At 49.0% G+C, this 127500-nt stretch overlaps 7 protein-coding genes and 2 non-coding genes across 17 annotated transcripts in view; 1 reads left to right on the plus strand and 8 right to left on the minus strand.

The window, feature by feature from the left end:
* Positions 1-24377: 24377 nt before the first annotated feature.
* irf2bp2a (interferon regulatory factor 2 binding protein 2a) lies at positions 24378-26904 on the minus strand. The gene is made up of 2 exons (XM_067236992.1): positions 25847-26904; positions 24378-25501 (listed from the first exon to the last, which is right to left on the minus strand). Exons 1-2 carry the CDS (start codon positions 26658-26660, stop codon positions 24786-24788), a joined length of 1530 nt encoding a protein of 509 aa, XP_067093093.1. The 5' UTR covers positions 26661-26904; the 3' UTR covers positions 24378-24785.
* Positions 26905-27754: 850 nt separating this feature from the next.
* tomm20a (translocase of outer mitochondrial membrane 20) lies at positions 27755-53924 on the minus strand. 3 transcript variants are annotated; one of them, XR_010876661.1, is made up of 6 exons: positions 53666-53851; positions 53007-53050; positions 52802-52883; positions 52211-52353; positions 31400-31501; positions 27755-27981 (listed from the first exon to the last, which is right to left on the minus strand). XR_010876661.1 is itself a non-coding variant. In XM_067236340.1 (5 exons), the coding sequence occupies exons 1-5, from the start codon at positions 53784-53786 to the stop codon at positions 51593-51595; spliced, it is 435 nt and encodes a 144-aa protein (XP_067092441.1). In that variant the 5' UTR covers positions 53787-53924; the 3' UTR covers positions 51038-51592. The 3 variants fall into 3 exon arrangements, 1 of the variants encoding a protein (XP_067092441.1); XR_010876660.1 differs by having other exon boundaries at positions 31400-31504; XM_067236340.1 differs by lacking the exons at positions 27755-27981; positions 31400-31501 and adding an exon at positions 51038-51637 and having other exon boundaries at positions 53666-53924.
* Positions 51801-51929, minus strand: LOC136943702 (small nucleolar RNA SNORA14). Its single transcript, XR_010876713.1, has one exon. It is a non-coding gene; the product is annotated as a small nucleolar RNA SNORA14 (small nucleolar RNA).
* Positions 52511-52649, minus strand: LOC136943700 (small nucleolar RNA SNORA14). Its single transcript, XR_010876712.1, has one exon. It is a non-coding gene; the product is annotated as a small nucleolar RNA SNORA14 (small nucleolar RNA).
* Positions 53925-56579: 2655 nt separating the features above from the next.
* arid4b (AT-rich interaction domain 4B) lies at positions 56580-88978 on the minus strand. Of its 2 annotated transcripts, XM_067236808.1 has the most exons (24): positions 88829-88978; positions 86463-86522; positions 80266-80376; positions 78891-78956; positions 78348-78438; positions 77764-77843; positions 77529-77620; positions 75219-75360; positions 73874-73953; positions 69571-69647; positions 67525-67670; positions 67151-67223; positions 66164-66258; positions 65901-65998; positions 65439-65643; positions 65035-65237; positions 61093-61269; positions 59980-60064; positions 59683-59818; positions 58239-59480; positions 57979-58089; positions 57210-57449; positions 56957-57103; positions 56580-56851 (listed from the first exon to the last, which is right to left on the minus strand). In XM_067236808.1, the coding sequence occupies exons 2-24, from the start codon at positions 86466-86468 to the stop codon at positions 56706-56708; spliced, it is 3849 nt and encodes a 1282-aa protein (XP_067092909.1). In that variant the 5' UTR covers positions 86469-86522; positions 88829-88978; the 3' UTR covers positions 56580-56705. The 2 variants fall into 2 exon arrangements, with proteins under 2 accessions (XP_067092909.1, XP_067092910.1); XM_067236809.1 differs by lacking the exon at positions 61093-61269 and having other exon boundaries at positions 56581-56851.
* A 653-nt stretch (positions 88979-89631) lies between these two features.
* On the plus strand, positions 89632-100645 carry ggps1 (geranylgeranyl diphosphate synthase 1). Of its 2 annotated transcripts, none has more exons than XM_067236337.1 (5): positions 89632-89771; positions 91943-92047; positions 93246-93316; positions 98742-98939; positions 99090-100645. In XM_067236337.1, the coding sequence occupies exons 2-5, from the start codon at positions 91975-91977 to the stop codon at positions 99714-99716; spliced, it is 969 nt and encodes a 322-aa protein (XP_067092438.1). In that variant the 5' UTR covers positions 89632-89771; positions 91943-91974; the 3' UTR covers positions 99717-100645. The 2 variants fall into 2 exon arrangements, with proteins under 2 accessions (XP_067092438.1, XP_067092437.1); XM_067236336.1 differs by having other exon boundaries at positions 89646-89771; positions 91946-92047.
* Positions 100646-103980: 3335 nt separating this feature from the next.
* Positions 103981-112067, minus strand: b3galnt2 (beta-1,3-N-acetylgalactosaminyltransferase 2). Of its 3 annotated transcripts, none has more exons than XR_010876658.1 (13): positions 111840-112067; positions 111226-111349; positions 110756-110856; positions 109151-109344; positions 108266-108361; positions 108034-108144; positions 107869-107947; positions 107328-107511; positions 106299-106424; positions 105820-105979; positions 105624-105680; positions 104812-105278; positions 103981-104137 (listed from the first exon to the last, which is right to left on the minus strand). XR_010876658.1 is itself a non-coding variant. In XM_067236333.1 (13 exons), the coding sequence occupies exons 1-12, from the start codon at positions 111943-111945 to the stop codon at positions 105138-105140; spliced, it is 1479 nt and encodes a 492-aa protein (XP_067092434.1). In that variant the 5' UTR covers positions 111946-112067; the 3' UTR covers positions 104436-105097; position 105137. The 3 variants fall into 3 exon arrangements, 2 of the variants coding, with proteins under 2 accessions (XP_067092434.1, XP_067092433.1); XM_067236333.1 differs by lacking the exon at positions 103981-104137 and having other exon boundaries at positions 104436-105097; positions 105137-105278; XM_067236332.1 differs by lacking the exon at positions 103981-104137 and having other exon boundaries at positions 104436-105278.
* A 1350-nt stretch (positions 112068-113417) lies between these two features.
* Positions 113418-121422, minus strand: LOC136943176 (guanine nucleotide-binding protein G(I)/G(S)/G(O) subunit gamma-4). 3 transcript variants are annotated; one of them, XM_067236417.1, is made up of 4 exons: positions 120798-120921; positions 119895-119951; positions 119288-119393; positions 113418-115393 (listed from the first exon to the last, which is right to left on the minus strand). In XM_067236417.1, coding segments are annotated over exons 2-4 (237 nt in total). In that variant the 5' UTR covers positions 119897-119951; positions 120798-120921; the 3' UTR covers positions 113418-115264. The 3 variants fall into 3 exon arrangements, with proteins under 3 accessions (XP_067092518.1, XP_067092520.1, XP_067092519.1); XM_067236419.1 differs by lacking the exons at positions 119895-119951; positions 120798-120921 and adding an exon at positions 121403-121422 and having other exon boundaries at positions 119288-119360; XM_067236418.1 differs by lacking the exon at positions 120798-120921 and having other exon boundaries at positions 119895-120041.
* Positions 121423-123969: 2547 nt separating this feature from the next.
* Positions 123970-127500, minus strand: part of lyst (lysosomal trafficking regulator) — a 44862-nt gene continuing 41331 nt past the window's right edge. Inside the window, 6 exon segments of the mRNA XM_067236341.1 lie at positions 123970-124471; positions 124625-124696; positions 124805-124961; positions 125168-125265; positions 125418-125557; positions 126936-127034. Coding sequence (XP_067092442.1) covers positions 124333-124471; positions 124625-124696; positions 124805-124961; positions 125168-125265; positions 125418-125557; positions 126936-127034 — 705 coding nt within the window. The 3' untranslated portion in view covers positions 123970-124332.

The following is a 127500-nucleotide window of genomic DNA, read 5'->3' on the forward strand; positions in this document are numbered from 1 at the left end:
GATATTTCAGTGAAGTCATTGATTCCTTCGTGCCAGACCTTGGCAAGGACGATGTCAGGAATTCTCAGTATTTCGCAGCAGTTATATCTCTGTGAGTAAGAAGAAAAAAATATATACTTTTTACAGCACTAATTGGAATCTTGGCTTTGCTGTGTATTGTTGTAAAATGGATTTTCCCCTGAATCAACTGAAACCGCTCTCTTCCACAGAAATTAAATTGAAGGTTGCGTCATGCCATACACTGCGCATCACACTCCAGCCAGCAATGGATTTACAGCCGGGAATGATCACAACATTACTCATTTCATTTCAAACACTAACTTTTAGACAGGCTTTAGATTGGACACCTTTCCTTGGAGAGCTTGGGGTCTTGTACCGAACAATGCGAGTTCTTCCATCTCCCAGTTTCACCCACGCTATGTTGATCCCAGAGTCACAACACATACTCAGCCACCAATCACAGGCAGCCTCTCTGTACCTCATCACAGGCATCACAGGACGAAGGTCGACTTTGTCACACTGGTTCCCACCTTCTGTTGCCTGAGGACTCACTAGCACACTGCCATGACGAGATCTCCGCTCCCAACAAGCCGTCGTTCTGTATGCGAGCTAAACCTCTACATCGACTCCACATATTCTACCAGTTGTAAATAGGCAGCGGCACAGGGCCTGCAGCGGCACAGGGTCTGCAGCGGCACAGGGCCGGCAGCGGCACAGGGCCTGCAGCGGCACAGGGCCTGCAGCGGCACAGGTCCTGCAGCGGCACAGGGCCTGCAGCGGCACAGGGCCTGCAGCGGCACAGGGCCTGCAGCGGCACAGGGCCGGCAGCGGCACAGGGCCGGCAGCGGCACAGGGCCTGCAGCGGCACAGGGCCTGCAGCGGCACAGGGCCGGCAGCGGCACAGGGTCTGCAGCGGCACAGGGCCTGCAGCGGCACAGGGTCTGCAGCGGCACAGGGCCTGCAGCGGCACAGGGCCTGCAGCGGCACAGGGTCTGCAGCGGCACAGGGTCTGCAGCGGCACAGGGCCTGCAGCGGCACAGGGCCTGCAGCGGCACAGGGCCGGCAGCGGCACTATAGCTGTGTTTATTTCAGCTCTGACACAGTGGCTAGTCTCTCTCTGGTCCCCCGGGCACAAGCCCACCTGTCGCAACTGGCTCTCACACACACAACCAGGGGTCAAGTTTAAACAGAGTAAGAGATTCTGTCCTGAGAGACCATCTATGCTTCTTAGTTGATCTTAGATTCTGCTGTGTGTGTGTGTGTGTGACACATATGTACCTTAAAGATCCCATTACTGTGTGATTTCCGGACATTAATCTAAAGGAACAAAAATACTGGATAATATACTGGATAACAGCATTATCAACTAAAACTTCCTCAAACATTCTCACGACTGATAGCTGAAGCAGTCTACTCACTGGCTAGCCCACAAGGATCTGCCCTTCTGGTTGTGAGCCTTCAGAGTCGATGAGAAAATGATGAAACAGACTTTGCAGCCTCTAATCTGAGTGAATTTGTGCCGGTACGCAACTAGAGGGTTTAGATGCAGCGCCTGAGGCTTCCTAAATAAATCATCTGAACTCTCGGTACAGAGAATCTTCAGCAACAAAAGATTTACTTTCCCAGTGCAGACTCAATTTTATAAGCACTGTTTTGGCAAAAAGGCCTCAATTACATCAGCCTGAAAAGGGGTTTGACAAAAGAGGCTGACTGATGATGAATACCCAGCTGAAAGGATGTCGTTTTGGCTGTGACTGTGCTTTTACCACATGAACAAGCATCTGAATCAATTGATCATAACTCCCAACCTCTGGTATCACATTAGTCAAGCCAGTCCACGACCATGGAGAATCCCTGATCTCTGAACGCCAGTTCCACTTGAAGAGTTGACTGCCGAGTTTGTGGAAGATAATATTTACAGCTCAGGGGTAGGAAAGTACCCAAGCAGCAGCATACTGTAAGAGGAAACACTACTCATAATCATAACAGCTCTTTGTCAAAAGGCTGAGTGTGGTTCGGGGAGCTGTGAGGAAGACAACGGCCTTGTCACAGAGAGAGGGCTGTCTGATTGATGCCTGCTTAGTCCTGCTGACTCACACACCACACCACACACACACACCAGTGCAATGTTTTCACAGGGAGATTTGGCATGTTCTTTCTGTCAGGTTGCTAAAGTTCAAAGGTTTGGTGATGTCATTGGAGACAGAGGGGGCTGGATGACATCAGAGACCACACGGTGGGTAGAGAGTGCTCCTGTTGATGGAACCTGCTGGAACAGGGAGCTTAAAGGACTTTGTGGTCAAACGTGTTTACGAACTCTGTCTCAGAGAGCATTTAAGCTGAGCTGAATGAGAACATTTCTCTCTCTCTCTATGAGTCGCTGTCTCTCTCTCCTACTGTCTCTATTTATGTCTTCTTTTGTTAAAAGACAAAACAACTTTTCTATATTATTTACGTTCATCATCACTGTGGGTTGATGAGCATGTGAAGCTCAGCTGAGGACTTGGCTTGCAGAAGGGGTTAACCCCGTGTGGTTGTGTCATTGGGCTAGTGAAAGTAACAGGAAAGTGTGTCTCAGTTTCAGAAGATTTCTCCCCACCAGCATCCTGTGTGAAAGCAGAGTCACACAAACTAAATATCCAAAGCGCGTGGTGTGTTGTGACACAGCTGCCCTTTGCCTCTGTGGACCCGGGAAAGAACCAAGTGAGCTCAAACAAGGTGATTTTTGGTTCAGTCAGAGCAGAAACAGCGCTTCACTTCAAAGCCACCACAGAGGAAGAGAGAGGCGGAATGGTGACACAGCCATGCGTCACTCAAAGTATGCACACACACACGCGTTCATAAAACACATGCGCACACACGCTCACAGAAGCTCATAAACACATGCACGCACGCACAAACACATGCACACACCGAAACACAAACTCCTATGAGGTTAGTTAGTTAGTCCAGCCTGATGGAAATGAGGAGCTGGATTCCCCCCCCCCCCTCCTCCCCCCCAGCTGGTTGCCTAGTGACTCATGGGGGATTACTTATCTGCTCCCTTTGATCTGCTAACTGGTGCCAGGGCTGTTTTATATGCAGACTGCTGGTCCACAGCCACCAGCAGAACCAGAGAGCTGGTTTATCCCACATGGTTTTACCCTGGTTCTCATGTTATACACATTTTACAAAGACGGGGGCGTTTGTTTTAAACAACGACCTTCAACAACGGTGCCTGCCATGTTTCCTTCCATCAATGTGGGGGGAAAAACAAAAGATCCAATCATCAAGGTAACAACTTGTCCCAAGCGCTCGCTCTCTTTCGCTCTCCCTCTCCCCCTCCCTCTCCCCCCCTCTCTCCCCCCCTCTCCCCCTCTCTCCCCCTCTCTCCCCCTCTTTCTCTCTTCTGTGTTTGTACAACCAAACAGAGGCGGTGGAACTATTGTACTTGTAAACCAGTGGCAAGATAAAACTGTCAGGAGCAGGTCCTTCATAAGCTAGCTAGCTATATTTCAGTACGATACTATTGTACTTCAACTGTTTTGCTGAAGGATAAAGACATTTTCAACATCTGAAAGACAAGCGGGTTCCGTTACGACCGCAAACCACTGCATCCGGACATTAACGGAAGTTGCACAACAGCTATGAAAAACTGCCGTTGTATACCAGGGTGGACCATAACCACAAACTGTCCTGAAGCCACAGTGGACCATAACCACAAACTGTCCTGAGGTCATGCAACTGCAGCTGGATTACTCATGTGTTGTTGAAGTTCGCTTTATTTTGTCCTCATCTCGCCCTTGAACAGTCCAACACAGACACACAGCGTAGCGAAACGTCCTGCCTCACAACACCGAGGCAGGAGAGAGGCAGAAGCAGGCAGCTGATTGAGACAGAGAAACACCAGTGGTGCTTTGTGAAGGGAACTGCCTCGGAGAGGGTGAAGGGAACTGCCTCGGAGAGAGTGAAGGGAACTGCCTCGGAGAGGGTGAAGGGAACTGCCTCGGAGAGGGTGAATGGAACTGCCTCGGGGAGGGTGAAGGGAACTGCCTCGGAGAGGGTGAAGGGAACTGCCTCAGGGAGGGTGAAGGGAACTGCCTCGGGGAGGGTGAAGGGAACTGCCTCGGAGAGGGTGAAGGGAACTGCCTCTGACAGGGACAGAATGCCGAGGCTGCAGCCAGCCCTGACCTGGGGGGGGGGGGTTCCTGTACTGCAGAGGGGGGGGTGTCTGACCTGGGGGGGTTCCTGTACTGGAGCTACAGGCACCAGAGTACAGCATGTGCCCTGCTTACCGGTAACATTTCAGCATGTTCTGATTCCGATTTCTCTCCCCCCGCCTCTCTTTCTCAGTCTCACACAAACCCCCTCTTTCCTTTCTTTCTTTCTCTCACACTTGCTCCCCCCCCTCTCTCCCCCCTCTCTCCCCCCCCCCCTCTCCACCCTCTCTCCCCCCCCTCTCTCCACCCTCGCTCCCCCCCCCTCTCTCCACCCTCCTCTCTCTCTCCAGGAGCTGCTATCAGCAATTGTCACTTCACAGGAGCCATCATCAAAGGCAGCCACTCCGATTCCATCCCGTCGCCATGCAACAGCCCGATTCAGAGAGGTGGGCGGGGGGAGGGAGGGGAGGTATGTGCCAGAATGCTGGGGGTTGCCATGGAGACAGATCTGAGGGCTTACATAAGTATTTGTTTTGCGGGTGTGTGTTTGTGTGTGTCTGTTGCACCAAGCACATTCCTCCACATAATTAATGCTAAAGGAGTTTGTTCGCTGTCGCCCAAAATTATAAAATTGTAGTTTCAAGTGGCAGGAAGCAACACCGCAGCGATCCACCGCCACAGTCAAGGTCAACCTCATTTCCTCGCCAATCAAGCCCCGCCCGTGCACAGAACAGATGTCAAATGCCATCTCCAAGGTGACACGTCAATTATTGCGTCTTTTTTTCCTTGCTCAAACCACTCAGGTCTGCTTCTCATGGTCTCTGCTGATGGATTAACCAGAGGGCTGCATCATCCGACGAGCTCTGAGGAGCCGGCGACTCACTGGTCCTTCAGGAAACAGGCTCAGTGCGGACTGCACAGCACAGCTACTGAAGGGTGAATAAGGCTTGTTTTCTTTAGAATCTAATGCGATTGTCTGAGACCTTAATGCATGGAAACTTCCAGATGGAAAGAGGAACTGTGTGCGTTCTATGGGCCTGTGAGCAGTTCACACACACACACACACACACACACACACACACACACTCACACACACATGACTAATGGACGCCTTCAAAACAGAAACACTCAGATCAGATTGCCCTGAGTGGCTGAACTCCAAATGGAGGCAGACAGGGTGGCCATCTTGTCTAGACTGCTTGATGTATCTTCCACGTCAGTTTAATCTCCACCTGCATGACCTTCCCTGACTCCCCTGGACCTCTGAGACGTCAACACACAGGGTCGCTGTTGGTTAACTGATATTTTTGTATTCATAAGCATTTTACAGTCCGTGTACGTATATATTTTTTTTTAATGTTAGGTTATTTCAAATAAATACTGATTGAAATGTGTGTGTATTCTTACAGAAGGGTTATTTGAAGGATCCGTGTGAACTATGAAGAAACAAAGACTTGTAAAGTACATTCCAATTGACAACAGCCTTCAAAATTCAACATTCACTCTCCTTTCACCTATTTCTGACTCACATGACGTTTTCACAAGCTGCAACGCCCTCAAAACATACAGTGAAGTTCTACTGTTTCCATTGGGGAATTCCACAAAACGACTGTAGTTAGTATAATACAGTACTCAGCCGTGTTAGCTAGACACGTAGATGGTCACACCAGGTCAGGACCTTGTAGACGGATAGTAACTTGGTAACGCTCATGTAACTGTGGGGAAGAGGCAGCACCCGGGTGGGGAGACAGGGACATGGACGACATGCGGGCGTACTAAGTGAGAAGAATGAGTTGTGACACTCCTCCAGGGCACCTTGGGAGCAGCATGACAGCACTGTGAACACGTCAACATGCCAGTTCTCACAGTTCCCCTCCTGTTACCCGGCCTGCCAAGTCGCCCCACACTTCCAGCTCAGACCGGGCCTCCTCCTCCGAAGGCCTCCTCCTCCGAAGGCCTCCTCCTCCGAAGGCCTCCTCCCAAGGCCCTGGACACTCCTGCTGAGTGCTGTCAAGACCAGGTGGCTGAGCGGTTAGGGAATCGGGCTAGTAATCTAAAGGTTGCCAGTTCGATTCCCGGCCGTGTCAAATGACGTTGTGTCCTTGGGCAAGGCACATCACCCTACTTTGCCTCGGGGGAATGTCCCTGTAAATTACTGTAAGTCACTCTGGATAAGAGGCGTCTGCCAAATGACTAAATGTAAATGTAATGTAATGTAAAGACCAGGCAACCAACCAGGAAGTAGGCTTGTTTACACACAACCTTCAGAACAAGCAGGCTGTGTAGGACAACTGGCCAACCGGGCAGGCACAAGTTAGATTTATTTTCTTCTGAAGACTGAAGAGCATGAATCATTCAGTGAAGTGTTTGTGGGTTAGCTAGAGCGTACTGCGAACGGGTTAACTGTGTTGGCCTGTAGCTGTGTCAGAGCTGTTGCAACACACCTTCCAACATTACGCAACACAACAGAGGCCTACTGCACATGTGACTGCAGTCTGGTGGCATGTTCCCAGTATAAACAAGACAGCAGTCCATCTGTGCAGGGCGGGCCACAAACCGCCCTGACAAACAAAGACAGACACATACTTACCTTACAGGTAAACCTTCCCAAAGCATCCTGCCTCAGGGTTGAAGGCCAAAATGTTCTAGAAGAGATACTAAACAGTTCTGACAGATAAAGGCAAACCTGTTAATCTCTTAACACGTCATTAAGGATAATATCATACTTGCATGAAGGTCAGGTATGTGCATGCCTGTGCTTGAGTATGTGTACCTCTATGCCTGAGTGTGTGTGTGTGTGTGTGTGTGTGTGTGTGTGTGTGTGTGTGTGGGTGTGGGTGTGTGTGTGTGTGAGGGTGTGTGTGGGAGCAGATGTGTAATGCTTGAATATTTTCTTAACTCCGGACATACCAATTAAACTTCAAGGAATGACAGTCATCTGTGTCACGCTACAATCAGGTGAAGACTTCCACTGCTGTCGTTACTGTACATTCTCCTGCCTTTTGCTCATGATAACTACCTTTCTCTTTCTGAAGGAGCATTACTGCTCCTAGGGTTGGCCTACAGCTAGCTTACAGCCCATGTTTCTTAGTAGCAAACACGGAACATTAGAACATGAACTCTTCTCGTGCCTACTCTGCAGTCTCAACATACCCTAAAACCACCTCATGAGCAGAATGGAAGACTGCGTACAGCGAGCAGTGAATAATTGATGCAAGTCTTGGGTTTTTCTGTGTTCACTGTGCCAAAATAAGTTTCTTGTCAACACAGCCTCGGGTCATGTAGTTAGCTAGCTTTAAAACATTCTCGGCTTCTGAGTTGAGAGAGGATGCATGCCTCCGTGAAGTTGCCAAATTGTCACGCAGGATTTCAACACCGCCCCCCTTCTCCCCCTTCCCCCGCACGCAAAAATAAGTAAAATAAGCATACCTTTTGCTGAACTCACTGATACTCCCTGAATGACTCAAAGTAACATAGTGAAATTCTGAGAAAACACCATTATCTCATCAGAGTTGAATCTTATCATTAGAGTCAGTGAGCTGTCCTATCTCTTCTCAGAAAAACAGGTTATTATTTGGTGGGAGGAGGCGATGGAAGGAGGCTGGGAGGCCTGCCATGCAGTGACGAATGTTTTCCCCCCCTGACCATGATCAGACACACACCAGATGGGGTCCTGGGAGGAGAGGGTGCGCTCCTTGTCTTCATGCTGCCAGGAGGCCTCGGCCTCTCCCCTGCTCTGTCCCACGTCACCCTGCACGCCACTTATCACATCCCACTGAGGAGAACAACATCCTACACACACCATGATGAGGACAAGGCCAGATAGGAAGCACTTTATCCATGACCCAACCGTGGGCCAGCCCTCCACACTTTCCATTCAATCCCCCGTACGCCATTGACAGAACTGGGGCAGAGCCCTGACCGGGGGGGGGCAGAGCCCTGACCGGGGGGGGGGGGGGGGGCAGACTAATGCTAGTGTGGGTCAACATTCCCACTTCCTCCTTGCTCACAGCCCTGTTGAACACGGGCCGTTTAGCGATCAAAAGTATGCAAGGGAAAATACTTGTGTTCTTGAGAAGAATATTCTTGACAGGAATCATCAGGATTTCTTTACTCTGTCATCCACTAATTAAATGCATGTTTCATTCATGTAGTTTAAACGTTAACTTTTAACAAGGCTTTGTATTAGCCTTTCATGAAATTCTGACAATAAGCGGCTCGTGGGAAAGCCAGTGAGCTAAAGTTCTGGGCTCTGAGTGATTCATCACAACTTGTTGATATTCAGAAGCACGATGGCCAAGCAATACGCACAACGCTCCAGTGTCTCTAGATGCTTTAAGATCCCATCAGCATCTTCATCCAGCCACAGACATCTTTATCAGAGAAGACTGATCTTGACAGTGACACATAAGTAATAAATAAATAAACGTATGTATTTCTAGACAGGGGAGGGAGTTGGCTTTGGTGTGTGTGTGTGTGGGGGGGGGGGGGGGCGGTGTGTCTGTATGAAACAGCATAGAGAAAGCTGGCGATGTCAGTTTTCTTTTTACGTCTGAAGACTCGCTGATAAATAATTGAGTTGTAGCCAAACCAACAGCTTCTTCAACAGCTCCTCTGTCTCTTGACTTCAGACCAGCTGGCTTCTCATCTCTGTGGAGACGGACTTCTTAAACGTTGCTGTTGGACCGTATCACTCAGCCTCCCTCCCGTCCCTGCTGCTTGTCTCTCCGAAACACGACCGTGATGGGGACATGAACTGAGTTTGTTCTCCACACAAAAAATCTGAGTTTGTCAAAAGCAGCCTTGCTATAATGAATCTCCCTCTGACACCAATCCCTTTTGTATTTACATTTAGTCATTTAGCAGATGCTCTTATCCAGAGCGACTTACAGTAAGTACAGGGACATTCCCCTCGAGGCAAGTAGGGTGAAGTGCCTTGCCCAAGGACACAACGTCATTTGGCACGGCGGGGAATCAAACTGGCAACCTTCAGATTACAACCCGATTCCCTAACCGCTCAGCCACCTGAAAGATTATATCTGCAATCAGTAAATTCAATGAAACTCAGTAGTAACGTGGTTTAATATTTCCAGTCTCAGTCCAGATCCAGATTCTCTCTTCTTTTATTTAACACATCCCACTCAGACAGTCGAATGCATCACCACCTGAAACTAGGCCAGCTAATCTTAGGATCAGACAGCAGATACACCATGTGAAAAACAAGTGCTGTCGCACATGAATGAATACCTTCACACAGTGACAGGAGTTGAATTATCGGTAAAACAGACTAAATAACGGCTGTTTAAAAGGTGACTGACAGGCTGTTTCAGAGATGTAAAGGCAGAGCCCAAGTCATGTTCCCTAATCTACAGCCAGCCTCTCTAAATGGGGCAAGCCGTGTGTCTTCAGAGGGACTAAGGCAGGACTAAGGCTGCCTCTATTGTTGCCGTTTTAATTAGAGACGTACTTCGCCTGCTCCCCAACATCCACACAGAGCAGCACATCAAAGAGCTGCTGGGAATAATGACGTTCACATCCGTGCCTCAGGTACCGCCTGAAACCACCTTCCTCACCCCCCCTCCTCCTCCTCATCCCCCCTCACCCCCCCCCCCTCATCCCCCCCTCCCTCATCCCTCCTCCTCATCCCCCCCCCTTACCCCCCCTCATCATCCCCCCCCCCCTCATCATCCCCCCCCTCCTCATCCCCCTCCTCACCCTCCCCCCTCATCCCCCCTCCTCTGTTGGGATCATTCACCGTAAAATGTACGTTACCACACACTCATTTACAAGTCAACCTTTCTTAAGTTAGGGGGCTGTAACAGCCTCTCTCTCTCTACCTCTCTCCACCTCTCTCTACCTCTCTCTACCCCACTCTCTCTCTCTCTACCTCTCTCTACCTCTCTTTACCCCTCTCTCTCTCTCTCTCTACCTGCTCTGACACTTTGATTCTATCTTAGTCACATCTTGGCAGCGATGTTATGTGCACTTGGCTCACGTAGAGCTACATTGCTCAAATGCTACTTGTGTAAACATACTGTGTGTCATCAAGATATCTCATTCAAAAAACATCTGATATTATATAACTCTCTGGCTCTATTTGAGTGAAAAACATAGTGATCAAACATACAGTCAATTATGTAGTAGCCTATGTCTCAGTTAGGGCAATACATGTAATTGGATTGCTTTGTAACTGATGCTAGTTTTGAAAAACAAACTGCCAGATTTGTCACTGGTTGACAGATTTTTTTTAAATGTCGCTAGCGAAAGTGAAAAGTCATTAAATCTAGCAACAGAATCGCTAAATTGCCAACACTGCTCTGATAGCTGTGCTTAGCCTTAACCATCCGTCAGGTCTAGCCACCACTTGACCTCAGGCTAGGAGAACACTAGAGAACAGTCGAAAACAGTGGAGAACAGTGGAGAACAGTGGAGAACAGTGGAGAACAGTGGAGAACACTAGAGAACAGTGGAGAACAGTATAGTTTTTTGTGGATGGTTTTCTTCTCTACTGGGTTTTTCCATTTGCTGTTGGTAACCAAGCCAGTTTTGGTATGCAGTCTTGGCTCAATTAAAAAGGTTTCATTGTAGAGCCTGTTTAACAAGGGTTTTCTTGGTACATTAAGCACATTGCTTAGCATTTTGAAACTCAAGTCAACACCCATTTTTAAATATGAGATTTCCAACACACTTTTGAGGGAGCAGGCTTGACTAATGGCTCCTTTCTTTAACGCATTACGCTGCTGGGTTTTAATCAAAGGTAAGGGTGCTGGGGTGGGTCGATCTAAACTGAGAAAACGGTCTGATTAGTTCGATAGCAGCTTACCAAAAATTAACATCTGCCCTCAATTACAGTAATCAGCTAAGTAGTTTTGTATTTGGATACGTCAGACTGGTATGCTACTCGGCCAAGACGGATGACTGTGTGAGTTGTGACACAGTTCCTCCAGTGTTCGTGAGCAGTGTTGCCAATAAAATGTCACCAGAAGTCGCTAGTGGCTCTCTGAAAAATTGCTAGATTACGTGATGTAATCTAGACCAGATTGTGTCCTTCATCCAGACCTGTGTGTGTGTGGAGAGGGGGAGGGGGGGTGTTTGCGGATGCGACACTCTACGACAACACGGAAGTACTGGTCATCAACGAAAACAGACATTGCCAAAGTAGCATCAAGTTGCCAGATTTGTCACAAGAGGAGATGTTTGGTCGCTAGGGAAGGTGAAAAGTTGATAAATTGGCAACACTGTTGGTGAATACTGGTGTACTTGTGCTCATTTACCCTGGTGCCTTCTGGAGCAGTATGCTCAGAGGATGCCCAGGCCAAACACGGACATATCCATCATGGGGATTTCATCACCGTCATCATCAGGACTATGCAGACTACAAGTTCACGGATAAGCACGAGTGTATTTCCTGTCTTACAAAGCGGAGGGATTTCTGTCACTAAGGCTTTTACAGAGAAATGCTGAATTATTAAGCTCTGACAAGAGAAACCACTGAAAATGGCAGCCATTTTGTGTTGTGTTTCCACAGCCTCTCCTATCAGGAGAGCTGTTGGGTCTGAGCCTGTCTGCTGTCCAGAGTGGAACAGAGGACGGCATGACAATGAATCGACCCCTGTACTACACACCCACCACGGCAACACAAGGATAGCCCTGCCCCACTCTAGGTTCTCTGGCCTGGAGACCAGGAACATGGATACTGAGTTAGGAGTGGAGAGAGAGGAGAAGGGAGAAAGAGAGAGAGAAATTGCTGAGAAAAGTAAAAGAGAAACTGTGTCTCAGAGATCACATCAGAGGTCAGAGAGAGGAGGAACCATGACATCACAGCCCAGGGAGGAAACACAAAGGCATCTTGTTTTAGCACAAAGACGCTTGTTAGTTTGTCTGCTTCTGCCTTTTTTAAGATGTGTCCTGTGAGCTGAAAATGTGACGGCAGGAAAAACAGTGCTTGGTGTCACTACTAACAGACTCTCTTTGTTTGGGATTGTGGACGATGAAAGGTTCTGCTAGGAGAGTAGCCCTCTGTAACAGACACGCGATCACATGAGTGACTAAAATAACCAAGCCGGGTAATCCAAGCGTTCGTCCAGTCATGTGATTGAATCTAAGATGATCTGGACAAAAACCAAAGGGATCAAATTAGGGATGTATCGATTGTGAAAATCTAGGCCGATACCATTACCAGGGTTCTCAAGCCTCACGCATTGACCGTGAGACACACACATTTCAGGCCCTTCACACGCTCTCACGCCACACCTAGCATTTCTCATGCTGAGAAGGCAACGGCACCCAAGTTGTCCTGCTAACGTTGTATTCATTAATGGTCGCACGAGTGAAGTTTTTCGGCGACCGTGGGGGTGGGTAACACTTTTGCTGATACCGATGGTTCACACTCCTTTTGATGCACATTTTATTGGGGCTGCTGTGACATTCGTGAACGGTGCTGTGGTGCAGGCCCGCATGTAGGTCACGGTCATTTTTCAGTTTTTTAAAGATCATGAAAGTGCAGATTGTAGCCTAAGCTTTCAAATGAGGCATAGGCTTACATTTGAAGAAGATACTTATGGTAACCCTTAAATCTACTAGCAGAGAAAATTACCAGACCTATATCACACTTCCTACAACCAGGTGCCGGTGGGAAAAACTGCTGGATATTTCCACCCCCAACCATGTGGACATCGTCGGCGTTGCAACTACGCTAATTAGACTAGCTAACGTAGCTAGCTAGCCAACTAGCCTAACAACTGTTTGTCAAAGCATACAAACGCATGGTCTCTGGATTCTCTGCATGTTTAAAGGCAACAAAAACACACGAACATGCTTGCTTAAATATAGCTAGATGGTCAGTTTTTAAACAGGACAGATAGATATTAAACTTACCCAACCAAAACGACGGTGTTGCGAATCCTGTCAGCCTGTTGATTGTTTCATTTCCATCGGCATACTCCCAAAATAAACGAGTCCACATTACATTTCCATTGTCGATTGTCTAACCAGTAGCAGTTTTTTAATAGCAGTGTCTATCTTAGGCTAATAATTCGTTTTGTAAAACAAACATCCTCGTCTTTGTTTATGGGTGGTGGCTTGACCAAAACTACCAGTAGGCCGAGAGTCTCTGGAAACCCTTTTGTAAATTTTTGTGTCGAAAATATATTTTCAACCTTTCAAAACTTTGTTTCGAAAACGTTTTCAACTTTTCAAAGCTTTTTCTCAAATATATTTTCAACCTTTCAAAACTTTCTTTGGGGGGGGAAACGTTTTTTTACACACAGTGAAAGGAGAGGAGAACAGAGAAGCCTAAAACATAGATGAAAGCAGAGTACAACATAGTAGGCTACAGTAGGGTATAGTAGAGTCCTCATAAAGTACTCAACAATGATGCAAACCTTTTGTAACTTTTTTTAATAACAAATGTAAGGCAAGTACTGATAGCAGAAAAATCTACTTAAATACAGTATCTCTGATCCCTAGATCAAATACAGGATATAGGAGAAGAGTCTCCAGATATTCTATTGTTCCACAAGTTCTTAAGATAAAGGAATAACATAATAAAACATTAATATTCATCTAAAAAAAGATTATTGTCAAGCTATGTCAAAGATGAGCCCCCAAAAAGATGACTGCAATCCTGTCCTCAAGTTTAGCCTTAAAATATAAATAAAAAATCTAACTTGCTGAGAGGTTATCTGTTGTGGAGAAACAGGATGAAAGAGCTGGTTATAGACCAAGCATGAACATGATTTATGGAGCAATCTATGAGCATCTTTCTTAATTAATGTAGTGTCAGTTTCTACATGGCGAAGGCACAGCACTGCCTGATGAGGCAACAGGAGGGGAGAAACAGGGGATCATTGAATGTCATTACAGTGACTGATGACATGTGAATAGGCTTGAAAAAGGTTACCAATGTTATAGGCAAAAGAGCTGTAATCAAACGAATGACTCAGCAAGTTTTCTGTTCACCTAGAAATTCAGTTGTGTAATCTTGCCACATGTTCTGACACACCAGAACCACAAGTGGAGTGGGTGGTACGTGGTAGAATTTGCATTCAAAGTCTGCTATGTCATGTCTGAACTTTTACATGCCCTGACAGAACATGTCTTGAAATCACTTTCTTTTCACTTCACTGGATACTGAAACCAACCAGAAATTGAAAAGTTTGGTTTGACAAACTCATTTGGATGTAGCCAAGAGCTCTGGTGAGTCAAAGCCCACAGAGAGACAGAAATATCCCATCAGTCATCGGACACTGTGTGAGGTCTTGTTCCTGTTCCATTCATGCCAGCGCCCACCTCTCTGCCCATCTCTCTGTTCACCTCTCTGCCTGGCACCGTCAGCAACCCCACACCCCCCCAGGAATCCCACAGCACATGTGGGCAAACGGGAAGCAGTGCATTCTGGGAGAAATTCTCAGCAGATAAATCCCCCTCGGGGCAGAATACCCCCCTGGCCTCCCCCATTTCACCCTTCCCTCCTCCTCAAATACCTCCCCTCACCCCCACACCCCTCCCCCCCACACCCCTCCCCACACCCCTCCCCTCACCCCCAGAGGCTACCTCAGTACCCAAAATAACAGGACACATCAGCTCTTTCATCTGCGCCCCCCGAGCTAGCTCTGCAGCAGCAGCTGTTACACCATTTGCAGGCGGAGGCACAGATAGAGTTCTGTGCTAAAGCACTAGAGCTGGCACACACACCCCTCTCTTCTTGAGTGATGCGAGCAGAGCAGCAGCGAGACAGAGAGAGAGAGGAGTGGCAGGCTGGATGGGGCCGGGCTGTCTTGGCTAACCTTGTTGTTGTTTCCTCAGGTTTCTACCTGCAGTACACCTCTTATTGAACAGTCTGGTCTGGCAATTCAGTTGCAAAGACACAGGACCGTTTGTGTCTTGGTGCTACCACCAGAGTGAATGTTTTTAAAAGTTTTTCACCTCTCAAAATCTGATTGTTGCCGCTCTCCTTTGACGGGTGTTTCGGTGTTTCCAACAAAACATAAACTGTCAAAGGGAACCGAGTGGCAGGCTGTTCATGATGTTTCTGTCACTGCAGACGGCCCAGAGATAACGCCAGTCATCGGAGAGACCGGAACTCGTGGCTATCTTTGAACGACAAAATGAGGGTGAGAGAGAGACTAGGTCGACAGGGAGATACGTTTGCAGCGATGAAGGTCATGTATTCTGACAGGTGTCTGGAGGGGCGGGAGGTTGACTCCTCTGGCCTCGTAACTCTCGCCCGGACGCTGCTCGGCCATCGGACGTCTGAGGTGATCCTGCCTCGTCCCGTACTCTCGAAAATAAATAAGTAAATTCGAAACCGATCAATTATACATCCGTAAACAACTTTCTGCTTTGACGTGTTGCTCACTGATGTTGAATCCAGTTGACCATGTTGTTGTGTTGTGTGATCTCCTCTCACTGTTTCCTTGGCAATACCTACACTGACACTGGCAAAGTGCCAGAACCACGTCTTCACTTTCTTTCTCCCTGTCTTTCTCCTTCTCTCTGTCACTTTCACTCTTTGCTGGTGAAACAGCCGTATCTGTGCTGGCTCTGAATGGTGATATGGCAAAAATAGAAGCTTTGGTGGCCAGCTGTACTCCCATTGACCTAGGCCAACAATAGAAAGAGAGAGAGATAGCAAGATAGAGAGAGAAAGAGAGAGTGGTAGATAGAGACAGACAGAAAGAGAGGTAGAGAGAGACAGCAAGAGAGAGAGAGAGAGACAGTGTCAGTGCCACGTAGGGCTCTCATGTTAAGCAGATTGCAGAGCGTGGCGAGGTTAGGGACACAGGGAGGGCAGGGGGCGGCCCCACAGCCTCCCCTGTCAGCAGACGGATAAACCCTGGACAAGAATGTGTGCCGAGCGCCCAACGCATTCAAGGCTTGGAAATGTCAGGTGTCAGCGGCAAGCCACTCGGCTATTTTTACACCATGTGTTGGATGCACACATAAGGGGAGAGAGGGAGAGGAGGAGAGAGGGAGAGGAGGAGAGAGGGAGAGGAAGAGAAGAGTCCGGCAGCTAGAGAGCTCCCTGCCTCCTTGTTCAGACGGGGCGAGCAGGGAGATGTCTGATGGAGAAAGAGAGGGAGGGAAAGAGGGAGAGAGGGATGGAGGAGGGGTCTAGAGGGGACGAGAGCTTACATTATCTCATCCGGAGGAACATTCCATACTCGTTAACCTGCACTTACCAGGAGCTTGTTAACCCAGCACTTAACAGGAGCTACAGCCCTGATTGGCTATAATGTCGATGTGCTGAATATTTGCCAACAACACATACTAAGATCATGTGTCTTTGCTTTTCCAACAATGAATGCAATTGACAGCACAGGTGTTTCGAGCTTGTCCAATCTACGTCGAGTTTTACTTTGCTGTCAGTGAGTTATGAGACACCGCCCTGTCAAAACACACCGGTCTGCATTTTGTTACGTGCCCTTTTCCAAAGCTCAGGGGCAGAGTCAACGAGTTCCTGGACCAGACAAAGCCTCTAAACCCGGGGTTTCAACTTTACATTGTCCCCTGCTCTCCCCTCCATTGTTGATTTTTCCATTACGTGCAAGGCCAGGCCATTTGTGCTTGTCTGCTAGGCTGCCGTCACAAGCAAAAGCATCCACTGTTGACAGCTAGACCATTCTTGCTATTCATGTCATGCCTAGTGGTTTAGTAGGGCAGGGTGCAGAATTTTCCAGAAGCAGCTGTGTACTAGAAGCTGACAGTGTGCCAACCCAAAAGGGCTTCTCTCTCTCTCTCTCTCTCTCTCTCTCTCTCTCTCTCTCTCGTCTCTCTCTCTCTCTCTCTCTCTCTCTCTCTCTCTCTCTCTCTCCCTCTCTCTCCCTCTCTCCCTCGGGGTGCTTGGCTCAATGCCCAGGTTTACTCAAACTCACACTCAACCAGAAATATCCCCTCTCTCTCCTCTCCCCCTCTGCGAACATATCCCACTAGCTCTGCAGACATGCTTCCACCCTGCTGAATGACACTGGATCACTCTCCACCCAACTCAACCCACAGGGAGGAAGGGAGGGAAGGGAGGGAAGGAGAGTGGGGTTAGGATAACCGTGTCTGTTCTGTACTTATATCATTACAGAGCACCAGACAACCATACAGTGCCCCAGCCAAGGCTATCATTAACATTTTTTGCTTGATGAGGCTTGGATCGAAGTGTGTTTTTCTTGGTCACCCCATCTCTGTGGCTGGATGAAGCCAGCTAAAGCAGGCCTGGAGTCTAGGGGAGTGTTCCACCCTACAGCAGCATCCAACCAACGTGAAAGCAACCACCCCAGAGCTATAAAGAGCAAGCCTGACACGCAAATCTGTATCATTACCCCACAACACCTGTTGTGAGCTCTGCCTCAAAGAGCCTCCTCACTCTGCCTGGGTTATCAGAGAGTCAGAGACTCCTCACTCTGCCTGGGTTATCAGAGTCGTCAATACCCCCCCTCCCCCCCGCCTCGCATCACAGTTGTGTAACAACTCCACTTAAAGTCACCAGGCCTAATAATAACACGCACCTGTCACAAACAGGCCTGTGTGACCTCTCTCTTCTCTCTCCAACATCCCCTACACTTCCACTGTGTCATTGAGAGAGAGAGAGAGAGAGAGAGAGAGAGAGAGGAGAAGAGAGAGAGAGAGAGAGAGAGAGAGAGAGAGAGAGAGACGAGAGAGAGAGAGAGAGAGAGAGAGAGAGAGAGAGAGAGAGAGAAAGAGAGAGAGAGAGAGAGAGAGACGAGAGAGAGAGAGAGAGAGAGAGAGAGAGAGAGAGAGAGAGAGATGAAAGTTAGAGGTATGACAACACGGAGGAAGAGTCAACAGGAGATGAAAGCAGGACTGCGTCTCTGCAGAGGCAGAGCTGTGGCAGCTGTTGTAAACCTGTGATTGACAACAACATTAGTGTTCAGACGGGGAACAGCACCCCACTCACAGTTACATAACGTGCAGAGAGATCAGAGTGGTGTGTGAGCGTGTCTCACAAGCACGTCCCTGAAACACTGCCTTTACTGAGCACAAAACAACCCATATTAGTTTTGCTTTTTGTGTCCTGGCTAGGAGATGAGAGACGGCTTTGCATAATAGCTGGGATCCCTGAGGGCTGTGTTTGGACTCTGGCTGGCCGTGGCAGGGTGGTGTTTGGTTTGACGTGGTCATGAAGCGGACAGCGGCGATGGCAGCTGTTCTCGAAGCCACGGGGACGTGAAGGAACGCCGTTGTCCCAACTTGAACCTGCGGTGATCGTCAGCGACCGAGGCCCTCGGCAAGAAAACCATGGAAACAAGCAGCTCTGGACACCCCATAATACATCTTCACAGATCTGCTGACACTCCGGATGGTCAGGCTCATTTATCAGCCCTGTCCTCTCACCAGGGACCATAGGCTGGCTGACTAGCCTACCTCCTGGCTGATTGGCTTACTAGCCCTCCTGTCCACTCACCATAGGCTTGGCTGCTGATACACATTCAGGCACTCCCCCAACTGTTAGTAACACCTAACTCAACACAGATGAATGACGTTGCTTTGTAATTGCAGGAACACTGTGAACCACACCAATAGGGAAGCTTGTCATTTCACCTGGCAGCTGTTGTAGAGCTATGTTGACAGACAGAAGGACATGTTCTCAATGCTAAGATACCAATCACTGCTGGTATGTTCCCTGACTACGGTCACGCTGCTGAGATAGTTTGCAGACGGCAGGGTGTGTGTTTGAAAGAGTGTGTGTTTGGAGGAGTGTGTGTTGGCAGGAGTGTGTGTTTGCAGGAGTGTGTCTTTGGAGGAGTGTGTGTTTGCAGGAGTGTGTGTTTGGAGTAGTGTGAGTTTGCCGAAGGAGGAACAACCACTCTGCTGTTCTCTCTACTCTCTCGTCCGTCCCCCCTCCCTCTCTATCCAGGTGGCACAGTTCCCTGCTCACCAGGCAGGTGTGCAGGCTGGGCACAGACGCCCTCTCTCCAAGCATCACATCCCAGGATCCTCAGCATTCTGCAGATCAAACGAGCCCCTCAGGGGGCCCGAGGCGAGGCAGTCGCCTGCCGTCCGGAAGCCCGGCCCTGCAGAGGGCCCAGGGGAGGGCCCAGGGCCCAGAGGCCCTGCGGAGGACAGAGCCAGGACAGGCAGCCAGCCTGAAGGACGAAACATCGGAGGGTCAATCACCACAATTGAATCTGAATTGGTAGAGAGGCCTGGCAGACTGTCACAGCAGGCTTGCGTTCCCCGGCCCTGTGATGCATGATTCAGACGTGTATGTGTGGCTAGAAGTGGGCTGCTAGCAGTCAGGATGTGTGTGTGTGGCTAGAGGTGGGCTGCTAGCAGTCAGGATGTGTGTGTGTGTGGTTAGAGGTGGGCTGCTAGCAGTCAGGATGTGTGTGTGTGTGGTTAGAGGTGGGCTGACAGTGCCTCTCTAACACAGAGCAGCTGATGCCCATGTCTATTTCCGGTACAGCAGGAGTTGACGGTTAAATCTAACTTTGACTTGGCAGCTTGGCGTGTGAGAGATGGTAACTCCGAGCAAGTTACGACCGAAACGTTCCAGTCCGCTTCACGCGGAGCTAAATCTGTGGCTGGGGCGCAGGGTTGCCTAGGGTTACATAAAAAGAAGGAGAGGGTGTCAGGTGTGGTCATTAACCAAACTAAATAAGATCCCTGTGGCCACTAATATCCACAGAGGTATTTTTACGAAGCCTGTTCTAGAGTCTTCGTGGAGATATTTTCAACAGGGTATACTGTTACATACAGACTGCAGCGGATCCTACTGTACTGCAGCCCTCTGTAGAGTTCAGCCATGGTCTGTGTTTGGCAGGAGAGCCCCTCGTCATCTTATCAGCTGAGTCTGAACCCGGGCTGGTGGGTAATGTCTCAGCAGAAAGAGAGAGCGAGATAGAGAGAGAGATTGTGCTAGGGTAGGCTATTATAGGATAAAAGATCCTGCATTCGGATCAGTCGCGTTCTTTGTCCTCATCTCTCCCTGACTTCCCTTTTTTTTCTTTCGTTCTTCTCTCCACTCCCCATCTCTTCTTTCTCTCTGTATTCTCTCTATCTATATATTCTCTCTCTCCCTCTCTCTGCATGCTCCACTTTTTAGATTTGGCAGCACTCCAAGGATCTGAGGGAAAAACATTGGAGGCGCAGCCTCATTTTGATGTCTGGTAAAAAGGGAAGAGGGAGAGAGAGGGAGAGAGAGGGGGAGAGAGGGAGAGAGAGGGGGAGAGGGAGAGAGAGGGAGAGAGAGGGGGGAGAGCGAGAGAGAGAGTCCTCATTTCCATTTCACAGACCGGATTCACATTCAACGGTACAGCAGAGAGGTTGAGAGAAAAACAGAGAGATATTGAAAGCAAAAATAAGAGAGGGAGCGAGACTGATAGAAGGACAAACAACATAAGAAAAAGACACAGTAATTAAATGCGAGGCACGTAGAATATGAGCAGTAACTATTAAACACGCAGGGTGGAAACAGACATCAAAGCCACTCTGAAGAGATCTTCCTCAAGAACACCTCAGCATAACAAGTTCCAGTTCGTATTCTTATGTGTGCTTATTGTGACGCATGCACACAGGAACGCCTGATTCTGCTGTTAGTAGCCATGGAGAGCGGCCATCTGCCCCACCTCTCCTCTGCTACGCTGCCCCGCGTGGCATAACAGGCCAAACCAAGGAGATCAAGCTCATTCAGGGGGGGAAGCCAACAATTTAAGGGGAAATTTTACATATCCTGCGGATTCCTCAGTTCTCCACCTAATTGCTGGTTGGGTCTCCAGCCTGCCCCGGCACTGAGAGCAGAAGCAGTCATTACTAGTCTCTCAGGAACCAGGCTCAACTCCAAAGGGAAACTTTGATTGATGAAAAAAGAAGCAAATTCAAGTGTGTCCTCAATTCAGCATCTGGGCTGACCTTGTTTTCCCTGACAGGTCTAAAATTAACCGTAGGATCAGATATACAGGGAGACGAAAAAATGTGGACCAGATTCTCCTTTTGGCATATCCCTCTCTCCTCTCTCGTTTTCGTTCTGGGGATTAAGCATGCCTTTGATTTATAGTTCTAAACATAGATTCATTAGTGAGATAGCTCGCTCTACATCCAGCACTCTGACACTCCATGTGTCATCTCCCCAACCTGCCCCTCCCTTTGGAACAAACAGACAGCGGCGTTTTGAATCCAGCGTGTTGACCTTGCAAGCGGCACGGACCTGGCCAAGACTGTCCTGACTAAAGGGCATCGACTCCGGCGGAGCAACGTGTCCACTAACACACTTTGAAGAGTACCAATTGCAGGCATGTTGTAATGCAAAGGTACATACAGTATAACTAACTCAAACAAACACACACAGGTGGTGCCGACAGTCATAAAGACAAGATCAGACTCCTCAGAACTGTGGTTATGAGCCCCACCCATCTTTACTACCATAAACTGCTGACAGCTTCATGTTTTATGTTGCAGCGGGATGCACTATGGTTAACCATTAAACGTTGAGCCAATGCTGTTTGTTCACTAACTATGTCAAATGCTGTGTCCTGTCACTCAAACTGGTGATCAGTGATCAGGCAACTAGATAAGGAGACTGATAATATCACGGATCATGTTTTGTTGCAATGATCTATTTAGTCAGCATGGCAATGCTAATAATATAGATGACACTTTTAAATTTTCGTCCTTATTAACACTTTTTTTTCCCTCATAGCTTGGTTCTAGAGTACTATAAAGTACAGATGACATGTTTCGTTCCAAACACTGATAAAACAGTAGATGAATCCTTGTTGGACTTTGGATGAGTGATATCAGACCAGCTGTTGTCAGTCCAGTCAGCGACTAACTGTCTTGCCACATTGTGATAACACTGTAGCAGGGTCCAAACCATAAAGGGTTCGTACAGAAGCACATCAGCAACGGCAACCATGTGCTTTCACAAGATAAAAGTGAGAGTTTAAACATTAAACGGTCAGGGAGTTATGCTGGCCAGGTGCCTAGAAGTTTCCGTTGTGATACAGCCTGTTAAACGAGATCTTCAAGCACACAAAAACAAATGCACACAAGCTGATGCAAGCGTTTGGGGGAATCTGTATTCATATGTTACATATTGCCTAAAGCCGAATTTTGAAATTGTTGCACTGAAAATAAATAGCGGACTTGGAAAGGTGTCATGTCAGCCACTGCTCGCTGCATGTCTTTGTTCTGGAGCTCGTTGTTGTTGTAGACCCAGCTTCACCTTCTCACAATCATGGACTTCCTGCAGTATCGGCGTGGCAGAGAGAGAGAGGGAGGAAGAGAGAGGGAGGGAGGGAGAGGGGGGGCAGAGAGAGAGAGGGGGGGGGGGGGGGGGGGAGGTGAGGGGGGGGCAGAGAGAGCGAGAGGGAGGAAGAGAGAGAGGGAGAGAGAGAGAGAGAGAGAGAGAGAGAGAGAGAGAGAGAGAGAGAGAGAGAGGGGGGGCAGACAGAGAGAGGGAGGAAGAGAGAGAGAGGGAAAGAGGGGGGGGGGGAAGGGGGGGGGGGGGAGGTCTACAGGATTAATGTTCCCTGTGTATGACTAAACACACCCCATCCTGCCTCTGTTTCCCACGTACGCTGGTAACTACGCAACACTGGAGCGCTGTGCTATGACAGAGCCATAGGCTCAGAGTCACTCTCTCCATATTAGGTTCAGCTGGTTGACTTTGCTAAATGGACGTTCACTGAAACCTGTTCTTTCCGTTTATAAATACCCCCTCTCTGCTCTGCTGCAGCAGCCCGTGGAGGAAGACATGCTGTGATTTAGTCTCTGTTTTCCATGAGCCAAAGTGCGACTAGGACCGGCAAAGTGCTGACCAGGTGAAATAGCAAAGTGCAGTGTGTTGGCAGATTTCCATCCCTCAGAACTGATATGGGCTACGTGAGTTTCTGTGTCCCACATTCTCTAAAGGAGAGGACCAAATAGGAAACATGTAAGATAGTAATTATGCGGACACCGTTTATCCCGGTCAAGGGAGGTGACCCTTGTTATACTAATATGTCACTAACTTTCTGAGTGCAAAAAACTAACAAATAGTATCCAAACAAGGAATGAAATAGGCCATTATGAGCCTCAAATGTGCAGGGTGATGTTCTAAGGTTGAAAGACAGAGAGGGCGAGAGAGATGGGTCTACCTGTACTATTTTGGGAAAATATTTTTTTACATGAGATACCTTTCTACCACATGTTAACAAAACTTGAGACGCAGAGCACCTGGTCTGCATAAAATAGTTCTGCATTGCTCTCACACACTTACAGGCAACATGTCTTCATGCTGACGGTCTGTCAGACCAGCTGAGAGCGAGGAAGAACGTAAACCCGAGACAAGCTTTCTATAACGTCTATTGGAATAGTTTTACTTTTAGTTCTACTTAATCTTCTTTTTCGGAGCTGGCGCCAGATCAAATATGAAGATGCAAGTCTGATCAGGCCTGTTGTGAAGTCTAGGTCAATATTGAAAAGGTGATGCCAAATTCAGTCGGTATGATGAATTGAGTGTGTTTCCTGGACTTTTTGTTTTTGTTTAGCTAGAAACTCCGGAAGATTTCCACGTCCACAACGCGTGATGCTCTTGACTCTTGAGAATATAAGGAGCCATCCAGACGTCACAGTTCCGTAGTAGCATACTGGAGTGGCTATCAGTTCGTCTATATACATAGCCTACGTAGGTTAGCACGTGTTGAATTTATCGGAGAATTTACACCTTTACATTTCCAATATTATTATCCAGATAATAAAAAAAAATTGTTAAGGTAACAAAAACGGATGTGTCATATTCACTTACTTACTTAATTACTTCTGCTTTTTAAGCATGTTTGACCAGTGTCGTCAGCAAGATGTGCAGTTCTCGTGAAATACCATTAAACAAGGACACTAATGTATGCCAGTTCCCCCAATACTGACTCAACAATTTCCATACTGTATGACGCTCAATCCTGTGGGCTATTTCCGACGACAACATTTCCAGCATTGTCATGCAACATAATGCAGGCCTTTCCACCACGTGTCTAGTGAATGTTATAATAATTCATTTCAATGTGTATCCTTACACCACACCAGCACGCCTTGTCCCCAACTCAGACAAGAGGATATTCGCGTCTCCAGGACTGTCAATAAGCCCATTTCTCTTCTGCAGGAAGCAGGCGGTGTTCTCCCGCTGCTAAGCACTCACATTCCAGTGCGATCGAAATGGACTTTGGAGTAAGGAAACACTACGCCTCGTTAAACTCAGTATCCATAGTTACAAACGTTTATCGTTGAAAGAAGGCAAGCTCAGACAGAGAGTTCATACAAGATCAGAAATTGTATTTGGCAATTTTAAACAAGTGCATACAAGTACAGCTAAAAGCATTTCAGTTTTGCCAAGTGCTCGTAGAGTAGCATTAGTCACATTCTACGTTAAACAGGAACTGCCACCAGACCTAGAAGTACATCAATAATTTGTTAAACATCAACAAAGAGGAACGTAGTCCGTTATAATGAGTACATACCTTTATCTTCAAAAATATAGAAACACAATGTATTCAAAAAATCAAAAATTATACAGCCATGTTTACGAAGTATACACTTCCCTTAGGTCCAATATGTACAAGTCCATTAGTTTGTTTGGATGGTATGTATGTGATATTTATATATTTATATACTCGTATTTTTCGTTGCCCTACCCCCTCCCCCTCCTAAAAAAAAAAAAAATCAAGGGTCTCTTTCCTTTTTTACTTTGACATCTCCTGCAAGGATAGTAGCGATTTCACCTTGCATGAAAGCCCACGGCACGTTTGAACCGACCAAGGGGCACTTCTCTCCGCTGGGACAGTACACTTCACCAGTAGCGCCTTGCTGCTTGATGCTCTCCCGCGAGCACGGAAAGCAGAACTTGTGAGAGGGCACGGACGGGCACTGAACAAAGTGCGTGTCCTCCAAACGCTCGTGACACAGCGTGCAGCAGAGAGGTATGCTGCCTGGTACTGACGAGTCCGGAATGCTTTGGGGGTGCACTTGGTCCATGCTCGGCACGTGGGGTGTTCCCGCGCCGGAGCCGTCCCTCTGAGCGAGCCGCCTCTGGTTCATGGAGGGCGAGAGGGGACTGCTACTGTTCCTGCGCGTGGTGGAGTGGACCTGGTTGGCATCCTTGGGAGAGTTGTTCCCACCCGCGTTGTCCGCTGCCAGTATGAGGGCTGCCATTGGGGACTGTCCGTTCTGCGCCGCTTCGGGCGGGGTGGTGCGGGGATGCGGGGATATCGTTGAGGGAGCTGCGGCGAAACTTGACGGGGGAACAGGGGGCATTTTCAGGCCATCGGTTAGAGGAGGCAACCATTGCTGTCCCTCTCCGTTTAATTTAGCCGCCGTTCCCTCTCCCTCCGGCTCTGGCGACGCTTTTCTCTTCATGCTCCGTGGGTGTTTTCCTCTGTCTGGTGATAGGGAAGGGTTAAATTTTAGTCGAGGCGTTCAACACAGACAGTGATTAATAATTCACTGGAGAGGAAGCATGCGTTTCCCTTGTTCCGTGCTGCACAGTACCAACTATTAAAAACAACACCTTTTACCATTCGAAAAGCCCATTTATTACGTGAAAATACATTTCAGATGAGCAGAGTACGATCAGTGCTATTGCTGCCCTTTTATTTCAGTAGGCTATATAACCCCCATAGTGTAGCCTATAAGGGTTCATTTTCACGAAAATTTGCAGATTATGATTGTATTTAAAAACAAACGCCTTGTAACCACTGTGATATTTTGATGAGACTGTAGCTTACCTGGTTTTGAAGCAGTGGCGCTGGTCTCGTACCCCATCACCCTTTGTTGCATGACTGCATGATCTTTCTTCAGCCTGCTGTCGAAAGTGTGAATAGCCATCAAGTCCCGCACTGTTTTGCCTCTGTTGATCCACTCGTTTTTGTGACTATCGGAGATCTCTGACATGAGGCTGTCCGGTCTATGTTGTTTATCCTTCGCCTCCCTCTCGTGCTCCGTGCTGGAGACCGAGGCTTGTCGCTTGCCGAGGTCGCTGGGGCTACCGGACGTCAGTGCGGAGGGGAGACCGATCGGTCTACCATTTACTGCGTGTACAGGGGGCATGCTCCCGTTAACCAAAGGCACTAAATTCGGTGGGACTGCACTATTCCTGCGCGGGTTGGGACTTTGACGGTTCAGTTCTGGTGGGTCGTCTGGTTTAGGAAATCCGTTAGGAACAGGAATGCCGTTAGCCTGTCTCCCTGATTGGTATTCTGGACCCAGTCTGGGTGGACGGTCCGAGGAGAGGGGGTAGCGGTCCAGTGGCTGCGGTGGCCGCGAACCGGGGTCTCCTGTCGAATGGTTGATGGACTGAATTTCTTTTCCCGACAGTTGGGGCTTTCCTGGCCCCGGAGATCTCCCCTCCTGGAAACCATGTGCCCTTTTGAGTTGCCGGGCCGTCTCAATCACAAACTCGATCCGATCTGCTCCTTCGTAGTTGACACATCCCCTGCAGACGGGTTCGGTAAAATCCCAAATCATTGCCCACGGCATGCGGGGCAAATCACATAAATAACATGACTGCCTTCTCGAAGCAGCAACCGCCGCAGACGACATTGCTTTCACAAAACTGACGAAAATCTTCACCCAGATCTGTGCAAATTCTGTCCCAGCTCTTTAAAACACAGTCAAGGCAAACTCCCGTCTCTCAACTATCTTCCTCTCCCGAATACGGCAACAACAATTAAGTTACAAACAGAACTTCATGACAGTGTGTACTTTACTACGGCGCGCCTCTATCTATCTCCCTCACTCTCTGTCTACAACTGTGCTAGCTCAATGTGGAGCAGTGACGTCATCGCCGAACACTAAACTTGTGGCTCGAGCACCAATTCTATTTACTTGATTCTTCGACAGCCCCTTCAGCGCATGCGCTGTCACACTGACTCTGCCCCTCTCTATTTTATCTCTTGAATTGATGCCAAAACTAAAGGCTGCCGCTGACATAGTAGAACAAATAGCATGTCGCAACATGGTCGAACAGGGAAGCACGCATGCCCGTGAACAAATGAGGGTAGTATCCGATTCATACGAAGATTGTGAGAAAGTGGTTTTAGAGAATCAAACTTGTTTTCTTTTGTGAAAATGCTATTCTACTAAACTGCAAATGTCCTTGTTATTGAAACCAATGCATTGGATCAAGATCTCGTGAATGGTTGGACTAATTTCATAGACCTTAAATGTGGGACCCTGTTCTACAGTAACCAAAATAATGCAAGAATGAGGTGGGTTGCTGTTGACATCGGTTGCGTGTTAGCTCGAGCTTTGCACGAGTTACGCTGTTTGCATAATGCTCTACTTGTGACGTCCCAAACAATACTACCGACATAAAGGAGCGGTCATTCGTTCTAATTATCAGAGCAAAATATATATTTTTGTATATATATATTATCAATATTTTGTAAATAGCCTAGTAGCACATTTCGGTGTTTAAGTCTCGTGTGTTACATCAGCCTTCGGTTCTCAGGAAGCTGCACGAGGTGGGGATTTCCGAGGGACAGACACTCAGATTTGCTTATGAAGCAGAAGCATAATACTGATTTTTAAGAGAAGTCATGTTGATTAGGTCAAGTTAATCATGAATTGAAAAATATAACATATTCACGTTTAATCTAAAAGAATAAAAAGGCCACACGCGATTATAATCCGATTTTAAATTTTATTTAGTTAAATACATGATCTTATTTAGGTAGGCTATGCTAAGCCTACTTGTATATAGACAATTGATTATCATTAATACACCTAACACGTATCAAAAGCCTTAAAGCTGAGTAGAGTGTGTGTGTTGTGGGCTGGGTGTCTTCTGTTTCAGCCTGAGGCCTCGTGTCATTCCTGCAGACTGCCGTTTAGGATCTGGGTGAGGCAATACCTCTGAAACCTGCACACACAAAGCAGGATACGTTTTTACAAGCCTTTGTGACGTTGGAAGAGGAAGTAAGATGATTCACGTACCCACAATCTGCCTCGCCCATTCAGGGAACATCATCCTGACATTTGGCCCCCAGCCTATAGACATGATCCTGCGCTGAAGCATAAGGCTGTTCTTGGCTGATGACTGAATCTGCAGTGGTATCATGTACTGCCCAGATAGTAGCCAACTCTGTACAGCTGTATACAAAGACCCATCCTTCCATTCAGCAAGGCTTCTTGCATGTTGGAGTGTACCACCATTAAGGTGCCCTGACATGACTATAAACATGGTTATTCCACATATCAGAACGCTTACATTATAATAAGCACACGTTCAAATAAAATACTCAGTTACTGAGCTCAGTGGAAAACAGGCCTTGAATATTTGGATCCTTTAGACCAGGCGTGTTTGCTAACTCAATGTTATGCAAGATCACAGCATGCTGGGATTCAATTGAAACCTTAATGACCTGATTATGGAGAAGCGATGTCTTTATATGAAAAGTCTTCACAGAGTCCTGTTTCTACCATGGTAGAGAATACACAACAGAATATTCAGGGGAAGATAAACTAGTCATTGCTTAAAGGCACCACTTTATCAAATATTTTTGAAGGCCTTAAATATAAATGATCCTTAAGGAGCAGTCTGTAGCCTAGTTTGTGCTGTGATGTAGTTGGTAGTCTTACAGATACAGTTGTGGTGTAACAAACAGTGGGGTGACTGTGTCACATGACTCTAGATACTGTGAGAACAGGTGTGTACTATCTACCAGTGTTAGTAGTCGTTGCTTAGCTCGGGGCGCCTGGTAGGAAGGAGGGAGGTGGCGGCCGGGGGAATACCCAGCATGTGACACAGGCACGATGAGCTCACGTTATTTCTGCACCACTGCATTCCGCCGCCTGTTAAATTTTTTAGATCGACCATCTTTTATTCATGGCTGCAAAATCATTACGTATTCCTTCTGAAGTTTCCTGCATATTGCGGCGTGCAGCTGAATGTTTTTCTTTCTGGTTGTTCCCCCCCCCAGGAGGCAAACAGTTTTGCTGTTATATAACAACATTATCACAACCGCATAGCTGAACAATACAAACAACCAAAAGGGGGTACTGTACTCATACGTGGTTCTGTTGGTCTAGAGAGAAATGTTCAGAGATCCTCTGATGTCTTTAGAACTCCACTAGCTTTTCTCCTCGTTTCAAGGCTGTTTTCCTCCTCTGTACTGGAAGTGACCTTTGGCAGAAGGCTACCGCCGTTCCCTTAATATGTCCTTTTATTCAATGGATGTATATTTTTTTTAAGGAAAAAGTAACCATGGACACCAACATACCCTAATTGGAAAGCCACATCCTGTTGACAGCCACAGAGTGTATTTAGTAGAGTTCATTGTTTACATTTTTGCTATTCCCCTGGACAGAATGTTTACTGCTTGGGAACAAGAAGAAGTCAATTGGGAGAATGCACATTAAAGTTAACTTCACAGAACAAAAAACGAGTGAAAACATCCAATCCTGAGAACCAATCACCAGTGACATGAGTATGAAATGGAGGGTCCCAAGCAAGACAGAAATGCCGGGCGGCTGGAATCTGGGTCTGGAGGCTGCAGAGTGATGTCATTGGGTCCAGAGCGAGAGGAGAGAGAAAAACAAGCCTCCTTCTTTATTCTGATCCTCTTTGCAGTCCCAGCATGGGGGAGGGGCTGGCCGGCAGCCAAGGCAAGGGCTGCTGGGAAATGGAAAAGGATGCCAAGCAGGCCCCGCCGCCAACATTAGAAGCTCACATCTTTGTTCTCAGAAACCTGGTGTGCTGCCAAAGGCCTCATTTCAGCTCCATGGCATGATTACACTGGATGTAGGCCAACTACTGAGAGCTCCGTCTCTCTCTCTCTCTCTCTCTCTCTCTCTCCCCCTCTCTCTCTCCCTCCCCCTCCCTCCCTCTCTCCCTCCCTCCCTCCCTCTCTCTCTCCCCCTCCCTCCCTCCCTCTCTCTCTCTCCCCCTCCCTCTTTCTCTCCCTCCCTCCCTCTCTCTCCCCCTCCCTCCCTCCCTCTCTCTCCCCCTCCCTCCCTCCCTCTCTCCCTCCCCCTCTTTTTCCACTGCCTTCAAAGCCTTTCTGCCAAACATGCAGCAGTTGCCATGGCTGCAGAGAGAGGAACATTGAAAAGGCACAGATGTGCCACATGTGCAGCTATTTGGAAGACAGTGTAACATATCCTTTCATCTGCTCTGCTTGTCACAGGTTGAAAATGACAAGAACAGAAAGTGGGGAAATATTTCAAAATGAACAAGTGTACCAGTTTTCTGTTTGTGCTGGTGGTAATGATATATACTCCCACCGTCGGACTAGTTTGACAGCCATAAACACAGTAGACAACCATAAACTGTGGTCAGAAGATCGAGGATGTGGGTTGGTTCTCTGTTTGGTGAAACTGTTGACATCATTGTCCCATCCTGTGGAAACCCCCTGATATTCTCATTAACATGCAGCACAGTGCAGACAACACATCATCCAGCCCAGAGGCAGATGCAGTACTACATGCTAAGCACGAGTAGGAGGTGCTAAACCTTAACAACAGTACATTTACAAACACGTCATTACAGTAAACCTTCCTGTTTATTTTACAGAGCAGGTGACTTGTTTACTCCAGCCATGTTACATAATTGACATAATGACTAAGCAAATCGTAACCCAACGCAATGACATTCATATTTACAGTGCCATATATTTGACAAATATATTTGTCAATTCAGTCTGTGAGTAATGATGATAGGGATATGAATTAGTGTTTGGCACGCCGTATATGTAAATCATGACTAGCCCTGCCTGACTCAAATACCAGCAGGTTACATTCCTGCCATTCTGCAGGAGCGACTCTCTGTTTCAGAGAAAGGAGAGTTGAAGCCCGGGGGAATGTCATCATTAACAGCCACTCCCCTTCAAAACATCACTTCCTGGATGACTAGCGTGTTCTGGAGCTGTCCTTTGGGCACGCCCTTGGGAAGAGAGAACAGCTCTCTCTGCATGCTGTAAATAAGCAACGTGCAGACAGGATTCTGCTTGAAAGTCAAGGCGCTTGTGCTTTTTAATGTGTGGGTGTGCACTTGTCCTGTCTTGTTTTTTTACAAAAGGAGAATCAGTCAATGTCTCGGAAATGTTACCTAATGGTATTTTCCTGCAGATAGTGACTGAAGCATGGAAGTATTTTTATAAAACATTTATTGACACCATTGTTATTTTTTTTTCCTGGAACAGGACGTGCAATTCTCCTCAGAGCTCGAGTTCAGGTGGAGTTGGCAGGTGTGATCTCACATTCACAGTGTTGCGTAAATCAGGTCACATTCGCACGCTCACCTCGCCTTCCTGGAGTTCTGAAGGGAGAAATATACTTACATTCCTGACCATTCCACCGATGGGCTTCTCAGTAACAAGTATTCACTGTGCTTTACATGGGCTTGTGGGGACATTCTGTGCCTTTCATTCTCTGTTCTTCTGCTGCTGTGTTTGGACAAACGTGTAATGTACACACACACACACACACACAGCCTTCTGTGAATGAAATCAGAGATAACACACTGCATAAGGATGAACAAACTCTGCCAAAGTCCTGTCCTGTTCAAGTAAAACTAAACCAGATAATAGGCTGTCACATGCAATGCACACACAGAACAACAAGTATGGCATCTCAAACTGATTTAGGAAGAAAAATAATCGAATTAAATAAAAAAAGCTTGGAGATGGTCATGTTTAGAGGTAGGAATGAGACGGACTGTGGTTGGACACGGAGGCCGTGCAGAGCTGGGAGTTGGAGATTAGATCAAGAGCCTCATGTCTGCTGTCTGGGGGAGATACTGTAATGGCTCGTTCACAGATGTTTTGGTCTCATCTAGAACAGGACTTGGAAACAGTCAGATCATCAGTCACAGTCCCAACAGAGTCTGTACTGCTGAAGATTTACTGAGGAAGACGTTTCTGGAATGGTTTATATTCTCTTGGTGAGGTGGCTGGAGCCCCTCCCTCGCTCTGCCATTATCTACTTTATGGGGGAAGTTTCATCAGACGCATTCTGTGCCAGTAATGTACTTCCCCCCTCTCATCAAAGTGCAAGTTGTCACAATAAGATGGTGTGTCCTTCATTATCCACCCCCCTGCTTTGTGGTTCTGATCCAGGAACAGCTGGAGATCATCAGTCCAGGATCCCGCCCCTACCATGGAGACAGACAGACGGACAGGGGGGTGGGAGGCAAAACTGCCCCCAGCCGGGGCAACACGGCTTCCAGATACAGCTGTCTGGGCTGCCCACATCCCCCCACCCATTCAGTTCAAAGGCTGAATGTGGAAAACAGCTCTTTCAAAGAAAACAGGGGGAAAACTTGAAAGCTGATTGTGTCGGGTGATGGGAATTCCTGATTAGAAAATTTCAAAAATGTTTCATCATCAACTGGATGTTTGGATTGATTATGTGACTTCACATCATGTAAACTATGGGAGAATGACGCTTAGTATAAAAGCTGGAAGCTAACTTACCCCTCATGACCTGCTTATAAATATACTGAAACTGCTGTAATTGAAACCTGTTGTTCATATTTTAGTTTTTTCAAATAATTTTCATATCTTTCCAATTTCAATGTTACCAAATAATGTGAAAAAATTGTTTTTCAATCATTAATATATACTCATATCACATTATTGCTTGTTTGAAAAGGGTAAGAAGATGTTATTGTTGTAATGCTATAAAACACGCAAATATCCACCTCTTGCCAAAAGGTGCAAGGTCAGGAAATACAAATGCAGCTTGTAAATGATCTGTGTGGCGTGTTGGAGTCGTTAACGTGTCACAGAGCCGAGAGCACATGGCCTGGGGACGGAGAGTCCCCCGGACACAGTGTCCCCGTGGGGGGGAGGACGGAGAGTCCCCCGGACACAGTGTCCCCGTGGGGGGCAGGAGAGCAACATGACCTGCAGAGCAGCGCTGTGGGAAAGTTCAGCGTCCTGGGAGCAGCCAGATAAGCCCTCCACGATACCACGCTGCATGTTTGTGTTGCGCAAACTGTAACGACTTCGAGCACGCTGCAGATAAAGGAGCAGTTTGCTCAGGCTGGCATCTGAGCTGCCTTGTCTGAGCAAAGGGCATTTCAGAATCGGGTGTGGCAAAAGCTTGTGTTATCTCTGAGCAGCTAGAATTCCCATTTTGTGATTGGCCCTCTGGACTGGGTGTGTTTTTTAAGGGTTGTTTACAGTGGTTCTACTGGTTTGGTTATAGTTTGTGTATCTATGGAGCTCGCCAAGTTTGGTGTTCCTTCCTCTTTCCCCGTAAAGCCTGTTGTCCGGACAGACGTGAAACTTGACCTTGCTCCATGCAAATCATTAAAAGCTCTCTTCACAAAGGAGGCTGGAGTTCAGCCCCAGGCCCGCCACACAAAGGCAGGGAGGAGCCACGGCAGACAGCCTTGAAGAGGAAACGCTTTTCACACCAGCTGACAGGACTGACTGCACCATGGGTTGTGCTGAAGGACACCTGCTCCCCCCCTCCTCTACCCCCCCACCCTTTCCTCTACTCCCTCCTCCTCCACTCCCACCCTCTCCTCTACTCCCTCCTCCTCCACTCCCCCCCTCTCCTCAACCCCCCCCTGCTCTCCAGGACACGGGCCGGCCTGTGGTAGCCTTGCCTGTATCTCTCTCACAGTCACATGTGGCTGCCACCATGCCGCCATGTCTGTGACCTCATTACAGCAGTTTGTCCCTCCCTGACTCCTCTGATCATCTATCATGCCTTTCCTCTCCCTCCCTCTCTCTCTCTCTCTCTCTCTCTCTCTCTCTCTCTCTCTCTCTCTCTCTCTCTCTCTCTCTCTCTCTCTCGCTCTCTCTCGCTCTCTCTCTCTCTCGCTCTCTCTCTCGCTCTCTCTCTCTCTCTCTCTCTATCCCTCTCTCTATCCCTCTCTCTCTCGCTCTGTCTCTCTCTCCCTCTCTCTCATATCAGAGTCCTAGTTGCCAAGCTGTTGTTGCTTAACAACTGCAAGAACAAAGTTCAACCCTGTGTAAGTGAAAAAAGCCCCACAAATATCACATGATTCTGAAAACACACACACACATCTCACACACACACAAACACACACACATCTCACACACATCTCACACACAAACACACAGACCTCACATGATTCTTGTTCAGTTAACAATTGGCAGCTGGGGGAGGGGTGAGGTGGCTGGGGGGGGGGTGAGGTGGCTGGGGGAGGGGAGGGGGTGGAGGGGCGGGGCCAGTGATCCTGGTTCTGGACAAACATAACTCCGTATTGGCTGTTTGCTCTGGTGTTAGCCAAGTCAGCCACTGATTGGTCAAAGCTTTCTAACAATAACACAAATGACATGAAGAGACATGCACTGTCAAGCTGGTGTCATCTGAGATGACACACAGTCCTCTCCTGGAAACCTAACATGAGCTCAGACTGAGAAACGTTTACCTTGTGAAACTGCTCTGTCACAAGACAGGGGCCTCTCTGGAATGTTGCTGCAACACATGCTGGCGTCGCTGAGGTTAAACGTTAAGCTGTAGCCTTGAGTACATACACACGCACACACACAATTCAGTTGTCAAAGGGGCGGAGTTGTTGGGTGTTTGCCAGAGCCAGTCACCAGTTTTTATTTGACTTTTCTGTTTATCTAGTTTTATCTTAACCTCCTTCCAACAGTCAAAGACTACTCAGGAATTCTTCAGTTCTTAGATGCTGCAGGGTGTATTATCTACAGACCGCCACAAAGACCTATCTGTCAAGACTTTCAGAACAGTTCAGAAGTTCCTCTTCATGTTCGGGGAGGTTGTGGTTAAAAGCTATGTCACAGAGGGCTTCACATAAGCCCACATAACTGCCCCTCAACCAACCTAAACAGGTGGCTGAGCGGTTAGGGAATTGGGCTAGTAATCTGAAGGTTGCCAGTTCGATTCCTGGCCGTGCAAAATGACGTGTCCTTGGGCAAGGCACTTCACCCTACTTGCCTCGGGGGGAATGTCCCTGTACTTACTGTAACTCGCTCTGGATAAGAGCGTCTGCTAAATGTAATGTACTGTCTCTGCTACACTGGCCAGTTCTTCACCTCAGCAGAGAGAATCTGGATTTGGTCCACATAAGCTCGTGACCATTTGGCTTTTTTTTACACATGAAAGCATGTAACAGAAATGACTGTGATGTTGAGTTTATACGGATGGTGTTCAATTGTTTCTTTCCTTCAACTAGTGGCGTTGTATTGTAGGTGTGGGTTTCTAAAACGTACATGACTGCACTACTAAAAGGTTACGTTTCAGTTAAATATGCAGAGCTCTGAGAAATCCCCGCTTAACAATTCCAGGAAAGCCTGTTCACCTGGAAGCCTCGTGACTTCCTGTGTCCAGGCAGGCTGTCTGACAGCAGCTTTCACTGGGGGAGGAAACACACTGAACGTCAGACATGTTGTCTAGGGCTGAAGTAGAATCAGGCATTAGGGCTCACGTAATGCCTGCCATGAACTCAAATACTCCGGCAAAGCCTTGATTATATTTCCACCCTGCCTGGCAGATTGACAGCACAGTGAGAGCAGGGGCCGGCTGGCGTCGTGAACGAGCGGGTCATGCTCGTTATGTTCTTGGTGTTTCCCCGTGCATGCATGACCCCCCCTCCCCTCCACTCTCTCCAAGTGATTACTGTCATTCCTGCCTGGCAACTAGGACTGGCGGTTTAACAAACCCACACTTCCACTGAGCGTTGTTGTGAGACTACAGCAACAGACAACACACAGTGACGCCATGACAACGCCTGGGGAGAATCTAGAGCAGACGTCCCTTTCCATGTCACATCCAGCTGTCGGCATGGTGACCTCACCCTCACCACGGTAACCTCACCCCCAGCCAGGCAGGCTTGCGGGTGCGGTGTTTTCTGGTGAACATGCAAACCAGCACATTCCTCACAGAACAGAGACACGCAAAAACAAGCTCAACTTGCACTGTGGGAACGGGGATAAACAAAACAAACACAATACTTGCAAAACTCTGCATGCATGCATACATTTACATTTAGTCATTTTTTAGCAGACGCTCTTACTTACGCATACACCCACACACAGTCACTCTCACATTCACACCCACACACAGTCACTCTCACATACACACACACTCACTCACTCTCACATACACACACACTCACTCACTCCCAGCAAGCTGAGATGTGGATCAGTCATGGCCACTGATTCAGGCTGTCTCTGCTTAGTCAGCATTCAGCCCTCAGCCTGCTCGCTCTGTTCCACCCAGAGCAGAGCAGTAACAGCAGAGCTAAACGCACAGAGGATCCATCCCTTACAGCTGATTGGCCCTGATACTAGCCTGACAGGAACAGGAACCAGCCTGTGTGAGTGAGGGAGACACATACACACAGACAGGAGACATAACCTAGTCAAAAGACAGAGAGAGAGAGAGGTGTAGAGAGAGAGAGAGAAAGCGAGAGCGTCGCTGCGCCGTGTGACTGGGTGTTTACACCCTGAAGATGCATGTTCTGTTCCTAGTCAAAACATCATTAGAATATCTGTCGTTTATCGTCCAAAATGCAAGTTTTACAAAGAAAGTTACAGACTTGCTAGTCCAGGGAAGCCTGCTGTGTTTCCCTGTGCTCTGGAAGCCTGCTGTGTTTCCCTGTGCTCTGGAAGCCTGCTGTGTTTCCCTGTGCTCTGGAAGCCTGCTGTGTTTCCCTGTGCTCTGGAAGCCTGCTGTGTTTCCCTGTGCTCTGGAAGGCAGCTGTGTTTCCCTGTGCTCTGGAAGCCTGCTGTGTTTCCCTGTGCTCTGGAAGCCTGCTGTGTTTCCCTGTGCTCTGGAAGCCTGCTGTGTTTCCCTGTGCTCTGGAAGGCAGCGAGGGTTGTGTTGCTTTAAGACACCAACGGCGTCATCCACCCTGTCAGACTGGAAAGAGTAGGCATCCCTCCCCCCTCTACCTCCCCTGCCACCCCTCCCCTCCCTCCCCCATGTCTCCATGTGAAGGTCAGATGGTGGGAGAACCTCCCCCCAGCCCCCCCCCCACGTCTCCTCCCCTCTCCTTCCCTCCCTCCCCAGTTCTCCTTTTCCCCTCCCTCACCTTTCCCCCCAAGCACTGGCAGACTGACTGGCTCTAACAGGCCTGGGTAGGCTGGGGTGAGGGGGCTGGGGGGGAGGGGGTTGGGGGGGAGGGGGTTGGGGGGGGCAGGAGGAATGCTGTGTGATGGCAACCCCTCCTATCTGTTGCTGATGTGCCGCCCAGGGGCCTTTCCATCCAGTCTAGTGAGCAGCCAGATCGATGGAGCGCACACACACACACACACTCGCTGACGCAGACTCACGGACACACACATGCGCACGCACATGCGCACGCACGCACATGCGCACGCACGCACATGCGCACGCACGCGTTGTTCGTATTCAACAACACATGCGGCCACTGCAGCATGCATGCTAGCATGACTGTGATCTGCAGACAGACAAAGGGCTTAGCCCAGCCACGCATGCAGGAAGACACTCACACGCCAGCACTGAGGGGATGAATCAGACCAAACGTTAGTCACATAGTCGTCCCCCCCCCCCGCTCACAGTGCTGTTACATCCTCAGCTCATCTACTGACCCTGATGCACCCGAACAAAGAGCAGAGTGGCGTGAGGGCAGGAGAGAGGCTGGCGGCTGCAGGCTGGCCTGTTTCCCTGATCCCTGCATGGGGAGGATTACAGCGTGCCTGCCTGCTCCTAACCCAACTCTTCATGGAATTCTGAACCCAAAACTACCTAAACAAGTTCCTGCTATTTGCTATTCTCGAGGATACTTCTGGTCCCCACAAGAACAGCTAATCAAGTCCACACACACACTTACACATCCTGTACACACACTTACACATACTGTAGACACACACTTACACATCCTGTACACACACACCCACCCACCTATTATCCCATGAATAATGTACATGCTCTTTCCCTCTCTGTGTGAGCAGGCTGGGACAGGTTGTGTGGGGAGCCCCACCCAGGATAAGGCGGGGTGAGAAGGGACATTCAAGCAGGATCCAGCGTACGGCAGATCACCAGCCTCCCCCGTCCCCTCCCAGTGTGACTCAGTGTGGCAGGCCTGCAGACACAGGCGAGGAACAGACACATGCAGCTCTGGAAACCCCACATCACCCGCCCCCCTCCTTCGTCGACAGAGTGGAACGGTTGAGACGGCCCCTGTGCGTGTCGCACACGGCTACCGCACGTTATTGTTCCTTACAAGGCAGGAAATGAGATCCTCTCCTTTGCTTCACGATGTGGATAATTAAAACGTGTAAGTGCTGAGGAGAAGCCAGTGTTCTTTTATTTTGCAGAATGGCGCTCGGTGTCTTCTGATGTGGAAATGAACACCTCCTTGAGCTTCAGAAGCCTGCTCAGGCTTCGTTGTCTGAAGGACTTTCAAACAGCAAAGAAAAGCGGGACAAGAAACACCTGGATGACCCCTGGATGACCCCTGGACCGGACGCATCACAAAGCTCTACAAGAACCCTGCACACCAGCGTCCGACATTTACATTTGACATCATCTTTTCCTCATTTAGGTGCTTTTATCCAAAGCAGCAGACAGGAGCTCGTGGAGCGCCCAGCAGAAGATCAGGGGTTAGAAGTGGAATTATGACAGTATTTCTGTGGTTAGAGTTAGCGATATCCACTTACAGTTAGTCTCGGTGGAAATGTCACCCAGGTTCATTTTAAGGGAGGATAACATTTACATTATATTCACAGGGAACTAGCACACTGATATGACACTCTGCCCTTCGCTGATATTCTGCCTTCTCAATCTCCTCTCTTAGTCTAACATTGGCAGGAACTATTACAAAGCACTCCAGATGCTTAAAGCTCTAACCTTTCCCCACCACCCCACCCTCCTCAGCTGCACTGATGACTCCAGGGCTGCTAAATCAAGCTCCCCTGTCATCTCTTCGAGTATCTGTAACTCCACATGATCCCAGCCCTCAGGGGGGCAGGAGCTGGGCTCAATTAACCCGCTTTAGATACATTAATAGCACTCATCTCATGACTAAGAAAATGATTGAACCACAGTTCACCTGCTATGTCCTTCGGCTCACCTGACATTAACACACACAGGCTCAGAGCTGTGAAGCAATGACCACATGATCACATGATCACAGGAACAAGCTCAACGCAGCATATCTGAGCCTTACAGAGTAAAGTGTCCTAGCAGATGGGTTATTCCATCTGAAATACTGCAACCCAATCAAAAATACTGTTCCAAAAATACACACACACACATACACACTCATGGTTGGGCACACACACCTAAAAACAGCTGCAGTTCAAAGCGACAGCTGTGTTCCACTGTCTAAACAGGACTTGACAGACATCTGAAGCCCATAATGGGATCCCTTAAATGGGCTTATCCTCTCACTTCATCTCTCTCTCTCTCTCTCTCGTTCATCCAGTGTGGCTGCGGTCAAAGTCTGCCCGGATACCCGAGGATCAAGGCTTTTCCACTGTAACCCGAGGGATCAGAGTAGGGTCTGTGTGGAGGGAAGACATTTTATCCTGCCTCACTACCTCTTCACTGCCTCACCACCTCTTCAAACGGAGGCACTTCTAGCTGATCTTGTGTGTTTCTGTTTGAAGTGTGTGCCTTTTATTTAACACCCAACATGATTTATGAGAAGTCAGACAGCCTCTGGCCACGTCTCCTGGGTTTTCCCTGCAAACATGAGTTGGGCGCCGGAGGAGGTGGTGTGTTTGAGTGTGTGCGTGTTCAGCTCCCATAGAAACACTCTCCAATAACAGTTGAGCTGACCCTGGCTGACGTCATCAGGGCAGCTTTCTGAGAACCAGATACTGAGGCAGGCAGGCAGGCAGGCAGGCAGGCAGGCAGGCAGGCAGGCAGGCAGACTGACAGACAGGCACAGGCAGACAGGCAGACAGGCAGGCACAGACAGGCAGACAGGAAGGCACAGACAGGCAGGCAGGCAGGCAATCCTCACAACAACAGCTGCCAGTTCAACTGTAGCCCAGAGCAGTAGTTGGGTTGTTGCATGCTTGTGCCACAAATGCCATTTCTGTACAAGGTGTGCTTTGGCCCGATGAGCGCTGACATTTGAAACCCATTCAGCCGTTTCCGAAGATTACATCTGAATGTGGAATTTTATTCTAAAGAGGCCTTTGACAGAGAGAATCCTGTGTAATCAATCCTTCTGAACTGTTGTGCTGTAATCCTGGCCTGGGGATCAGGAGGGCCTGACACGGCCAGGAGGGGGGGGAGGGAGGGGGGGGGGGGGGGGGGGCTGAGGGAGGGAGGGGGGGAAGGGGTGAGGGAGGGAAGGGGTGAGGGAGGGGGTGAGGGAAGGGGTGAGGGGGGGAAGGGGTGAGGGAGGGGGTGAGGGAGGGGGTGAGGGAGGGGGTGAGGGAGGGGGTGAGGGGGTGAGGGAGGGGGTGAGGGAGGGGGTGAGGGGGGGAAGGGGTGAGGGAGGGAAGGAGGGAAGGGGTGAGGGAGGGGGTGAGGGCTGGAACACGAGGGAGGGAAGGGGCGAGGGAGGGAGGGGTGAGGGCTGGAACAGGAGGGATGGAAGGGGTGAGGGAGGGAGGGAGGGAAGGGGTGAGGGATGGAGGGAAGGGGTGAGGGCTTGAACAGGAGCACTGCGAGAGCAGAAAACTGCTGATGCAGTTAAAAACGAGTCACTGTTGTTGGAGCATGCAGACACAAACCCCAGGGCGGAAGTGGAGCTGGGAGGGAGGAAGGGAGGGGGGGAGGACAGAGAGAAGTGTGTCTGGGGCTTGGGGGGGGGGGGGGTCTGTTCCAACTGAGACAGAAAGGTCACAGTGTCAGCTGAGAGAGGGGGAGGCAGGACTGGGTTCTGCTTCCAGAGCAGCCAATCAGCTGAGAGAGGGGGAGGCAGGACTAGGGTCTGCTTCCAGAGCAGCCAATCAGCTGAGAGAGGGGGAGGCAGGACTAGGGTCTGCTTCCAGAGCAGCCAATCAGCTGAGAGAGGGGGAGGCAGGACTAGGGTCTGCTTCCAGAGCAGCCAATCAGCTGAGAGAGGGGGAGGCAGGACTGGGTTCTGCTTCCAGAGCAGCCAATCAGCTGAGAGAGGGGGAGGCAGGACTAGGGTCTGCTTCCAGAGCAGCCAATCAGCTGAGAGAGGGGGAGGCAGGACTAGGGTCTGCTTCCAGAGCAGCCAATCAGCTGAGAGAGGGGGAGGCAGGACTAGGGTCTGCTTCTAGGCCAGTCAGCTGAGGTCTGCAGCTGTGTTTGGAACATCAATATGAGCCTTGTTGAGAAACTCTCCCCTCCCCTCCTCACTCCCCTCCTCTCTTCCCTCCCCTCACACTGTTTCCTGTTTTCCCAGCTCTGATTTATGAAAGTAGGGCATGTGCCCATAACTGCTGCATCAAGACACATGGCTGTTCCCCCAGAGGCCGCTGTGTTTACATCAGCCCAGCCCAGACAACAGCTCCGCATTGCACAATCGCCGGAGGCAACCTCTCTGTTATATAAAGCCACACCACGATGCCTCTTGTTTTTGTTATTTTCTCTTTACTCCTTTCTTTCCGTTTAACAAGAAACGCCAGTTTATGTTTGTGATTTATTTATAAGCTCCAGACATAAAGCAAGCTGGGTTGGAACAGTTTTTTGCTGATTGTTACTGCTTTCAGCTGATTGTGGAATACCTCAGTCCATTTCAGTCAGGCAGTTTTAACCTGACCAAGGTGACTATGCGCTTTCTATGCATATAAATCTTTACAGGTATTCAATTAAACAGATGTGGAAAGAACGGCAGCACGATAATTTATAAGCAGGACTGACAAAATATTTTATGCCCCAATAAACGACTGAGTTTGTGTAGCGTGTTTGTTAAGGGGTGACACTTGAAGGGCTTCAGGATCAGTTTCCATGACAACTCACAGAACGTAGGTGCCAGGAGAAAAACAATCCACAAAATGGTAGCAGCTCACAATGAGACAGAACAACAAATCAATGCATAATTTAATTATTAAGTATTTAAAAAAATACGAAAAAAACAAGCAAAAATGAACAAATACAACCCGCCACCACTACTGAATATCTTACACAGCAGTCTAGCTAGCTAGCTAGCAGCACTGAGTTGGCGACCTGCCCAATTCATTTGACATTAATAATGTCAAATGAATTTCCATTCTCTGCTTTCCTGGATCACAAGGACATATAATTATTTACAGCTGAAGTCCTTGGGTCTGTTTCCGATATCTCTGTGAGTCAACAGACTCCGTGCCCTGCGCTGAGTAATCACACTGGATCTTGGGTCAGAGTAGCTGCTGCACTGCAGACAGATTGGTGCTCTCATTACTCCAATTTCCTTTTCATCAAGGGGAACTATTTGTTCAGCTATGTGAGGCTATTTGTCTGCAGTCACCCGCTGTTTAGTATGGGCCGCATCCGTCATGTTGTTGGCGTGGCTGATTTGTTTGCGCGCCTCCTCCTCCTTGCGAGCGATAGGGGGCACGGAGACGCCGCGCGAGAGCTACATCAAAGCCGCGCGTGTTGTTCTCAAACCAGATACATACATAGGCTAAATTTATTTTTACTCACAGATTATATATTTTTTTCAGGCTCTGTCTCTCTGTAAAACACTTCGTCTGAGCGTGCCCCCCCCACACACACACACCTTCCTCTCTTCTCTCATAACTCAGCTGTTACTTGGCAACATCGGTCCCAGCTGGGCGAGGATCAGCCACGTTGCCATAACAACAAAACGCACAGAAACTGTAAACATTTTTTTCTTCCAGAAAGCAGAGAGTAGTTAGACCTATACTCAGACACACATCATCTGAAAACCATGCTGAATCAAAAAATTCATTAATTGCACAATCACTATGCAGTAGTAACATTAATATTGACTTTTGTTCAGAAGGGGTAACCTCAACATGAGATGTGTTACTAGCGTGTTGATCATGTAGACCTACAAGGTTTCCAGATGGACTTGTCAACTCTTCTCACTCCTGTTTTAGTTTTCTCTCTCAACCATTTACAGAAAGCGCCACATAATCTCATCCTGCTTTCAGACATTTTTTTAAACAAAAACTGCCACCACAGCTCTCCCCTTCAGACAGCCCTCCTCTCCTCCGCTGGTTGTCATGGCAACCCCATCCATCACGCGGCGAGGGATCAATTGATTCATTATTGAGCGAGGCGCAGCCAGCCACCCACTGGCCCCAGCCCAAGACTCCTTCCTCCACCTCAGAGCATCCATTATTGATACAGCCTTCCCACTGCTACAGCCCAACACCAGAAAGCTGTCATGGTCACCACTGCCCATGGCCTCTCCCTGACAGACCATACCTTAGAGACAGGCATGACACACCGAACGATGACCCAAGCACTAGCTGCGGATCTTTATGTGTACGTAAACATGCTTTAAACAGTAGGATAAACTTGACAGGGCAATCCACAGACGAGAAGGAATCACATTATTCGTTCTCAAGAAGACCCAAGAAAAGGCCAGTTATTCCCAGTGTCAAGTCCACATGTGGAGGGAGCTGGTTGAGTGTGTGTGTGTTGATGGAGCAGATCATTCTTTGTAGCACCTATAGGGGGAATTAACATGTTCATAACAAACCATCGTTGTGTTTACCCAATTTTACCCAATACAAAAACAAATAAAAATAATTTTCTTTCAACCTTCGCAATGTGGGGGGTCTGAGACAGCCCAACGGACTGTGATTCACTTTGTTTTGGTATGCGGTAAAGTTGTCGCAATACGACGGTGGGTCACAATGACTGATGGGTCAGAATGACCCGAAGATAACACAAGGGTTAAAACCCTGCTTTCTGAAGCTGTGCCTCCACAGCTGCAGCGACTGCTTTGGTGATCTCCCCCTATCCAGGCTGTAGCTTTGGTGATCTCCCCCTATCCAGGCTGTAGCTTTGGTGATCTCCCCCTATCCAGGCTGTAGCTTTGGTGATCTCCCCCTATCCATGCGGGGGCAGAGTGGGGGGGAGGCCGAGGTTAGAGCGGGGGGGAGGCCGAGGGTAGAGCGGGGGTTAGGCCGGGGGAAGAGTGGGGGGGAGGCCGGGGGTAGAGCGGGGGGGAGGCCGGGGGTAGAGCGGGGGGGAGGCCGGGGGTAGAGCGGGGGGGAGGCCGAGGGAAGAGTGGGGGGGAGGCCGGGGGTAGAGCGGGGGGGAGGCCGGGGGTAGAGCGGGGGGGAGGCCGGGGGTAGAGCGGGGGGGAGGCCAAGGGAAGAGTGGGGGGGAGGCCGGGGGTAGAGTGGGGGGGGCAGAGCGGAGGGGAGGCCAGGGGCAGAGCGGGGGGAGGCCGGGGGCAGAGGGAGGAGGCCAGGGACAGAGCGGGGGGGAGGCCGGGGACAGAGCGGGGGGAGGCCAGGGGAAGAGGACGGGGGCAGATCGAGGAGGCCGAGGGCAGAGCGGGGGAGGCCGGGGGCAGAGCGGGGGGGAAGCTAGGCAGAGGGAGGAGGGAAAAGGAAGACAACTAGATATTATTGGAAAATGTGGTGCTAAATGGATGATGTCAGCCAGGCCACGTTTTAATGTAACCTCTAAGGGAATTACATCACCCGGAGTCTTTCCTGGTTTGGCTCTGTGCTGGGAAACCTCATAATGGATGTCAACAAGCAGTCGCTTTGGAGGGGGAGAGGAGAGGAAGGGAGGGGAGGAGGGGAGAGGAGAGAAACCCACCTCCTTTCCCCTCCCCTCCTCTCCTCTCCCCTCCCCTCCTCTCTCCTCCCCTCCCCTCCTCCCACACTCAGATATGTGCTTCATATGCCGGCAGCAGGATCACAGACGCATGGTTTCATTACTTTGCTGGAACGTCAGACTGCATTTTTTCCCCTCGCTGTAACTCCAGTCCTCCTTCGCTCTCCTTCTCCAGCTGTCAGAACAGGCTGATGTTCTGTCGTCATGACTAGCAGGGGGGTGCGCCCCCCCCTCCCCCCCCTCCAATCCCTCGTAGAAGACCCTATATGACATAACATGTAATGACCCCCTAATGAAGATGTTAATTATTCCATGCATGTGTATTTATTTCTACAGCTCCTCAATACTCTGGCTGTGTTTCGTTTAGTTCCTGGAGCCGTCGACGACCGCACCTGCGGAACAACCGCCACTTTCAATAACCGATTCATTCATCATCCGTAAATCCATTAAATTCAAACGTTCTTTACACAGAGGATACAGTAATTATTCCATCTCCAAATCTAGCAATAAATAGGAGGCAGCATTGTTGTTAGCTGTTAGCATTGGTGGGCTCTGGTGATAGGAATTCATGGTAGAAAGAGGGGAGTGAGTGGAGAGGGGGGTTGTTCTCAAGAGCTTAATTCCACTGTGTAATCAGACTGACTTGGATTAGAAAACGTATAGTGAGGACAACCAACACGCATTCCAGAAGGTCAGGAAAAAAACCCTGATCCGCAAAGTCTTGAAACGGGGGGGGAAACCACTCAGAGACTCCTTTAGCAATTACTGAATGTAAATCCGATCTTGACTCTGATACTATCCTCGACATCAGGCTTTCAGCTGAGAGCGAAAGCTCAGCCGGCCTTATTATCTCGCTAGGAGTCTCTCGTACCCCTCCTCCCCCCAACTTCCTTGAGAAAAGCATTTTTAACGCCACAAAGACCACGTCTCAGATTACAAATAAATCAGGAGTCTGTTATGAGCACTGCCCACTTCATGAGTTGGTTAATTCAAAGCTGGAGGGGGATTTTAGCGTTCTTCTGTATTTTCCTCAGAGGGCTTTCCTTTCGTGTACAGAGAACGAGCTTTGCTATAACATCAAAGGAATGATGACATGGGTCTATAACCGGTGCAACAGTAGAGGAACAGCCTGTACCATAAGAGACAGCATGCTACCTTTGAGGAGCGTGGAAATTAATCCCATGGTACTGAGCCTTACAGATAAAAGGACAGTCACTACTTTAGTTACAATCCTGAAACTTGTTGGCGGAAAAATACACACAAGTGCAAAGTGCAAAGATGGCTAGCATAACAGAACTAACACAAACACACTGCTTGTGTAGCAGCTACCGAGAATAAGAAGTGAAAGCACTGTGTTGGTATATATGCTATCTGTAATGTGCTTTCTTCAGATTCAAATGTAGTCTTGCAGAGGGAATTGATGAGACACACTGCTTAAAGCCAAGGTCTTCAAAGGCCCTGGTTACACAAGATGCAAGGAGTCCAACTCCCTTTGCTCTGGGGTGAAGGTGTGAGCTGGCTCTGCCAAGATGTGCAGCGCAATCAGACAGTCCAAGTGATATGGAAATAAAAGCTAAAAACTTACACTTTGTGTGAGGGAGTGGAAAAACTTGGATGTGTGTGTGTGTGGGAAGGGGGAGGGTATTTGTTGCTCTCTCCCTGAAAGCTCCTTTATCCGTGCAGGAAAGGGCAGATAGAGCCAGTCTGATCCAGCGGCCACGCCGCCTCAATACTGTCATCTGAACCTGTGTAGTCTCTTTCCACCCACCCCTCTCTCCACCCAGCTCCACCCAGCCCCTCTCCAACCAGCCCCTCTCTACCCAGCCCCTCTCCACCCAGCCCCTCTCCACCGAGCCATCTCTCCACCCAGCCCCTCTCCACCGAGCCTCACAGCTTCTCTCTCCACCGAGCCCTCTCTCCACCCAGCCCCTCTCCACCGAGCCATCTCTCCACCCAGCCCCTCTCCACCGAGCCTCACAGCTTCTCTCTCCACCGAGCCCTCTCTCCACCCAGCCTCACGGCCCCTCTCTCCACCCAGCCTCACAGCCCCTCTCTCCACCGAGCCCTCTCTCCACCCAGCCTCTTTCTCCACCCAGCCTCTCTCTCCACCCAGCCTCACGGCCCCTCTCTCCACCCAGCCTCACGGCCTCTCTCTCGAGCCAGCTACATGTGCAGTTCCTCCACTCAGCAGAGCTGAGAGCTGTGTGCTATAACAGCTGAACCAAAAACAAAGACATGGCTCTAAACAGTGTCCATTAGCAGGAATGTACTTGTCTGCTCGACCCCCCTCCCTGGGCTCTCTCTTTTTAAACAACTTTATGCCTACCTCTGTCCTAACCCTGCCCTCTCCTGTCCTGTGGTTGGTCAGAACCCCCCCCCCCCACCCCCCCCACCCCACAGCCCTAAATACATTATTTACACTTCCCTCCCTTTGGCTCAGAAGAATTAGGGCAGAAAGAAAATAACACCACAACCTCAACTCCCTCTGATGACACACTGCCTTCCCTCGCCCCCCTCCCTCACTGGGATAAAAATACAGAGCGGGGCAATGGCAGACTAGGAGGCCCCGGCCCTCCAGTAATCCCCTCTGACGAGACTCCCGAAGGCTGGGCTTAGCTGCGAGTCGACACAGAAGACCTCCAGCATGGTATGCAGAACAAGCCTGTCTGCCTGCTGATGTCTAGCCTGTCTGCCTGCTGATGTCAAGCCTGTCTGTCTGCTGATGTCAAGCCTGTCTGCCTGCTGATGCCAAGCCTGTCTGCCTGCTGATGTCAAGGCTGTCTGCCTGCTGATGTCAAGCCTGTCTGCCTGCTGATGCCAAGCCTGTCTGCCTGCTGATGTCAAGCCTGTCTGCCTGCTGATGTCAAGCCTGTCTGCCTGCTGATGTCAAGCCTGTCTGTCTGCTGATGCCAAGCCTGTCTGCCTGCTGATGTCAAGCCTGTCTGTCTGCTGATGCCAAGCCTGTCTGTCTGCTGATGTCAAGCCTGTCTGCCTGCTGATGTCAAGGCTGTGTCTGCCTGCCCACGTCAAGGCTGCTCCTCTGAGCTGCTCCGCCCATGAGACAGGAAGGCAGCTTAGAAAAGAGAGAAAACCGACCCTTACACACAGACGGCGTACTTAACCCTTTAATCACCCTCTCCACTCGTGTGTTTCACTTCCCCCATGCTTTTCATTCTCAACCTAGATTACACAGATAATGCTGATGACAGATGACAGGCTGGGAACTAAAGCTGGATTTCATCTCCTCTGTTTGGGTGTCGTGTTATCCTGCCTGGCACCCAGAATGCAAAGCTGTCTCTTTGAAAGGCTTGTCTACAGAACCAAAACATGACGACAAAAAAAACTACAAAAAGAAACCCGTGTCAGATTCTGCACAGGGCCTATTGAGGTGAGGCCTTATCTGGGACCCAGGGTGACATTGGGAGAACACAGCAGTCTCATGGGCGCCCACACCTAGCTAGCTACTAGCACCTGGAGAGAATGTCAACAAAGACCTGAATAGACTTGCGGGGGAAAGAACATGGGAGGGAGGGGGGGAGTTTGAATGCGATGCAGAAGGGGAACGAGAAGGGGAACGGCAGATAAGTTGAATAAACCCAGACGACGGTACACTCCTCCAGAGGAACATCAGGTGATTGGACCCTCGGCTGAATCTTCCTCCATCTTCCCTCCACCCGTCCCCGGAGCCTTGAGATGGAAAACTGGGTCATCTGAGTGGAAGTTAACACCCTCAGCACGTACACTGCAGCTTGCTTTTCAGGACGTGCCTTGGAATTTTTCCTCTCCCCCCCCCCTTCCTTCCTTCGTCTGTGAATGACACAGAGCCTGAGACTAGACACAGAGCCTGAGACTAGCAGAGTAATTAATTCTCTGTGCTGCTGAGCGCTCCTCAGCTCCTGCAGGAGAGGATGTCATTATCATCCCTGTTGGCACAGCTTCTCCTGTTCCACTCAGCCTGTCCTCTCCATGACAGCGTACTCTGTCCTCCCAGACAACCCCCCCCCCGCCCTAGACTCTAGCAACATGGCAGAGAGAGGGTGACTTTGAGCATAGGCAAGCTATTGGTTGCAGCAGAAAATGTCTGTTCTCCACCTTCAAATCTGCCTTTTATGCACTATAGTCGGAGTGTCTCTAAAGCTGAAGATTTGCAGTGAGACAGCTGAAGCCTGCTTTGCAGTGAGAGATGAAGCCTGCTTTGCAGTGAGAGATGAAGCCTGCTTTGCAGTGAGACAACTGAAGCCTGCTTTGCAGTGAGATGAAGCCTGCTTTGCAGTGAGATGAAGCCTGCTTTGCAGTGAGATGAAGCCTGCTTTGCAGTGAGATGAAGCCTGCTTTGCAGTGAGATGAAGCCTGCTTTGCAGTGAGACGGATGATTACTGTGGTCTATTGAACGTACGTGTCCACCTCACACTGGCCATGAAAGCTCCAGTTGTCTGTGTCAAAGCTAAGTTGGATATCCTGGATATCCTGTTTCAATTCAACGCTGGAGGCTTTACATTATCTTGATTTAACATTCAGATGGCGGTTGATGACTCAGAGGTAATTGTGTTCATGGGAAATTGGTTAACAGAATTCTCAGAAAACACGTTGACAAATGAGCTCTTGTGATTATGATATTTCTAATAGTACATTTGGCTCCTAATCAGAATCGACGTGTCTAGCATAGCATTCAAATCAAGAAAGCAACTGTGAGGTGCTGATGGGAATCAAGCTGGTGAGTTGTTTACTCCTGTATGCCTCTTGCTCTACAACTGGTATTTATGGCGCTACATCCATTAATTAGTTATTTTTACCACATGCAGAGAGAACAAGATGGCTTCTGGTGGATGAAGGCTCATCTGTCATCAAAGCCCTCATGAGACAAGACAGGAACAGACTCCAACCATCCACATTCTTGGTATTCTCTCTGGAATGTAGATTCCTGTAGCTAATCCTTTTTACTGGGAACCAAAGTCCCTCCACTCCCTGTAGTCTGGAAGCTAAAGGGCACAGCGGTACGCATGCTGTCTGGACCCACAGCGCCCCCTACAGAGTATCTGAGGAACATCACAGGATGACAACCACACCAGTCAGCGACCCTGCACCACACACTGACACCAATTCAACCAATACTTATTGTGATCTAGCAAATAACTTTACAGGTGTTTACAGATTTTACATGAAATATCTTTTAGCTCCTTTTAAGCAACCTACTCTTCAGCTTCCTGTCTAGTTCCGGGGTTCCCAACCCTGGTCCTCAAGGACCCCTTGTCCTGCATGTTTGAGATGTGTCCCTCTTCCAACACACCTGATTCAAATGAAATGGTTGTTATGAAGCTCAGCAGAAGCCTGGTAACGACCATGCATCTGAATCAGGTGTGTTGGAACAGGGAAACATCTAAAACATGCAGGACAAGGGGTCCCTGAGGACCAGGGTGGAAGATCATGGAGGCCCAGAGATCCTGTCTGTTACCAACGCCTGTGTTGCTCTCCTCCTCCTGTCCTCCGAGGACACATCAACCACGATCTGTTCTCTGGCACGTTTACCCACAGTGCCACGCATGGGACGTGCTGCAGATGTCTTCACCCTGCTGGTGATCTCAGACGACTGAATAACCCACTCTGGACTGTATGAGAGAACCGAAAAGCAGCACAGCCTACTATTTAGGACTCATTGGACATTTCTGGGCCGCTGGTCAATCTTCGTCTTTCATTCCTACGGTAGAAAAACGTTTTCCAGCGCTAGTCTCCTGGCAACGCTAGTTTCCAGCCCGCTCCTGCCAAAAACATAAAGCAGCTGCAGTCTAGGATAAAAAATAATTAGACCTTCATTTGTCTTCCAAAGGGCCCCTTCAGCCCACACAGCAGCTTCCTCTTGAAGGCTGCGGCCCTCAGCAAGCCCATCTCCTCAGGTCACTGCCTGGCAGAGACACTGTTAGAGTGAGTCAACATCTCAGCTTCCACAACCCCCAGCTGCACCCCTGCCTGTGAAGAGTCTAGCCAGAGCCCACTCAAGATCCATTTTGCCTGTCATGGACGACAATGTCAAGTGTAGTAAACAGTTTGGCTACTGACACTGCAGTGTGACCGTCTCTCTGAAGTAAAGCTGACACTAACAGGTGGTCCAATTGACTCCATCCACCATTATCATGGGCTGAAAACTGCACACAACAGATGTTATCGTTTCGGGTAAAGGTTTAGATGGGAAATGCAACATGTTTTCCCACCGACGGAAATAATGACGTTAATGACCAACATCAGCTTTACCTGCAACAAAACCAAAAGGTTAACATTTTACCAGCTTCTCATGCATCACTACTGCCATCTACTGGCAATGAACACAGAAAAGAAACAACTTGATAAGAGAATTCTCATTTTATTCCATGGAATTAAGGAAAGAATTACTTTAGATATGTAGGATTGGAATACCAAAAAAATAACTCACTTTTCATTCCTTTGACATCTTATAAAATAAACATTCAGTTCATCCCTCCAACCACATTTTCATGAATGCAGATTTGACCGTCCTATCTAGAGCAATCCAAAATGACATTTAGTTTGCATATTGGTATAAATTAGGTATGCTGAGCATTATTTGTATATCATATGACAGATGAAACAATGAATAAATAATACATTTGTTCAGCATTGTGGGACACATTCATCTATGATTGATATGATTTGACTTCAGACAGACACAGAAATATAAAGGATAGGAACCAGAATGTTCCCAGATTGGTCCGATGAGATGGGTAACAAGGCTACAGTAACAGGAAACGTAACAGGCTCCAGAGAGCACAGCAGGTGACTCAGCGGTGCTAAGCACACTGCTGGGAGACGGGCCTGCATCTGTTGTCTGATAGCCAGCCACACAAACACACCCCACCATGTAAGACACAAACACACCTCATTCACTCGATGTCATCTTCCGCCAAACTCTGAGCACTCACGAGTCTCTGAAAAGTAGGAGGGAGAGGTATTAAAACCTCATCAGTCAAGAGAGAAGCAGAAAACCTATTAAGTCTCAGATTATTTGTACTACTAGTTACTGCTGCAACAACACCGAAAAACCATCCTTCAAAAAAAAAAAAATCTACATCAACAAACCGACCATTATGAATGTGCAAGAGTTGAAATAACCAAAAGCCACAGAAAGGCCTTTCAGCTTTGGAATCTCTTAACTGATCTGGCATTCTTCCTTGTCCCAGAAGCTACAACCAGCATCCAGGGGGTTTACGAAGGATGCCGCACCAACCGCCCCACAGCAGGGCACCTCAGGTGTGGAGCATGCCCCACATCAGGGCACCTCAGGTGTGGGGCATGCCCCACAGCAGGGCACCTCAGGTGTGGGGCATGCCCCACAGCAGGGCACCTCAGGTGTGGGGCATGCTCCACAGCAGGGCACCTCAGGTGTGGAGCATGCCCCACAGCAGGGCACCTCAGGTGCGGAGCATGCCCCACAGCAGGGCACCTCAGGTGTGGAGCATGCCCCACAGCAGGGCACCTCAGGTGTGGAGAGTGAGTCTCACCTGGCTGATGGTGGGCAGTTTGGTGAGCAGCATCTGGAAGACAGGTGGGGGCAGCGTCTGCTGCAGCACCTGGAGGAGCTGCTGGGGCTGTCCACACACGGCGATGGCATTGGTCAGGTGGTCTACTCCCTTCTCATAGTCACCTGTGGAGGGACAGCAGCACAGCAGGAAGTGAGTGAGTACAGGGGTCAGGTGCAGATAGGACTGACAAACACACAGCTGGATGTCTTATTACGGCTGACGGTGAACTGAGTATGTTGATGTGAGACAATCCTGCGTTTGGTTTGTCAGCATACATGAATCAAGTGTGTCCTTAAACTGAAATAACCAAAAGGTACTGAGGCAAGCCTTTTGGTTTTGGAATGCTTAAGAATCGATCTTGCATTCTTCCTTGTCCCAGAAGCTAAGGTAAGCAACTGGGGGGTTTTGAAGAATGCATGGCCAAATGTTTTTATTATCAACACACCAATCCTAGTGACATGCCATGCTCTCAAGAGACACGGAGTACAGTGAGTTTAAGAGGTCGGGCTAGAATTTTGTAGAAGGGGTTGTTGGTTTGGACAAGATGATGACAACTACTTCATTGCTTACCTTGTGCAAGAAGTTCCTCTCCAAGCTGGATTTCCTCCAAGAAGAATTTCTGTACAGCCTCTGCATCTTTCAGATCAGGTAACTAAGAGTTCATAAAAATAAATGAAAAGGTTTACAAGCGCAACCCATGTACGTAGAAGTTGCTCATGTTTTAGAATGAAGCTTCTTTAGACGCATGCATCCCAAGGTCATTTGGGGGTCTTACCTTTGCCAGTCCAGATTGTTCTTGACAAACCTTATTCTTCCTCCCTTGAAAGAAAATTAGAATTTCGATGAGACGATGCAAGCTAGCTAATTGACTACCGATACATACACATACTCCGGTGTGAAATGCATAAACTTAGACTAAAATCAAGAAACTTCATTTCGCTTTGTAGATGGTGGTTCAAGCCGGTCGGACGAAGTGGTTGAATATCACATCAGCTATGGGCCTTTTGTTCGCTTGAGATAGTAATAGCTAATATGATCTCTCCGAGCCAACATTGGAAAGGTGACATTTACGTTGTCACACAAACGCGCGTAGTGTGATAAAATTATCTGAACGTTTACTACTAATAGCAGTGCTATCACGAGCACACAAGACGACGGAATTATCACCACTTAGCCATGCTGTACCGACCTAGCTACAGGGAAGCTAGCTACTAGCTACCTGATACTACTTACATAATTTTGACGAACTGTTTGGCTCAGGCGTTTAAAATCGAAGTAGATAATATAACATGTTTGACCACTTAATTGCCGTTGAATGATTTTGGTTACATCTGTCTAACTCGCTGCTTCACTTAGTCTTGCTAGCATTACCTGTTCATATTAGCAAAAACTAGTCACATGTATTGAGGCCCAACTTCAAATTACATCACTTACGTTCCCGCAGTTTTTTCTTGAAGTTCGGATCACTCCGTCGTTTTCTGTCAAAATATATACAATATCCTATGAATAATGCTCCACACACTCCAGCTGCTACTGTGCTGGTTCTGCTGCCCATAATCTCAAGAGGACGTGAGCTAACCCTGCTGCTCACTAGCTAGTGTGCCTAGCGAAGAGAGGCTAGCTGGTCTGGTTAAAGAAGCGCATGGTAGAATGCTGACCTCGCGAGATGACAGCGTGAAAGCGGAACGGAAGTAATCTGTTCCAAGGTCCCTTCTTGATACATTGGAATTTGCTGACATCCGACCAGATTAAAACATATATATATATATATATACACACACACACACACACAAACACACATACAATGGAAACCATTATATATCCAAAAAGTACTTACTGTGTAGTTTTTAATGACACAGTCTAGATCAGCTGGTCTTGATATTTAAGAAATGTGTGGAAGGAATGTCCCGCTTTATATAAAAGTAAGTTAGGCTTCCAAAGACAATGAACTTCACAAACTATGGCATTTATTTCAAACAGAGGCTTCATTTTGCTTACATTTTTACAATAAATTACACATTGAGCATCCTCTGATGTGCCTAATAAATACTATAGAGCTTTCTCACTTGCTTCACTCTCTCTGATCCAGCTATTTTTCCATAAAGGTCCATAAAACTTTACAGTTCATGTACAGGTTGGAAAATACTTTAACCGCCTTTAAAAACCAGTAAATGCTTCTGATACAAGCACGAGCTAACAGAAAAACAGAATGAAACAAATGAACAAACACATGAAAATACAAAGCAGTAAACCGGTCTTAAAAAAAGAAACCTTTAAAACAGTAAAACGATTTTGACAAATGAAAGCAAATGAAAGTGTCCCCACAACAGAACCAGGACGAGAGTGGGGGACATGGTCATGCTGCTAGCCTCAGTATGTACACTACAACTACAGTTAAAACGGTAAAATTGTCTGTACAGAAAAGTACATGTTATTAACAGTGCAAGATATTAAATAGCTTGACTCAAAACACTTCTCAATATACAAATTTATAACAAAGGCATACAATTACATACAAGTGCCAAACAAAACATACCTTCAGGTTATCATACAGTGGGGAGTCTATACAAAGGAAACACTGGAGATGTCTTCAGAATTGTATACACATACATCACTGTTAAAAATGCAGGTTTACAATATTATTACCATCTGGTTGCCATACATGTACACAGAATGGAACCCAACAAAAATATTTTGGTAGGGATGGATTTGGGATGGTGAATATGATAAAAATGTCTGACTATCGAGAAGCAGAAAATCATTAATTATAGGTTAAACTACATAGGGGTGGCCCAAGTCCTACACAGCTCTACTTTATATAAAACATTTACTTATTGTGAACCTGGGATTGTGTCTGTTAATGTATCTCTTTCTGTGTCATACACAGAATTATCATACTTGATCTGGCTGCAAAAAATGCCTTGTTAGTTCATATTCATATAGAGCATGTTCATATTCATATAGAGCATATCAATTCCATAAGTTGACTGGGTGCTTCATTCAATCTATGAGTAAATGATGAAGGAAAGACAACCAAAGTTTAAAAAGCTTAAGTTACTACCATCTCTAGGCTATAAAGGGTGATACACCTGCCATCTCCATCATTGCACGTTTTGAAACTGCCATATTAACCGTCTCTCACAGGAAGTAAGTATATTCAGTAGTAGAATACATAGAATCTGGCCCATCAGCTCTCTCTGCAATCCAGGCTATACAATCAGAGTCTATCATCAATACCACACATATGCAGATGAAAACCCTCAAAGCCTTTTCTCATTCACATAATGCTTGTAGGTCTTGTGTAAGACCTCAGAGCTTGTCATGAGGGCAGGAGCAGCGCAGACTGGAGGGGAGCTGTCCAAGGCACTACAGGAACTAGCAGTGTTCATGTGCTCTACAGCCAGCACTGGATCTCCAGCACTGGATCTCCAGCACTGGATCTCCTCACAAACACTTGTTTGGAGCCCTAGCCATCTTTAGCCCACAGCTCAATCTGTAGAGGCCAGCCCACAGCTCAATCTGTAGAGGCCAGCCCACAGCTCAATCTGTAGAGGCCTCTGTAACTGTGGTTGGGGGGGGGGACAATATAGACAACTGTTAGAAGTTTATCCACTGTTCCAGTAGGGGGCCGGTGAAATGCAGGTGGACAATGATAAGAGCAACAGGTGGGAAGGTTACACTATGAGGATGCACTTGCTGCCAATGTGGCATTGACCTTCTAGGATCCTCTTGACAAGGACAAGAGGAGGGACAGCAGAGCAGAGAGAATCCATCACTGCACATGGTCCCTCACCAGGACAGAACAACCCCATACCACAGAAGAAGAATTATTGCTTGCGGAAAACAATTCTTACAAATGTTCATTAATTCAGGTGAAAGGAAAGAAACAATTTGTTGTAATTTTTGTTGTATTCTTCCCCTACACAATCTTCATAAAAGTGCACTTAAGTGCAATTAGCTTGCCGAGGAAACAGTTGTCAATAGAAAATAGTGCTTGTTTTCGTATTTTGTCTCTGGTCTGTTAGTTGTGCCCCAGCTGTTCCAGTATGTGTTTGGAGTTTAGGGTCTTGGTGGGCGGGGCAGAGGGCTGGGGGCAGAGGGCTGGGGGCAGAGGGCTGGGGGCAGAGGGCTGGGGGCAGAGGGCTGGGGACAGAGGGCTGGGGACACAGGGCTGGGGACAGAGGGCTGGGGACAGAGGGCTGGGGACAGAGGGCTGGGGGCAGAGGGCTGGGGGCAGAGGGCTGGGGGCAGAGGGCGGGGGACAGAGGGCTGGGGACAGAGGGCTGGGGACAGAGGGCTGGGGACAGAGGGCTGGGGGCAGAGGGCTGGGGACAGAGGGCTGGGGACAGAGGGCTGGGGACAGAGGGCTGGGGGCAGAGGGCTGGGGGCAGAGGGCTGGGGGGGCACGGCGCTGGGGTGGAGGCAGGGCGCTGGTTAAGTGCTCAGTGCTGTGGCTCCCTGCTGGGACGTCTTGTCACCTGCACTCCACCGACACGCCAGAGTTCTGTGAGGACGAGGAGGACACGGGGGGCTCAGCCAGGGTCAACATGACGGCTGCTGTGAGCGAGCTGGAGGACGGGGAGGAGGAGGACGAGGACGAGGACGAGGCTGCAACTGTACCTGCAGGGAGGAAGCAGGAGGGTTAGTCACAGCTGACACTGTGAGTGGGACAGGACGCAGACACACAGGAAGATCACAGCAAGTAAGACAGGAAGTGGGACTGACTTTCTCTCTCCTTCTTCTTCATGCGTTTCCGCCGGCGGTCGATGGAGGCCACCTCAGACTTCAGGGACAGGTAGTGGTTCCTGATGTCCTGCAGCTTCTCCTGTAGGAAGGAGATCCTCTCCAGGCTGCTCATCTTCTCCAGGTCCGCTGGAGACGCAAGAAACATCACAACATCAACTCACTCTTCTAGGGGGAGGAAATGAAACACAAGCAGGTGTAAAGTTACTGATGGTTCCCTGTGTTTGTTCCTTACACATCTGAAAGCTCCACTTGTAGACCCGCGGCGTGCGCCCCTGGTGCTCTCGGTGGTGGGAGTGGTCGTCTCCGTGCTTGTGGTACTTATGGCTGGATGGGGGAGTTCTCCCTGGGCACTTGGGAGAAATGGCAGCCTTCATGTCGGTGGTGCTGGTCTTTGAGGCGGGTGATTTGGCGGTCCCCTCCCCCACGGTCCCCTCGCCCACAGACTGGTCCTCGCTGTCGCTGCTGTGATGGGCTGGACGGCAGAGAGAGAGGGGATGGGTACAGTAATGTGACTTTTGACTATTATGACTTTTGAACAGTGCTGTATAACAATCTTGAATGAGGGGGACGGGACAACGACAGTAAAGCTGATAAACACCCTGAGCCCTCTCTCCTCCCCACCCTGAGCCCTCTCTCCTCCCCACCTCTCTCCTCCCCACCTCTCTCCTCCCCACCCTGAGCCCTCTCTCCTCCCCACCTCTCTCCTCCCCACCTCTCTCCTCCCCACTCTGAGCCCTCTCTCCTCCCCATCTCTCTCCTCCCCACCTCTCTCCTCCCCACCCTGAGCCCTCTCTCCTCCCCATCTCTCTCCTCCCCATCTCTCTCCTCCCCACCTCTCTCCTCCCCACCCTGAGCCCTCTCTCATCCCCACCCTGAGCCCTCTCTCCTCCCCACCTCTCTCCTCCCCACCTCTCTCCTCCCCACCCTGAGCCCTCTCTCCTCCTCTCCTTCCCACACTGAACCCTCTCTCCTCCCCACCCTGAGCCCCCTCTCCTCCTCACCAGTTTTGCGGTTCTTTTTGGGAGGAACTCCAAGGCTCTTGCGGTTTGGCTTGTGTTTCTTCGCGGCGCCACTAGCCTGCAGTTCTTTGTGCCGCTTCTGACTAGCAGACACTACGGAGGGAACAGGACAGACTGAGACACAGGCTTCACTACCTCAGGGGCGGCGTTCCAGAAGCCTCCGAGAAACGTCAAGATTCTACCAGTGAAAACGACGCAGCACGTGTTTATGACGTTGCAGATGCAAGCGGCTGTTGTCTTACCTTTGGCTTTCTGTTCGCTGTCCTGCTGGCTGCTGCCGCTCAGCTCCAGGCTGCAGGTGCTGCTGCTGTTGCAGGAGAGGCTGCCGTCGAAGGCCTTGGAGGGGGACGCGGTCCCGTCCGCGTGGGGGAGGTCCTGGCTCTCCCCTCCCAGACTCTCCACCTCCACCGTGCTGCTGTCAGTCTCACTACGGCCCCCCGCCACCTCCTCCTGCAGGGGGGCTGGGGGCAGGGGGGCTGGGGGGGGGCTCGGGGCCGGGGCGGGGACAGGTGCGGTGGATGGAGGAGGGGAGGGGGGCCGGCCGGGGCCTTCCATGGAGGGGGACTCCGGGGTGGTGGGGGGGGTGTTCAGGACAGAGTTGCTCCCGCTGCTTGGGAACTCCTGCAGCTTGTCGTTCTGCTCCTCCAGGGCCTCGTCCCCCGGGGCCCCTGGGCCCCCCTCCCGCTCCCCCCTGGCCTCCTCCAGCCCTGAGGCCGAGACGGCTGGGGGGGGGGAGTTTGCCGCCTCCGTGTCCGAGTCAGAGAACAGCTCCTTCAGGGTCTTCTTGGGCCACTGCGCCTGGATGCTGGACCACACGTCCTTCTGGCCTTTACTGCGTCCGGCTGGCCTCTCCTCCACGCCGCCAGCTGCCATCTTGGCCCTCTTCTCAGGGATGTCCCAGAACCCGGAGGGTCTGCCCCCTCTGGGCTTCTCCTTGATGCCGTTGTACTTCTTGGAGGGCGAGCCTCTGGGTTTGGGCCGGCTTCTCTCCCCGTCTCCGGCGGGGGCCTCGGGGGTCTGGAGCCCCTCGTCCTCAGAGCTGCAGCTGGAAGAGGGGGCTCGCTCCTCCCCTGGGCAGGGCCCCCGCTCCCCCCTGTCCTCCGCCCTCCTCGGGCCCCCCGCGAGGTGCCAGTCTGCGCTCCTGGTGCTCCTGGTCTTGGCTTTAGACGGGCCCTTGGCGCTCCGCTCCGCTGCCCCTTCACTCCTCCTCTTCCTGGGGCTGACCTCCACCTCGAACTCTGATTGGCCCCGCCGTTTGCCCGTCTCTGGACTCTCCGAGCTGATTGGTTCTTGGATCTTCCCGGTGACGGTAGGAGGCGGTTTGCAGCCCTCCAGGGTCGGGCCCCCGTCCCAGCGCTCTGCCCCATGGGGGGGGTCAGGGGGCCCCCCCCTCCGGAGACCCCTGCGCCCCCCCGGACGGTCCTCGTCGTCACGGTCACCCTCCTCATCCTCACGGTCATCTTCATCTGTAGAGCTCTCTGAGGCTGGGACAGACAACAGCACACGTCATCACCATGACAACAGCACACGTCATCACCATGACAACAGCAAACGTCATCACTCAGCACCATGACAACATCAGACAGCAGAGGAGCTCTGATCCTAATCTGGCATGTCCATGCCACCTGGCAGGCCACTGAGGACAGAAGTCATTTCAACAGTACTGTACAGTCCCTTTGTCCTCACCCTCCTCCATCTTGGAGAACCCTTCCTGGGCGGAGCCGGGCTTGGGGGGGCGGGGGGCGCGGTTGTTGGGGGAGGAGCCCAGATCCTCTCTCTCGCTCAGCCTCTCCTGCCTGTCCCTCTCTCTCTCCGCTTTGTTCTGGAGGACAGAAGACAAACAGCAACGTCACAAACAATCTCTCGTCGTGTGTGAAAAGAAATGCCTTTCACCTCTGAGTGATGGATATACTATCATGCTGAACACACAGAGAGGAAGTGACAACACTTTACTTCCAAGCCAATGAGAAGACTTAAAAGTACCTTTATTTTCTTGCGATGTTTGACTTTTGGAACATTCTTATTGGCAGGGCGCACAATCTTGTCCGCTTTGACCCATTCGTCATATCTAAAAGGTTCAAAACGAAACCAGAAAAGACACGTTACTTTGAGGATCTCACAAGAACTACTATAAGCACATTCTCTCACACATCTCACCCAGCACACTAAACACAGCTAGCTCTACCCTCTGAACCACAACCCATCCTGACTGTACAAGCACTGACAGGACTGACAGCACTGACAGGACTGACAGGACTGACAGCACTGACAGCACTGACAGCACTGACAGCACTGACAGCACTGACAGGACTGACAGCACAGTAAAAAATGCTACTTTTTTTGTATGAAAGGACAAATGAATGAGGGGAAAAAAACATCTGGGAAAAAAAGTTTACAAAATAAAAATACAAAACACAACCACCACAAAAATGTATTCTAGAAAAGTCCCAAGAAGTTGCAACAGTTGTGTTAGAGGCATGATGTCACACCACAACACACAGACACAGAGGAAGACCCTTCCCAGCGTGGAGCCCCAGAGAACACCACACCACAACACCATGGAGGGTCCTAGGTCGCCTCTCACTAAGAAGCAGAAACAAAGTTACTCCCTGTCTGTCTCATGGAGCCCTGACACTTCTGACGACACACAAAGTTCCCCTCACCAGGGGCGGGGGGCCGAGAGGGGGGCTGAGAGGCACAGGTGAGTGTGGCAGCACGTTTTGGGGCCTTGCAGATTGGTATGGGCCTTCGTCATTCTAGATTTCTACTGACAGCTCAGGCCATGAATGGGGCTGGTGGGAGTGAGTCAGTCTCTTCGTTAGGCGAGACTGACAGACAGGGGGGTACAGACAGACAGGGGAAACTGTCAAAACTTCACAATGTTACAGATTGACCCAATTCTCTACCTCCGCCACTAGGTGGCCCCAGTGTGAACCATTAGCTAAGTCCCGACAAGACGGACTGTTTCGTTAACTAGGTAGGATTGAGAGGTAAGGTCTATTTCTGGTCTGGGAGATGCCCATTTGAAGGCTGTTCCCCTGAAGGAGGCAGCAGATCTGGAGAGGTGAGTAGGGCGGCTCCTGGGTCCTAGCTTACCTCATGTTCCAGCCACAGTAGTGCACCAGGTAGAGCACCTGTCCCCCCTCCACGCCTGCCTCTCTCACAGTGGCCTCGTACGTCTTCAGATTGCGCCCGTACCTCACCTGCACCTTCATCCCCGGGGGGTAACACTCAACCTCCTCCCCTTCCTCCCCCTCCTGACTGCTGACATCCCTGCAAGAAAGACAGTTCAGCACTTCCTGTCCCTAGGCTGGCACCGTCACCACACACCCTCCCTCCCTCCCTCTCTCCCTCCCATCCACCCAGCCCTCCCTCCCTCCCTCTCTCCCCCTCTCTCTCTCTCTCTACCCTGCACTGAACCCTCCCAACCCTGGCTACACATCTACCAACATCTCTCCTGAAACTGCCTGACCCAAAGAGATCTTCCTCCTTGTCCTCTTGCCACTCTAGTCCAGTAAACTTGTCTCACACAAGGCAGTACCCTTCTAGCACAGCTACCAGACCCATATTTAAAGTAACGTGCTATCAGGGGATGACAGAATGACAGAATGGGTCTCGTTAAATACCTCTACACACTTCCATTAACACAGCAGATCATGTGGATGTGGACTAGTATGGGATAGTGTGTTCTACAGGTAAGAGTGTCTAGTTTTAACTCCACACAACACATACCTGGGGCTGTCAATCACACGTTACCCTGGGGGGGGGGGGGGGGGGGGGGGAGAAGGGGTAAGGGGGGGTAGCCACAAGAGGGTGCTGAGGGGAACTGTCAATCAGAGCTGGAGGGGGAGGAGGTGGGTGTGGTTTAAGGGTGGGTCAGACCATCACACAGGTTGGAACAGCGAAGCGCAGTTTGGCAGCACAGCGTTTGAGGCCACAGCAGTCGAACACGGTGAACACAGGCTCTCAGCAGGACAGAGGAAGCAGTGAAAAATCCCAAGAGGAGGTTACACTGCACACACCAGCACGGTCACACTGCACACACCAGCACGGTCACACTGCACACACCAGCACGGCCACACTGCACACACCAGCACGGCCACACTGCACACACCAGCACGGCCACACTGCACACACCAGCATGGCTGTCCGGCCCCCCCCCCCCCCCCCCCCCCCCGGCCCCCCCTCCGGTCCTCAGCAGCAGTGCAAGGCAACATGGCATCTCAGAGCCAGCAGTATCAGCATCAGCACAGTCCAGCCTGAAGTCTCTTCCAGTGATGAGAGCCACTAACACTGTAGCGCATGATTCACTGTTCACAGCTGTGCCCCTGCTCCGAAGATACCAGCTGTGCCCCTGCTCTGAAGATACCAGCTGTGCCCCTGCTCTGAAGACACCAGCTGTGCCCCTGCTCTGAAGAAACCAGCTGTGCCCCTGCTCTGAAGAAACCAGCTGTGCCCCTGCTCTGAAGACACCAGCTGTGCCCCTGCTCTGAAAACATCAGCTGTGCCCTTGCTCTGAAGACACCAGCCCTGCCCAATTCAACAGGACTCTCTCAGAGCCGCCATGGAGGGCCAGAGGAACAGGTGCCTGGCTGCTCTCTCTGAGTGGGTTAGACCAGTGGAAACTGCGTGAGACGGATCAATTAGAATCTTATACCTGTGGGGCAGGAGTCTTACCAAGGCGGTCTCTGCAGACGTCATAAAACAAAAGGTCACGACAATTGATACTCCGCAATCAATCTCTTACTGTCACTGTTCTGCTAAAGGCCAAGTTGTTGGTTTAACAATGAACGCACATCATATGTGAAGCGAGGACGATACTGAGGTAGGACTAGAACAACATCCGTAGTAGTTCATAATCAAAGAAGAATCATTTCCCAGTGGGACACCAGCCCCACCAGTAGGAGGCGCTAATCTGACGCCTTCACAGGCCTGCATGAAGCCCAGAGCTGGATGAAACACGCCACAGAAATGAAACGAGACCAAGCTGCACACCGAAAGCCAGAGGAGGAAGGAGAGCGCTGAGGACAGGAAGGTCTGGTGGAGTGACTCAGAAGAGAGAGACAGATAGAGACAGAGGAGAGACTCAGAGGAGAGGAGAGAGACAGAGGAAAGAGAGACAGAGGAAAGAGAGACAGAGGAGAGAGAGACAGAGGAGAGAGAGACAGAGGAGAGAAAGACAGAGGACAGAGAGACAGAGGAGAGAGAGACTCAAAGGAGAGAGACTCAAAGGAGAGAGACTCAAAGGAGAGAGACTCAAAGGAGAGAGACTCAGAGGAGAGAGACTCAGAGGAGAGACTCAGAGGAGAGAGAGACAGAGGAGAGACTCAGAGGAGAGACTCAAAGGAGAGACTCAAAGGAGAGACTCAGAGGAGAGAGAGACAGAGGAGAGAGAGACAGAGGAGAGACTCAGAGGAGAGACTCAGAGGAGAGAGAGTCAGAGGAGAGAGAGACAGAGGAGAGACTCAGAGGAGAGACTCAGAGGAGAGAGAGTCAGAGGAGAGACTCAAAGGAGAGAGAGACAGAGGAGAGAGAGAGACAGAGGAAAGAGAGACAGAGGAGAGACTCAGAGGAGAGAGGATCCTCATGTTTCACTTCTCTGCTCTATGGAGTTCTCACAGACTGGAAGAGAGCAAGCAAGCTGACCAGCCAGCCCAGACCAGCCGGCCAGAGGCCATGTTTAACCCTTGTGTTATCTTCGGGTCATTCTGACCCATCAGCCGTGTGACCCACCGTCGTATTGCGACAACTTCACCTCATACAAAAACAAAGTGAAGCATTTTCTTTTAACCGTTGGGCTGTCTCAGACCCCCCACATTGCGAAGGTTAAAAGAAAATTATTTTTATTTGTTTTTGTATTGGGTAAAATTGGGTAAACACAACGATGGTTCGTTATGAACCTTTGGGTCATGTGACCCGAAGGCAACACAAGGGTTAAAGAGCTGTGACCAGGGAGAGGACATGGGTTTGGTGTGCTGTTGAACTAAAGGCTGTCGGGCTTTGCTGCTCTAAGCTCTCTCTGTTTGTTGGTGCTTGTTCAGCCATGAGAAGAAGAGAGGGGCCGAGAGAGCAAGCGAGAGAGATGGGAAGAGAGCGGGTGGGGAGGGGGGGCAGAGTGGAGAGGCTGGGAGGGGAACCCCCAGGTTAGGGGCAGGCAGGGGGAGGAGGGGTCAGCGGAGGGGTCAGGGCACGGGTCACTCCTCAGAAGAGGAACGCTGCTTCACTGTCTGAGGGCCACATCATTCTGCTGAGGGTCACATCGTTCTGCTGAGGGCCACATCATTCTGCTGAGGGCCACATCATTCTGCTTAGGGTCACATCGTTCTGCTGAGGGCCACATCATTCTGCTGAGGGCCACATCATTCTGCTGAGGGCCACATCATTCTGCTTCACTGTCTGAGGGCCACATCATTCTGCTGAGGGCCACATCATTCTGCTGAGGGCCACATCATTCTGCTTCACTGTCTGAGGGCCACATCATTCTGCTGAGGGCCACATCATTCTGCTGAGGGCCACATCATTCTGCTTCACTGTCTGAGGGCCACATCATTCTACTGAGGGCCACATCATTATGCTGAGGGCCACATCATTATGCTGAGGGCCACATCATTCTGCTGAGGGCCACATCATTCTGCTTCACTGGCTGAGGGCCACATCATTCTGCTGAGGGCCACATCATTCTGCTTCACTGGCTGAAGGCCACACCTTTTTGTCCTGTGCCGTGTTGCCAGAATGTCGAGGACAAATTTACAATTTATGTAAATGTATAGGACAATAGCAACTATTTACGTTTGTATAATTCCAGTACAAACTGTATCATCACAGATGATCATATTACAAAACATTTATATAAATTACGCTACAAATTAATTTGCCCCTTTAGAGAAACAAACTTCTGGAGCTAACCTGCTACTGATAATTTGTCATGAACAAACCAGACAGCTTGTAAAATGCTCCTCTCTGCCTTGCGTAGTCTCTGAGGAGTGACCTGTGCTGCAGGAGGGTGTTGGGGACACAGCATCGCACAGCTCCACCTACCTAGAGACGACCCTGCCAGCCGGCTCCTCCTCCTGCTGCTGCTCCTCCTGTTTCACGCCCTCCGCCCCTAGACGACACACCGACAGCCCCTTGTCAGCCTCGTGCTTCTGCGCCCCGCCATCCTCCTCCTCGCCTCCGGCCTTCAGCTCAGCCTTGGGAGGGTCCGGACCCATCTTGTTCCTGCCTGCTTCTGGCTTCTCCTCCTGTGGGGGGAGAGGGGGGATTTATGACATCATATCCTCTACTGCTCTAACAGTGTGCAGAGGTTCGCTGTGACATACCTTGCCTCGGGCGGGAGGGGTAAACGCATGTCTAAAGGAAGGTCAGAAGTGATGGTAGCAATAACAAGGCGTGCACAGATAAGAGGCAGCTGTGCGTGGGGAGGAGGTGGGGAGGAGGAGTACCTTGCTGACGGAGGCCGCGGCTGGGCTGGGCTCCCTCTCTGGGCTGGTCTTCTCCTCGGTGCTGGAGGTTGCAGGGGGCCCCATGGCCCCCGCGGGGCCCCCAGCCTCCACCTTGGCCTCCCCCTTGGGCCCCTGCTTGAGGGGCAGGTCCATCCTGAAGGTGATGGATGTGGAGTTGCTGTACTCCTCGAAGCCGTACAGGTACCTACACAACAGCAGCACAATGGAGGTCAGGGCCACACACACACAACCAGATCACATAATCACATTCTTACACACACACACACACACGAAGAGGACAGGTCCACAGCCTGAGGTCATCAGCTGCGAGGGTGTCTCCAGAGTCACACTACAGCTCCAGAGAGAACAGCTAGTACAGAGAGAGAACAGCTGGTGCAGTTGTTCTCTCTCTGACCGTAAGAGAGGAAATAGAGAGGAGGGGAGATGAGAGGAGGTACGTACTTGCGGTAAGCACATTTGACATTGTAGCCAGCGGCAGAGTTGAGAACAGGGATGCCCAGGTCCTGGTAAACAGACTTCCACACAGAACCGCTCTCGATCTGCCCAGAGACATGGAGAGAGAGAGACTTCACACACAAACTAAAACTCCCCAGTAGAAAAATCATTTAAAACAGGCAAGGAGTAATCAAAAGGTTATCTAAATAAAACAGTGACCAAAAGAGGTGTATTTGAATTGCATGTGTGTGCGGCCCTGGACTGCTCACACTGTCAAAGCCACCCAGTTTGTGCACCAGCCGGTAGAGTTTGAAGAGGTTGAGGTTTCTGTAGCCCAGCACTGGCTTCTTGTTGATGGGGGTTCCTGCAGACATAGAGGACAGCTGCTGAGGGTATGAACTGCATATCCACACCAAACAGGGTACACTGATGTAGCCTGGTCCTAACCACACTCTCGTACATTGCATTTGTACAGAGAGTCTGGGCTCGATCAATTGACAAGCGTCAACTTCCTTGAAGGCAGGTACTCTGTTGAAGTTTAAAACTATTGGATCTGCCCAGAGCCTCTCTGGATCTGCCCAGAGCCTCTCTGGATCTGCCCAGAGCCTCTCTGGATCTGCCCAGAGCCTCTCTGGATCTGCCATAACCAATCGTTAGCGTTCGTCTTAGCCACCTCCTTCACCACTAACGGAGCGAGCTGGAAAATCAAACGAACCCCGTGGGGATCAAAGATTGCTCTTGCTCCGGCTTTAACTTCTGGATATTCTGCAGCGTTGCCACAACGGATCGAATGGCTTCGCTCACATCTTTCTACGCCGCCATTACGGAACTACAACTCAAACTAGCACACAACATCAACGTCATCGTTCTCAGCCACTCCCTCTGTTCGCTGATTGGACCGGTAAAAAGTTTACCGGAGACATCTGACCAATATATCTCAAGCCCAGACGCAGTACAGAAGCACAATGAAAATTCAGCGGAAGTACATAGGAGGGCAGAGCCAGGCTATCACTGATATAGACATTTACAATATAAGTGTTTTTGAGTTTGTGAGGTGGCACTGAGGGTGGTAGTAAATCAAGCAAGCCCCAGAGAGTTTGCTGGTGGGGAGACACAGGTGGATGTGACTTGGGAGGGGTGAGCCATGACCCAGGTGGAGGTGACCCAGGTGGAGGTGACCCAGGTGGAGGTGACCCAGGTGGAGGTGACCCAGGGTGAATCCCACCACTGCTTCTGTTAGTAGAGGATCTTCTCACCTCGGTCCTCCATGAACTTGTACAGCTGCTGCAGGAAGTTCTCCTTCTCCTCTGGGTAGGGCTCCACTTCCTCCTGAACACACACACACACACACACACACACACACACACACACACACACACACACACACACACACACACACACACACACACACACACACACACACACACACACACACACACACACACACACACACACACACACACACACACACACACACACACACACACACACACACACACACACACACACACACACAGAGAGAGAGAGAGAGGAAGTGTCACAGCAAGTGAGTAGGTCTTCTACAAAGAGCTGTATGGTTGGAGTGACTGGGTGTGTGTGTGTGCAGGAGGTGGAGAGAGATGAGGGTTACCTCCTCTTCCTCGCTGCTGGCCGCCTCCTCGTCCTCGTCCTCGTCCTCGTTGTCCTCCTCGCTGCTGGAGCTCTCGTCCTTCACCTCCGTCCTCCAGGTGGCGGGGACAGAGGCCTGGCGCTGGAACTCCAGAGCCGCGTCCAGCGCTGACACACACACACACACACACACTTTGTTCAACCTTTCAAAACTTTTCTGGGGGTAAATATTTTGTAAACCTTTCTAAACTTTCCCCCCCCACACACGTAGTGAAAGGACAGACGGGTTAACCTCATCAAGTACTCATCAATGATGAAAACCTTTTTTTGTAAACTTGTATTTTCAACAAAAAAAACTAGAGTAAGGAGCCTGGATTTAAAATGTAAGTAGTAGAAAGTACAGATATTTGTGTAAAAACTGTAAGGAGCGAAAGTAAAAAGTTGTCAGAAAAATAAATAGTGAAGTAAAACACTAATACCAGAAAAATCTACTTAAATAAAGTATTTAGACTTTTTTACTTCCCATCTCTGGTTATGCAAATGAGCATGAGGGCCACTTGTTGACACAACACACTAACATTTATACATCACTGTGTTGAGACAGTAACCTAGCAACCTGAAGGCTATCAGTCGTGCTTTATCCCTGTACTCCATATAAACCAGTTCACTACTGGAGGAAGAGGGGGAGCTGTGTGTGTAGGAGTGGGGGAAGAGGGGGGGCTGTGTGTGTAGGAGTGGAGGAAGTGGGTTTTAACTGTGTTTAGGCTTTTTGCATAACCCAGACCTAAACACACACACACACACACACACTTGATTTGGCCATCTAGGTTTTGACAAGTCAGGCTGAAGCCTAGCCATGCTGTGGTACTGGAGGATGTGAAGGCTGGCCACAACCACATGAGATGCAAGTGTTGATTTATACACAACAATAATATAACTGCTCTACAATAACACTCCACAGAGAAGAGACATTTCGGCTGGGTAAATGGCTGGGATCACTGTGAATGACAGCACTATCATTTCAACAAGGATTCAACAGAAGAGACACTCAATTATGCCTCAGTGCCTGGATCAACACTGAGCTACCTGAAGGAAAACAAGACTAGACACAGAGACCAGCTGACAAGCTGAGGAGGGAGGGGGGAGAGGGGGAGGGAGAGAAGAGAGAGGGGGAAGGAGTGAGAGAGAGAGAGGAGAGAGGGAGAAAGAGAAAAGATGGGGGGGATGAAGGAGAATGGGGCAGGGGGATCTAGAGGGAGAGAGATAGATGTCGTTTTCACCTCTCCATCTTTAACTCTCCACCAGCAGCAGCATCATCATCTGCATTCAGCCACTTAGGTGGGGCTTAAGTAGCAGCTAACAAGCTCTACAACACTGTCTTTTTTTACACAGCATAACATATCACAATCAGCAGCCGGCTGCCTGCGTGAATACTAAGGGGCTGATAAGCTGAATCCAGAAGTAATTATGAGCAGAGAGCAGGGGTGTCATACAGAGAGGCTTTCAAACAGAAATAGACCGAGAAGAACCTTCCCCCCCCCCCCACCCCCCTCCCTCCCTCCCCAGTACCAGAAACACACCCTGACATCTCTCCCTCCCTCCCCAGTACCAGAAACACACCCTGACATCTCTCCCTCCTGCTCCAGTACCAGAAACACACCCTGACATCTGTCCCTCCTGCTCCAGTACCAGAAACACACCCTGACATCTGTCCCTCCTGCTCCAGTACCAGAAACACACCCTGACATCTCTCCCTCCTGCTCCAGTACCAGAAACACACCCTGACATCTCTCCCTCCTGCTCCAGTACCAGAAACACACCCTGACATCTCTCCCTCCCTCCCCAGTACCAGAAACACACCCTGACATCTCTCCCTCCTGCTCCAGTACCAGAAACACACCCTGACATCTGTCCCTCCTGCTCCAGTACCAGAAACACACCCTGACATCTCTCCCTCCTGCTCCAGTACCAGAAACACACCCTGCCGTCTCTCCCTCCTGCTCCAGTACCAGAAACACACCCTGACAGCTCTCCCTCCTGCTCCAGTCTGGACGGGGTCTGGACTCACCTGGCTTCAGCACTGCTTCTGCTCTGGGGGGAGAGCGACCATCCACCTCCCTCACGTCTTTCCTCAGCACGGTGTAACTGCAACACACACACACACTCACAGTGTTAGCCAGGCCAGCCGGCTGCAGCAGGGCAGAGAGAGGGAGGACAGCAGGCAAACACAGCTACTGGAGTTTGCGTATTGACATGGAGAGAGGTGAGGTTAGGTGGTCAACACAAACATAGCAGGATAGCCTCAGGCACAACACCTGCAGTCCTGCACTACACTGAGACACACAACACCTGCACTACACTGACACACACAACACCTGCAGTCCTGCACTACACTGACACACAGTCCAACCCTGTCCTCCTGTTCCAGACACTGGATGGAATGGGGCTATCTGCTGGAAAAACACTTTCAACTTCAAGAGCCCAGAGTATTATTAGAAACATGTGTTTTCATCTGTCTGGCCCTCATGCTACATGACATGAGGAATAGAACGGTGAACATACAGAAGAGTTAGTGAGACTCAGTGTGGTTAGCGAGCTGAGCTGGGGGCCTGTGGGTGTTTTATCATGAACACACAGCGTGGTGCTGGACCAGGGCGGCAGGTCCATGGAGAGTCAGTCACCACTGATGGACCAGGGCAGCAGGTCCATGGAGAGTCAGTCACCACTGATGGACCAGGGCAGCAGGTCCATGGAGAATCAGTCACCACTGATGGACCAGGGCAGCAGGTCCATGGAGAGTCAGTCACCATTGATGGACCAGGGCAGCAGGTCCATGGAGAGTCAGTCACCACTGATGGACCAGGGCAGCAGGTCCATGGAGAGTCAGTCACCACTGATGGACCAGGGCGGCAGGTCCATGGAGAGTCAGTCACCACTGATGGACCAGGGCAGCAGGTCCATGGAGAGTCAGTCACCACTGATGGACCAGGGCGGCAGGTCCATGGAGAGTCAGTCACCACTGATGGACCAGGGCAGCAGGTCCATGGAGAGTCAGTCACCACTGATGGACCAGGGCGGCAGGTCCATGGAGAGTCAGTCACCACTGATGGACCAGGGCGGCAGGTCCATGGAGAGTCAGTCACCACTGATGGACCAGGGCGGCAGGTCCATGGAGAGTCAGTCACCACTGATGGACCAGGGCGGCAGGTCCATGGAGAGTCAGTCACCACTGATGGACCAGGGCGGCAGGTCCATGGAGAGTCAGTCACCACTGATGAGGATAGAAGGTCGTCCTCATCACACCACCCAGCGCTGCCACCAGACTCAAAGTGAACCTGACAACCAGTAATTACACCTCAAGCCACAACAGACTGCTCCATTTAGTCCAATTTGAGAAATAGCTCGCTTGATCCACTTCTGTCCGATCCCAAGCAGGTGACTGCAGTGTCTGAGTTCCACAGGTGGAACCATCACCCCTCTGCTCCTCCCAGCTACACAGTCTCTGGTTATCACTGCCCTCCCAGCTACCCAGTCTCTGGTTATCACTGCCCTCTCTGCCCTCTCAGTCTCTAGGTTATCAGTCTCCAGCTACACAGTCTCTGGTTATCTCTGCCCTCCCAGCTACCCAGTCTCTGGTTATCACTGCCCTCTCTGCCCTCTCAGTCTCTAGGTTATCAGTCTCCAGCTACACAGTCTCTGGTTATCTCTGCCCTCCCAGCTACACAGTCTCTGGTTATCACTGCCCTCTCTGCCCTCTCAGTCTCTAGGTTATCAGTCTCCAGCTACACAGTCTCTGGTTATCTCTGCCCTCCCAGCTACACAGTCTCTGGTTATCTCTGCCCTCTCTGCCCTCTCAGTCTCTAGGTTATCAGTCTCCAGCTACACAGTCTCTGGTTATCTCTGCCCTCCCAGCTACACAGTCTCTGGTTATCTCTGCCCTCTCTGCTCTCCCAGCTGATGAGGACGTACCCTCCAAGGCCTCCTGTGAGCCAAAGTTAAATACAGCTTACATTTCTTTCCAGAATAATCCTCATCTTATCCCTCTCATCACCCAGCAGACAGCCACACCACAGCTGGTAACAGCCTCTTCACACTCGTATCACCGCAGACACGTCTGTGGGACACGTCTGCGGGACACGTCTGCGGGACACGTCTGCGGGACACGTCTGCGGGACACGTCTGCGGGACACGTCTGCGGGACACGTCTGCAGGACACGTCTGTGGGACACAGGACTGTCCAAGCTGCTGGACCAGGACGGGAGGGGGTCTTTAAGGGAGCCCTGAACAGCTGGCAGCAGCTGGCAGCAGCTAGCACGGTGACACGGCTCCCCTGAGAGGAACCAGACATGGTTGACCTGAGAGGAACCAGACATGGTGGACCTGAGAGGAACCAGACATGGTGGACCTGAGAGGAGCCAGACATGGTGGACCTGAGAGGAACCAGACATGGTGACCTGATAGGAACCAGACATGGTGGACCTGAGAGGAACCAGACATGGTGACCTGATAGGAACCAGACATGGTGACCTGATAGGAACCAGACATGGTGGACCTGAGAGGAACCAGACATGGTGGACCTGAGAGGAACCAGACATGGTGGACCTGAGAGCTGGGATCTTGTGATTGAACTGTTACTCTGAATATTCCACGACAATCAAGTGTTTACAGAAACGGTTGGAAAGTTGCCGCCTTCCCATTAGCTCCTAGCTCAGTCAACCAGATGTCGTTTCCCAACAATATAAACAACTATTGAAAGTTAGGGTCTGTTCCTAATGATGTTGCTGCCTGTGCTGTGCCTAGCTGCAGCTCCATGATCAGCCTGTAGAGGGCGCACTCCTGAACCAAACCCAGGACAGCAGCACAGCTTCACTGTGTCCTCCACCCTCCCACACACTCTCTCACCCTCCCTCCCACACACTCTCTCACCCTCCCTCCCACACACTCTCTCACCCTCCCTCCCACACACTCTCTCACCCTCCCTCCCACACACTCTCTCACCCTCCCTCCCACACACACTCTCACCCTCCCTCCCACACACTCTCTCACACACACCCTCCCACACACACACCCTCCCACACACCCTCCCACACACCCTCCCACACACTCTCTCACACACACTCTCCCACACACACTCTCTCACCCTCCCTCCCACACACTCTCTCACCCTCCCTCCCACACACACTCTCACCCTCCCTCCCACACACTCTCTCACCCTCCCTCCCACACACACTCTCACCCTCCCTCCCACACACACTCTCACCCTCCCTCCCACACACTCTCTCACCCTCCCTCCCACACACACTCTCACCCTCCCTCCCACACACTCTCTCACCCTCCCTCCCACACACTCTCTCACCCTCCCTCCCACACACTCTCTCACCCTCCCTCCCACACACTCTCTCACCCTCCCTCCCACACACTCTCTCACCCTCCCTCCCACACACTCTCTCACCCTCCCTCCCACACACACTCTCACACACACACACCCTCCCACACACACACCCTCCCACACACTCTCTCACCCTCCCTCCCACACACTCTCTCACCCTCCCTCCCACACACTCTCTCACCCTCCCTCCCACACACTCTCTCACCCTCCCTCCCACACACTCTCTCACCCTCCCTCCCACACACTCTCTCACCCTCCCTCCCACACACTCTCTCACCCTCCCTCCCACACACTCTCTCACCCTCCCTCCCACACACTCTCTCACACACACCCTCCCACACACACACCCTCCCACACACCCTCCCACACACCCTCCCACACACTCTCTCACACACACTCTCCCACACACACTCTCTCTCACACACTCTCTCACACGCTCTCACACACACTCTCACACACACACACTCTCTCCCACACACACTCTCTCCCACACACACTCTCTCCCACACACACTCTCTCCCACACACTCTCTCCCACACACTCTCTCCCACACACTCTCTCCCACACACTCTCTCCCACACACACTCTCTCCCACACACACTCTCTCCCACACACACTCTCTCTCACACACTCTCTCACACGCTCTCACACACACTCTCACACACACACACTCTCTCCCACACACACTCTCTCCCACACACACTCTCTCCCACACACACTCTCTCCCACACACACTCTCTCCCACACACTCTCTCCCACACACTCTCTCCCACACACTCTCTCCCACACACTCTCTCCCACACACACTCTCTCCCACACACACTCTCTCCCACACACACTCTCTCTCTCACACACTCTCTCCCACACACACTCTCTCCCACACTCTCTCCCACACACACTCTCTCCCACACACACTCTCTCCCACACACACTCTCTCCCACACACACTCTCTCCCACACACACAAAGCGACGGAGGACTTACAACTTTCCGTCCTTGAAGGAGCGGACGAAGATGTTGTCCTTTTTCATCGTGACGTCGTCATGGCAATCCGGGGAGATGACCTTGTCGAGGAGAAACAGTCAGAGTGAGGACATTTTCTTTTATCGTTTATTGACTTTTCAGCTTTATCACTGGTTCCCACGGATGTTAGTCAGTGAGAGATACTGAATTATTTTGCCGTTCCAATAACACGTCACTACTACCTGACCCCACAATCTAAAATAACTCAAATTAAATAAATAAAAGACTAAATCTTCAGGCCTCTGGTGACGCTGTATCGATTGAGCTCAAAATAAGCCATCAAATAAAAAACTAAGGAAGACAGAGCGAGATTCAAAATCCTGTGAGAGTCATCATCCTCTCCCAGCATGCTTCACTCTGCTGTTTACTGTGTGTGAGGACGACAGCAGGGGTCTGGCCCGCGGCACACTACAGAACACTGCCCACCTCCTGGAGGTCTGATCTACACACAACCAAGCCTTCACCTCATCTCCGCCCACATTGCTGTTTCCTTTCAAGATTTCTCATCTTTCATTTCCTTCTGTCCTTCGCTCTCTCGTTCTCTCCTTCCCTGTGTCCCTGTCGTGAGTCTCAGCCTCTTCCTCCCAGACTCCCTCCTCACGTCCCACCTGAGCTACAACACATCTGTTTGCTCCTCCTCCTCCTCACCTCGCCGTAGCAACAGCTCCCAGCATGCTGTGCGGTGCTACAGCAGGGTTCTGCCGTACCGCGGGCCGCCACCAGGAGGCAGTGTGGCGGCGGGTGGCAGCAGCAGCAGCACGCCAAGAACAACAAACCCTGGAGGCGGAGCCTGCTGACTACACAGGAACACTTAAAGGGCCAGCGTCTCTGCTGTTCCCCATGATCCGCCTGTACCACTTACATAAACAAACAAGGCTTGTCACCATTTCCCTGTGCACTCTCCCCCACGCAGAGCAGCACAGAGCCAGGGAGTAGGGTGGCAGGGAAGGGCTCACACTGAATGATGATTTTCACATCAAAACACAAGCCAGCTCTAAGTCATTTCAGCTAGTTAAAATGCGTTTGCAGAGCAGCTGCTGTATTTAAAACGCTGCAGGATTCAGTCATCCAAACCAGTACTGCTTTTCTGCAAATCAATCAAATTGAGGCACTTTTTTTTAAACCATCTTTACAGAGGAGACTGCCTAGCCCACTGCAACTGCTAACAGCTCTGACAGAGCAGCCAGTTTGGAGAGATTACGTAACAGTCCAGTTCAGATGAAACGCTCTAATCCTGAGGACGAAGAGAACGCCAGGGCGGTTAGACCAGCCAGCAGTAAGCATGCGTGTGTGTGTGCTCACTCACCAGAGCAGGGTACCACGTGGTCTTCTTCTTGTCGCCCGTGGCGACGGCCTCCACACACACCACCTTCCCGAACAGATCCTCATTCTGCTTCTGGTCCCCCTCCTCCTCCTCACTGGAGGATGAAGATGACTCCTCCTCCTGGCTGTGAGGAACCACACACACTCTCAGACACGTCTACACCCAAACACCTCCACCACGTCTACACCCAAACACCTCCACCACGTCTACACCCAAACACCTCCACCACGTCTACACCCAAACACCTCCACCACGTCTACACCCAAACACCTCCACCACGTCTACACCCAAACACCTCCACCACGTCTACACCCAAACACCTCCACCACGTCTACACCCAAACACCTCCACCTCGTCTACACCCAAACACCTCCACCACGTCTACACCCAAACACCTCCACCTCGTCTACACCCAAACACCTCCACCACGTCTACACCCAAACACCTCCACCACCACCTCCACCACGCCTACACCCAAACACCTCCACCTCGTCTACACCCAAACACCTCCACCTCGTCTACACCCAAACACCTCCACCTCGTCTACACCCAAACACCTCCACCACGTCTACACCCAAACACCTCCACCACGTCTACACCCAAACACCTCCACCACGTCTACACCCAAACACCTCCACCACGTCTACACCCAAACACCTCCACCACCACCTCCACCACGTCTACACCCAAACACCTCCACCTCGTCTACACCCAAACACCTCCACCTCGTCTACACCCAAACACCTCCACCACGTCTACACCCAAACACCTCCACCACGTCTACACCCAAACACCTCCACCACGTCTACACCCAAACACCTCCCCCACCTCCCCTCCTGGCCTGGAGTCAGTGTAGTATCACGCCTCAGCACCAAGACTACAACCAAACAGGCCAATAACACGCTGAAGCAGGGAGACAGCCACGTAACCAAGCAGACAGTGTTACTGTAGCAGTGTCAGTGTAACAGTGTTGCTGTTACAGTGTCACTGTAACAGTGTTACTGTAGTAGTGTCACTCTAACAGTGTTACACTATTACACTGTAAAAGTGTTAGTGTAGCAGTGTTACTGTAACAGTGTTAGTGTAACAGTGTCACTGTAACAGTGTTACTATAACAACCTGCGCAGCCCCAGTTGTTTACTCCCAGCTCATTACAGCGGAGATACAGAGGAGCTCAGACAGCGGAGCTCATTGTGACGAAAACACAGTCAGCTGTGCCAAGCAGCGACAACACACACACGCACACGCACACACACACGATCACAGAACGCAGTAAAAGCTTGCAGAGAGCCATGTCCGGCAGCAGGGTTAGCAGGGCTAGCAGGGCTAGCAGGGTTAGCAGGGCTAGCAGGGTTAGCAGGGCTAGCAGGGCTAGCAGGGCTAGCAGGGTTAGCAGGGCTAGCAGGGCTAGCAGGGTTAGCAGGGTTAGCAGGGTTAGCAGGGTTAGCAGGGTTAGCAGGGCTAGCAGGGCTAGCAGGGCTAGCAGGGATAGCAGGGATAGCAGGGTTAGCAGGGTTAGCAGGGCTAGCAGGGCTAGCAGGGTTAGCAGGGCTAGCAGGGCTAGCAGGGCTAGCAGGGCTAGCAGGGCTAGCAGGGCTAGCAGGGCTAGCAGGGCTCACTAGTTCCTCTCCATCCTGGTTCACTATGTCAGAGACAGAGCACCTGTGACCTAGCTCAGGAAGCTTCTGGTGTAACTGTGGTGCATAGAGGAGCCTAGCGATCCAGAGCCTGTGCAGCTGGGGCTGTTCAGGGTACAGCAGCAGGCAGGGAGCTGCAGGCTGGAGAGAGAGCCATGGGCAGTACAACAGAGATGTAGTGTCTGTGTTCTCCAGCCCAGAGAGCAGAGGTATGAGATGGTGACCCTGGCTCAGTCTGGGAGGGTTGACCAGGGCCGTCTTCAGCCAGGAAAATGATTGTGTCTACTGCAGTAGTGTACTGCTCAGACTGATGGACAGTCTTCTTTATTCTCTCCCTCACACACACACTAATTGGTTTACACACTCTCTCTCTTCACACACACACAGACTCCAAACTCAGAAGAAGAAGGCAGGAGCTCCTCCCCCAGCCTCAGGGACTGTTACAGGAAGGTCGACAGAGGGAGGGAGATAGCAAGAGAGAGACAGAGAGAGACAGAGAAAGACAAAGAGAGAGAGAGAGCACTAAGCTCAGAACCCTCCTCCGCCTGCTCCCCTCCGTCTCGTCTCTCCCCTCCCCCCCTCCCCTCCTTTCCCCTCCTCTCCCCTCCTCCTCTCCCCATGCTGTGGTAACTCTGGCTGGCAGGGTGCTACTCACACTGGGTTTGAGCGCCGGCCACGGTTGCCCTTCTTGCCGATGACAGGAGTCCCGAAGTGCTCTGGGTTGGTGAGAGGCAGCCTGTCCAGGGTCTGGAACACAGAGTCAACATCTAATCAGACCCAAGCAAACGAGCTGTGATTCACCTACTCCTGCCTGAGAGGAAACTGATCTGCATGTCTATCAAAAAGGGGTGTAGGCAGGGACGTGTTCTGGTGTTGACAGGGTGACTCGCCTCGCTCTCTGCAAAGTGACGCGCTCCTTTCAGACACAGAGACGAGCGACGGAGGGTCTTCTCATCGCCGTCGTCGAACACTGCAGAGACACAGACAAGGAAACAGCTGAATGTAGGACAGGGCGTCTGCACACACACACACACACACACACACACACAGATATACACACCACACACACACACACAGAGATATACACGCCACACTTGTGCACACACAGACAGATACAACACACACAGACACACACACAGACACACACCACTACCCTCCAGGGCCATACATGCCAACACACTCTTCCATCTCTGTTACAGAATCCACCATGCTCTAACACAGCCCTGCTTCCACCGTACGATGAGAACTGTTGTTCTTCAGAAACACACAGCCAAGCAATCAGTGTGTTCCAGCTCACTGCTTAATATCACTTCAAGGATCCCTCAGCTGGAGCGTCAGAACATAGGACAGGGAACGCGGCCCCCAGAACTGCCTCCTGGGAGGCTTTGTGTAACCTGCGTGGGAGGGATGTAGGGGGGATGTAGGGGGGATGTCTGGGTGAGATAGGAGGGGTAAGAGCTCTCCTCAGACTCACCCACAGTGTAGATGCTGGCGTCGGTCAGCTTGGTGATGGTGGCTTCCTGATAAACTCCATCCTGGTTCTTGACCTCCACAGCAGCTCCCACCTGCAGAATCACACAGACACGTGTCACCCGGACACACTCATAATGCTGCTGGAATGGTCTTATACAGGAACTAAAGCGTCAAACTGTGATCGAATGCTTCTGTGGTTTTTCTGGATTGACATAGGAGCTGTTGCTGTAGTAAAATCACTGGTAAACATCTGCTACAGGATATGAGCTGCCGCAGAGCTGAACTCTGGACCGGAGCCGTATAAAAGAAAGCATCCCAAAAAAGATTCAGTAATGATCTGTTTCCAAAACAAGGCAGAGACTTGCAGTGATGCTCAGAAATGAGGACTGAACCTTCCAGTCTTGTAGAAGCAGAACTGAAACAGCACCTCCTCTCCCAATAACGTTCAAACTAGCTGCTTGTGTTGAACCCTGTGATGAGTATAAGACTAAAGTAACAGAGCTGTGTGCTGAATCCCCAGTCCCGGCCCCAGCCCCAGCCTCACCTTTAGAGGCCCTCTGATGTGTTCATCCTGGACCTCCGCTGTGGACAGATCTGGTTTAAAGGTCACCTGGGGGGAGGGAGAGGGAGGGGCAGGAATCAGTAACCATAGTAAACAAATATTTCTCCAAAAAGGCAAGGCATAACACACACGACTCCTCAACATAACACACACACACATAGCGCACACACACACACAGTGTGCCCAGCTCCTGACTGCTGGTGTCTCAGGCTGGGGGGCCGGGGGGCCGGGGGGCAGGGGGGCAGGGGGGCAGGGGGGCCGGGGGGCAGGGGGGCCGGGGGGCAGGGGGGCCGAGGGGCAGGGGGGCCGGGGGGCAGGGGGGCCGGGGGGCAGGGGGGCCGGGGGGCAGGGGGGCCGGGGGGCCGGGGGGCAGGGGGGCAGGGGGGCCGAGGGGGTCTGTGGTATATCTCTCTGGATCGATAGCAAGGCTTAACATGATAGGGCTGTCAGGAGCAGAAAGCTCGCTGTCACAACACCCTGGTGGGGGGGGCTCTTCCTGCCAGCACCCCGCTGGTCTGGTCAGCCCTTCCCCACCCTTCCACCCCTTCACTCCCCTCCCCCACACTACCGCGGTGAGCTCGTCATAATCTGATCAGTCAGTGATAATCTTGCATGTGACGGCGTATGACAGGCAATATCCAGCACACTCTCTCTCCTGCCCCCTGGTTCTGACAGGTGCTACAGCTGCAGCAGCATTGGGTGCACATCGTCTTCTTCATGTGCATTATTAAGAGAGCAGCATGTTCAGAGTGTGGAGATGAGACCATCTTCTCTCGGGGGTTAGGGGTTAGAGGACCCTCTCTCTCCTCTCGGGGTATAGTAAGACTGTCTCTAACAGCCATTATTACACTGCATTGTTGACTCAATTCTGATTGGTCAATTACAGCATTCTACAACCTGTTATTTCTGAATAGCAGACCGTTGCCAGCCTAGGAATAACAGACCGTTGCTATGGACGCACTTCTGATCATTTTCTTTCGCAAAAGCGATTTTCAATTAATATTTTGTGTAAAATCATTGATATCAGGTGTCAAGTGGCTGAGCAGTTAGGGAATTGGTCTAGTGATCTGAAGGTTGCCAGTTCGATTCCCGGCTGTGCCAAATGACGTTGTGTCCTTGGGCAAGGCACTTCACCCTACTTGCCTCAGGGGGAATGTCCCTGTACTTACTGTAAGTCGCTCTGGATAAGAGCGTCTGCTAAATGACTAAATGTAATGTAATATCTGTAACAAGCAGCTGTGGGGGGTCAGATGGCTGAGCGGTTAGTGAGGCGGGATATTAATCAGAAGGTTGCCGGTTCGATTTCCGGCTGTGCAAAATTACGTTGTGTCAGTGTAAACAGGTGAGCAGGACTCACCTTGGCCTTCACCAGCCTCTTGGCTGTCTTGATCTTGGCTTCACAGAATGCTCCCCTGTACTTGGCACTGACATCCGTCCCCACGGTCAGGTAGGGGGGTTCCTCCAGAGTCTGGGGGGGAGAGAGAGGGGGAGGTTAGGGTAACATCAAGTGTGGTGTGCAGCCCTGAGAGTGGAGGATGTGCCTCAGGGCTGGTCAGAGCCCGTCCCTGACCCACACCTCTGGCTGAGCAGAGCCCGTCCCTGACCCACACCTCTGGCTGGTCAGAGCCCGTCCCTGACCCACACCTCTGGCTGAGCAGAGCCCGTCCCTGACCCACACCTCTGGCTGAGCAGAGCCCGTCCCTGACCCACACCTCTGGCTGGTCAGAGCCCGTCCCTGACCCACACCTCTGGCTGAGCAGAGCCCGTCCCTGACCCACACCTCTGGCTGGTCAGAGCCCGTCCCTGACCCACACCTCTGGCTGAGCAGAGCCCGTCCCTGACCCACACCTCTGGCTGAACCGGAACAGCTCCCTCCAGGGCACACATCTTCAAGCTGAAACTGACCCGTTTCCATGATTCATCTGGAAAAACAAATCCCATCTGCTGTTGGTCTGTCTTAGACACCAGCACAGGGTGGCCCTCTAGTGACGCTGACCATCACATCACTGCAGCTATTTCAGTCTGAGCACAGCTTCAATGTCTGCTGTCATGACGAGATGTTTGTACACTTTCCCCAAGGCAGCAAAGACCCAGACAGTAAAAAGTGTGCTTTGTTCAATCTATGTATTCCACTCCTCAGCGGGGATCAGCTACCTACCCAGTAACAAGCGAGGTAGTGAATTCACCAAGGCCTTCCACAAACATCAGAGGACGAGCTTCATTACAGCTTCATATTCAGACTGACATCAGGAGAGAGGAGCTGTCCTCAGCAGAAGGGTTTTCACTGAGAACGAATAAAAACAAACATGCTTGCCAGCCCCTGGCAGTGCTCACACTGCGAGCCTTGGTTACACCAGGATACACACACACACACACACACACACACGCTTCTTCAGAGAAGGAAGACTGCTCCACCTCCAGCTCTCACACAAACACTTCATTACTCTGGAAGCAGTTTAGCTTCACGACCAACCCGGCCCACACCGCTACATGACGGAACATCGATCTACAGCAGCCTCTGTCTGTCAGACCCAACACCGAGCTGTCTGTCTGTCAGATCCAACACCGAGCTGTCTGTCTGTCAGACCCAACACAGAGCTGTCTGTCTGTCAGACCCAACACCGAGCTGTCTGTCTGTCAGACCCAACACCGAGCTGTCTGTCTGTCAGACCCAACACAGAGCTGTCTGTCTGTCAGACCCAACACAGAGCTGTCTGTCTGTCAGACCCAACACCTAGCTGTCTGTCTGTCAGACCCAACACAGAGCTGTCTGTCTGTCAGACCCAACACAGAGCTGTCTGTGTGTCAGACCCAACACCGAGCTGTCTGTCTGACCCAACACAGAGCTGTCTGTCTGTCAGACCCAACACCGAGCTGTCTGTCTGACCCAACACAGAGCTGTCTGTCTGTCAGACCCAACACAGAGCTGTCTGTCTGTCTGACCCAACACCGAGCTGTCTGTCTGTCAGACCCAACACCGAGCTGTCTGTGTGTCAGAGCTGGGACACAGGAGATCGACCTCCTGCCCTAAACCCATTCTCTCATTTCCCTTTCACACTTTCTCCAGCCCTCAGAGCGGCGAGGCTGGGAGGTTATCTTGAAGTATGTGTCTGTTAGAGCTCTTAAACTCAACCAGGCAAGTCTGATAACAGACCCAGGCCAGATTTGCATTTCGTCATACTCACATGACAGCTAGAATAGTCGTTTTGTGAGTAATTACCACAGATAACCACCGCTCGCGGCGCATTTCTCAGTGATATGAATGAAGGGCACATTCCAGATGTGAGCCACATCAACATCTCAGAGAGCCAGGCTCCAGATTAGCTTCCTCCTCCGTAGCACTCCCTCACAGCACATCTCTTCCCTCTCTCACTTTCATTTCTGCAGGCACAACCCCTCCCCCCCCCTCCCCCCCTGTTCATGCAGGCGCTGCTCTCCCCACACTGGCTACGCTCAGGACCCAGGAATCCCTGGGCCTTCGGGAGAGGAGCTGAAACTCGCTCTGATACAGAGCTGAAACTCGCTCTGATACAGAGCTCTTCAGACTTAATAAGCTTGAAACCTCCAGCGCCTTAACACCAACGTCTCTCACCTACTGCCTGGCTGTGTGTGTGTGTGTGTGTGTGTGTGTGTGTGTGTGTGTGTGTGTGTGTGTGTGTGTGTGTGTGTGTGTGTGTGTGTGCGCAGCATCCTGGCTCCAGCACACCGCACCTGCAGCACCCTCTCCTTCACACACTCCTGCTGCGGAAGGAGAGGGAAGATCTCGTGTCCTTTCAGCTTTTTCTTGTGTGTAGTGAGGATGCTCACAACGTTAACGAGTGAACCTTCCCTGTGAAGAGTTTCATCATCCAGCAGATCAGTCAGAACAGTCCAGGTGTTCCCCTTTCACTCAACTCAAATATGTTGCATGACTGCATTATTGTCACAGAAGAGATGTTACGGTTATAAAACAAGCATGAGGAGGCAGTGAGACCTTGAGCAGACTCCGGTTAGATTACAACATATTTTGTCTTCACTTAGACAACAACATACAGTGGAATCAGCATGAAACGCACCCCAGCACCAGTTCAGCTCAATAAAAGACAATCTCCAGGTCGTGACCTTTTCAACAGCTGGCTCCGCACATCACAGACACAGTCATGAAACAGTCAGCACATCGACGCTATTTCTAGAACAGTCCACACGGATAGCCTAATATTAGCATTCCACAACATCATAAAGACACATCTAAGATTGTGAGTTCAGCCTGGAGAGGGCTGTGATCCCAGGAGCAGCGGTGCCTCCAGAGGGAGCCTGGCCGTCTGAGACCCCCAGGCAGAGGCAGGCTAGGCTGGGAGAGGCTTGCTGGCTGAACCCTGGGGGCTGAGCCTCTCCCAGCAGGCTGAACCCTGGGGGCTGAGCCTCTCCCAGCAGGCTGAACCCTGGGGGCTGAGCCTCTCCCAGCAGGCTGAACCCTGGGGGCTGAGCCTCTCCCAGCAGGCTGAACCCTGGGGGCTGAGCCTCTCCCAGCAGGCTGAACCCTGGGGGCTGAGCCTCTCCCAGCAGGCTGAACCCTGGGGGCTGAGCCTCTCCCAGCAGGCTGAACCCTGGGGGCTGAGCCTCTCCCAGCAGGCTGAACCCTGGGGGCTGAGCCTCTCCCAGCAGGCTGAACCCTGGGGGCTGAGCCTCTCCCAGCAGGCTGAACCCTGGGGGCTGAGCCTCTCCCAGCAGGCTGAACCCTGGGGGCTGAGCCTCTCCCAGCAGGCTGAACCCTGGGGGCTGAGCCTCTCCCAGCAGGCTGAACCCTGGGGGCTGAGCCTCTCCCAGCAGGCTGAACCCTGGGGGCTGAGCCTCTCCCAGCAGGCTGAACGCTGGGGGCTGAGCCTCTCCCAGCAGGCTGAACCCTGGGGGCTGAGCCTCTCCCAGCAGGCTGAACCCTGGGGGCTGAGCCTCTCCCAGCAGGCTGAACCCTGGGGGCTGAGCCTCTCCCAGCAGGCTGACAGATGCATGCAGGACCGCCATGACTTTCTGCACTAACACTGTAGTCCTAGTTTAGATGGAGTCCCTGCACAAACTGTACGGCTCTTCATTTATTTGAGCAACAGTCATATTGTACATATTTTATTAGTAGTGTTTATTAGAGTGTTTTGCATCTTGTCAATTTTTATATTATGCCTTTTCCTTACAGAACTTGTTTTACGTTTCTTTATATTTCTACTTACTGTGTTATTCATGGTTATGCACCAACCCACCAACGCAAACTCCTCATGTGTAAACTTCCTTAATAAACGTGATTCTGATATGGGATCCTGTTCTCTATATTTCAAGATCTTTCTTGACATATGTAGGCTACTTTTGGTACAATTAAATTCAGATTTTGTCCATTCCTCTCAGGATAGCAGTGTATAAAAAATAAAACGATATCATACAAGACAATACAAAACACAATCAAATTGTAGACATCAATGAAAACAATAAAAATGTGAAAGTTCTGTGATCCATGTTAATGCAGCTGTTTCCAGCGCTTCTCTCCACGCGGGATCAATAACATCCTGCTCTGCTCCATATCTCAACGTCCTGATCGCTCAGAACGCTGAGACGTCTTGTGACAGCGATAGCATGACAGACCTACAGGTCGCTAACTGTCATCACCATTCCTTTCAATAAACGAGTCCTGTTTTGATAATTACACCCCTGGCGACTGTAATAGTGTTTTCTGTTCCCTAATTGGCAGTGTTACACACCTGACATCTGTGGCCCATTAGCTCCTATAATAGACCCAGCACAGATTAGACCTCATTTGGTCAATAAGAAACACCACCACAGAATGCATCCACGTAACTCAAAATTAGCCGACGTCTTTTAGAGATCACAATCATTTAGAAGGAGAGAGAAGGTAACGTCAGACAGCCAGGAAGTCATCTCCTGACGGCCCATACCACCGCCATAACACCTGTCTCTGAACACACCGCAACACAGCTGTCTCTGAACACAGCTGTCTCTGAACACAGCTGTCTCTGAACACAGCTGTCTCTGAACACAGCTGTCTCTGAACACAGCTGCCTCTGAACACACCTGCCTCTGAACACACCTGCCTCTGAACACACCTGCCTCTGAACACACCTGCCTCTGAACACACCTGCCTCAGAACACACCTGCCTCTGAACACACCTGCCTCTGAACACACCTGCCTCTGAACACACCTGCCTCTGAACACACCTGCCTCTGAACACACCTGCCTCTGAACACACCTGCCTCTGAACACACCGCAACACACTGGTCTTAAACCTCAGTTAACGTTGTTGCCTCATGAACTGTGTTCAAAGGAATCAAGTAATGCATTTGTTTACGCTGAACAACTGTGCACAGCATCCAGCTACTTCAGGTAAACCCACTATCAACACACTATCAACACACTATAAAAAAATAAACTCAAGTATATCCATCAGTCCAGTGTGATTCATGTTACCCTTTCACAACCCAAAAACAACAAAGTCGTGTAACTCTTCTGTCCTAAGACTCAATATCTTCAGTTAAATTAACTCAATATTGGGATGGTTTTCTTATGATAACTTTGCACGATATGAAGTATTACTTTGAAAACTTGTATTTCAAAACATGCTTCAAGATAACTCACCACAAGAGAGCCATAAAACAAACAATATATTTCTCTGTACAGCCGTTTTTAGAATGACCTGAAACTGGGAAAAAGAATGTGTACTACTATGTAGTAGAACCAACACGTAATGCAACAAGGCCATTCTCAGCATCTACAGGGAAAGTATTTGCCACATTCATGCTAAAAATACCCCCAAAAAAGGCAGACATGGGAGAATCCACCCCCATATTGTGCAACAATGAACGGGTTTGTAACGCTAAACAAAAGAACACGGAAAAGGTATGCAGGAAAGAATTAGGCTTTCTCCCTCAAGCTCACACGCTGTACAATAATCCTGCTTTCAATCACCTCTTTGTCCAGGCCGGTCACTAGCGCCTCGATGGCAGGGGTTACCATGGCAATGCCATAGATTTAACAACTGAGCATACATTAGATGACTTATAAAATAAATGTTTTTCTTACTTGTTGATTTTAATAGACTGCACAGCAGTTACCTTAATAGGAAACAACAAGTTGTTCAACAGATCCAGTTTTGATGCACTGAGCCCAAAAAAATGTATATCACACTTTAAAAAACGGCATGTTTTGTGTTCGGGACATCGGTGTTGCCGTGAACATATGCACATTCAACAAGACAGTGCTCTCCAAACACAACATCCGAGACAACCAATGAGGACTCCTACCCTGCATATGGTTACCATAGAAACAAGAGCAAAAACCTGCTATCGTGAAAGTATATAACAATCTAAACAGAGCAGCAACTTTCCTGTGAACGTTGATCGCTCCATGTTGAACAGAACAAAAATGTGCAAGATGCCCATATGGCGTGAACTGTACAAACAGCTCAATATAAAAAGTTACAAATCCATCAAACAGAGGAAAGAATACCCAACTCCAAACTGCATCTCCTGCTAAATGTAAACATTAGGATAGAATATTAAATCTACTGTAATTACCTTCATCTCCGTCCAAGTCCTCTGTGTCTCTTTCGAGTGACCAGTATGGGGAATCTGACGCTGAAATGTAAAAGTTGAAAGGATTTGTTAGACATCAAGAAATCTAATCAAAGTTGCACCTGCAACCTCCCACCGCAAATAACAAAAAAAAGGCAAGAAACTGAACAACGCTAGCTTATTTCACAGTCCAGCATGTTTACGTTTGGGTTGTTTTGAGCTGTCATTACCGTATTTTAAAGGAAAAGTCCAGATTTATCCATTAATCAACTTTTCCCCTACACGGCCACTGGCTTGATTCTCTCTGACCTATGTAACAAAAGTTACAGTCATACAAAATTGTAGTGACCATAGTATTCCGGGATGACTTAATTTAAATGCTTTAAATTGTTCAAGCATTAATGTAATTGCCCGTGTAGTCAAAGTCCCTAAGAGCGCGTGGAACCCTGCAAATCGAGGCAATCGGTTAGCTATCAAAATAAAGTAGCCTGTGGCAAGGCAAAAAAGGTTCCCTCTTTGATTACAAATGGCCAGAGGCTTTTTTGCTTTTAAAAAGGGGGTTATCGGTGGACAAACATGAATCCTAGTGTCCGGGAGAATCATGTGGCGACAACTACAGTAGCCTGTTTTTTTGACCAGGTTAGCGTAATGTCTACTGTGTGTAATACTGCGCTGGGCAGGCTACGGCAATGGATGACGCCATTTCTGTAGCTGCCAGTCTGCAATACAACAGTTCACTAGTCGGAAGATCGCGAGCACTAACAATCGCATTCGGAAATATGATTGGTATCAATCTGTTTCTCAAAACTATTGCTCTATGCTATGCAGTGACATTGTTTTGGAATGTAATTGAGGAAATGGCGTTTGACTTATCATTGTCCGACTAAATCCCACCATCAACATGGCACAGTACGCAGCCCTCCACATATTCCGTTGCACAGTTGTGCGATATTGGTAACACAAACCAAGCAAGACTTGGTTAACAACTGACTCGAGTCGTTTATTAATGCTAAATACACTGTACGTTACATGAGATGTATTGGAACACGACAAAGTTGCTTGAAGTAACATCGCGATCAGAGTGAAGATATATTTCGCTTCCCGTCTTCACATGCATGTTGATCTCTTCGAGTACCGCTACAAATTTGCTGACGGTCGACGAGTACCCTAAGCTACACGGGGCTGACTCTGACAAAGGAACAAATTGACAAAACATCTCGCAACAAGGTCAAATGATTTAGATAACATGTCGTGATGGTATACTCCAAACTGCAATTTCTATCGGATACGTGGAAATCGGTGTTTAAGATTATACACTTTAAACACGTTTCCAGACGAATGTTCGCAGTGGCTACAATGTCACCCCAACCCAGACAATTTTCTGGTTTAGTCCTCGGTCTCAACATGTCAATGCATTGCAGACGGGAGTAACCTTAGCAGGTATTCTCCCTTTGCCCCTTCCCATAACAAGCTGAAGTAAAGCCTGCAGCTTAGCGGTCAACTATTACAGCTTGCCCTGGCCATAACTATGATGGGCTATGCCAGCCATTTCTGCTCACTCATATTTCGACTACGATTAGGACAACAGAAGTATATCTACGCTCTGATAAAAATTACGTTCCAAATTAAATATCCAGCTATATAGTGCCAACACACAGCGATGTAATATGTTGTGGTCTAATATTAGTTAACGTTCGCTGCTGGAAATATGGCTAGTCTACCTACATTGCACTCGGAAGCTAGCGTTTACGTTACAATGCACAAAAGAGTCTAGACTAGCTGGAATTCAATGAGACTTCTCAAAAGTCTTGATCAGAGCAGTGCAACCTAACAAACTTATTTGAAATAACACTGAAAATACTTTCCTTCGCTTAAGCCAAGTACCCTTACGTAAGGGATAGGTCCATGCTATCTACACAAACAGCATTTGACCAATCGGTTCAGCGTTGCATAGTTTGTTTTTAATAACGTTTCTTTGCTAACTACACTCGAGAATTCCACCAGTCGTGTGCTAGGCTCTCGCTGCATTTATTTAGCGACTGTGGCTAACGTAATCCACAATGTACTCGACAAGAAAAAAGTAGTATCGCTAGTCTACCTAGCTTCATAACATGTAGCCAAAATATTGATGGCTGGCAGTCTACAAGTTCGAATTGACTAACTGATCAAATATATGTAGTAATAGCCAGCCTTGCTATCTAGTTCATTCATTATTTTAGGGTAACCATCTATTCAAGGTTTAGGCAAACCTAGTCAATCTTGCCCCACTGAGTTTGAGGATATTTCTTTTCAGCATAGAAATAGAAGATCAGCCTAGAAATCTTCTAAGCAATTTCTTCACAATGCTTGACAAAATCCAAATGACTTACCTATGCAGTCAAGTTGAGAAACTGGTTTCTTCTTTGACTGAATGTTGAAATTAATCCATACGATCATTTACGTAAATAATGTGTCAGATTTTGAGCGTCGCCAGTTCTACCCGGTTGGTGTGGATTCGACAAAGTCGTTGCTAACTAGCCCTCCAAAGCCGTGTTGGTCGCCTGCTCTTTCTCTGATCTCTCTCCCCTTTCTCAAACTGACTGACAGAACACAAAACCACCCACAAACCACACTGTGTTTTTCCATTGGATAACTCGTTAGAGTTAACGCCCAATACTCGATATTATTGGTTGGTCTTGAAAAAAATAAAATCCTAACATTTTAATGACGACATGGAAACGCCGAATTGAGGGGTAGCTGGGAAATGTAGTCATACAGACTTCACGAGGCATACATTCAGAGGAGATCATACTTGCCGCTAAACTGCAACTCCCAAAATTCTCCACGTGATGGGAACGCCTAAAATAGTGACGATTCGTTTTCAATCCAGAGTACGCTTCAGGTAAGTAAGCGGCGATGGAAACCAGAGAAAGTAAGGACAACTAGTGTCACGTCAGAAAGTATAGAAGTGGAGTATATCTGGTTTAAAATATTTTTATCTTGAAATATATTGAGTACTTTGTGCGTAAATCGTATTTGTACTAGGAACTCTTTTGGACGACAAATATGGAACGAAAATTCTGCCCCCCTAATCACGGGCTGTGCGTTCCTGTACAAACAAACGTGCAGACCCAATGTTCGGTTCCCCACCCACTTTTGCGCTTGCTCTGTGAGGAAGCCATGGCGCATAGTCGTTGACTAGAGCGAGCAGCATTGTATTTCGACCTGGTCATCCTAGCTTTACGTCTCGCCGACTCATCACATCCCAACAATGTTATGGCCTGAAGAATGTAAAGACAGTTGATTTTATGACAGTTATTTTACACCAAATACGTAAGTCATATCAGATCAATTATCTTCATATGAATGTTTGGCATCTGTGAATAAATGGTATGAAATGGCGTTACTTTGCTAGCTAACCAGTTAGCTAGCTAAAGACCTGCTTTCTGTTGTAGGAAATTGGCTAGTTAGCTAGCATGCTAGGTACATTTGAAAACGGAAGTGGAGTATCCAAGTAGCTAGCTCGAGCTCCCAGAGATGGGCGGAGCTATGGTATTGCCTCTACAATGCGAAGTATCTACATTATCCCCCCCCCCCCCCCCAAAAAAAAAAATTTGAATAAAAGAAAAATTGAACTTAAAAATGTTAGTCAAACACCTACATAAGCAAAGGAGTCTAGCCACGTGAGTGGCAACTCATTTTGCTATTGCAGTTTAGCTTGAGTAATACCCTGGGCAGTAGCTATGTCCTTAAATGTATATCACGGTATAATTGTGTAGAACGGACAGTAACGGTAGGCTATATATATCACGATATATTCCTTTTTTTTTGGATGGGGTAGGCTACAGCAGGTGTAGCATGAGTGGTTTCCAACTTCTGCAGTGCTTTTCCACAGGAGAAGAGCTAGCATGTAGCTTTCAATAGTACTTTTATGGGATCACAAGAACGATATTAGTAGCAGGGCTGGACTGGGACAAAAAAAATTGCCCTGGCATTTCTGCTCAGACAAGCCCACCACAATCGGTCGGACTCTGAGCCACTGCATCTGACACAAGAAAAAAGAGGGGGAGGGGTGGAGCCTGTTAAGTAGGGGTGGGAGAAAAAATCGATTCACATATGAATCGCGATTCAGTCTTCTAAGGATTCACATCGATTCACAAATTCAACTTACTTACTTAATTCATTCAACACTTAACTGCCTATCACACTAAACAGCAAACTTGAATCAAATGTAAGCATATATTGAATCGAAATTTGATTAAAAATTGAAAAAATCGTGAATCGGTTTTTAATTGAATCTCGACCCCAAGAATCGAATCGTGAGATACCAAAAGATTCCCCCCCTACTGTTCAAAGATGTGATTGGGCCAGCCCAGTGTCAGTATGGAAAATGAACCAATGGGCCACTGTCCCTGCTTTATTTGCCGGTTGTTGGCCAATATTAAGTTCATAAGGGAAAAAAAGTCAGTCTGCCAGATTACCAGTCCAGGCCTGATTTGTAGTAAGCAAGTTGTATCAAATTAATACATGGCTGAATACTCGATTCTGTTGGTCCACAATAAACATTTCCTAATTCTAACCAACTTGTCATCTTTGCTTGTATGGCTTCACTCTTCCATGCTGCATTATTTTACTTAACCCTTGTGCTGCCTTTGGGTCACATGACCCAGAACCATCGTTGTGTTTACCCAATTTTACCCAATACAAAAACAAATAGAAATAATTTTCTTTTAACCTTTGCAATGTGGGGGGTCTGAAACGGTTAAAAGAAAATGCTTCACTTTGTTGTTGTATGTGGTAAAGTTGTTGCAATACGACGGTGGGTCACAATGACTGATGGGTCAGAATGACCCGAAGATAATACAAGGGTTAAGTCTCTGTAAATGTGGAAGTTGAGTCATTTAAAACCGAACGATAAAGGCCGAACACAATGCTCTAGTCTGCTCCATCTATGCAATAATGATTGAGGATACGGAAGATTGCTTGCGACGTTCGCGTAGATTGATTGCTATTGATAGTTTGAACTACGTTGAGCTGGCACTATGGAACTGAATGAACAGGAAATGAGCCCTCCCCACGCGCACACACCCCTTTTGTAATATAGGTTTGTTCGCGAAGCTCCCTCTAATTTGCTCTGCACCTCTGTCGAGGACCAGAGGGCAAGGAAAACATGTTTCCTCCACGGACCACTGCTGGTTTGTTTTAAAGTCCATATTGTATGCTCCTAGTACAGCCAGCTATGCCGGTGTACTGCCGGTAGTTTCTGTTGGTCATATTGTCATGGTAACCCCCTTGACATAACCGGTTCTCTCGCGGTTCTTACTTCTAGTCCAGCTCTCTTTTTGGGCTAAATTGGAACCAGTTTTTCGGGTTCTTAAACGGTTCCTATGCTGTCGAAAAGCAAAGAACTGGTTTGAGATTAAGCACTGCCTCCGAACCAGCAGCCAAAATGCGTTGGTAGAAAAGGGGTAAAAGTAGTGTTTAATTATAGATCTTTCATCCAGCAGGTTCAACTAACTTGTAGAGACGGCTAGAAATGGATGATGTCAAGGAACTATCCTCTGAGCGGATTCTTCTGGAACCATACAAGTACTTGCTGCAGCTGCCAGGTAAATACATTAAATGGCATCCTTGAATGGTGCTCTTTTGCACAAATCTCTCATGTGATTTTGACAAATGTGTGTTCTTCCTACTATGTCCATCTGCTGTTGGCACTTTCACGGCAAGCATGGAAAGCAGATTTCCATCTCTGTATTTCTCTGCCATGTAAAATGTTTCTAAGCCTTTGAATAATTTATTTGATAGCCTTACCTGCTACTCTTGCATAGATGCTATGAATTGAATAGGAAACTCTGAGATGTTTTCTGGTCTCTGAAAGGCTTTGTCTCTTAAAACGCACCTCTCAAGAGGGCGCAGGCAGCGTTTTCCCTTCCGAAGAACACGAAGAGGCCATAATGTTATGCGACCCACTTTTTTTCCCGGAGTAAATTTGATTAATCTTTCCCTGTACATAAGACCACTGAGGAGCTCAGTAGGCAACACAATTTGCTCTTCTTTGGAGCCACTTTATTATAATTGCACAACTGTTATCTACTAGTTAACCTGCATCAAATACCCTCATCAGTGCATGAGCTGGATATTTGTGCCCAACACAGTTTCTTGGGACATTATGACATTCTAGTATTTCTGATTTGTAGGTTCTTTAGTGACTAGCAAACATTCATCCTTATGCCCTTAAAGTCTCTCTGAGTCATCGTATCAGCTGGATGAACAGCTGGGCATGTCTCCAGAAAGCTCTGATGGGTTTCAAACGATATTTTAGTTTTTAACCGTTTAAATGGATATTTCTTCAGTATAGCTTGGCAACCTCTGACTGGGCCTGGCATCATCCATACTGCTCTGACTCCTTACGATGTGTCTGGAACATCTAAGAGTGTTCTCCTCACTCTGTTGAAGTATTACGTCCTTTCCCCTCAGTCTTTTAAAGTTTGATACTAATCTCGTGTGGGTGGACATAGGCAAATGGCAGGGTATCATTTTGAGTGCGAAGTCTGTGTGCTTTATCCACAAATGTTTTTCATTTAAATCCTCAGGGGACTGATGATATGAATACTAACCAGTTTTCAGACGCAACGAGTAGCTAGTATTACTTCTCTGTCCATGCTGTTGTGTTACAGATGTAAGGCTTTGACTGTTGGCAGTGGAGAGAAGTTCTAAGGCAGAGATTGTCCTTTGGTTTTGTACTGCGAGTATAAATGTCTGTTAAACTCATCTCCTCTTGTCTCTGGTTATTTTTCATCTTTTCAGGAAAGCAAGTTAGGACGAAACTTTCCCAAGCATTTAACCACTGGCTCAATGTACCAGATGACAAGCTCCAGGTAAGTTAGATTGACTTGCTTCCCACCTAGAAATATTAAATAAGTTGATGTTCTTAGCGTTGTTTGAAGAATACATTGTTGTCTGAGGCGTTCCTGTGTTTGGTGTTCTTAAGGAATTATTGGCCTGTTTTGCATTTATATCTGACATGGGGGTTCAGTGAAGTGACAAATGTGTGGGGGGGGTGATGTGGAAAGGCCCCAGAGTCTTGAGTACTAGGGTCTAACATCACTATGTAGGGCAAGCCTCAGTTATGCTCTCCAACAAGCAGATGATTGAAATGAATGAGGGCTATAAATGTCTTGCGGCTTCCTTTGAAGACCTACTTATTGATTCAACAAGTTCTGCTCTTGCCTGTTGACTAACTGAATAGTTTAGTATTTGAATCAAATCTTTTCTCAAAGATTTATAAAAGGGTCTATAGTCTGATTTATTGTTTTTTCAGACCTTGTAATGACATGAGCTGGCAAAGCATGAGCATGTATTTATGTTACCACCAAACTACGTCTTTTCCTGTTGTACTTTGTTTGGCTATATATTCGCTAAATTACTTTTTGGTTATTTGAAGCAGTTGCTTTATTTTCAAACCTCAGAGTGTGATTACTGGCAGTCTTCTGTTGTCTCACTGTCTGAGAGGGAAATATTCAGACACATTTTCTGTCCATTCCCATGTCTAGTTTACTTCCTCATGCCTACATGTAGTCATGTGACATGCCTCCAGACTGGTCATGTGACCAGAGTGGGAAGTGATAACTTTTCGTCAGCATACTGCAGAGCTGGCAAACATAAAACACCAGTTATGTGAGCCGCCTGGGACACAACAGCAGTCTGTGTTGCAGGAAGCAATAGCTTTTCTGCTTCCCTCTACCTTTCTGTAGTCCAGAAGGGTCTAGAATAATTCTCACAGCCTCTGGTCGGGTTTTATGTCTGACCTTTCAACATTCATAGTGTGTACACAATCTTTCGCTTTAGTAGAAAGACATCTTTCTCCTGCCCGCTCCACCTCCGCACTCCTATTCTTCTTTTATGTCAAAAAAAAATCAATTCTAATGGATTTTGGCACTTAACCCATCTCACTGTAGGCCATTTCCAGAGTGCAGCTCCCCCAAATTGAGTTGGTGCCTCGGAGTGGTGTAGTGTTACTGGAGAGAGTGAAAGCAAGAGTGCCATGTGAGTCCAGATGGCCTCAAATTATACACATGATTCTGTTCTTGTAATGGCATTCTTAAGAGAATCTGAGAGAAATCTGTGGACTGTGAGTTGCGAGAAGGACAAAAGAGACAGCAGAAATCCTGTCTCATGTCATACAAGAATCCCACTATCAGAACATGGAAGACCAGGAAGATGGGGGGTCTTCAGCTTACTCTACATGTCTCCTGTGAATTCAAGTTAGAAAACAAAGAACCATTGATCTACATTTGCTGAATACTCTGTCTATTAATCCCCCAGAAGACAAGTTTCTGACCTCTCTGGACAGACAGCGTTACCATTCTGGTTGCTAAACCAGCCCTCTTATCTTCTGATAAAGACAGGCTAATCTTGTCTTTGTAAATCAGCTGCCCTTGCTAGCGTGATGTACTGGTACTGAGCCTGTCAGGTTGCATTAAGTCGGCTGTTCAATAGGTCTGTCTTAGAGTACCTAGCTATACTGGTCCCAGAGTACCTAGCTGCACTGGTCCCAGAGTACCTAGCTGCACTGGTCCCAGAGTACCTAGCTACACTGGTCCCAGAGTACCTAGCTGCACTGGTCCCAGAGTACCTAGCTGCACTGGTCCCAGAGTACCTAGCTGCACTGGTCCCAGAGTACCTAGCTACACTGGTCCCAGAGTACCTAGCTGCACTGGTCCCAGAGTACCTAGCTGCACTGGTCCCAGAGTACCTAGCTGCACTGGTCCCAGAGTACCTAGCTGCACTGGTCCCAGAGTACCTAGCTGCACTGGTCCCAGAGTACCTAGCTGCACTGGTCCCAGAGTACCTAGCTGCACTGGTCCCAGAGTACCTAGCTGCACTGGTCCCAGAGTACCTAGCTTCACTGGTCCCAGAGTAGTTCTATGCTGCCTTCACGTAGGATCTAGGCTCTAAGATCTTTGCTAATACCCATCTCAGATTGATGTGTAGTCAGTATAGCTTGCATCTTCAGACGCACAGCCTCCAGCTCAGGTGACCCTAAAGGTGACTCGCCCACTCTCTCCTGTCTGAGTGGATAACCTGTGAGCTTCTAGAAGGCACCACACACCAGTCTACTCCTCCTCAAACAGCATCATACATCAGGCTACTTCTCCTCAAACAGCCAAGCAATTATTCAGTACATACAGTAGCTTGACTTCCATATCAAACAAGCACTGCCTTCTTTATTTATTCACTCGCTCTCTACCGCTCTCTACCTCTCTCTCTCTTCGTCTGCTGCTGCTGTGTGGTTTATTTGGCCGTAAACTCTCGCTGAACCCGTCATCCAGACTGAGCAGACTCGCTGTCATCATTAACAACAGCCTGCCAGGAAGTCGCCCCCTTGGAAACGGTGCCCAAGGAAACAGGCAGCGACTGTGTCGTCCGTGTCTGAATCATCTGGGCATCCTTTCTCTGATCACACGGCACATCTGGGGCCCTGCCCCCCCAGCTGCCCGGCTGCCCTGCTCTTACGTGGCCGAGCAACTTGGGGACCTTCCATCAGCTGCTGCTGCTCTACGGTCACCTCCTCTCTCCCTCTCTTCACCTCTCTCCACCTCTCTCCCTCTCTCCCTCTCCCCTCCTCTCTCCCTCTCCTCCTCTGTCTCTCTCCCCCTCTCTGCTTCTCTCCCCCTCTCTGTCTCTCTCCCCCTCTCTGCTTCTCTCCCCCTCTCTCCTCCTCTCTAGACCTGTCCTGGGTGTGTGGCTGGTCTAGGGGCTAGTTCCAGGCCTGTCCAAGGTTTAAGCCCTAGCAGGTTTTTTAATAAGGATGCCCAGAGGAGGAGGGTTAGGGTTAGGGAAGGAGGAGCATCCTAAAAGATTCCTCATGTGTTCGGTAATGCCTTCAGGGATTCATTCAGCCACCAAAGAATCACTTGCAAGTGAAATAGGCTGATGCTATAAACAAGCCTGTACTTTAGTTTTGATGTTTTTGGGGGTTCTCAGTATATGAGTCAGTATGTCTGAAGCTCTTACTACTCACTCTGGAGAGGCCTTTGGTCTCCTAATGGAGAACTGATTGTTAGCTTGGCAAATATGACTGAATTACCCAGCCAATAACCTTCAGTAATCAATGAAGTAGGAGGGAGACACGGAGGCCTGCAGCCTCTCCATCACGCCTGCAGGAGGGGAACCACGCCAGAGAAACTAGGCTCTCTCTGTTTGGTAGTTAAGTCGTTTCTGGAGATGTTTTTAGTTATTGTTACTGGGGGGCGATGTTGTAAATGTGATTATTTCTGTCTCCCATGTCTATTCTCATCTGACAGGGACTTGGAACTGTAAGCTTCTCGTTCGAATGCGTGTACTGAAAATAATCTCATCCCAAGGCAGCAATAAAAACTGTTGAGATTCATCCCCCGTCCTGCTGTTGGCAGCTCTTCTGTATTGACTGGAAGGTTTTTATGTAGTAGATCTGCCATAGCCGTGCGTGTGTATAGTGTGGGTAGTGCATGTGTGGGGGGTGTTGTGTCTGTGTTTGGGAGGGGTGTGTGTGTGTTGTGGTGGCAGGGAGCTGCAGGGGGAAAGATTGTGTTTGGAGGATGAACGTCCGGACGGCCAGGGCCTTGGCCTCCTGCCCGGCCTTCAGAGACTGTCTTTGTGCTCCCAGCCCCACACACACACACCATACACACACACACAGCTTTCATTACCCAGGCACGCCACTCGTCCTCTAAATCAGCCCCAGCCCGTGCCATGACACCCCTCCTGCCAGCACACACCAGCCAGTCCTCACAGGTCTGGAGCACAAACACCTGGCTGACTGACTGACTGGCTGACTCAAAGCACAGCAGCGCTTTATCAAACAAACTAAAAGTAAACAGTTGGCTCTGTCACATTGCAGCCTTGCCCCAGAACACATTCCGTCTCTTCCTGTTGTGCCTGTAGCTGTTCTCCTAGGTGGTGCGCCCCCTGGCTGTGAGAGTGTGTCTGGGTTGAGATCAGAGCAGGTCTCCTAGTTTCCAACGCTGTAGTTTGGCCTGCTGTAGTACTAGACAGAAATACACAGCAACAAAGCTAGTTAGGATTGAAGGACGTGTTCGACAATGCTGGCGAGTTCTGGGCTAGCCACTCTGATGGTAGAATCTGTGTGTGTGTGAAGGGGGGGGGGGGGGGGGGGGGGGGGTCAGTTGTGGGTCAGGCTGTCTGAACATGCTGACACAGCAGGCCTGTGGCCACTACACTACACCCCCCCCCCCCCCCCGAGAAAGTGCCCTGAGCGCTGGAGTGTCATGTGAGCACTGGAGTGTCATGGTTAATTATCCTAACGTTACTACGTCTCATAACAGCCCCCGGTCATCCCCACCATATGCTGGATGAGCACTGTCTGTCTGTCTCTGCCCTGTCTGTCCGCCCTGTCTGCCTGTCTGTCTGTCCGCCCTGTCTGCCTGTCTGTCTGCCTGTCTGCCTGTCTGTCTGTCCGCCCTGTCTGCCTATCTGTCTGTCCGCCCTGTCTGCCTGTCTGTCTGCCTGTCTGCCTGTCTGTCTGCCTGTCTGTCCGCCCTGTCTGCCTGTCTGTCTGTCCGCCCTGTCTGTCCGTCTGCCTGCCTGCCTGTCTGTCCGCCCTGTCTGTCTGTCCTCCCTGTCTGCCTGTCTGTCTGTCCGCCCTGTCTCTCTGTCCGTCTGCCTGCCTGTCTGTCTGTCCGCCCTGTCTGTCTGTCTGCCTTTCTGTCTGTCTGTCCGCCCTGTCTGTCCGTCTGCCTGCCTGTCTGTCCGCCCTGTCTGCCTGTCTGTCCGCCCTGTCTGTCCGTCTGCCTGCCTGTCTGTCTGTCGGTCTAGGCAGCAAAGCAGTTTGTCTGGGGAAGTCAGTCTGACTCACCTACAGCAGGTTAGCTGACCCCTGCAACCACAAGGTGGGTTTAGGTTAAGACTGGTTCATCTTAGACGGTGTCTGGGTGAAGACCAGTCAGCCTATCCAGCCTACATCTACTGAGATCTGCTGTCAGCACCAGGCCCCTCCCTCCTGAGGCAGCCTGCTCACCTGGCGCCCTCCTCTGGTGAAGACATGCATCGCAGCAGCTAACAGGCTCAGAAGGATCACAGGCTGGGTGCTCCGGGTCTGAGCTGGGAAACATGGAATATGTCTGTTCTGAACCCAGTTTGTTTAATGATGCATCTAGAATTTGCATAATCATTCTCTAGGCAAAGCTTAAGGGCCACTTTAAAAGTCATCTATTTTACAGACCCACATCCTTGGTTTTATTAGGTGTTAAGTCAGTCCAGTAAAGATGTGAATGTGATGTGTCAGTATTCCCTTCCCTGCAGGTCATCATCGAGGTGACGGAGATGCTCCACAACGCCAGTCTGCTGATCGATGACATCGAGGATGGCTCCAAGCTGCGTCGGGGCTTCCCTGTGGCACACAGCATCTACGGTGTCCCCTCCGTCATCAACTCCGCCAACTACGTCTACATCCTGGGTCTGGAGAAGGTGCTCACCCTACAGCACCCTGGAGCCGTCAAGGTGGATATTTATTTGACATTTCACTGCAATGTTTTTATTTCATTTGTCATTCTTGTGCTTTTGCTATTATATCCTTGTGTGTATTGGTGTCATGTAAGCTACTGGGAGCCTAACCTTCCCTCGGGATGGGGTATCTACCTGTGTCTCCAGGTGTTCACCAGACAGCTGTTGGAGCTGCACCGAGGCCAGGGTCTGGACATCCACTGGAGGGACACCTACACCTGCCCCAGCGAGCAGGAATACCGCACCATGGTCCTTCAGAAGACCGGGGGCCTGTTCGGCCTGGCCGTGGGCCTCATGCAGCTGTTCTCATCCTGGCAGCGTGACCTCAAACCCCTCTTGGACACCCTGGGGCTCCTCTTCCAGATCCGCGACGACTACGCCAACCTGAACTCTCGTGAGTACAGCGAGAACAAGAGCTTCTGCGAGGACCTGACGGAGGGCAAGTTCTCCTTCCCCACCATCCACGCCATCTGGTCGCGGCCTGAGAGCACGCAGGTACAGAACATCCTGCGGCAGCGCACGGAGAACATGGACATCAAGCGCTACTGCGTGGACTACCTGGAGAAGGTAGGCTCCTTCTCCTACACCAGGCAGACCCTGCGCAGCCTGGAGGCCGAGGGTTACCGCCTCATCGCCGACCTGGGGGGGAACCCCGAGCTAGAGAGTCTGATCAAGCACCTGAGTATGATGTACCAGGAGCCTGAGGCTGGGGTCGAGGCCGGGGCTGGGGCCGGGGCTGGGGCCGGGCTGAAGAGCAGCCCGGAGAATCACTGACCTCACATAAACCTGCTACTACCACACAAGCTCACCCTCATGTATAATCCCAGGGCAGGTACACGCCAGGGCTGCATCCATCTGGAGCCAGCCAACACTCCCTGTGACCTTTACAGAGCAATGCATCAACAGAGGAGCTGGCAGACTCCACTCCTATTACTCCAGAAAACATTGAGTGCCAAGTTGTAGGCACCTCTTATGTGGAAAAGATTACCCCCCACTTGCAGAAAAACACAGCATTGTTTCCATGCATGGCAACAGACTGAAGTGTGGAATACCAACCCAGCTGTGAAGTGAGGAGAAAAGCATGACGGATTTCCCTGCAAGGGTGGATATCCCTTTTTCATAGCATTTATCATCATTCACCCAGTTCCCGCCTCATAACCCAGACCAAGTGCTCGACACCCTAACCCTCAGCAGCTCTCCAGATTGCTTCACAGCTCTGAGATACACAACCATGTTCCTGTCAGGTAACCAGTCTGTTGTCATGTCTGCTGTGCTTCAAACCAAGCAGTTGTGTAACCGGTGTACTAAAGATTTATTATTGTAAGGGCGTTAACAATGTCCTTATGGATATAGAAACTCCAGATAAAATGACATGGCATTTCAGGGTAAGACCAGGGTGAGCACTAGTCTCTACAGAAACTTCCACAGTGCAATTGATGTAAAAAAGTAATTGTTTGAGACGCATTAAAGTGCATGTGGATTATTGTGAAAATGAATGGATGCCCTCAACTGATGTGTCTGAGCGGAACATGAATCCAGTCTCTTCTGTGGGAGATCCTCATATGTGAAGTGTTGTGTGTCCGGCAGGGTGGAGACTGAAACGATGCTTACAGGAACTATGTGATTATAAAGTCTTTTATTACCTTTTTATATAAGTTAATACTGCAAAATGTTATATGTGAATTTGCTCAATAAAATCCTGTATCATGAAAAGTTTTGTTGTGAACAAAAATGTATATGACCCAAGTTTGTTACCAAAGACGCACTTGCAAATGCATCACTTATGTTTGCTGTAACTGTCAATGGCAGTAACAAACTGTACTCTAACTACAGTAGTTCTGTTGTGGATGCAGACAAATGTCTGCCAGACAGACTTGGCAATCACAAACCAGTAGTTTCCTCTCCACACAACGCTCTGGACGATCTTTAAATGACCTGAGAAGTGCTTTGTGAGCTGGTGATTTGTACAGTTATTGGAAACTCTGGGTTCAGACGTTCTCTAGCTGTCAACTAGACATCACATGTTGGACTGTGTGTACATGCAGGCCCAGCTGACTAAAGTGAGTTTCTCACACACACACACGGACACAGACACACACAGACACACACGGACACACACACACACACGGACACACACGGACACCTGAACTGTTATGGAGCTTTGAGCCAACTCCTGGTTTGTCTTACACACCCTGCTTTTTAACAGCTGATGACCTCAGCACAGGGCTCTTCTATTTTAGGAAACATTGATGATGTTTTGGGTGATGGTTCATCACTGTTAGACTGAGGCATATGGATGGATCTGGTATTAGCTGTTGAGAGCCATTACAATGCTGTAATCATGACCAGACTACAGTATTCATGACAGTAAACATGACTGAGTAAAGCAGGGCTCCACAAACCACAGCCTGCCAACGCATTTGGATCGACCCTCTGAACAATGCCAGAGACTTCAAAAAAAAAAGTTTACACTGATTAATATGCATAAGTTAATATTCAAATCTGGTCAAAATTTCCCTCCCCAATATATTGATATAAAAATATGAATAAAATATAAATGTGCTACACTACGACAGGCAACCAAATATATGTATTTTTTTAAAGTTCTCAGGGCGGGACCCTCAGACTCCCCAGCAGACTTTGTCCCCCCCATGTTGACTCCATGGCTCCGGCCCATGTCATTCTCTGTTATAGACCGACCCGGCTCCACATTAAAAGAAAGGAAAAATTATCTGGCCCTCGCAGAAACATGTTTGGAACACTGAGGAACTTGACATGGAGTGTCATCCAAGATCCACAATCTTGGTGTAACCTTTACTAGATTATTTCACAAAAATTAAAACATGGAGGCCCAAAGTGTAAAGGTTTTATGGAGATGCCAATCATAAAAACCTCTTCCTTGTTGAAGTGTTTGAAAATTCAGCTGTGAAACATGAAGGCACACACAAGTGTAGTGGTGAGGGAGAAGGCCCCCCCGGCTGGCTATCGTCCACTCCACACATCAGACGTCACACGGAGCCTGGCAGCATGTCCATCAGTACCAGAGCTGTTGAAACAACATTAATAATAAATTAATAATAATAGATTGTATTTGTAATGCGCCTTTCATGCACTCAAAGCGCTTATCACTGTACAAGTTTAAACACATGACATGCACGTCACTCTGAAGCCTGGAGTCCCTGAAAGAACGTGGTTAATACTGCATGGTGGCTAATGTTCCTTTGAACAAGCTACAGTGTTAAGCTCGACAGTCCTACCAAGTTAGGGATCATCATTATGACAAAATGTAGTCAAATTTTAAAAAGGAGAAAGGATTTATCAATAACACAGCGTGCCTCCCGATCCCTGTCCGTGTGTCTCATGTGTGTCTCATCGTCTGGCAGCGCCCCCTTCTGGCTCAAAGCTGGCTCTCAGAGGACGGCCTTCTTACCTCACTGACAGATCAACTCCCAAAATAAGTAGTTGTGATCTTGGTGTGCTTTTATAGACACTGATCGTTCACAAAACTGTTGAAGATGAACATGAATACATGTATGAGCAGAGAGACTAATTTGGCGTTAATTCAGGCAGATTGGCTGATGATTTTAAACCAGTGTAAGGAGGATATTTTATGGTTTTGCAGCAGGTTACATCAGGTCGTTTCTGAGGGGCTCATCATTAACGCATCACCCCAAATATGAGAAATTTGATGTAATACCTCAGAAAGGTAATTATTAGGACAGGATAGACTGTTTGATAAATGGTTTGGCAATATTTCATCTCTGGTTCTTTCATTACATCTGTGAGTGCTACATGGGTTAAGTACCCCACTGAGTCTCAAATTAATCATGTTCTTTTAATTAAGATTCTGTACTGGGGTGTTTCTTCAGCTGGTAAAGCTAAACAAGAGAAACTAGGACATGAATAGTTCATCACATGGATCCTAATGGCTCAAATACGTCAAAGTAAATGCACAATGTCACCGTTTTAATGAAGTCACTGACGTTTAGTTTTTGCCCCATGCTGCTAGTCAGCATTGTGTGGGCCAACACACTAGGATTACAGACACTATCTTCACTCTTACAGATAACAGACTTTAAATCCTAACGACTCATAGCAGTAAATGTTTGCAAATGTGGGGCAGCAAAGTAAGATATTGTAGTTAGTATGGTAATGAGAAAACTGTGGGTGAGATCTCAAATTGTGGAATGAAAATGTTACATTTCCACCAGGACATGGCTGTGCCTAATAATATCTCCCATCATGCCTATGAATCATAATCAGAGATGCTGGGTTTGGATGCTGGGTGTCATGAATAAATGATTTCCTCCTCCTTTGGCAAGAGGAGGGGGTGGTTGGAGAAGGGCTGTTGATTGACAGCCCCATGTAATCCACTCTGAGAAAAGTAAAGTTTGAGATGTGTGGAATAACTGTACAGACAGCAGGAAGAGAGAGCTGTTCTGCTGTCTGCAGATCTGGAGGCTAGCTGCTCTCTGGAATGAGAGGTGTAAGGTAAGGTACCACACCAAACCGTAGGTTAGACAAATAATACCGGTGCTGGAAGGGGTCTACTGGCAGGCCGTAGGACATGTCAACCGTAAATGTGTATTGTCTGTCCAGAATCACTTATCTTGACCTAAAACTATCGTTTAGCCTTCATGTGAGAATTATCTACTTCTAAGTAACATTAAGAAAGCCATCAAAGTCAGTAGTCTGACTTTCCAAGCCAAATCAGTGATTGCTGATGAGACGCAAACTGTTTTTCTTATCTGTTGAAGACTTGGATAGATTAGAAAACGATAGTATCATGCTGTTCACAGGAAGACGAGAGACGAGGGGATGGAGGAGGGTGACTAAGGATAGCAGGGAAGCGAGAAAAACACGCCCAAATGTCAGGCTCAAACAAATTTCTTACCCGTACCCAGGTAGAACATCTCAAATTAAAAAGTTGGATAATATGAGAAACTTTTCTTTACAAAGCAGACATTTTACTAATTTAATTTATTCCGTAGCTTAGTCATCACTCTTTTGTGCTGTTTGCAAGCAAAATGTTGCTGAAAATGTCACCTTAATCATCCCTTCTTGTTCGCCGTCTTGGTGTTACAGGCCTGTTGTCGTATCTGGTAGGCTACCTTTTAACAATCCCCAGGGTTTCTTCGGTTGGTTTAAAACAGGTGTGTTTTGGCATGTAGACGATGAACCATCTGTTAATCTTACTAAAAAAAGAACAGTACAATCAGGACGAATCAATACAACGATGTGTCCCCCCACCCATTTTTTTTTTAAATATTTTGTCAACCTTTCAAAACTTTTTCCTACACACACACACAAAAAGGAGAGCAAACCGATAAGATAATGTAGGAATTAAAGTTTAAAAAAAGTTGTCAGAAATCAAGTAAAGTACTGATACCAGAAAAAACTATTTAATACAGTAACAAAGTATTTGTACTTAGTTACTTCCCATCTCTAGTGATGACAACAGTGAAAGTAAAAAAAAACAAGCCTTTTGTTTCTAGATGGTATCTTTATTTACAAACCTTGGGTGTGTTTCATAAAATAAGTGCTACTTTAATGAGCCCCATTTCAAATACTGTCCAAATCTCCTGATGTTCTGCACAACTTAACTTTCATTTAAATATTCCAAATAAATTCATCATTCTCCAAAAACCTTCCATTATATCACAGATGTTTACATTTGGTATTCTAACAATACATTAAGGCCACACTATTTTCACAATGAAAGTTGTTACAGTGCTTTGTCACAAACTTTGTGTTAGATCAGATTTGTATTCTACAAATACTGTGAAGACTGACGTAGTCAAGAGAATAATTTACAAATAAAAGCAACTACAAGTGTCAGCGTCACAACCAGAAACCTCAAACCACCGACCTCTTCAGTAGCTGCTGCATGGAAGCCATTAGGCTCAAACATCTACCATGGTTCCCGTTTCAGCATCTGCACCAGCCCATACCGACACACCCCTCTCTCCCCCTCTCTGCTCACAGGCAAAGCTTGGATGACATTGCTCCATAAACACTACAAAAAACCCAATCACAATTCTTCAAGCACCTCCAAAAACAGTTGCCAAGTGTCTAGTGGTTCAGGTGTAGGTAGCAGCAGGAGTCGCTCTGTGTGGGGTGGACTGAGAGGGAGCGGGGTCAGCGATGACCCCAGAGGTCAGAGGTGACCCCAGAGGTCAGAGGTGACCCCAGAGGTCAGAGGTGACCCCAGGGGCAGCTGCAGGGGTCACCACAGGCCTGCTTCCTGCCCCAGAGGTCACGTAGCTCCTCCGCCGTGTGCTGTGGGGACGACAGCATGTCCACATAGCACTCCTTCTCACACAGCCAGCCAGCGTCCTGGAACACACACACACACACGTTTGGTTTCCATCCTAATGGGGCTCAAACATTCACTTCCATTCAAAATTGCGTTCTCTAACCACTAACCCCAATTGTAATTCTAACCCTAAAACCCCCTGAAAAAAGCACTTGAGGTTATGGGGTCCAGAAAAAGGGCCCCACAAGGTCAAGTTTTTCATGTTTCACTTGAAATCTGGTCCACCGCACACACAGCAATTTAAGATTTTTTAATCGTTTTGAATTAAGTTTGATGTTTGGGAGATTTTGCTCTTATTGGCCAGATTTTACCATCAAACTCCACAGTGGTGTTTTACAAGATGGCTGACACAGTGGTTTGTTTACCTGGTGTTTCTGTGGGCCGACAGCTGCCATCCAGATCCCCATGCTCACATCTTCCCCCTGGACAGACATCCAAAGAACACACATCAAACGCCTGACAAATTCACCTCAAACATGTCAGAACAGAAAACCCTTCCTTTTGCTTTTCACAAGAAGTTGGTTAATGTTTAATAACTTTGGCTGCAACTTCGTGGGGTACCTGGTACGCTTTGAGTTTCTCCGCGTTGCTTGCCAGCCAGTGGACCAGGTCCTGGGAAACCACGTACCCGGACCCACAGGCGAACGCAGGGTAAGCTGGACTGGGGTACTCCAGTTCCTGCCACTTCCCAATGCGGTCCACCGCCCAACTCTGCCTGAAACTGGGTCACAGATGTCAGGGTAAAACGACTTTGATCTTTCCCAGGACCGCGGACAACTGAATTGGTTGATAGCACTTTTCTGGGATTAACTAGGTCCTAAAAAAATTCAAGAAGAAATCAAAAAGGAACAATGGGAACAGGGAGTTCTGCAGGTAGAATAAAGAGCAAGCATGTCCATCTGCTTCGAGTGCTCGGCAGTCTATAGGTTGTGTGCAAGCCTATCAAAACGAAGCAGTACTACGCAACAGGAACCAGTAGTTGACTTAATGTCAATATTACCAAACAAAAAGGTCAACTATATCACAAGAAGTCTACTTACTTCCCCCACCAAAAATTGCTCCTCTTCAAGCCCTTGTGGTCAATCTTCATTAATACTGTGTCCACATCGATATAACAATCATCATCTGTCTTCAGGAGCAGATTAAAGTCAGCATTTCCCACGGACCTATCGAAGGGGGAATTTGCAACCTTAATTAAAACTTCAACTGGTGAAGCCACAGTGATTCCTGAGAGCTTCGGTGAAGACTTACAGTCAAGTATCAGTCAAGCTAAAGGGAAGGGGTGTACTGGAACAATTCAGGAGTAGCAGCACACTAGCATCCATCCCTTCTGTACCTGAGAGGGGGGCATTATAACCATCGACTCCATCATGATCACAGCAGCAATATTCAGCTTTCTCAGTCTTGCTTCTCAGCTGGTGGTTTTGGGGAGGACCCGGACAACTCCTGTAACTACCCACCACCCAGACAAGCTCTACTAACTACCCACCACCCAGACAAGCTCTACTAACTACCCACCACCCAGACAAGCTCTACTAACTACCCACCACCCAGACAAGCTCTACTAACTACCCACCACCCAGACAAGCTCTACTAACAACCCACCACCCAGACAAGCTCTACTAACAACCCACCACCCAGACAAGCTCTACTAACTACCCACCACCCAGACAAGCTCTACTAACTACCCACCACCCAGACAAGCTCTACTAACTACCCACCACCCAGACAAGCTCTACTAACTACCCACCACCCAGACAAGCTCTACTAACAACCCACCACCCAGACAAGCTCTACTAACTACCCACCACCCAGACAAGCTCTACTAACTACCCACCACCCAGACAAGCTCTACTAACTACCCACCACCCAGACAAGCTCTACTAACTACCCACCACCCAGACAAGCTCTACTAACTACCCACCACCCAGACAAGCTCTACTAACAACCCACCACCCAGACAAGCTCTACTAACAACCCACCACCCAGACAAGCTCTACTAACAACCCACCACCCAGACAAGCTCTACTAACAACCCACCACCCAGACAAGCTCTACTAACAACCCACCACTTGTAGAACTGCAGAAGTTTGGAAGGCACGTTCCTGTAGGTGTCCACCACGTCCACAAACACCATGTCCCGGTGCTGGAGACTCTCCTGCTTCAGGGACGCGTCCTCCTGTCTCAGCCGGGAGCCTTGCCTCTCCAGCCTCCCTGCTCTCCCCTCCAGCTGCTCACAAAGGCCCTGCGCGTCTGACACAGGCCAGAGGAAAAGTTGACATTTTAACAGAAATAAATAAAAATGATAGAGAAGGAAAGGGAGAGGGAAATATCTTACAATTTGAAACATTCACAGGAACAGAGAAACAAATGAAAAAGATGAGGGGTAGAGAGAGAGAAATATCTCTTCCACCGAGCATACTTCCTAGACGACAATAGATAAGTTAATATGATAAGCTAATCTGATGAGACTTCAAAGAGTACAATGTTCTCTGGTTCACTTCCCTTAGCTTTCTCCCCAGATCTCACATGCTGACTGGGTTTCACAAAGAGAAGGGACGGAAAGATTATTGTGCCCAAAAACTTAGAAAGTGATGTCACTAGACCCACCATAGATCGTGAATGTAAACCCTCCAGCCAAGCCAGGGAAGCCAAGCGCACTTCTGTGAGGCAAGATTCCCTCTGCAATCTGCACACACACACACACGCATGATGCAGCAACATTTGAATGCACTATGCGCATCACAACAAACATCACAGCGTGTTCACACTTACAGAGGAGAACTTCAGGACCCCTCCTCCATTGTTGAGCGTGACCTTGGAGGCGTTGATGGTGGTCAGGCCAGCTGGGTCCAGACTCTCCCAGACCAACGTACCCTCAAAGCCCTGCAGCAGAGAGACACATCCACGTCACGCAGATGAGGGACAATGGCAACAAAGAATGGATAACTATCATCCACAGAGGGTAGGGCCTGAGAGAGGGGGAGTAGGCTGGGGTGAGATTCACCTTGGGTAGGATGAACTGCTCCACGGGTTTATACCACACCCCTTTCACCATCATCCCACTTCCAACTCCACTGAAGCGCGCTGTCACCACGGCCTCCTGTCACACAGACATCCCAGCAGGAAAATCACCATCCCCTTCCAGCAAAGGTGCCAAATACATACCAAACTATTTCCTCCTCCCGTAAGTTAGACTATGAACAGTGCCTCAGACCACATCTGCATGGGAGCTTTCCACTCAGAGCTGCTTGTCCTTCCACAGTACAGGGGGCAGCATCGACACTACAGACTCTCTGTAGGTAACACATTAACTCTGGTTTGGGGGGAGGGTATGGCTCGGTGGTTAGAGTATTTGACTGCAGATCAAGAGTAATTGGATGAAAGTTTCTGCTACATGAACACATTGAGTGAGTATCTAGGACAAGCATGGTCATTCAGTTCAGTGGCTGCATCCTTGTCTGACCCCATGTCCAGATGCATGAACTGCCACAGTGTCCTACCTCACAATTACCTGCAGAACCCTACATCCTGGTCCACCGGCAGAGCCCTACATCCTGGTCCACCGGCAGAACCCTACATCCTGGTCCACCGGCAGAGCCCTACATCCTGGTCCACCGGCAGAACCCTACCTCCTGGTCCACCGGCAGAACCCTACCTCCTGGTCCACCGGCAGAGCCCTACCTCCTGGTCCACCTGCAGAGCCCTACCTCCTGGTCCACCGGCAGAACCCTACCTCCTGGTCCACCGGCAGAACCCTACATCCTGGTCCACCGGCAGAACCCTACCTCCTGGTCCACCGGCAGAACCCTACATCCTGGTCCACCGGCAGAACCCTACCTCCTGGTCCACCGGCAGAACCCTACCTCCTGGTCCACCCGCAGAGCCCTACCTCCTGGTCCAGCTGCAGCAGCTTCACCGTCATGTTGCCCTGGATCTCCTGGTTGGGTCCACCAGGAAACACCCCCAGCCTGGTGATCACCACAGGGTGGAGCACCTTGAAGTCCAGGGTCACAGCAGACACCCCAGCTGGTGCCAGCAGTGAGGGGTCCGACACACCCACCACCTCCACCTCAAGCCCTGCCACTGGAGGGGAGGCACAAGGGGGGGTGGGGGTGGTGAAGGAGGACATAACATTCATACATGCGGGACTCGAAGGATTGCTGACTACGTCTTTGCAGCGCTGGGGTTGTGTCTGAGACGAGGGGCGGGATGGATGTTTCACCCAAGCAGTCGTTTGGTCGTGCGGTTTATAACCTGCACCATCAGCACTGAGACTCTTCTTCTTGGGGCTGCTGTCTCAGAGGGCAGCTTCAAGTAGTCAGAGGGGTTTCTTAATTAGAAAAGAGCAGTTTATTACCCTGGAGATTCATGAAAAATACAAGGCTGTTAAAATGAAGCAGGCTTTTAACAAGTCCGACTCTCTCTCATCCCCCGACGAAAGCCAATTAAAGGCCAAATATTCCAAACCGAGTCAGGTTTACAATAGCAGATGTCTACTTTAGCTGGAGGCAACAGTGATCAAGATGCATTTAGCTTTACCTGGAGTTTTGAATTCAAAAGGCTAATTAGCGTACACATTCAGTAGTCTAGCCACGCACGTATTAAAACCAACAAACCCGTGGAGAAGAGGGGGGGAAGAAAAATACTTCTGCGACAATTAATCCACTTAGCGTGCGCTTTGACCTGAATCCTGAGTAAGAAGCATAATTGCGTTTTAAAACAGCTGTTTTAATGCGTCTCTCTCAATCACATGAAGCCTTTAACAGCCACCAAACCCGGTTTTCTGGCCTGTCTATTTCTGAGGCCAATCATGCCAACACTTAGAACCATTAACATTGTGCAGTTGGATGGGAAAATAACAGCACTGTGACTGCCAGGCCAAATGTCGGAAAACACCCATTTCAGCTAACAACGCAGCACTATCAAGTGTTTTGTATGAGAATCGGTTCTGGCTACGTGACTCAAATCATCTGGTGGACGTAGGAGACGGACGGAGAAATGTTGGAGCGACGAAGTGAACAGAGAAGTGGAAGCCACAATCCCATAAATAAAATCATCTGAGTGTGTTGTTGAGGCCCAGGAGCGATGTATAATTAACAGAATCACACACGGCTGCAGGAAAACCGTTCTTTCACAATGAAATTAATTGGCTAGAATGAGTCGATCTATACCTCATTCCCCAAATTTGTCAAGAATAATCAGACAAATCAAGTCAGTCAGTGAAAGTCAGTTAGTAGAAGAAAACCGTTGCCTCGAGACACAGTTATTTCCACCGTAGTCTTTGGTCTCAATCTGAATAGCTGTGTCCTTGAGATGTGGGTGAGCTTGAATGAGCCTGTTTTCCAGTTCTGAACATTTTCTTTCCTCCATTCCCTGCTCTCTGCAACAGCCCCTAAAGAATTCTCGCAGTAGTCTCCAAGACAGCACATAGGTTCCCTGTACATGCACAGAGCCCAAAGCAGTCCTCTAAGTGGGCTGTCGTAGATGGGGTTACCTGGGCGAGAGAGATTCAGCAGGGAACACGAGTAGGGGTCCTCCCTGTCTTCCTCCGGAATGGGACATCCATGTTCACCTATGATGAACTTCAACCCCACCCTAAAATAATAATAAAAAAATTAAAAAAACGCAACAGAATGCAAGCGAAGGTTCAAATTATGTGATTTCATGGCATTCAACCTTTCATCCAGCTATTCATCCTCGGTTACCATGGTTACGTAGGTTGGAGAGAGGCCACCTGATCGTGATGAAGTGCATCACATCACAGACAGACTTTGGCTTTCGATTTGCCAGATACAAGCTTAAGCAAGTGCAATGTCATGACTTATTGATGATGCAAGAAGGCTGTTGTCCATCCCAAAATATTCTCTCCCTACCCCCCCCCCCCCCCCCCCCTCCCCTTCCCACTAGGACAAATACAAGAGATTTTTCGGTATAGTGAAACATAACGTGATGTAATAAACCCACCGATGCTGGAGCCGAGGGTGATCTCTGACGTAGCCCCCCCACGTGCCTCTTATCGCCTGTCTGAGGTCATGATGGTCTCGAGCGGACAACACTCCCACCAGAACTTCATAGGCCGGCAACTCATCTGTCACAAGAAATTATATTATTATTTATATGATCCTCAATCTACAATGACATTTCGAAAAAAAATATTACTAAGTTACTTCAATCTGCAATGTTGCATTCATGATAATTTGACCCCCATGGTAACAAAGTCCAAATCAAACAGAACGCCGCTTAAACACACGCGACACTGTACCATAGTTTAACACTGTGAAAGCATCATAATAAAGGTTCTCATTCACATAAGTTACAAATGTAGAAGCAATCGCCAACATGGTTTGATGTTCAGAGACAATGTTCACAAAACATACTTCCGTCCTCTCAACACCTCAAGCAACGCCCAACCCCTGTGCACTGATACAGCGGCATGCCATTACGAGCATGTAGTAAGAAAATAGTGTGGATTCAGACAGCAATCTTCAACATCTTCTACTAACATAATTTCGTACAGGGCATTCATAGAAGTTAGATAACGCATTAAAAAAGTTCAGAGACTGAGGGAGAAACCGTACCAGTATCTTTGGGATCCAACGGGATGGTAGCTCGATTTGTTACCAACCACAAGTGCACCACGACCGCGACGCCACACGGGAGCAGAAGGAAGGCTAGGCTTCGCATGGACAAACTCCTTGGTAAAGATCCCAGCGTTTAACAGGTTGACATCGGATCTGTTCGCTGAGGCTTACCCACGTGCAGCCGAACACTGAATGTGAGGCTGAAACACATTTCTGCTCCGACTGTCTCATGTCTGCCTCCTGTGTTAAATGATGATGGCGGGTACACAGCCAATGGCAGTGCAGCGGTTGAAATGCTCTGCCTTCTGGGATATGAAGTTTTATTTGAATTCTCCTTTCCGTCGTTGTGATCTGAATTCAACTATTTTTCAACTAAATTTTCCTCTCGTGGTCGGCAAAGTGAGTATAGCCAAAACAACAGACTTGGTCAAGTAATTCGACGGGACGGAGGTGGTCCAAGTTAAATCAAACTAAATTGATAATTCTTTGAGAATGTTGATGGAAGCAAATCAGTGACATCATGTTTAGAATTGTAAAAGGCATTGAATACTTAGTATTGACACTTAAACACCACCGAATTTGTTGGTTTGAATTCACCTCTTTAAAATTTAAATATGAATTTATTTCAATGTAAAAAAAAAATCATGTTGCTCAAATTCGAACAGTAAAATTCAGATCCCAAAAATTGAGACGAAAGAATTCGAGACGAATAAATTCAGATTGTCACATCCGGGATATCAAGGTATTGCTTGCCTCAGACCGGACCTCTGTCGTCAGACCCCAGGCTGTGAGTGTATGACTGATCTGCATGCATGACTGCCTGCAGCTACACCTGAACGAGAGGGGCCTGAGGAGAGAGGTCTGCAGATGGACCCTTCTCGGAGAAGTGAGATGGTTCGATTGCATTCAGGCTCGATTGCCTTACCTATCCTTGGTTCACGGATGTTGCAATCAGAATTTTTCACCATTCGAAATTGAGCAGCCTGAATCTTGTTCTATTTGAATTTCTGAAACTTTCAGAGAAAGTCAGATTAAAAAAAACATTTAACTAAATACATATTTCTATTTTAAAGAGGTGAATTCAAACCCAACAAATTCGGTGGTGTTTCAATATTAATTATTTAATAGTTTTTGTAGTATACTGAGATCCTGTACCATTCTCATGATTAAATCTGCTCTTTCCCAAATCATGGATAGAGCCTGTCTAGTCCTCCTCTTCTGAGGAGACAGAGCATATGGATCTTGATTTGCACATCATGGAAGCGCTGATACAGGAAGATCCGCACACTTGCTAGGCTGAGCAGGGTGTGAGGCTACCAGGGACAACCACTGACCTGTCAGACATTAATATAGTCAAAACCCTTGCCTAGTGTAGAATGTCATTCTGAAGTTAATACAGCATCTCCTGATGATATGCAACAGTTTAATTGAAAATAGAGCACTGGTCAAATTATGTCCATTGAGCCACAAGAGGTCTCTACTTCACACAAAAGAGTCAACACAATTCATTAATTTTTCGACAGCAACCGTCTAAAAGCATTTTATAAAAACAAAACAGAGAACTTGGGTTGCCATTTCCTTTAATTCATTTTGGGTCAATCCAGGGTTTACAAACACCTGCGATTTACTGCTTTTCTTTGTCAAAGACTTCATTTATTATTTTTGAACAGCAGATACAGTCCATCCAGACCTCTCTATCTGACAGAAAAGCACTAATGAAATAACATTAGAGGCAATATTTTTCATCAATGTATTTCTCAATTATCCCTGTTACACATAGTCAGAAATAATTCCATGCAAAATTCATGTTAGGCCATAAAATCCATACTTCATATTGAGATTTGGCACCACCTTTTCACTGAGGTTTGTGAAAGTACCCTGAGGCAGTCTCAGGTTAACAAGACAGAAAACATGACTATTCTGCAAACAAAACAGTTTGAGCAAAATCTTGATATCTGATAGTTTCAGCTAAAATTCTAGGTAGGGTGTATGATCATTATTAAGAATGCCTATTTGAAATACCAACAGTGATTTTTGTTGTACAGAACCAAAAAAAGCTGATGCAAAAGAACCTGAACCATAGAAGGGATCATAACATGTAAACCGACCCTTATCAGTGTTTTTGTTAAAAAATACTCAAATCGTATTAATAATTGCACATATTATAAATGTTTCACCTAAGTATTATACAAGCTAAGGTAGCACTACTTCACAAGGATGTCAGTGCTGTGCAACAGATATTTCATAAACTACCAATAATAACAATAATAATTAACAATTCAAAATGCTGTAAAAATTACTACCATGTAAAAGAAACATTTGACATTGTGCTTTTTTCCAAACAAACGAAAGTAAGATAGAAAGCCTGTGGGATTACAGTGTAGAGAATACACAGTTCTCACAGATATTGGCACTGGTAACATACTGTACAGTCTACAAGACCAGGCCCCTTAGAATCCAAGGAGGCTGAGTTAAGGAGTAACATGCAGGCCTCTGATCGGCTCCATGGTCAAAGGCCGTGCCATTCAGTCCAGTACAGGCAAAGGAAACAAGCCCAGGAAACAAATAAAGATGTGGAAATGTGAAATAAAATTCAAACGGAAAGTGGAACAGAGAGATACAAGTTTAGATCACTTTTTTCACAAATGTAGCTATCTACAAGTTCTAGTTAACTTATGATTCACTGGTGTATGATTGGGGGAAGAGGAACCACATTGTTATGGACTGAGAAAGGTCAGATTTATTGGAACAGGATTGGAGTTCTGTTTGAGGGTGTTTGTCTAGTGTAACATTGATGACCAATAAACTAGAAAAAATTCAAATTGTTGCCCTGTAACTAATGTTAAACATTACAGGAAACACATAGATCGTGCTTCTAGCATCTTCAGCCTTCCTGAATACAAACAGAAAGAATGTCATGTGATTTTAGCCATTTAATTAAATTAAATTGGAATAATTTTAAATGCTTTTAATCTTCTCAAAGATTTTTTGGAAAGATGTCGTTGGAATAGGGAATTTATTTTAAGATGAGAAAAAATCTGATTAGAATTGGAAGATATGTTTTAGCAAGAGAATGACGAGGGCTATCGTTATTTATTTTTTATTTCACACAAAAAAAGGGACTTGTTTGTTTCCTGAGCCATGTGAAATCTAGCACAACCAAAGAAAGGATATAAAACATCTTTCATCTCATTAAGCACTGAGCAAGGCTCTAATAATGAAGCAATAACAAACCTATTAAACAAAACATGACAAGCTCACTTGGTGCCAGTGTAGGGCCCTCCAGACCCCTGGGACTGAGCAGAACCAACAACACAGTCCTCTAGGCCAACCTCAACTCCATGCCCATGGCCAGTAGCTTCAGGTGTGTAGGTGACAGACAAGCCGGGCAGCGATGGCCTGGGCCTGCGGGCCTCGGGCCATCAGAGGATGGTGCAGAAGAACTTCTTCTCTCGAAAGGGGTTCTCTGAGGCGGGCACAGGGATGATGAGAGGATCCTCGCGTATGTGTGCATCACAGTACGCCATCAGGTCTGCCGCCGCCTTCGACACCTACGGTGGAGAGACAAGGGAGCGAGGCAGAGCGGGGAGAGACAAGGGAGAGAGGCAGAGCGGGGAGAGACAAGGGAGAGAGGCAGAGTGGGGAGAGACAAGGGAGAGAGGCAGAGCGGGGAGAGACAAGGGAGAGAGGCAGAGCGGGGAGATAAAGGTGATCAGGCATGGCAGGCTGTCACTAAAATCACACTTTGGATCCATACTTCACTGAATGAACAGTCTGGCTCGGTTTCCCCTCTGGATCGGGGGGGGGGGGGGGGGGGGTTATGGAATGGTAGCCCGGTGAGGGAGAGGGGAGGAGCAGCTGTGTTGCAGGAAAGACTGTGGCTCTGGGAGATGAGATGAGGCCTAAACCATCTGCCCCGTCTCTCTGAATGACCCACCTGTTCCCTCACTGGGGAATACAACTCCCACAATTCTGGCTGCAAATCTCTATTTCTGCGACTTTGATGGACAGACAGGGTGTCTGTCCATCAAACGGTCATGCGATACTGAAAAGAAAAGACAGCTTTTCATTCCTGCTGTAAACGACACCATGAGTAGCAGTAACATCGATTACAACTGGCTTGTGGTGTGTGAGAGTGTGTGTGGTGTGTGAGAGTGTGTGTGGTGTGTGAGAGTGTGTGTGTGAGAGTGTGTGGTGTGCGCAATACAAATAACACAAACACCATCTCGAAAGCATGTCTTAGCATGATCGGAAACACAATGTTATTTATTTTTCTATTAACAAAATTGCGACCCTTCAGAAAAATAAAATAAAAAAGCTAGTCGAGGTGTATTAATAATAACCCCCAAAACCGTTGCTTTTCAGAAGAGATCAGGGAACAGGGACAAGGGGCAAGGCATGGCGAGTCTTCAAGCCCAGACAAGCCATGTCATCAAAAACAGCAGGCTGTGATTACAGAGAGAGAACCCCCGTGATGAGGAAAACCCTCCTAATTAGCACGGATCACATTCCTTTGGCTGATTGAGCAATTAATGAGTACGGCGACCCCTCAATCAGCAGCACGGAGAGCCCGTTCCCCTCGGCGCCCATGTCTCTCTCCCCTGTCAGAACCCCTATGCTGTGTTCACACCAAACGCAAAGCGAATTATTCGCGCGAATGAACACATTTTCGCTTCGTGTTCATTTGTGTTTATTCGCGTGAATCGCTAGGAGTCGCGTGAATTGTCTTCAACCACTTCCAAAATGACTACTATAAACAAATACGAAGTAGTGTCGGATGCCCAGCGAATAGACCTGAATACCGCACATTCCCATTGACTTTACATGTAATCTCGAATCTCGCAAATAATTCCCTTAGCGTTTGGTGTGAACACAGAATGAGAGATTTAGAGGATTAACAGAGGGAGGCAACCTCTCCCTGTCCCTTCTTCTGCCCCTCTCTTTCTCTCCCCCTCTCCTCCCTGTCACTTCTTCTGCCTCTCTCTTTCTCTCCCCCTCTCCTCCCTGTCCCTTCTTCTGCCTCTCTTTCTCTCCCCCTCTCCTCCCTGTCACTTCTTCTGCCTCTCTCTTTCTCTCCCCCTCTCCTCCCTGTCACTTCTTCTGCCTCTCTCTTTCTCTCCTCCTCTCCCTCAGACTCTGTCTGTCTCACTCTACTAGATGGCTCATCATTCCTCCCCTCTCTCTGTCATTCCACATGTTCCTCAAAAGCTGCGTTTCTCCTGCAGTGGCGGAGAGGTTCTCTCCTTGAGTGAAAAGCCTCCATGTTCGACTTGAGTTCAGGTAGGGCTCACCAGGACGAGAAAGACTAAGACAAGGACAAGAACTTTCTACAAGGACTCCAAGGAGAGGTAATTAATGTTGCCCCCCCCCCACTCATTATTTCCAGAGGTAATCGTTTTTCTCTACAACAGAGGGGATGTGGGTTGTTCATGTAAGCCACCATTGTTGAGCTGAACTGAACGATGCTAGATGGCAGCTCTCCAGACCAGGGTAGAGAGCCGAGTCCATCTCCCCTGCTCCGGGGCGATCACTCCCTGAGCACATGAGCAGCACACGGAATCAGATGATGTCGTGTGCTCTGAGGGCGCAGGACCGTTATGTCTTTGACAGAAAAAACACAACATTCAGCAGTTCAACTTAGTTAGCTCAAGTCCACCGAACACCATCTTCTCAAGTTTGGAATTTATTTAGGAAAGAACGAATGAGACCAAAGATTGTGTGTTGATTCTACACACTGTAGACACTTAAAATACCTTATTCTGCAAAAAATATATATAAACTGGGAAGGTGGATGCGTGTACCAGGAAAAGTGCAAAGTCAATGACTATCTCCTATTTCACTAGAGGAATGTTTGCAGTCTGCAAAATGATACAATCCCAGAAGAGGGAGATAAAAATAGAGGGAGTGTCAAAATCTTTATTGCAGCCTCACAGTATGTGGAGATAGAGAGTGAAAGAGAGAGGGAGAGAGACAGAGAGAGAGGGAGATAGAGAAAGAGAGAGGGAGGGAGGGAGGGAGGGGGGGGAGGGAGGGGGGGGGGGGGAGGGGGGAGGGGGGGGGAGGGAGGGGGGAGGGAGGAGTAGCAGTGTCTTCCTCAACCTTCAGTCTCCACAGAGAAGAAGCCACATGCTCTGCTCTCTCTGTGCTATTTGATCATTTAAATAATAATTTACTGTATTTGTTTATTATTTTATAATCTTTTGTGCTAGGAATGAATGAGCAAACATCCGTACAAAGTGCCAGAAGACATCCCAGCACACACAGGGTCTTCTGAAGCAGCTCAGGACAAAAGGACACACCCTGACTGAGAGAGAGAGAGAGAGAGAGAGAGAGAGAGAGAGAGAGAGAGAGAGAGAGAGAGAGAGAGAGAGAGAGAGAGAGAGAGAGAGAGAGAGAGAGAGAGAGAGGGAGAGGGAGAGGGAGAGGGAGAGGGAGAGGGAGAGGGAGAGGGAGAGGGAGAGGGAGAGGGAGAGGGAGAGGGAGAGGGAGAGGGAGAGGGAGAGGGAGAGGGAGAGGGAGAGGGAGAGAGAGAGAGGGAGAGGGAGAGGGAGAGGGAGAGGGAGAGGGAGAGAGAGAGAGGAGAGGGAGAGAGAGAGAGAGAGAGAGAGAGAGGGAGGGAGACAAAGACAAAAGGACACACCCTGACTGACTTCATCAATCCAAATGTTTAAGGAACTACCTGATATCTTCACCATTAGAGTAAAAGGGAATTCCCCTTGTATATATGTGGTTGTTACAGGAAGCCATGGTCTGATGAAAGGGAACCAACCCTTTAGGGTGAACCAGGCCATGGTGGTCAGTTTGTCAATATCTTTGATACATTTATTATTTAATTTGATAACAGCTTGTCGCAAATCTAAGAAACTCCCTACATTGACCGTGTAACTATTCTAGGAGGACAAAGGGATTTTTTCAAATGGTAATCTGATATAATTTAATGATCAAAACATCCATCCCCTTGTGTTCAGCCTCAAGAAATTTAGAGGAACAGAACTAAATGGACAGTATTGTTTAGTAAGGAAGGTTTTAGCTGGACTCATTACTTTAGTTCTAAGTATCTCCTGACTTTCATTCAATATTGTAGGATTTGTTTAAATACCAAATGGGCCAATGCTATTCAACGCTATTGAATTTGCAATTAATTCATTTGGACTGCAAGTATGCATAAACTGGTAGCACATGTACATGTACTAACTGAAACCCCACATCCGCTAATAACGTTAAATATTTAATGGTAAACGTCCACTAAGGCAGCCATGCAACAACAACAACAAAGTCAGTCACGTACCTAACTTCCCCTTCCAACAATAATCCATCAAAGAACAATTATAAGGTAGCAAATATCAGCCGGCACCCACAACACACACTTAACACTCCAGACTGTAGTAGTCGAGCACACACCTAACACTCCAGACTGTAGTAGGCGAGCACAGATGTGTGTTTACCTTTATCCTGTCCATGCAAGCCTCCATCTTCAGCTGCTCCACTGCTTTCCTGGCCTGGGAGATGCTGGCTGTGCTGTTGTTGGCGATGCCGTCCTTCATGGCGCTCCTGGGGTGGTGGAGGGGGGGTGGAGGGGGGGTGGGGGGTGGAGGGGGGGGGGGGGTGGAGGGGAGCACAGATGAGCCATGGAGCCAATATGCCTTCCATTAGACCCACCCAGCTTCCGCCCTCAGGGACACCCTGCCTACGCCCCCGTGAGACGTCACTGTCATAGACAGGGGGGCACTTATCTCAAGAGGATCAGTTTAATAATTGTTTCTGTAGATTTTCTACTGAGATGCTCTTTCAGGGCCACTGACTGGTCACAGCTCTGATGGCTTCTGTTCATCAGAAAAGGCACTAAGGCTGCTCTTTTTCTGCTGTTCTGCAGACTGGAAAGCCATCTTGTAGCCTCTGAGTTTATCTCTGGCTCAGCTTGTACATGTGTGTGACTATGGAGACTCAAAATGATGTCTGTCACTTGTGATAGTCACTGGTTAAATCAATTTCAGTATCAAGCAGTACATGAACAGGCTGAAATTTGGGCCGCACATGGTAAAGATTGCTTACATCTCTTTTTGACACGCTGAAGACTGGTGTTCCCTCTCTTGTTCTTGAGGTTGGTCTCTGAGGAAGGTACAGGAGAGATGCTGGTGAGGTCTTCTCCAGTGCTGTCCAGGTAGTCCTTCACAGGTGGTTGGGTTGGGTGTTGTTGCATTCAGAAAGAAAGAAACCTTCCGAGGATTCGGTTTGCACACTCAATAATCTTACCTCGTGACCCATGCGTTAAAAGCCAGCTCACCGCAAGGCCACACAATATATTAGGGGCATTGATGAATAGGCCTATTCATCGCAAAAGAAACCGTTACGTGTATTTTGTATCCTTATAATCAAAATCACTCTGTTATGCAGCAGTCTTTCTGATGACAGGATCAGTCACTGAACACCATTACCTGGCCTGCTAGTGCATGCTTGTAATGACAATAACGTGCGGTTCGGTAACGGAGAAGACACTATTCAACGACATACATTTTCCAGGTCGCGCCCAAAAGGGCTTATAACCAATTAATAACGAACTACATAGCCTCGGTCATATCTAGCCGTCTCCATATTTGTGAGTCGGATTTTTTGTAGGCGACCATACGATTGGTCTTAATAAACAAACGAATCAGAGGACGTGATATTTACATTTAATATCACAGCCGTGCGCTGTGGTAGTGGAAAGACGTTCTATTATTACATTTAAGTAATCAATATTAACCGTTAAATAAGCAATACCTGCGTGTAGCTGTCCGTCGCAATTGTTGTAGCAGATATACTATAGAAAAGGAAAACACAAATCCCCACAATCAACATTTATAATCAACATGCATAATTTCGCTTGAAATCAAAAACGCAAATAAGATATCATACACCAGTCATCATCGAATATTGAGGGAAAAAATCAAGAATAACCTGAGCGAAATAGCCTACCTGAAATATGTCAATGATTCCAAGATTGAGATTTCTGGGTTGACTCCACCCAACAAAAGGATCTGTCAAATTCCAAACGAGTGAAGGATCGAGGAAACCCCGTCTTGACCGCGACTGTTTATATTTATTGACGGTGATGCTGTTTTAGCCGCGTGCTGTGCCGCGTCTCGCCCCAAAATGTGCCGTGAATTTACGCATATTCCGTTCAAGGATGGTCTGTCTACTGTCTACACAGCCAGACCTCGATTAGCACCCACTACCACCGCTGGACCTGGAGAAATTACCCATACAGCAGGGGGAAACCTCTTTATGACGATGGAATATGGGGCAGAAACCACTGAAGATGAGGAATGGACGTTTTGAAACAGCGGCACGTAGGCAGTATGGGGAGGCAGGCATTCAGATCACTGGTGCCACAGAATTATCCAAATGCAGAACGTATCCGCCATGCATCGTTTTGATAGTATTCATGAATATCTAAAATCACACACTCCGACGATGCCTCCCCTTATTCTCTGCTTGGGCAAGTTATGGAACGTATTACACATTGAATCTGCGTTTACTGCTGCAGGGCGCTGGAGGGACGCAGACACTCCCCTGCTTACTACGACATCTGACTGGACATCATGGTCTCAATGTCGGCCCAAATGGGTCCTGGTTCCTGCCACAGCCTGCTCCCCGATGGCCTATTCTGCTAGAAACAGGCTGACCACGGTGTGACCCAAGGGTTTGGTATTAATGAGCTGTAAAATTGTTGGTCTGAATCTTAACCTTTCTTTATAAATATTAGAGAGAAATAAACACTTTGAATACAGGGACAATACACAGACACTCAATGTAAAGTTTCTTAAATATTTATATTTGTATTATATATACTGATCACTTAGTTTGTCCATACACATTTACAAAAACATAACAGGGCTCCACTCTTGAAACCAAATGACAAGGGCAGGCCAGACCCACCAAAGGGAAAAATTAATAAACAGCTTCAATAAAATAAAACAATAATCTTGAACTTTACAACAACAAAAAATAACATTCTTTAATTTAGTCTTTCTCTGTCACAAAACAAATGACACACCCCGCTTTCAAAACTTCTCCTGGTAAATGTGCCTCTTTCACCGAATAGCATCCATGCAATTTAACACCAGGCCCCTCAGAAGGAACAGTCTTGTGATGAGTCTGCACACATCCTGAAGATGTTCAGAGCTGGCAGAAATGTCTAGAAGGAGATGCACATGCACACATACTGTACGAAGGGAACAGATACAAGCCAAAAAAGCAAAGCAAAGAAAAAAAAAGCTGTAAACATCTTCAGAGCAGGTAAGTAGCATCCCCTCTGCTTGAGGCTTCAGTTCCTCCTCACCGGCGTATCTTCTCTGGACGCACAGACGACGGGTCAAGTCACGTTAGGATGAACCCATGTTGAAATGACAGGAAACAACGTTCCCTTTCTCGTAAACATCAGCACGGGCGTGAAATGTAAGACTTCATTTCGTTTTCTCAGACCATGAGAAGACAAAGGCAAAATAAACCTTAACGCACCTCAGCGCACATGTGAAAGTAATTCTAGTTATAGAAATGCAAGAGAGAATATTGCTTGATCCTGAAGGTGATCTGATGGATTCTTTAACCCGCAGCACTTTGCTGCCACCCTGCAGAGGGGGTGGGGGGGGGGGGGGGACCCAGGGAGAGCTGTGGACCTGAGAGAGTGATTGTACTCGTGGAGACTCAGTGCAGACAGATGTTCATGTGGCTGTAAGTGCTCAGTGCGGTGCCAGGCTGAAGCCAAGGTGGACAGTGTCTCCAGGGCCTCGTGAAAGTGATGACTAATTCAGTTGTGTGAGAGATTATTCATCAGAGGAGGGGATTAGGGGTCCCAGGTGACTGTATCCCCACGGGGGGCTGTAATCCCTGTGTGTGTGTGTGTGTGTGTGTGTGTGTGGGGGGGGGGGGGATAGAGACTCAGAGCATTGAGCCAGTGCCTGTACTTGCCCCACCCTGAACTACCAATCTGATCCCTCTCCTCTATCCTGCAGACAGAGAGGACAGGACCCCCTCTGCTCCAGCGCACTTGATCCATTTGAGGACAGACGGACAAATACAAGAACAAAAGAAATACTTTTTTTTTTTTTGCTTTCATTGATAATAAATATGTCTGTCAGTGGACAGCAGTGAGAGTAGCTCAATACAAACAACAAACCAAGTTAGTGAAGGAAACAGGCTGGCGAACCATATCCAACCCAGGTTCACACTCAGATACACGCACACACACACACACACACGGTCTTCTTGGTTCTAGCAAGCGAGAGCAGCACACATGCAGCGCAAGGAGCAGCGATTCTTCACCCCTCCACACCTCCCACAAGCCCCTCCAGTAAGTCAGGATCCAGGAGGGGGGTTCTGCCTCAACGCTGGAGGCCAGGGCTTGAGAGGACCGGGGGGATAGAGGCTCCAGTCTCCCAGGGGAGGAGCTCTCTCCTGTGGATCTGCAGCCTCAGCAGAGCGGGCTTCCTCCGTGCCAGCCCTGGTCTGTCAGCGGACTCAGGCTGGCCTTATAGGAGAGGAGCAGGGCCTTTGGAGGAGAGGGGCGTGGCCATGGGGGAGAGGGAGGCGTGGCCATGGGGGAGAGGGAGGCGTGACCATGGGGGAGAGGGAGGCGTGGCCATGGGGGAGAGGGAGGCGTGGCCATGGGGGAGAGGGAGGCGTGACCATGGGGGAGAGGGAGGCGTGGCCATGGGGGAGGGGGAGGCGTGGCCATGGGAAAGAGAGGCGTGGACTTCAGACTGGAGGCGTGGCCAGTCCAAACATCCGCGTATCAGAACGTGATAACGAAACACTAACACAAAGACATGAACGGAATCAAGTCCAAGAGAACACGTGTCCATGGCAACCTCCATGGCAACCTCAGCTACTGTCTGTGATCCATCCTACCATTCCGTTCTGCTCCTGCATATCTATAAATATATATATATATATATATACACACACAAATAACACTATTTTCATGTGATTGCTTGATGCTCGGAGCGTCTCTAGTCTGCTCGGAGGGGAATGGCTTCAGATCTGGGGCGGAGGGGAGGGGGAGGGGGGGGGGAGCTGGGTGGGAGGGGCATGCGGAGCATGCTGACTCGTCAGTCTCCCGGAAAGAAAGATTGGGAGAGTAGCAGAGAGAGAGAGAGCAGAGGGGGGGGGGGAGAGAGAGACAGAGAGAGACAGAGAGGCTGCTCATGGAGACCCTGATGGTGTTCAGGAGGTGGAGAGATCAGGAGGTGGAGAGATCAGGAGGTGGAGAGATCAGGAGGTGGAGAGATCAGGAGGTGGAGAGATCAGGAGGTGGAGAGATCAGGAGGTGGAGAGATCAGGAGGTGGAGAGATCAGGAGGTGGAGAGATCAGGAGGTGGAGAGATCAGGAGGTGGAGAGATCAGGAGGTGGAGAGATCAGGAGGTGGAGAGATCAGGAGGTGGAGAGATCAGGAGGTGGAGAGATCAGGAGGTGGAGAGATCAGGGCATGTCTCTCTCCCGGGGGCTGCATCAGCCGGCAGCGTAGCTGCTGAGGAAGGAGTAGAACATGGGCAGCTTCATGCGCTGCTGATCCCGGCGGCACCACGCCATCACGGTGCCCTCGCTGTTGGCGGTGTAGAGGTGGTGGCCGTCACACGAGTAGGTCAGGCTGGAGACACGGTGGGGAGGGAACACGGTCAGCACCACGGCAACAGCATCTTATTTTGTAGATTATTATGTATTCACTTGATCTGCAGGTAAAACACTCTAACCACTGAGCTAAGACTCAGACCAGGGGAAGGCGTGTGTTTATATACGGTACCTGATTATAGGCTTGTTGGACTTGGGGAAGGTGATCTCTCTCACTGGCTTCAGGTCCCAGGTACTCCACAGTCTGAGAAAACGACACACACACACACACATAACATCCATTCAGTTATCAGCATTTAGAAAAGCACAGATAGTTATTTTTCTAACACTCACACCATCCTCTAACCCTCACCTGACCACTCCGTTTTCGAGCCCTCCAGCGATGACGTTGACAGACACGCCCTCCGGCTGGTTGGAGAAAGCCACGGAGCAGATGATCTCTCTGCAGTGGACGTGGCCAATCAGATCACCGTTCACTGTCCACAGGCGCAGGTCGCTGCCGCCTCCCACTAAACACGGGAAACACCGCAAGGGTTAGCATCCGCCGCGAACATCTTACGTGACGGAGGCCAGTTAGTCAGAAGGCTAGAGAGCTAGCTAGAAGTCTAGAGAGCTAGCCAGTTGGCTAGAGAGCTAGCCAGTAGCCTAGAGAGCTAGCCAGTAGGCTAGAGAGATAGCCAGTAGGCTAGAGAGCTAGCCAGCGGTCGGTCCTCACCTGAGTCACACACGGTGGCGATGTCCCCCGACGTCTCGCTGGCAGACACGGCCGTCACGGGGTTTTTGTGTCCCGTTAGGCTCTGCACATAACACAACCTACACACAGGAAGAGTTGTCCCGTTAGGCTCTGCACATAACACAACCTACACACAGGAAGAGTTGACACGTGTACGGAATGATTCATGCTCAGCTTCATAAAGCTAGCATTAAAACACTGTAGTTCTGCCCCTGTCTACACACACACGCACCTGTTGAGATCCCAGAGGATGCAGGTGCCGTCTCTGCTAAAACTGATGAGGATGCTGTAGGGCTTGCAGACAAACAGGCTGGTCACCTCCCCTGTGTGGCCGTACAGGTGGACCTGGGACTCCACCTCCATCTCGGTGGGCTGCACACACACACACACACACACACACACACACACACACACACACACACACACACACACACACACACACACACACACACACACACACACACACACACACACACACACACACACACACACACACACACACACACACACACACACACACACACACACACACACACACACACACACACACACACACACACACACACACACACACACACACACACACACACACACACACACACACACACACACACACACACACACACACACACACACACACACACACACAGTTAGCTTCTACACGTCCTAGAACCCCCTCACAAACACACTGAAGAACCCCACCCTGGGACCAAGACCCTTTACAGAAGATACAGGTTTCAGTGTGACTTCACATTCCATTCATTCACTGGGTGCTTGCCCATGGGACATATGCACTGAGTAACAGTTAAGCCTTTTTCAGCAAACCAGACGGTATGATTCATCCTGTATGGCTGCTGAGTACACCTATAAGATCTGAGAGAGAGGAGGGGGGAGAGGGCTGTATGGGAGAGAGGGAGAGGGTGGAATGGAAGAGAGACATTGGAAAAGAGAAGGGGGTAGGGCCTTGTATGGTAAGACAAAGAGAGAGAGCGTGAGCGAACAGAGAGAACAGAGATAGAGAGAGACAGAGATGAAGAGAGACAGAGAGAGAGAGAGACAGAGAGAGAGACACAGACAGAGAGAGAGAAACACAGAGAGAGACACAGAGAGAGAGAGAGAGAGAGAGAGAGAGACAGAGAGAGAGAGACAGACACAGAGAGAGAGAGACAGAGAGAAAGAGAGACAGAGAGAGAGAGAGAGAGAGAGACAGACAGAGAGAGAGAGAGACAGAGAGAAAGACAGAGAGAGAGAGAGACAGACAGAGAGAGAAACACAGAGAGAGAGACAGCGACAGACAGAGAGAGAGACAGACAGAGATGAAGAGACAGAGAAAGAGAGACAGACAGAGAGGGAGAGAGACAGAGAGAGAGACAGAGAGAGAGACAGACAGAGAGAGAGACAGACAGAGAGAGATGAAGAGACAGAGAAAGAGACACAGAGAGAGAGACATGGAGTGGGAGTGGAGGGCAGGGAGCTGTCAGACGCAGGGGTAACAACAGCAAGAGACTGAAAGCCTTTCTAATGACTGAGCTTCCAGACGCACACCACCTTGCAGGCCAGGAGGAACAGTGTTTCTAGGGATGACTAATGAAGCCGCCACACCGAGGCCTGGAGCGTTTGTGCGGCACGGCCGTCTAGCAGGAGAGATAATGGAGGGTGGGTGGGAGTTGAAGGGGAGGAGGAAGGTTGGAGGAGAGAGAGGGAGGGAGGGGCGGGCGGGGGAGGGGAGCATGTCACCATGGAAACCCACCGTGGTGCTGGTGAAGCGGTTGCCGTAGGCGGTGATGACTCCACACTTACTGCCCGTGAACAGCTGACAACCATCCGGTACCCAGGCACAGCTGGTCACCTGGGGGAGAGAGGGATAGAAAGAGAGTTAGAGAGTAATAAAGAGAAAGAGACACAGAAAGAGAGCGAGACAGACGGAGAGAGAGAGAGGGGAGGAGCATATATACTGAGAAAGGATAAAAACCACCCAGTTGATAAGGGAGTTCCTCCAACTCCATGATGAGTTGAAGAATATTGATCACATTTAAAGAGGAGGGGGAGGAATTCCTTTCACCAGAGGGCGCTATGGTGCATCCCAGCTCTCTCACAGGAGATCCCCCGGCATGATTCACTGCTCCGCTCCTGGGTCAGACGGGTGTGAGGAGGAGGAGAGGAGGGTGTGGAGGAGGAGGAGAGGAGGGGTGGAGGAGGAGGAGGAGGGGTGGAGGAGGAGGGGTGGAGGAGGAGGAGGAGGGGTGGAGGAGGAGGAGGAGGAGAGGAGGAGGAGGGGTGGAGGAGGAGGAGGAGGAGGAGGAGGAGGAGGAGGA

The sequence above is a fragment of the Osmerus mordax genome, chromosome 5, assembly GCF_038355195.1.
Source record: "Osmerus mordax isolate fOsmMor3 chromosome 5, fOsmMor3.pri, whole genome shotgun sequence".
Lineage (NCBI taxonomy): Eukaryota > Metazoa > Chordata > Actinopteri > Osmeriformes > Osmeridae > Osmerus > Osmerus mordax.

Coding starts and splice junctions, on each gene's coding strand:
- irf2bp2a (XM_067236992.1), bottom strand. CDS start 26,660: ATGTCGTCTGCGGCGGTTGCTGCTTCGAGAAGGCAGTCATGTTATTTA. Junction 25,502..25,846: donor CGCCACTGCTTCAAAACCAG/GTAAGCTACAGT, acceptor CCCTATCACCAG/ACAGAGGAAAACACCCACGG.
- tomm20a (XM_067236340.1), bottom strand. CDS start 53,786: ATGGGCAGCAGAACCAGCACAGTAGCAGCTGGAGTGTGTGGAGCATTA. Junction 53,051..53,665: donor CAAGAAAAAACTGCGGGAAC/GTAAGTGATGTA, acceptor TTTTCTTTCAAG/GGAGGAAGAATAAGGTTTGT. Junction 52,884..53,006: donor AACAATCTGGACTGGCAAAG/GTAAGACCCCCA, acceptor ATGAACTCTTAG/TTACCTGATCTGAAAGATGC.
- arid4b (XM_067236808.1), bottom strand. Junction 67,671..69,570: donor AGAAGCAGTGCTGAAGCCAG/GTGAGTCCAGAC, acceptor TGTGTGTGTCAG/CGCTGGACGCGGCTCTGGAG. Junction 59,481..59,682: donor GTTCTCCAAGATGGAGGAGG/GTGAGGACAAAG, acceptor TGTCTGTCCCAG/CCTCAGAGAGCTCTACAGAT.
- ggps1 (XM_067236337.1), top strand. CDS start 91,975: ATGGATGATGTCAAGGAACTATCCTCTGAGCGGATTCTTCTGGAACCA. Junction 93,317..98,741: donor TACCAGATGACAAGCTCCAG/GTAAGTTAGATT, acceptor CCTTCCCTGCAG/GTCATCATCGAGGTGACGGA. Junction 98,940..99,089: donor AGCACCCTGGAGCCGTCAAG/GTGGATATTTAT, acceptor CTGTGTCTCCAG/GTGTTCACCAGACAGCTGTT.
- b3galnt2 (XM_067236333.1), bottom strand. CDS start 111,945: ATGCGAAGCCTAGCCTTCCTTCTGCTCCCGTGTGGCGTCGCGGTCGTG. Junction 110,857..111,225: donor CACCCTCGGCTCCAGCATCG/GTGGGTTTATTA, acceptor TTATTATTTTAG/GGTGGGGTTGAAGTTCATCA. Junction 105,279..105,623: donor TCGGCCCACAGAAACACCAG/GTAAACAAACCA, acceptor TGTGTGTTCCAG/GACGCTGGCTGGCTGTGTGA.
- LOC136943176 (XM_067236417.1), bottom strand. Junction 115,394..119,287: donor CTTGCATGGACAGGATAAAG/GTAAACACACAT, acceptor TCTCCACCGTAG/GTGTCGAAGGCGGCGGCAGA.